Here is a 120,767-nt window from a genome sequence, read left to right on the forward strand (position 1 = left end):
CATAAACTTCAATGCGATATTTCTAAATTTCAAGGCAGTTGTTTGGTCAATCATATATTCAGTAGTAAGAAGAATCTCCTATGTCTGATTCTTACCTTAATTCAATATTATTGATATATTAATCCAATATTATTAATAATATTATTAGTGAGAAACAGTATTTGGGAATATATTTAATAACTGAATATTGAATGCTAAGATTGCGTTTGAACTAGAGTTTCTTGGTGGCTTGCCGCAGACGGCGTCTGAAATAGACGTGCTCGGCCAGAAAGGCGATGGAGGCAAGTAGGGTGCCCACGATGACCACATAGAAGGCCAGCTGGAGGTCGCCGATGGTCAGGACACGCACCTCGGTGGCCTCGGCCTGCTCGTTGAGCGCCTTGCGTGTCCTGACGGTCACGCGGAACTTTTGGTCCTGGATCCACTTCGGGATGAGGCCGGCGTTGAGCATGCGCAGCAGCTGGGCATTGATTGCCTCCTCCCAGGGCGCATCTCTGGGCAGGACATAGGAGATGGTGTAGTACTTGGGGCACTCGGGCACAATCCAAATGCGGCGCATCAGCAGGAAGTTGACCGACTCCATCATCAGCGAGGAGTACCGGGAGACGCTCGCCTTGCCGCCCATAGTGGCCACCTCCTTGGTGACATCCGCATTGAGATCCCGGTTCCACCAGAGCTTCTTATTGAGGCTGGCGTACAGCGGCGACGTTTCGCTAAAGAACAGGTCATCCGCCATGGACGTGTACTTGTAGACGACCTTCAGTCCGCTGTCGTCCAGATCCTGCAGCGTTAGAATGTCCTTGTAGTGCAGCGGATGGATGTAGACGGTGGACAGGCTGGACTCGAATATGGCGCCGAAAATGACGCTCACCAGGCACAGCGAGCCGATGAACATGCGCTCCGCATAGCTCTCCGGCAAGTGGCTCAGATTCACGCGCACCCACACCACCCACGTGTCCACCAAAATGCCCAGCGCCTGCTGCCAGAGCCGGCGCCTCTGGGCGCTGACGATGTGCAGCCGCAGGTTGAGGATGCGCAGCAGTAGCCAGATGAGGGCGCACACGAACGCCGTCAGGATGAAGCCCAGCCAGATGTCGTAGCCAACCGCAAAGATGGGCAGAATCGACTGCGGAATGCGGCTGGCCTTGGGCGCATAGATGCACAGCTGGTCATCGTAGACGGCCACCGTGAAGTCCATGTACTCCTGCACCAGGTAGTCCTTGACAAAGAAGCCCGTCAGGCAGATGTCCAGGCCGTCGTTCAGTATCGAGCCGATGGCGCCGTTGTAGCTGCCATTTGCACTGCGCTCCCTGAGGAGGAGTGGGAGGAGGAGCAGGGATTAGAAGTTCACGAATTGCTTGCAGTATTTACCCAAAGTAGTTCTTGTCCGGCTGCTGCAGCAGCATGGTAAAGTTCAGCCCCTCGGTTATCAGCAGCGCCACCTCCCAGTCGACGCCCGTGATGCTGCGCAGGAGGCCCGTCTCCGGGTCCAGCTGCGGCCGGGCATAGACCGACTTGAAGATCTGCACACGCAGCGGATAGCCGCGCATGTCGTGAAACAATTGGGTGGAGAGGGGCTCCCCACCCGCATAGGGGATGAGGCGACCGAAAGCCTCCTCATAGCCCATCACATCGCCGTCCCACTCGCCCGCAAATGGATCGTAGATCCAGACAGCGCCAGCTACCAGAATGTACCTATTGAAGACCTTGTGCTGGGTCCACAGACGGCGGCTGCTCTGCTCCAGCTGCAGCTGCTGCTCGCGGCTCAGGCTGTCCGGCACATCGGCCACAATGTAGAAGTAGACGCCGGCACGATCCGCCGAGCCGACGGCGCCGCTGCCGGCGACCAGCTGAGCCAGGCTGACCACCAGCACCAGGGAGGCGCGCTTATCCAGCTCCGCCAGCCTGCTGTCCAGCTCCAGAGGCCGGCGCTCGTCGTAGCTGTGCAGGATGTGCGGCACTTCCGTGAGCCGCATGAACCACATGGCGTCGCCGTTGCGGGCATCCTCCTGCAGCTGCCGTCCCTGGCGCAGCAGCATGTGCAGATAGGGAATCCGGCGCAGCGGCTCCGCCAGCAGCTCGTCCAGCGATGAGCCCCAGTGAGCTGGAGCGAGTGCCAAGAGGAGCAGCAGTTGGGTCCACATGCCGCCGTTCGGCAACGCGTCGCATCCGCAAATGAGCTCGTTCGCCAAAACTCGTGAGGCTCGTGAGGCTCGGCCGGGCAATGTTGTGACACCTGCAATTTGGTCTGTTTGCCCAAACGTAATTAGAGACCCGTTATGTCAGCTGCCGTTCTCCCAGCTGGGGCCGCCTTGGCCACTGAGCAAACATCGCCATCGCCTTCGCCTTCGCCTGCCTTTGTGTGCCTGCGAGTCGAGCAAATCGGAATCGAAATCGAAATTTATGCGGCCACAGTGAGCTATTGAGCAGGAGTCGCAACGGCAGCGTCAAAGACAGCACAGTTCTTTAGAAATCGCCACAATCGCGGTGTGAGAATAGAAAAGCAATTCACATGCCAAATCAACTCGATTCAATTCATAGTTCCGCCGGCCAGCAGCGAGCAGGAGTCGCCAGTGGAAGGCAAAACACTCGAAACGCTTCGAACGTCCGCATTCAATTGGAATTTGCCATTCAATATTTCTGCACATTGGCAGCCAATTTTCATTAAATTTAATACCCAATAAGCAATCGTGTTGATTTCCATATTGTTGTTTCTTTGTCTGTCTGTTCGTTTGTTTGTTTCCTTTTTCCACATGATTTCCAATTGTTTTCCACACATTTTTTGCATGATATTCGATAATAAATGTGAAATGGACTCGGCTTTAATGTGGCCTAGGCAATTACGATTTTCGCCAGCCAATATATTACACTCTACTACAGAGTTTGTGGGCTAAGAAATTTATAGCACTGGTCACCATAATTTTAGTGGAATCCCAGACTAAGAACTATAATATATGCTGTTATATGAAGACTGTACAAAATAGTTCTTATGGATTATATTTTGTATTATATGTTATTTACTATGCATATAGAGCAGTATTACCTAATTTCAGACTTAAGAAATTTTATACACATTTTACTGCATTATATTTAAATGAAACAAAAGTATGCGTCGACTCGGAGTTCAATTCCAATCTATTAGTTCACATCAAGTGCTCAGCTCACATTTCAATTGTTTCTCAGTAAGTAAATACAATCGATTACAAAAATTTGCAACTGACCCAAAATTCCTGTGAACTCAATTCAGCTGTGAACCCATTTAATCCGCTTAAAGTGTTGGCTTATGGGAAATACCAAATGCAAGTCAGATCGATGCTTAATTTGCCAAGTAGGTAATACATGCAAAGCAAAGCAAAAGAGAGAGGGAAAGAGAGAGTAAGACAGAGAAAGAGAGAGGGAGAGATGTGGGATTAAGTGAGGTAAAGAGAGAGAGAGAGGCATAAAGAGAGAGAGTGAGAGGTAGAGAGAGAAAGAGGCAGACAATCAGAGCGAGAGGGAGATAAATAAAGTGACAGAGATAGTCGGACGGAGTCTGAGGGAGTCAGAGAGAAAGGGGCAGACGAATAGAGGGAGCGACAGAGAGAGAGGGTAACAAAGAGTGACAAAGAGGGGCAGATTGAAGCATAGAGAGATCCAGAGAGACATGCAGAGAAAGACATTGATAGAGTGGGAGCGATCTCATCATAGCAATCAATATAGCCAGCCAAAGCTCTACAATACAGGGTATCTATTAATCAAGCACGCTCACTTGTAAACAAACTTCGACAAAGCGCATAGTTCTATGTATTTTCTGCACCTCTGTGCAGTGCGCACAGTTATTTCTGTGCTCGTCCACAAAATTGGCCATTGCCTGCGTGTCTGTGTGTGTGAGTGTGTGTGTGGGTCATATGTGGCACAGCCAGCCGTGCCTCAGTCAGAATCAAGCTCATGCGTTGCCTGCGTCGCTGCCAGCTGCAGCAACAGAAACCATCAATAAACTCTGGCTACACTTTTCTTTCGCAGCTCGGACCCTCAGCACACACACACACACGCACACACACTTGGCGTTTTCAAAATGAAAAATAAATTGGAAAATTGAAAAAGCAATTCATCGCATTAGAAACGTGCATTGAATTGAAGTCTGCTGACGTTGTCTATCAGGCAGCAGCAGCAGCAGCAGCAGCAGCAGCAGCAGCAGCAGCTTCGTTTCGGTACTTTATCGCTCATACGCCAGGTGTGACGACACGCAGAAGTGCACGCTCCCCCACACTCTGCAGCTGCATCAAGACAATTGGCAATGGCAACGAATTCATTGAAATGCTGCCGTCGCATCGCCTTAAGCGACTCCATTGGCCATTCGGCATTTGCGGGGCTTATGGCCGAGGCGATCAAATCAAATTGGCAAGCTTCAAGTTTGGGGAACGTTTTGTCATTTGTTATTATGGCGACGGGGCCGTTAGCTGCACCTCGCTAAGCTCTGACGAGCTCCCATGCAGCGCAGCGAAGCGCAATGAAATCATTTGTACGTAGCACGTGAAAATGGAATTTTAAGCATCAGCACAAAATGCGTTTTGCGGCTCTGCCACAGCCATTATTGGCCATTGCCAGGTACACATTTATATACATGATATATATATGTACAATATATGAATGCCTTACATATATATTTATGCACTTAATTCCACATCATTTCGCAGCGAAAGAAAAAATTGTATTAATAAAAGTAAAAAAAAAAAAAAAGTATGAATTTTGCGGTCGAGTGTTAGCGACTGCAGAATACTCAGTCATTAGTACTGCCACGCCCCTTATTGGTGTACATGTGTGTATATATCGCTTATATGCAAATCAATAGACTTTAGATTGTCTAAATGCAGTTATTCCCAGTTTACCGCGCCCACAATTTACGTATCCGGGCTGTTTTGGGTCTGCCAACCCGAGTATAATAATATATATATTCAATATTTCAACTCTTTAGCACTTTAACTGCCCTCATGCCACGCCCCTAGAGAGTGGAACGCGTAAATCTTGGCACAATGTGCCCAATTTCAGTTTCTACCTTGCACAGCGAGCCAAACAAAATCAATATACTCATTTCCCATTCGTGAATGAGCATAAAAAGGCGAGCCCCAGCGCTACCCATAGCCCTGACGGCTTTAAGTTCCGTTGCATTTACATCTGTTGGCACACAAATTGTAAGCGAACAAAAAAGAGGCGACGAGAGGCGGGGCACAAAAAAGGCGAAGTAGAATCGGGGAAAAACGAAAACGCAATCAAGGCGGATTTAGCACCTGGGCAGAGCCAACGGCAGACTCCGAGCCAGAGCCAGAGCCAGAGCGAGAGCCAGAGGACTGCGACTGCAGCAGCAAAGCCAGCTGTGCATCCGCTCAGATTGGCAGCCGGGCTCTGCGTGTGGCCTGGCAGCGACTTTCCGTCGCTTTGATGCCCCCGGCTTGCAATTGGATTACATGCAACGAATGCGAATCGTCACTGCCAGCACAAACAGTTGCCACTCCATTTGCCTAACAAGCCGTTGCAGACAACAGGCCCCATGCCGCATGCCCCATGCCCCATGTCGCATGCCGCATGCCGCACAAATCGTCATCTCAAGCTGATCGGAATACCCTCTGTGTATGCGCTGGCAGACGCTATCACAAGCAACAATCGGTTTATGCCACAAATGCGCATTCACCAAGTGCAACTCGCTTAAATGCAGTCGCAATGCGGACAAAGACACGCATGTACACGTATGCATGTGTGTATGTATGCATGTGTGTATATATGTATATTATTTTAAACTGAAATATTATTGGTCTAGTTGTTGTTGTTATGACACTCAATCGTGCACTATTCAAGGCCCTCGCGAGATCCACTTAGATCAGCAATTTCAAGAAATATTTGATTGCACTTTAAAAAAAAAAAAAATAAGTTAGAAAAAAAAGCGATTTATCTCATATAAAAATACAAAGTAACTGTATTAATCACATATTATATTATATTATTATAAATAATATAACTCAGTTAAAATTATAAAAATATGCATAAAATAAGAAAAGGTATAAAGAAATATTATATTTAGATATTATTTAAATACATCATATTATTAATTAAATTAAATTTAAATTAATTTTATTTGGGTTATTGAATTAATTTTTATTTAATACTAAAACATATGTCATATTATTAATTTAATTTAATTTAAATTTAATAATTAAATTCCATTTATTTTTAAATATTAATATATAAAAAGGTATTAAAACTCTCAGAATATGAATAGTTTATATTACAAATTTGACAGATTTAAAAAAATAAATTAAAAATGAAAATGGTAAAAATAAATATATAGATATATGTATATATATATATATATACATATATATATATATATATATATATATATATATATATATATATATATATATATATATATATATATATATATATTTTTTTTTTTTAACTTTTCTTAATTATTGTCTGTATAAAATAGCCTGTTTAGGCTGCCTGACCAATTCAGAGCTATAGAAAAACAAATGGCAATCAAATAAAAACTGTGCTTTTTAGTTTATTTTAAAGCTACAGCCATGGCCCTATGAACGATATATAATAAACCTTGCATATTTATATAAATACTCCTCACAGTGCTTCAGTCTTACATGATATATATGTAATATTATTGCAATCTTATTGCGGCCATGTCATCTCTAACGTTGTCTTCGAAATATTCGAATAAGTCAAACTAAGGTCCTCAGATGAAGTTATCTTACAGTTAACTTCAAATTCATTATTTTCTTATTGAACATTGCATTAAGTTAATGTTATCGATAACTGCAATCGGTTATCAATCCATACAAAATAAACAGCATAATTAGTTATTTTTAATATTTTCATATATTTATTTAAAAACAATAAAAAAAAAATTGTTAATAATACGATAACTTGGCTTAAAGAATAACTTAAATATCTAGCTCTCTCTCTCTCTCTCTCCCTCTCTGTCTCTTTTGTACAACTCTAGGCTAGCATTATCTATAATGCCAGGTGGTCTCTGTCTCAGTGGTCCATGTTGGTGGCCAACGCTGCACCACAGCGATCCACGCCGAAGTTCTGGCGCATGCGCTCCAGGGCGACTCGACTGAAGCCGCGCGCCATGAGCTGCGCCTCCGCCTGGGCGATCACGTCGCGCATGTAGTCCAGTGCGCCGGCGCTCTCCGTCAGCTGGCTGCAGACGAACTTGTGGCGGAAGCGCAGTTTCGCCTTCTTGATCTTGTTGTTGTAGCGCGACTTGCGACAGGACTCTGCGCGCTGACGCTGTGCATCGCGGCTGCTGCCGCCAGTCGTGGCCTGGCTCTGCGTCTTCGTCGGCATGGGATGGACTTGTGTGGCCTGCGGCTTGGTGGTCGGTGGTGCACGTCGCTCCACCACAATGGGATTCTCGATGAGCATTTGGTCCACATAGCGCTGCTCCTCGTCCGCATAGTGCGTCTTCAGGTGCTGCAGCTCGACGGCGACCAGCTCATCGATCTGCTCCGGCTTGTGGCTGTGCAAGGCGGGCAGCTTGCTCGGATGCACGCCGATGCCATGGAGTGGGTAGTGGCCCAGCTGGGTGTAAAACTTGTGCAGATAAAGGTTGCTCTGTTCCATCGTCTGTTTGCGCTGTCTCTTATCGCCTTCGGCTATCGATCTGCTCGCCCCGAAATCAGAACTGCAATTGCTGTCCGTAATTCGCTTGCGCTTCGCTTTTATAGATGGCCAAAGCACGCACCACGCACCAGAGCCAGCCGACCCTACCCAGCACGCGCAGGTCAAGTCCCATTATGAATCAACTTGCGACCGTTTTATGATCTCCCATTGTGCCGCGACCACATGCAACGCCTACCTGGCCCACTACCTGCCCGACCCGGCCATCCCGGCTAGACCGAGTCACGTAAACAAACGGATTAGCGTGCGACTTGTTTGGGCTTTAGCTGACCCACCAGCATCGGGGCGACCTGCCCACTTCTGTTTCCGATTTAGCCATTGAATGACTTTATATATGATTATATATAAGCTGGCACACCTGAAGGTGAATAGACCACGTCATCCGTGTCCCAAGGGATATGGAAAATCAAGAATCGATCAGGCATTAAGGCGAAATTATAGGGTACAAATCTATTATCATATTATATAAATCAATCAATAGATTACATATTCTATCCATACATAAGTTTCATGTATAATTTGATATGCGAGCAAGCACCAACCAACAAAATAATCTTATAATATATCATTAAAATAATGATAGTATTATAATTCATAATAACAATAATTAAATAATAATTATGCAAATAAATAATAAAATGTTCTTCTTATATTTCTTCATTTTAATAAGAATAATAAAATTTATTATTATTATATATACTTATATAAAATTCATAATCAAATACATATCAAAGATTTACATGCAAGAGCTCTCAAATTGCTTCTAAGTGATATGGGAATAAGGTATAGGTTTAATATTTAGATGAAGCCTATAGTCATATAAATAGGGTCCTTATACAGTTTAAAACATACAGTAATATTACTAAAATTTTAAATTAATCGGCTGCGTTTACTAAACACAAAAACTTTATATATAAGCAACAAAATGTAATTCCAGAATTTTTGTCTGTATTTTGAAGACCTAAACAAACGCTAACAGAAATGCGTCCATTATATAAAAAAATAATAATAATAATAATAATAATAAACATTATTTTCAATTTTTTGTAAACATTTTTTTAATTTGTATAAAAATCATAATAATATTAATTATTACATTAATATGGAAATATATTCATGTGTTTGTTTAGGTCTAGTACAAATACGGAAAAACGTTTTATTTATTAGCTATGAATATTATATAGGGCTTTTTATACCTCTAGCGTATTCTAATATTAATATTAATATTTATTAGCGTATAATAAATTAATATTAATTTTAATTCAACAGTTTCTTGACCATTTAAAAAATCCATTCAATTGCATTCTACAGTGCCTAAATTTATTAACTGAAAAAATATTTAAATAAGACAAAAATATATATAAAATGATATCAAAAATTATATTACATGCTTGGTCACAGTATCAGCCTTACATATACATATATATACATAGCTCGCATGCATTCGTTGTAAATATGTATGTATATACAAAATGTAAATCGAATTCGCTTAAGCATCTACTTAGATGCTGGCTAAGCAAACAGTTTTCGGTCAACGCGAAGGCAAGTTCAAGTGCGGCTTATCGACGGGCGGGCTGTCAGCAGTGAAGCAGCTGAGTAACTGGCATTTACATTCGCACACACTGATAAGAGCACCAGTGAAAGAGTGAGAGGGAGGAGGAGAGAGTGTGCTTCAACTGATGCAGCAGGGGCAACTGCGACTGCGATAAGCGAATAGCCATAAACCAATCAACAAGCGTCTGGGTCTCTGGCTCTAACCTGCGGTCCGTTGTCTCTGCAACTGCAGCAGCAGCAAGTGGCAAGTGGCAAGTGGCACGCCAGGTAGAGAGTTTTTTCTTTTTTGATTTGATGGATTGGTCGCGTCGCAGCGATTTGTCAGGCCTGGCGGACATGTTGCTGCCTGTCGCCGCATGGATATGGATTGCATGCAGGTAGAGCTCGGCACAACAATTAAATTAAGTGCCCCTGGCCTGACAATAAAAACAACAACAAAGCCACGTCCCCCGCCCAGCCCAAAAGGAACGAAAACAAGGGAACTCCTCAATAATAGCTGACAGGCAACTCAATTACAGTGGCTGCTGCCATTTATAAAACGGCGCCCGAAAAAATGCCGCGCTTAATGGAAACTTTTTAAACGGCCAAATAAGTCGGAATGTCATCAATTTGAGTGCAACTTTTGCAAAATAAATATTTTACCACTCTTAAAAAATACCAGCATATACATACATATATGTATGACATGTATGTATGTCAGTGAGGCTCGCATGATCTATTGCCAATGTGTTTTTCAATCAAATCGAGCAATATGCTAAATAGGTTTTTATCTGCCTCAATATGTATGCGTATTTGTTGTCTCTCTGTTTTTATGCAATTCTCTTGCTACTCACATATCATATCATGTTTTACTTTCGTATTTCTATCTTTTTCCCTATATTAATCTTTAATTTTTGTTGCCTTTCTCTGTCATGTCTATCTATTCCCCATTCTTCTCCCTCTACTTTGAATCTCTTATCTTCATTCTAATTCATTCTCATTTTATCTGTGCCTTATAGCTTGTTTTTCCTTTCATCTCATTTAGCATGAGTCTATATCTATATCATCTAATTCTCACTTTGACTCTACAATTTCTCTTTAAGGTTCTCTCTTTGTGATCTTTTATTTTATCTTTTGATTTCTCATTTACTCTGCATATATGTAGCTCTCATTCTGCTTTACTGATTTTTCTCTTTTCGCTCGCCTTGCCTTTATCTTTATGTCCTTCCTATATTATCTAGCCCTCTATATTTGTCTATATGAATCTATTTCATTAGCTCCTTTTCTCTACATCAACAAATGATAAAGTCTGGCCTAATTTAGAAAGTTGCTCTGAAAAGTTTCTTTTCCCTTGGATTCCTTTTCAATTAGCAAAACAATTTGTCCACCTATAAGACCCGATTTCGAACAACTTGCGTGCTTAGAATTACGTCTTGTTCTCAGCTCTACTCCATTCGAAATTTGCTTTATGGTATTTCGGCATTATTAGCGACTTACCACTTCATTAGCTTTCGTAGGCTTCATTAAACTTCAACAATTTCAATGAGCTCGTCTGGGCCAAGACTGGCTAATACTATATCTATGGCCATACATCAACAATTGAATGGAAATTCATTTGGATAAGAGCACGAGAAGAGACGAGAGTCTGGTGGAAAAAGTTCGACCAAAAATAATTATCCCAAAGCCTTGAGCTGAGCTCTGTCAGCAGCAGACGCACAAAAAATATATTGAAGCTGCTTTATAATACAAAATATGATGATAGAAAATACGCTTCTATTTCCAGTTGGCTGCCAAAAGAGATAGAGAAAGAGAGAGAGAGAGAGTGAGAAGGGGGGAGGGAGAGAAAAAACTGGTCAGAAGTATAATTAAAAAGCCATTTATAATAATTTTGCCGAATTGTGACCCAGTCAAAGCAGCACAGAGGCCACAGCACCCCTCGAGCAGTGGCCGGCACTTGAAGGCGAGTCCAGTCCACTTCAGTCAAGTCCAGGTCCCCATAAATACGCACATAAAGCGACAGTTCGCCGGCTGCCTCAAACCCAGCTTCACTTTGTGGAGCCGAAGCCCCCAATGCCAATGCCATTGAGTTTGAATTATGTCAGCGCAGTAATAAATTGCTCAGGGCATTAAATTAAAATATACGATACGTGTGTGTATGCGTGTGTGTGTGTGGGTGTTCGTGTCGACTAGAGCGACACACACTCGCACACACACACACACACAGACAGGCAGGCAGGCAGCAATGGACGCCAGCCCAATAGGATTTGTGGCGAGAATTTACTACAAAATGGCAAAACATGTTTTGCACACACACACATACAAACGAATATAAATATATATGTATGTACATAGTGTGTGCATGGAAATAAAATAGGATTTTGAGGCATTCATTTGAGCCTTGACAACTCTTCCTTTTTAGTCTTCTCTCGGAGTTTAACGTTTCGCGCTGTGGGCGACATGGCCATCATCAAGGTGAGCGGCTGTGCGCAGAGCTCTACAATATTTCAATATACATACATAGATATATAAAGTGGCTCTGTTTTAACTGAAAATATAATGTTGAATGGAGAATAAAGATATCGTTTGTTTTCAGTTAAAGTATTTATAGGTGTTTGAACAGTTCGTTTCATGAGCTTAAAGCCATAAATGCTTTACCCTGAATGAGGTATTTTAGAAAATTGAAATTCAAGTAGTTAATTTTCTTATTTATGTTTAGTTTTTTCTTTTCGTTTCTATTTTTATTATATTTGTTACTTTATTTATTTGATGTTTATTTTTTTTTTGAGAATCCAAGTTATTTAAGAGCAAATTTGAAGAGACGAGGAGCTGGGCCCCAATTTCATGTGCTAGAGGACTAGCATATTCAGTACAAGGTATCATCTAGTCGAGCATTGCCCACGAGAGCACTCTATGGTTTCTCAAATTCGTGCAAAGCATAGAATGAAATCGATATCAGACTGATATAAATGGGAGCCTGAGACCAACAGACTTCGATTCAATGAAAACAATTCATAGCTGGCCAAATTCCAGGAGTTTCTAGTATAGCTAAAACAGATTTAACTGCAACGCCTGCAACTCGCACAACTATGAAATTGACTCATAAATTGATTTTGTAATTGTAGATATTTTTTTTGTATTCTATTAAATTCTTATGAACTTGTTCACAAAATACATATATAAAACAGTATATAATTTATATATTGCATACAAAGTGACTAAATAGTAGCCTTTGTACTATATGATTCAATCCATTTCGTTAAGATCTGTGCGGGATTGGCGATCAATGTGAACTATTTACATTGAAACTGAAGTTTCGATCAATGTTGGCAAAAAAATAAATATATATATATATATATAAATTACTAATTCATGTCCAAACTATATGTATATAAAAATGGCTTAGCCGGAGCAGCCACGGCAGCCACAATGAACGCATTCAACGATGCGACCCTCCTCGAGCTTGGACTTCGGCACGCGGCAAATACAGTTGGTGCCAAAGTTGGTGTCGCGTGTCTGGATACAGCGCAAGCAGCATAGATTTTCATAGCCAGCCTTCTTCCATTTAGCTATCAAATTGCTGTCGGCGATCTTCTCCTTCAGGCAGTAGTCGTAGAGCTCCCGGCTGATGGCTTTGCGGCGATAGAACAAATCGTAGATGTAGCGCGTCTTCTGGTGATGGATCTTAAAGATGGGCCATAGCGACTCTGTGATACGCTTGCCTTCATGTGGCTCCGTCTCAGCTGCAAAACCCAATTTTAGCAAATATTCCAGCAGCACATTTACATACTTGCATACACACATACATATATACGTCTTTGTATATCTCCGTATATTTGCTTGCAGTACATGAGGCGGCTTTCAGCCTTTGTGCATACCTTCGCGCATTTTTTGTTCCAGCTCCTCCAGTGTCGGTTCGATAAGCTCCCAGCCATCTGGCGGTGGTTTGCGGCTACGGCGTACTTTAGGCATAATATTTTTCTTATATATTCCTTTCGAAAAATGCTTCAGGAACAAATTTCACAATATGACAGCAAACTAAAATAAAGCGTAAACAGCTGTCGATTGCTGGAAACTTATAGTGCTATAAAACACTCGTACCACAAGCCTGCCCAGCACTGTCGGAGCTGTTATCGATTTGGCTATTTGCCCGCCAAGTTCGCCGTTTGGAAAGTACTGGGAAAAATTTGAAATGAACGTTGGAGGGAGTTTTGTTGCAAAAATAAATGGCTCAATTTTTAATTGCAGTAGCACAACTGACAAATTTCCATACAAATAAAATATTGAATATTTAACAATCGATAGTTGAACATCATCGATGCCGTTTTTTCATCGAAATGGGCAGGCAAATATTCAAAAATGCGAGTGGGATGCAATAAATTACATACATTAGCCGACTAGTGAATTAATGAGTATTCAATTCAGAAATTCTACATGAATAGCTAGGAAATTAAAACAATATAATATTCAAGATTGTAATGGAATGATTGCCGAGCAGTATAAATATGCCAATGAATGTGCTTTAAAGCAGTGTAGTCCCAGTGGAATTTTTAAATAATTTATTTACATTATAATATTAAAAAACTACTAAAACAATGTCAAGCTTCTTTAAATGGTTGATATGGTTGTTTTAAGCCCTGGAGATCTGGTAGCACTGGTTGCAATAGGCAGACTGGCCACATCGATAGCTCTTCAAATGTATCGATAACAGGTTGCCGTTTATTTTCCACTTCAGTGTATATGTAATCGTAGAAGTAATGAGTTGATTGTTTTTGTTATTTCTATTTGGCCGTCGCGTGTGGTTGATATTGTACTAATTTTGTTGTTGTTTTTTTTTTTATTTATTATTGTTAAATATACATTTAATCCTGCATTGCAATTATCAATTGCTAAGACAGTCAACGAATACATCAATCAAACAAATCCAATACAGCAAATCCAAATGTAAGCAGAGCCAAAACCAACAGACGCAGTCGAAAAGATATCAGTCTGTTTCGTTGGATGTCTGTGTTGTGTGCATGCGAATGTAAATGTGAATGTGCAGCAGCAGTAACCCACAGTGAAGCATTTGGCAAACTAACCCACACAACTTCAGCGCAGCTTCACACGCGCTATAAAACAGTTGTATTGCTGACTGCGGAGGCGTCCACTTCGTTTTGTCTGTTGTGTGTTTCGTGTTTATTGTGACAATAAATGATAAATGACTAGCTAATTATATGGGCAAATAACCATACCCAAGAACTACTGCTGTGTATGAGTGTGTCTCTGCCTAACTTTAAAGTAAGACAATTTTATTAGTTATACTACATACATACATGCATACGTAAATGCGTATGCTTTATTATTGGTTTGTTATGACGCAGTTGTCCCTCTCACTCTCTTTGGTTGTATTTGCTGTAACGCGTCACTTTCATTCATAAGTCCGTTGGCTTTCTTTACGGCAATACAGAAGACATTAACAGCAGCAGTAGCGCCCGCAGAAGCAGCAGCAGCAGCGCCAACAATAACAACAATTACAACAACTATGAAGCACTTGGCCTTCGCCTAATGCGTGCTCTCACTTGCTTGCTCGCTCGCTCGCCTGCTCGCCTATTCTCGCTGTTTCCTCTTTGCTGTTGCTCTCCCTTTGCCCATCCAACAGTGATTGCTATTGCATTTCCATTCATTTGGCGATTGGCGCGTACGCTTTGATTGTCATTCGCGTTCGTTGTATTCAGTGCATGGTACGTAAAATAACAAATTTAAGCACACACACACACACATGTGAATGTGTGTATGTTTGTGTGTATATACATATGTATGTCTGCTCACAAAGAGAGATCGCCACCCCCAATCTGCTGGCACATTTAAACGCCCCCTTTACGGGGTGTCTGTGTCGCAGTGTGTGTGTGTGTGTGAGTGTATATATGTGTGTGCGTAATGAGCGCACTAAATCTGTATTGTTTGGTTTTTGTTTTCACATTCCTTTAATTTTGCCATTTTGCGCAAAATATAATATATTACATATACATATATGTATGTATGTGTATGTACATATTGTTCTATTCCCACACACTGTTATAATTACATATGTATTTATAAATCAGTTTCAATTTCAGTCCAGTCATTATTTTGCCGGTTACCTGCAAATTGGTCATAGCGTTTATCTAATTTGCTAGGCGTGTAAAGCTTCGCTAAGACTTGGAAGTCAACGAAACTTACGCTCAGATATCGATAAGATATAGTCGAAAAGTCGACAAAAATCAAATAAAAACCAAACTAATTTCCAGGTCCAGTTTGCCAATATAAATTCGAACACTTTTACAAGCAGTCCCAAAAATTCGCTATAACTTAAGAGATGTACATACATACATATATTATATAATGCTTTTGACTAATGATTGCATGATAAATTGCCATTAATGATCTTTTTCCTGTATACCAAATGTTAAATCAGTTCCAAAATGTCAAAGCTCTTCAGACCGAATCGCATTAATATAGCATACATATATAAATATATGTACATACATACATATATCTACTGCTTTACATAACGTGGAGGCAATCCAAACACTTTCCCAAATAATGATAATAATCGCAATATGTGAACATATTCACATATTCGTCACGAGTTACGTTTACTTCGTATGATCGACTCAGGTTCCCAGAGAACAATATTTATGGCCCAATTATTTCCTTCATAAAAGCATTGCAATATATGTATGTATGTTAATACATATACATATATCTCCCTCTCTCTATCTCTCTTTCTCTCAGTGATGGCAAAATACATTTGTTTATTTTTAGACACTCCAATTATATGCCCCAAATTCACAATTTCATTTTTCACTCCCAGAGATATGTTATATACAAATATATTTAATTTTTAAGCTAGGAATTATTGTACATATATCTGGAATCTTGTATGTTTGAGTGGAATTTTGGAGTCGTCGTCAAATTCAGGAATGAAAAAAAAAAAACCACAAAAAACTGGTTGATAAGCTCAGGCCAGGCAATAGCTCATTTCAGTAACGCTTTGCATGAGCTGATGCTGTTCAGCTACATTAGTTCGATTGCATATGTATAAGTGTATGTGTATGTGTATGTGTGTGTATTATTTCACATACACATACGAGCTGTACTATCAGATAAATGTAACTGAATCTGTCAGCCCATTGGCATCACAAATGCGCGCTAATTGCCATACAAATAGTTTTCCAATTCGACATCAGAGAAAGTTTTGATACAATGCAATACCAGCTATAAATAGGTGTATAAATAAAATGTATAATATAATATGTAACAAATATCCAAAGTCATGGAATTTGAGGGATCAAAGAGAATTTAATTTCTAGGAAAAACTTTGGTGTATTCAGATGTAAAATTGGCATCATGAAACAACTGTTATGAAAGTATATTAAATATTTTAAAATAAAATACAGTAGTATATTTAATTCATATATAATTTTAATCATGTTTCCTTTCTTTTGACTCCACACAGCAAGGGCCTCATCATGGAGCCCACAGCTGGCGGCAATCTGTTGGAGATCATGGATCTGGCACGGACCCTGCGGCAGGAACAGCTCTTCATACAGCATGAACAGGCGGCGTTTGCACAGCTCACGTCAGCCTTGGAGACGAATGCGACGACAATAACCGAGGTGCGCACCCATATTTGTTTATTAAGAATGTCACGTCTCACTGTTGCTTCACCTTAATGATCTATATCCACTTTGATCTCTGTTCAGCTGGCATACATCTGTGCCCAACAAAGACAGAACCTGCACGATCTGCTGCTGGCCAGAACGGATCACGATCCGTTCCTCTGCTGCCGACGTGCGAGCACCTACGACAATCCGAAATTCGTGGACGCCAAGAAGGTGTTGCCCTACGAGGTGTGTAACAACTAAATATCGTAGAGAGCCAGAGAGAGCGGGAGCTGACAAGTCTATATAAACACGCTGTATATATGGTATATAGGGTGCATATCCATGAGCTAACATATCAGCTGGCTCTGGACTGCCCAGACAACAAAGAACGTCCGATGTAAATGGAGGAAATATTTTTTCGTTTCGCTCTGATACAGTTATAACGTAGATTCATGTTTTATGCGTAGTTATTTCCATTCAGGAAACTTTTTTTTTTTTTAGCTCAAATGGAAGTCGGTAACTCTAAGTCGTAAATTGTAAAAATAATCGTAAATTTGTAACGGCTATCAGCAACTGTATCGTAGGCAACTGCATTATAGGGTGTGCTAGTCAAATTCCAGTTGCGACTGGTTTATGATAGAGTTTATAATAGGTAGGAGTAGGCGTGATCGAACCCATATAGTATATAATTTTGATCAGGATAACCAGCTGAGTCGATATAAGTAGCAGCAATTCTTGCTTGTAATGCCTAGAAGATTAGAATAGTTCGGGGTGTTTCTTAGTCAGGCACTTCCGACTAGACTTGTTGGCATTTGCCATAAATGTATTTCTGATTAGCTTTGATACGTCTATAGAGTGGGCAGACGAGACCCTTGCATACAGCAGGCATACATACATCGGTAAATTGTAGGAACTACTATATCCCAGTCACATAGTGCAGCCAAAGAAATTTCTGTCATCAGCTGATTATATATAAATATAATCTGTCCCTCGACAATTTCTGCCCTTGGACCTATACCGTTTATTTAAACACAGCTTAAAATTGCTTCTTATCGATAACAAAAAGATAGGAACATGGAAATACATATGTATATATAAGTATATACAAATATGTATATACTTATATATACATATAGCCATATCGATATAGCTTATCAACTAGATTAGGAATATGACTGGGAAAGCTTTTCTATTTTACATTCGAATAAAAACTTTTTAATATTTTAGAATAGAAATAAATGAGTTAAAATGGTCTTAACATTAAATTCAATTAGGAATATTTATTTATATATATTTAAATGGGTCTAAGAATAGATATATGTGAATCTAAACTTTCCCTAAATTTAATTTAGCTATAAACATCTGTTGTCAATGAAGCTAGACTAGAACTATATAAATAGAAATTTTCCTGAAATAATAATAATGCTTTTGCTTCGATCCAACAATTCCAGCACGCTCTTGCCTATGAGGATCTGTTCAACTATCTGTACAATACGCCGTATTTGCTGGCCCTGTCGCTGGCCACGGCGGATCGCTTGTCGCTGCTGGCGCCGGCGCAGCTGGGGCAGATCGTCAACACGATCGCAACGGGCCTCTACGGCAACGCGATCAACACCAAGGATGTGGAGCTGCTGCTGAAGCTGCTGCGCGAGCTGATCGAGCTGCAGCTGCTGAACAGCGAGCAGCCGCGTCGCCTGCTGCGCACCAATGGCAGCGCCTTTGCGAGGCTCTATCATCGACTCGTCGAGTCGCTCTTCTCCGCCCGAATCTTTCTGACGTCGGCGCTGCACGAGCCGCTGATGGCGGTGCTGAGCGAGCACGATGTGCTGCTCGACGTCGACCCGCACAAGCTGCTGCAGAGCTTTTCGGCACGGGAGCGACAGCGGCGCTTCGGCGAGGACGACACCAGCGCCGAGTACCAGCGGAGCGTGGCGCGCTTTCACGCCGAGACGCTGGGCAAGCTGCATGCGCATGCGCAGAGCTTCGTGCGCAGCCTGCAGCAGAGCTGGGCCTTGTTTCCCAGCTCGCTGCGCTGGCTGCTGCAGACGCTCGGGCAGCAGCTGCGGCAGACGCAGCGGCACAGCGACCACGAGATACGCCAGCTGCTCACCGATCTGGTCTTCACCCACTTCATTTGCCCCGCCATCGTCAGCGCCGACCTGCAGGGCATCATCGACGTCAACGTGGGCGAGCAGATGCGCCACAATCTCAATCAGATTGTCCAGCTGCTGCAGCGCATGGCGCTCAGCGACGAGGCCAGCGAGCTGACCCAGCTGATGGAGCTGCTGCTGCTGGGCCAGACCGGCGAGGATGTGGTGGCCATTCTGCCCCAGCAGAGCGACTTCGATCGCGCCCAGTTGGCCATCAATCAGCGCGAGCTGCAGCAGTTCGCCGACTTCTTTCGCCTGCTGGCCGCGCGCGACGAGTACGACGTGTCCGCCGAGGAGCGGCAGCGACTGCAGCGCATCCTCTCGCGCATACCCAAGCCGGAGGGCGATCGACCGGCGGCAGCTTCGTCCATGGCCCCGCCCGAATCGGTGTCGCCCGAGAAGAATGGCAAGCGCTCGAACAAGGGACTCTTGCGGCTGGGCAAGGCGACGAAAAAGAAGCTGGCCAAGGGCATGAGTTTCACCACCAACACGACCAGCAATAACAACAACAACAACAACAACAACACCAGCAGCAGCAGCAGCAACCACAACAACAACCACAACAGCAGCAGCAACAATCCCTTGAGTGACCTGAGCAATGGCAGCTCGGCCAATGGGCACAATGGCGAACTGGAGCAGTGCTCCTCCTCGCACAGTGGCAGCAACACCAGCCTCAGCTCCTGCGGCGGTGCCAGCAATGGAGCAGCCGTGGCAACTGCTTCAGCTGGGCCGGATGCGGACACTCCCGTGGAGGGGGATGAGCAGGTGCTGATGTTTAGCATTTACAATGCGGCGTCCAAGAACAAACTGAAGCCGCTCACCGAGGAGGACCTGCTGAAGATGAACTGCATCGGGCAGGATATTGCGCCCGTGACTGTGACGGCGGCAGCCGCATCCTCCAATGCGGACGATGTCAGCAGCTTGGATGCGATGCGACGGCCCCATGACGACGCCTCGATCGGCAACTCGGATAATCTGGAGGCGATCAGCGAGGCGGCCCATTCGGCCAATCATTCGGTGGTCAGCTCCCTGGACCTGGAGGAGCAGCAGGAGCGCGATGCGCACGACGTCGAAAACGATGACAATCTGTCGGACATGGTGTCCGCCAATGTGTCCGGCCGTGGCACGCCCAACATCAGTGGCCGGGACACGCCCTCGTCCCAGGTGACGGATGGCGATGGCGCCGGCGGCGACTTGACCCACCATGCGGCACGGCCCACGCCGCAGATGCAGAAGATGCTGCTGTCCAAGGCGCGCTCGGACATCGTGGACAAGTTCTGCAAGTTCGAGCTGAAGAAATTCGAGGGCGACGAGAACGTGAGCATCATCTCGGACACCTGGTCGACGGATGTGCTGGCCAGCGATTCGGAGACGACGCTGGACGCCAGCAGTGAGCAGCAGCGGGAGCGCGACCGGGACAGGGAGCGGGAGCGCAACTTTGCCACGCCCCTGATACCGTCCGCTGTGGTGCTGCCCGGCGACAACAACAACTTTGTGGTGGACGCGCTCGCCCGAGCAGCGGCCCCATCGCTGGACGCCTCGGACCAGCGCTCAGAGTCCAACTGGAGCACGGATGTGCTGGCCAGCGACTCCGAGAAGCTGGCCGAGATCGATACGGACGACAATGCCAGCATAACCGCCAAATCCGACATTGCGGCACCCATGGTGCCAGCCGTTGTGCTGGACGACGGGGAACAGACGCCGGGCAGCAGCGGCGACGGCGACGGCGACGCAGATGCGGATGCCGATGGCAATGGGAATGCCAGTGCCAGCGAGCGCAGCCAGGAGGACTCGGCCTTCTTCGACGCCGTGAACTCGTACGAGGATGCGCATCTCTATCAGTTAGCCTCCTCGCTGGCTCGCAGCTCGGTGCGCACCAGCTACCATGGCCTGGGCAGCGACAGCGGCGACAGCAGCTTCCAGCAGCAGTACAAGTGCAGCGGAGCGGAGGGCCGCAAGAATATGCCGCTCATGGGCATCGCCTGCATGCGCCGGCAGACGTCGGCGGAGAGCAGCATCTCCAACCAGAGCCTCAACCTGGAGGAGCCGGCCACCACCAGTCAGGCACAGCAGCAGCAGCAGCAGCAGCAACAACAGCACCACCATCATCATCACCACCATCACCATCATCATCATCACCACAAGAAGAAGAAGCAGCAGCAGCAGCAACAGCAGCTGATGGCAGCCAACGATCACCATGACCTGATCGACTTTAGTGACTACAGCGAGGACAAGGAGGAGCCGCCGGGCCTGGTGCAGCAGCTGATGGACAAGTTTGGCATCGAGCAGCAGATGCGCAGCGGTGTCCAGCATCGTCGCATCTCCATGGAGCAGCGCACGGCCAGCGAGGATGGGCGGCGCAACGGCATCCTGGCGGGCGGCAGTGAGCGCCGCCATCAGAGTCTCAATTACGAGAACCACGATATCATGCTGCACGCTCTGCTGTCCCTCAAGCCCAAGACGGACGACGACAAGCAGCAGGAGCTGCAGCTGCTCTGTGCCCAGGCGCAGCAGCTGCAGCTGTACGATGATCAGCCCGCCGCCACAACAGGAGCAGCAGCAGCAGCAGCAGCAGCAGGAGGAGGAGGAGGAGGAGCAACAGGAGAAGCAGGAGCAGCCGTCACTGCTGCTGCTGCTGCTGTTGCTGCAGCTGGCGGACAAGGCAAGCCCAGCAAGGCCACCGGCGCCATACCAAAGAGCATCAGCTTCGATGCCAGCGCGGACAAGGACAAGCATCGAGCGCAGCGGGATCAGCGGGACCAGAGCGCCGGCATTCTCAACAAGCTGCGGCAGGGCATCTTCAAGAATCGGCGCAGCAACAACAGCAAGGCGGCATCAACGTCGGCGGCCAACCAGCGCTGCATCATCAGCAACCACAGCAGCGGCCTGGGCGATCCGAATCGCGGCGTCAGCTTCGATCGCAACGCCGCCTGCGCCAGCTTCGGCGCCCACTTCTGTGATAGCAGCGAGGACATTCTGGCCAAGTACAGGCGCAAGGTCAGCAGCTCCAGCGAGGCAACCAACTCCGATTCCACGGGCAATGGCCACGGTCTGCCCCAGCCGCATGGCCAGGCCATCAATGGCGGGTATGTAGCAGCAGCTGATATCCCTGTCTATGACATGTAATATCTCTCTCCCTCTCTTCCGCTCTCTCTTTGTCTCTTTCGTGTGCAGGCAGCTACCTGGCGTGGTGTTCAGCAGCGTCAAGCAGAAGCTGCGCACGGTTCTCTCAAAGACTGACCTGCACAGCGGCGACTTCCGCCAGACGACGCTGAGGCAGCAGGACGCGACGCCGCTGCAGCTGTACCTGCAGATCCAGCTGGCGCAGTGCACGAGCCTGCAGCGCCTGCCGCAGATATCCCATGTGGCGGAGGCGCTGCGCTGTTTGGCGCAGCTGGAGCGGCCGCAGCACGGCCAGCTGCTGCTGGAGCTGCAGCACGATCTGCAGCGCAGGCAGAGCTATCTGCAGTACCTGCTCGTGCATCGCCAGCAGCTGTTGCTGCGCTCGGAGCAGCTGGAGCAACTGGAGGAGCGGCTGCGCGGGGAGGCGCGCAGCTGCCAGCGCTGTCTGCTGCAATCGCTAGTGCGTCTCTATTTGGGTCGCCAGCAGGCCAAGCTGCAGACCTTCCAGGCCGAGTTCGCCCAGCTGAGCGTCAGCGACGAGCGGCTGGAGCTGATCGAGGAGTTTATCGAAACTCTGCTGCAGGAGTTGGCCGACAGCGGACTGCAGAACGACTGGCAGCGGGAGGCGGCGCGCGTGGCCATCGAGCGACTGCTGCTGGAGCAGATGTACGAGCAGGTGATGTTCCCCAACGAGGATGCCGACGTCTCCAGGGACGGCGTGCTGGCGGCGCACATTGGCAAGCTGCAGCGCTTCGTCCATCCGGCACATCCAGCCCTCTGCATTGCCCAGGAGTTCCTGGGCGAGGCACCCTGGACGTTCGCCCAGCAGCAGCTGTGCTACATGGCCGCCTACAAGACTCCGCGCGAGAAGCTCAACTGCATCATCAAGTAGGTGTTGCCTAGTGTTTCATATTTGCCAGTATTTCATTGAGAACTCCTTTCGCAGCTGCATCTCCAGCATCATGAGCCTCTTGCGCATGTCCAGTCCCCGTGTGCCAGCCGCCGACGATATCTTGCCCGTGCTCATCTACGTTGTCATCATGGTAAGTGAGGCTCCATCTGCCAGTTGAGCACTCGAATGATATATTTCTATATTGCATTCCAGGCTAATCCCCCGTATCTGCTTTCCACCGTGGAATACATCAGTTGCTTTCTGGGCAAGAAGCTGTACGGCGAGGATGAGTTCTACTGGACGCTGTTCGGCTCCGTTGTTAAGTTCATCAAGACTATGGACTACTTGGACTAGGTTGTTATAAATATACATTGTATATTCAGATATTTGTTAAGCTCAAAGTATTGGATCGCGACGAGTTGAATTCTCTGTGTTGTCTCTGTTCTTAGCTCGGTGTCCAGTAAGCGAATGATATATATATATATATAAATGTCTCTACTCTCTATAATGTAAAAATCATTTGATTGAATACTTCGCATATATTCATATATGTATTCATGTTTAACATTGTTATTTATATTGAAATCCAAGATGTCTAAATAATCCCGGCAGCTGCTCATCAAATTGAAATTTCTCCCCATGGCCGCCTAATATACACATATTTGTATACCCGTACATACTTAGTAGGTACCTTAGTGCACACACATATATAAATAAATACATAAACTTAGCTACATACATATATATACTTATATATATATATATATAAACATGCACGTAACATGAAAATCAACTTAATATTCCTTATTGTGTAACACAAAATAAAATATGTAAAAAAAAAAAAAAAGATGACAGAATTAGTTTTCATTGTAGATTTGACAATCCTTGGTTTATATGACATCATTTATTCTATGGATTACTATAAATGATATGTGATATATTATAGTTAGCATTGAAAATGAGATATGTAACTATCATAGAGAGTCAAGAAACTTATCTGATAGTATGGAAAATATTTTATATACATATATAGATTTATATTGAAATTATGATAGGCGCATAGATCATATTAAGTATTTTCCGGTTAACGAGGCTCCCAATCATAGATACGCATATCATTTGCACAAAGAAATTATCAATAATGAGAGTTATTAAATATTGTTCCCATTATATGGAAAAGATTCATCATTCAATTGAACAAGTACAAGTAGAAATTCAGATATAGTGCTGCAATCCCATTCTTATGTATTGAGTGACCCCGTCCTATACGTTGAGTCAACTACGACTACTGTCAGACAAGAACTGGGCACTTGTTGTTTATGAGTAATGGAGTATTGGAGCTTCAGGCCAAGCTACTTCTAAACGAACATTTATTAACTCGCAAATCTTAGAACTATATTGAAATCAGACTAAGGTCGGGTCTGCTCCTCAGAGCCGACATTATTTAACATGAAAAAAATTTTAACAAAGCAAAAAATATTAAAAAAAAAAAGAAAAAATGATTATGTAAATAGATAAGAAACAGGCGTCGTTCACTGGCGCAGGACGTACTTCTCGAGATTGGCGTCCCGGCCGCCCATCAGGTAGCTATTGATGCACATTTGGGACATGATGCGAACGCCCTGCTGCTGCAGATAGGCAAAGTCCTTGGTGGCCAGCGGCGCCTTCTTGGCATCGACGAAGCAGTGGGTGGCAGTAGCTGATGTGGGGTCCGCGCTGAAGGGTGAGCTGGGCTCCAGGATTTTGGCGCCGCCAGCGCGCAGCACATTCTTGATGGCCGCCAGATTGCGCTCCTGCAGGCTGAGGATGACGCGGTAGTCGCTGAAGGCGCCCTTGTCGGGCGTCAGCTCGAGCCGCCAGCGATGCGCAGCGGCTGCGATTTGCTGCTCCTCCGGCGCCAGGGTGGGCAAATTGAGCGCCTTGGGATTGCCCCACTCGTAGAGCGACTCGTCCAGAAAGACGCCGCGGGCATGGCACTCCTCGATGTAGCTAATGTTCAGCACCCACTTGCCGGCTGCCATGCAGCCGAGCAGTTTCTCGCCGCGATTGGGTCGCTCGCACAGCAGATGCGTGCAGGCGGGATCATAGTTGGACAGATTCTGGCAGATCTGGCCGCCCAGCAGCCGAATGCGCTCCATGAGCAGCATGCGCTTCTCCTCGTCGTCGCCGCACGAGATACTAAAGCAGGGCGTGCCCTGGTAGATCATGCGCGACGACTCGTCGGCGCTGCTCCGCTTGCCCAGGTTGAACTCGGCGGGATCTCGCCAGCCCACGATATCCTCGCCGGTGGCCATGGCGAAGCCCTCCGACTCGAAGGGCTGCACGTACTGCACCTCGCTTCTGGCGTGACCCTCGTGGTCGCGCTTCAGGCTGCTGCGCCGCGACTCGCGGCTCTTCAGGTAGTCGGTGATCTGCTTGAGCTCCAGCGAGTTCTCGGCCGCCGTCTCCTCGAAGCTAATCTTGTCAAAGTTGATGGTGCTGGCGCTGGGCAGCTCATGTGCAGCACCGGCGCCACTGGGACTCTGTGTACTGGGCACGAACGGGGAGCCAGGCGCTGTGGCTGTGCAGGGGGCTGGAGCTGCAGCATCAGCTGCAGTGGCTCCCGCCTGGAACAGGAGGCGACCCACCGGCTGCTCCACCATACTCTTGGGCTGATGATCGGCCACCGGCGCGCCTTCATTCTCGCTGTCGCTGTAGTCAATGCCCAGCGTCTCGCACGTGATGCGCATCACACGCTGCCGGATGACCGTTATGGGCGTGTCCGGCTTGATCTGGTGCTTGGGCAGGCGCCAGCGTCGCTCGAAGTCGTCGGCCATGCGCTGCTGGAACTCGGGCGTCAGGCAGAAGTTGGGTATGCCGGGCGCAGGCCTCGAGGCCTGGCGACGATTGACGGGCGTGCAGGCCTGCCGCCGGATCCGCTCCAGCTCGGGTGTCTGGTTCTCGCGCATCTCGCGGATTATCTGGCGCACGCAGTCGCGCGCCTGGCTCGTGTCCAGGCGCTCCACCACCTGCTCCAGGAAGTCAAAGTTGCACGCTCCGGCGCTGATTTTCTGGTTGAGCGGCGTGTGCGGCGATTCAGGCGTGGTGGTGCCGCTCGAGCTGCGCCGCCGCGTGCTGGCCACACCCGTGACCAGCTCCGAGATGCGCGGATTGCGCAGCGGCGTCAGCTCTGGCTGCAGCGGCTGCTGCTCCTTATCCTCCTCCTCCACCAGCGTCGACTGCTGCTCCACTCCTGCCGCCTTCTCCTGCGGCGTGACGGGCGTCTTCTCCTTGTTCTTGGGCGTCAGCGTTTTGTTGTTGCTCCTGTTGCTCTCCTTGAGGCCGGGCGAGACTGGGAAGTCGCTGACGCTCTTGCCCACCAGGAAACCGGCATACGGCAGCTTCTCGCCGCGCTGGGCGCACTGCACCAGCCAGTCGGCCCGGACCACCGGATAGCCCCATTTCAGGGCGCCCTCGTACTTGGAGCCCTCGGCACTGGAGCAGATGAGCAGCGGCCGCTCCTTCTTCACGAACGCCTTGTTCAGCACGGCGCCGAGCAGCTCGGCCAGCGCATTGATAAAGTCGCGCTCCAGGCCCGCGTAGATGGACACCACAATGGTCATGCCGCGCAGCGGCTCCAGCTTGGCCGTATGCGGCACCGGCCGATGGTAGTACTCCAGCGGGAGCAGAGCGTTCTGCTTCATGCAGCTCTCCAGGTACAGCTCGGTGACCACGTGACGCGCCTGCACCGGCAGCGTGGACTCATCCAGCGCCTGCTCAAAGCTGACAATGGCATAGTCCACCGGATCCGTGTAGCTCGCCGGCACCAGGCAGCCCTGGGCGGCCTTGCACTCGCTGAGCATCTGGTCGTACAGCTCGCTGCTGAAGCACGGCTCGTGCACGTACACCGAGGCGCCCCTGAAGTAGTCCAGCTTGTCGAAGTCGATGGAGAGCGTGCTGGCGCTCAGGTCGGGCAGGGCGACGGCCAGTGGAACAGCGGCCGAGGCGGGAGCTGCAGCTGCCAGTCCGCTCAGTGAGAGCTGCGTCGAGCTGGCGGCGGGCAGCGGCATGGCCGGCTCCTGGTCCTGCGAGTAGTGCGTGAGCAGCTCCGGTTCCAGCTCCGGCTCCGGTGGAGCATCGGCGACTTCTGTGGGCCCATCGAAGAGCTTCTTCTTCATGGGCAGCGATGGCTGCTTGAAGCTGTGATTCATGGAGCGCAACGTGCGCTTGCTGGCCGGCGAGGGGGCGTCGGTGGCCTCGCTGGCAAGATGCGGCACGGAGACCCGATACGGCACCTCGCTGACAATGCGCCCAGCTCGAATGCTCTCCAGCAACCACTCGAGCCGCACCACCTGCACCGTGGCCAGCAATCCCTCCGTCTGCCACTGCCGATACGCGGCATCCTCCAGCTGGCCGACAATGATGTGGGTGAGGCCCTCGTGCAGCTCATCGTAGCGCGTGGCGCCGCCCGTGTTGAGCACGCGATTCAGCTTCTCCCGCTCCACACTGCGAAAGCCGCTCAGGTAGACACAGCAGCCGTCCAGAAAGCTGCCCGCCTTCTTGGCCTTGCGCGGGCTGATCTCCGCCAGTGTCTCCTGGTACAGCTGCTGTTTATGGTTGCTGGTGGCCTGCTTGAGAAGGCCACAGCCGCTGGTGGCACCACCGCCACCGCCACCGCCGGCACCACTGCTGCGTGTCCCGATACTGCAGTTGCTGCTGACGGTCTCGTTGAGCGTGGTGTTGTCGCTGCACATGCGACGACCCGGCGCACTCACGAAGCTGATGCGCGACAGATCCGAGAGCTGGGTATTGTCCGCAGCCGTCTGGTTGGCATGGCCGCCATGGTGGCGCTTAGTGGGCGTGGAGACCTGCTTGCCGGCCCGCACCTCGTACTGCTTGGTGGGCAGCGCATAGCCGCGCTCATGGCTATCGAATATCCACTCGGGCAGCAGGATGTCCTTCTTGAAACGCAGCGCCGCCTTGTATTTTTCCGTGTCGGTCTTCGACTGCTCCGTGATGACGATGTCCACCTGCTGGGAGCGGAAGGCGCGATGATAGATGCCGCCGTTCTCATTGACCAGCCGCATCACCGCCTCCTTGCGCGCCGTGTCCAGGCCGCTGCACGTGATGTTGGCGCCGAAGAACGTGGGCAGGCGATACTTGTCGAACTGTGGATCCGTGGCGCTGATGCTGATGTTATGGGTGCCGCTGCGACAGCACGCCCAGACGTTCTGCACCCAGTCGGTGTGCATGACGGGCACATCGTTGAGCGTGGCGTGCTCATACTTGTTCGACTTGATCGTATTGGATATAAGGTGTGTGATGTTGCGCCCGAAGTTCTGGAAATAATGACCGCCCATCCAGTGGACTAGTTTCTTAATGTCATCCTTCTCTTTGCTGCTGATGCCGCTGGCCGAGATCTGCAGGTCACGCATGGCCGTAGCATAGATGGGACTTTTGCCCAGTGGAACGGGCGAGTTCTCCTGCAGGCACGCCAGAATGCAGGGCGGGCCCAGCACCAGCGCCTTGGTCAGTTGCAGCTGCTCGAATAGATCGCCCTCGAAGTAAGCCAGCACGAAGACATCCTTTTTCGTCAGGCCACCGCCGGCGATCAGTGGAAAGCCTTCACTTTGGCGAATTTCACGAATTTGCGTGTCCGCCAGCTGCTCGCGCATCAACTGTAGTGCGCTGGCATAGAGCCCAGCTATGGCCAAGTCGGCATCTGTTTCGCCCTTTAAGTTGTTGACAAAATATGCGCATATTGTATCGTCCAGGCTTGTGCTCATCCTCACTTGACTTGTATTCTGTACCACTATTGCAACGATCTGCGAATCCTGCCTGACGCTCGAATTGGGACACACTTTTCGCGAATGATTTTTGGCGCGTCCGATGTTTACTAGTTTGACTCTGATATCGCAACCGCCAGCTATCGATATATCGAGCACAAAATCATCGTACAAGATCGTACTTGCATATCTAGCTGCGCGCGATATTATACCTATTTAATATAATATTTATTTTACACTGCCATTTCGCTCTTATTAACATATATATATAAATCATTTTAACTTTTGTTTACTTGTTTTTAGCTCAAAAATATTTTGAGTTAAAAGCAAAATATTTTGAGTTCAAACACATCGCACACAGTCATGTACCACATGTAATATTATACACACAAAAATTCATAAGCAGACAAGCGTTTTCTCTCAAAATAAAATACGCACTTATCCATTGTTAAAACATTTTTACAATACTTTTAAATTTCTGTTTTCTATGGCGATGGACGTCATGAGTGTGAACAGCCGATATATAAAAAGCCCGCGCTGGCAGCTGCTCCGAGGTGGCAACGCTAGTAGTGTTTCGTATTCAAATAATTTGGAGCGATAATCCCAATGCACTGTGCATTATTTCAAAGAAGAGAAAAGGCATAAATTGTGAGTTGCACTGTACAATATCTATTTATTTGCATTTGAAAACACTTGTTTAAGATTTGATAAAGGTGCGTACATTGCTTATATATATTTATGCTTAATCGGGCTAATATGGGTTTGCTGTTTACTTGTGGACTATTGTAGTTATTGTTGCTCACATTTATTGTTAACTGATAAATTCTTATTGTTGTGAAATAGGGAAAGCTGATAGAATGTTTAAGACTGCGTTCTTATCATACATAATAATACAAATTATAATGATTCAATACATACATATATATGTATGTGCATTTATAGATATGTTGATAGTCAAATAACAATTAAAGTTAATTAAATAAATTAAATACAGCTATTTAGGCCTTAGAATGCTAAACAAATCAAATTAAATGCTGCTGTTAGTTATATTATAATATTGCAAAAAAAAAAAAAAATCTAATAAACATAAAATATGTTGATGCTTATTTGCTGCCAATACATTTGAATTGCTCTTCTCTATGGCGATAGTTTTGCACTCATTGCCTAGCAGAAATATATTGCACGCAATGGCAATGCTGCGGGGGTGGCAGCGCTGTTTACGTTTCATAATTCAAATAATTTGGCGCGTAACTGTCAAAGCGTTTTTAATTATTTTCAATCTGCTATATCATTGAGTGAATACTGGTCTATGATTCTAAGCAAAAAAAATGTATATGTATATTTATATAAATATATTCACTTGAGTTGCGACGCTTTGATTTGATTTGAAACTCTTAAATTTAAGCTCTACACATCTACACATATGTTTAGTAAAAAAAAAGTACATATAGCTTGAAGGTAGGTAAATGAAATTGACAAGTGACAGACAAATTATTTGTGTGACAAAGATGGCCACTGCAATGTGGGGACGGTGGGTCATCTCATCTACGCACAGCTGCGCGCCCTCCTCTGGAACCGCTTCATGCGCCGATACCAATCGTCCTTCCATTCAATAACTATCGTACGCGGACCAATGCCCAGATAGCCGGGCGGCGCCTCCGAGTCCCGCCCCAAAATCAAATATGATCTGCAATGATAAACAGAGTTGAGAAATTGGTATGGGCAAGACATTAGGAAGCTATTCTCATGATAGTATATATGCCGATATTCAGGAGAACGAAACTCAGGATGAGTGCAGCGGTACCTGTAGTCGTACTCTGCGACTCTCATAGAACTCACTCACCTGTTAACTTTGATCCTGGGACAGTGGCACTCCAAATTCTTAATCGGTATGATCCAGGTCATAGGACCTCGTTTCAGCATTGTATTCGGCATGCCATAGGCGGTGGTTCTGCTGCGCTTGAATACCGATTGGATTAGCAGATCGTACCGGGCCGTGTCGCTGTCGTTTGGGTAATCCATCACGCTGGCGCTGCTGCTGATGCCAGCCAATGCTGCTGCTGGCCCCGGCCCCGCCCGATACTCGTACTCCAGACCGCCCATTGGCTGTTGATCCATTTCGTAGTCCCCGTACGGATCCATTGCGCGCCTGCGCTCGATACTGGCCGCCTCGCTGCTCGTATCGCGACCAATTACTTTTGCCATTATTGCTAAAGAGAGAGAGAGAGAGAGGGATAGTGTGTTTTAGGATATATTTATTGATCTATTTATATACTCCATCTAGACTTACCGTAGTCTCTTTTGCAGAATTTGTTGAGATTTAATCTTTTGGTGCTGACCTTGCACTTTTCGCAAACTGTGAATAGGGGAGAGAACAGAAAGAGAGTGAGAGAGAGAGAGAGTTATTAGGCAAATCGCACAGATGCACAGATCAACGAATCTCTTTGCGTTTTTCTGTTTACAATTTAATTGCAAAATTTATGTCTTTATAGCCCATGCCAATTAGCGCGTCCACAAACAGAAACAAAAATAAATAAAAACAGAAAGGGAATCCGATTCGAAATCCGATTCAGCAGCTGAAACTAAAGCAGCAACAAAAGCAGGCGAAACGATTTACTGTTGTTGTTGTAGTTGTTGTTGCTGCAACAACAGCAATAACTGCGCACATTAAGGCGCTCGATCGGTATTGCATTAAAGCTGAAACGCCCACCATGAGCCTACAAGAAGTGTTGGGGAGGGGGGGCAGACAGTCTAAGGTCGTCAATGCCGCCTTTTGTGTACTAAAATTAGCGTCGTGTGTTTTGATTGCTGCAATGCAAATTGCCTCGTTTGTTGTTTTTAGTCACAATCGTTTGTTGCAGTTGTTGCTCTTGCAACTGTTGCAATACCCTGTACATGAGCGGAGGATGGGGTTGGGTATATGATGATTAGATAAATGCAGAGCGTTTAATTGAGAGAGTGACCGAGAAAGATTGAGATAGAAGTGAAGTGTTGAGGGGGAGAGACAGAGAGAAAGAGAGAGAGAGAGACAGAGAGAAAGAGTGAGACAGACAGAGAGTGTGAATGAGGTAGTGATTGAGAGAGAGAGATGGATGACAAAGAATCTATAAGAAAGATATGGAGAGTAATTGAGAGAGTGAGAGAGAGAGAGAGAGAGAGTGAGAGAATGAGAGTGAGAGAGAGAGAGAGAGAGTGTGTGAGTGAGGTAGTGATTGAGAGAGAGAGAGATGGATGACAAAGAATCAATAAGAAAGAGATAGAAAATAATTGAGAGAGATAGAGAGCGAGAGTGAGAGAATGTGAGAGCACGAAATAACGATATACATATATACATATCTATATAGACGGAGAAGGGAAAAAAGAACCTGTGACGAGATGAGAAGGGAGAGCGAGAGGGAGTGAGATCAAGAGAGAGAGGGAGAGACTATCACTAAGTAAGAGGGATAATGGATAGTACAAGTTGACGGCAGAGGAAAAAATACAAAGAGAGAGAGAGAGACATATAAATGTGTGCAAGAGATATCTATAGAGATTAGAGGCAGAGCTTTAAATTAACGGAAATCGAATATACTTGCTGAATTCCACTACAATACATACATATAGAGCAGATCTATATTATTCCGATTTTAAGTAAAATCAATGAATAGTCTCAAAATACTCTCAAATTGCAAAATATACTCTCTCACTAGCCCAATGTCAGCTGCCTGACCCCGGCAGGGTATCTGTAGGTCGTTCACTTCCGCCTCAATGTTGTTTCAGCTGCTGCTGCCAATGCCAGAGACGTTGCCAGCAAATCGTGACACAATCGAGGCACAATGCACAACGCATAAACTTTGTATTATATGAGACGATCGTATTGGATCGTATCGGATCGATCGATCGATCGATCGGTCCAACGATTGATCGATAAGCAGGGAGGGCAGCCTTGGGCCCAGTGGGGGCCGGCTAACATCTAAATTTGGCTGGGTGCGCCAACATTTCAATGGCTCGCGCCTCCAATTTCGGTATTTATGCTCGCACGAGATCTGAACAATTCGAGTTTTTTATTTTCTTCTTTTCTATGCTTCGCTTTGGGCGGGCGCCACATTTCCTGCTCTAAGTGGCCCAGCGATATTTATCGCGTCTATTTACGGCTGCGGCTGCTAAAGAGCACTGGCCACGCCCACCGCCGGGGCAAGTGGCAAGTGGAGTCGACTCGTTAATCATTTAATTGTGCATCGCATTAACATGTCATTAAATTTCACATGCAAAATCAGAGCGGGTCGATAGTAGATGTCGCTGGGTTGGGTAGGGGCGTGGGTGGGAGCAGTAGTAGAAAATGTGTTGGAAGTTTTTTGGAAGGGGGCTGATGGGGAGTCGACAGCCTGGCACTAACTTTAAATTAACTCCGACCCGACAGAATTTCAAATTAATTTAATAAGATTATCAAATTATAAATTCATAATTAATATTCATGTCGAGCTGTCTCGCCCACGCTCATAGCCGACACCCACGCCCCCCGCCATCACGCGCCCTCACTTTGCCAGTTGCTGCTGCCTTTGCCCCGCAGCGAACACTATTCAAGGACTAACTTTTGCGCTGTGTGTGTGAGTGTGTGTGTGTGTGTGTGTGTGTGTCTCTGTGTGTCTGTGTTTTGTCCATCTTTCTAGTGCGCTTCTTGGTTACAAGCGTGCAAACTTCCAAACTTTCAACTTCCAACATCAACTTCAACTTCAACTTCCACTTCCACTTGGGTTTCTCAGCCTCAACTTTGCGCTTTTCTTTGCCATTGACAAATAAATTTAACTGAATGCTGAATCTCCAGCAGTGGGTGGCCAGCCACTTTGACTCTGGCCCCATTTGCATTTGATGATGGATGCTCTCTTCTGAATGGCCGCCCAATGTGCATTCGTCTCTAGCGACTATTTCCACTGGGCGCCTGCTGCAGTTCCTCCACGTTGCGTGTGCCCCAATCTGCAGTTCCCTTTGAGTGCCGCAATGCGCGCCTGGGGTAGGTAACAAACCGAAGCCACTTTCAATGCAGCGCGATCCATTTAGATATTGCAATTTTAATACGCTGCGCTGACTGGGCCGAGGCACTTGCTCTGCGTTGTCTCTGTCCGAGCATAGAATCAATTTTACATGTCACAAACATTTATTGTTTAGCATTGGCGTAAAGCAGCGACAGGCATTAGTTTGACAGTTGTTAGAGAATATTTTGAAAATGCGCCTAGTGTGCCCATATAAGTGCCTTGAATAGGGACTTGGCTTCTACAAGAACTTAACAGTAACATTGGATAAACTGTCGGCCGGATGGCCGGACGGAGGATAGGAAGGAAGAGCGGATGGACGAGCGGACAAAGAGGCGAACAGGCAGGCAGATGGATGAACGCTTCAACAGCTTAAGTGATGGACGGATTGGCAGACAGAGTGGCCGGCGGACGGACACACGGAGTAATGGACAGACAGTGTCTGTTGTTTAGAGACAAAGTAACGAGCGGAAAGACAGACAGGCGGACAGACGGACAGACGGACTATAGGATGGAGTATTCACGGATTGGGCAGATGAGCGTGTTGATCAACTGAAGACTGTAAGACAGACGATCAAACGGGTATATACATATCTGTATCTGTTTCTTTATCTACAATACTTTCTCTTCTCTTGAAAGTCAAGAAGTGTCCCGCTATAATGTGAAAATCAATATATAAAACTACAGTAGACAACCGTTATTATACCTACAAGACGCTATAACCGTATAAGTTTGCTCATATAAGTTTGTCTGTTGACCAGAATTTTCGTTGCAATAACCGTGCGGACGCTATAGGCGGAATCTTTATAGCCGGAATATAATGTATTTATTTGTTAGAGATTGTACGTAATATGAAATATATATATAAGACTTATCTAAGTTATCGACTAGGTATATCGATATATGCCTAAGTGAGTTGCCTGTTTCCAGAGCCTTCCCAAGCGACATTCATCACGTCTTCCCACTCTAGTTAAATGGCATTGAATATCCTGAAAGAAGTTTAGTTTTCTGTCATTTCCCCCCTCTAGTAATCATATCTGACTAATCTATGCAAGTATTTCTAAAAGTTTTCCCCTCCAATCAAAAATAATTTCTTATTAAATGTATAGACAGTCGAGTCTCGATAGCTTGTACCTCCTCAAATAAAAACTCGCGATAAATCAAATAAAAATGTATCCTCTTGGAAAAAAACGGTTCTCGATAATTCTCGATAATTTGAATTTCTGATCCCCTTGACATTTCCAATTGTCGTGACTCCACTGTATCCATCTCTTCTATATTATTATGAATAACATTTCAAGTCGAATTACAGCTCATTTTGGTTGTCATACTTTTAGCTGAACTGTCGGCAAGCCTCTGCCGCTTAACTGCTGGCCAGGGAGCTGGGCTCAGGGGAGGCCAACGCCGGCCCAGGACTTTTGTCAATTTCCTTTCAATTTGTCATTTGGCCTGTTGCCTGTTGCCTGCTGCCTGCTGCCAGTTGCTAAATGCGCTATGCAAATAGTTGACAGCAATTAGCGGCTGCAGTCGGCACTCGGCAACAGGCGACAGGCACAGTGCTGCTTAAAAGTGTGCGACCATTGTCGCTGGACGCCGAACAAATTAAATAAGGAAACTTTTTAATACATCAGCGTGGGCGTGGGCATGGGGGCTTCTTCCATTTGCTGCTCGGGCTCGGGCCGGCGCTTTGCCACTTTGTGAAAAAGTTTGCTTTGCTTTTACTTCGGCCACGCGCCAAATGATGCGAGGGGCGTGAGCGGTGGAGCGGGGGGTGGTTGCGGTGCTGGGTTTAGGGAAAGATGGGCGGTGTGGTGGCGCCGCGGTAGCACGGCGGGCTGTTGGCAGCCGGCTTTAGCATGATTTATGCTGTTGTTGCGCATTCTGTTTGCTTGTTGCTGCAGCGTGCACATCTAGCCCCCTCCCCCCGAGCCCCCACCTCCGCCATCCCCAGCCCTCTCAAACACAGCTATAAAGTGTGTAGCAAAAATGTAACTAAAAGTTGCATGCAAACATTTGCACTATCTGTTAAGTGCTGCACGCCCACACGGCCGGCCACGCCCCCACTTCCAGAACGCTTTTTCAGGCAGCAGCAGCAGCAGCAGCAGCAACAGCTCCGCCTCAGTCTTCATTGGAGGCTCGCTTAACCGACAACCGACTGCACTTTAGCGGATTTGTGTTTTCTCACCCATTTGAAAGGATTACAAAGCGAGAGAAGCGACGCGCCAAAAGTTTGCCGTCTGGGATAGTTAGTAGAAGCGACCGCAGCAGCAGTAACATCCAGCAACAACAACAACAACAACAACAACAATGTTGATACTATAGACGAATAAGATAGCTAAAAAGAGTGCGAGCGAGAGAGAGAGAGGGAGAGCACTTACTTACCCCTGCCGCCCTCGGTGCGATAGAACTGCGATTGGGCGGCCGCTGAGCTGGCGCCTCTGTCCATGCCAACGCCCTCAGAGGATTCATTTGGTTCCGGCGCCGTATTCTGCGTATCCAGCATATTGATCATGCGTGGCGGTTGCTCTGCAAACGATATCATATCAAGGGATTAGATTCTCTGGGCGAATATTCAAAGCGAAGTGCAGGAGGCACCAGTTACATCAGACGCTGATCCACCTACGTAACCATATTAAGAGGGTATATTTGGATACGATTGCGGCTTAAGGAAATATATACATATATGGTATATTACGTATTTCCATACTCGGTATCCCATCTCTATATTAATACGCTTCCATACTGTATCACATTTAAGAGCATATACATTTGTCGATATGATTGAGGTCTAATTAAATATGTGGTATATTACTTGTTTTCAATTCATCTGCATCCCATCTCTATATTATTATAGGAGTTTTGTTATCTTTACTTATTTTATTCATTATATATTTCTCCATTTATCTTTACTCCTATTCTCCCATTTTTCTTTCATTTATTCATCCGGAATTATAACAGTTTCCTATTGTTGGACTTATGCGTACTTCCGTTTATCGCTCGCCTTTTGTATATCGAGACTCATAGATCTGCTCTTTGTCAGCTCTTCTATTGGTCCGTCTAACTTTTCGCTTATCATCCCGATATTTTTTCCGTTTTGTAGGTCTGTCTGCTCTTCTGCTCGCCTTTCTTTCCATTCTGGAGCTATTTCGTGTTTTGATTTTAGAGATTCAGAGATCTTCTCTTATTAAGCTCGTCGATTCTTCGCCCTTTTCCTTGCTATTTATTTTATGCTGTCTCTCTGTCCGCCTGATCTCTTGTCTTAGATTCTCAACTGCTCTTCGTCTACTCGTCCTTCGATCCGTATCGTGTCTGCATTCGTCTGTCTGTTCGTCTACCTTCTACCATCTTCTATCTGCTTCCCATCTGCTCTCAGCTTATATAAGTTAGTAGCACTAAAAGGATTTTCTCTGGCATACACCCCGCCTAGGTTTATCAACAAAACCGATAAATATCGATATTGCTAGACTTTAGACAATTGCTAGACATCCCCCCCGCAAAAGTCGATAATTTCCAGCAATTAATTCATGATTGTTTATGAGCTCTACGTTTTCTGTACTACGAGCGGATTATTTATGTGTCGCGTAGGGCCCATCTGGTAATTGTGATATATGTATGTATATCGATTACTCACTGATGCAGGGCGCGATGTGGGAGCGACTTTGCTGATAGCCGGGGGCGCACCGATTGCAGGTCAGGCCCGTGACGCCGTCCTTGCACGGACATTGACCGGTCGTGCTGTTGCAGATCTTGCCAGATGAGCCGATCAGATGGCAATTGCAGGCTGCAACGAGACAAACAAGAGAAGCAAAGGAATCAGTTGAAAGGCAGACACCAATACGAATACGAATACGAATACAAATACAGATGCAGATGCAGATACAGTTATAGCTACATTTTGCAGATACAAATGTAATTGTTGTGGCGATTCGCCGTGGCAGCTGCTGTGCGTTGAGAGCTTAATTGTGCGGGCCGCACTTCAAAGCCATTTTTTCCTTCTTGTTGCCAATCGCAAATGCAATCTGCAATCGGCACACACACCCATACACTCACAATATGGCGTTATGGTCATGGAAGCTACTTGAATTTAACATGAAGTTGCTTTCAATTTTTTCAGTTTAATTTTTTTCTTAATATTTTTTTCGGTCAAGCAGCGTGTGACGATGGCTCCTCTTCTGCTACCCAGTTGCTCCCTCTCCCTCTCTCTCCCTCTCTCTTGGGCAGTGCATTTATGAGCCGTGGAAATGTACATTAACAGATAACAGGCACTGTAAAGTTTCACTTAAATGCCGGCACACGGTTAATTGCACCCAAAAGTGTGAAACTGCCGACGCAGCGGCTGGCTTTAAAATTCTGCCCTGAACTGAAGCGGGCAGTTGCAGAATGTGAGCAATTATAGATGTATACAAACACATATAGCATACTATACTGTATAGTATCAGTATATATACGTACATTTAATGCAAATAGCTTAAAGTAAAAGCTTTGACTGGATTCGAATATTGCTCGACATTAACTAATTGGATAAGGCAAAGCAGCTTTAAAAATAAATTCTACATACGGTATATGGAAAATATTTTTCTTCTAATTTTAAATCAATATAAAATACTCTTTTTATGTATATAAATTATTAACATATATATCTAGTTAGGTAAACTATTAAAGTACCACATAGATAAACTATATACAAAATTTTGTGTATATTAAAACTCAAGAGATTTGTGCAATGAAATATGCTTCCTAGTGATTTCATAGATTTTTCCATATATTTTCCATATAATTTCCTACATATTTTTCGTAATTCTCTTCAATATTTCACACTCTTTATCTTTTTTCAATTGAAACCTGTTTGCTTGAGATGAAATCGGATTGAATTCACCGACTTTGTTTATATACAAAAGTGATTTTTCTCTCTTAAAGCTACTTTAAATTTGGTTCTCAATTTTTGTTGAAGAGCTTTTCAGATTTCAATAGAAATTGGAAAATAATTTGGGTATCTTATGCATATAATTTTTATGTTTTATTTTTGAGAATTTTTTTAAGCAAAATTGCAAATTTTCCATGGAATTTAGTAGCCAATGAAGTTCATGTTGGTAGGTGCTGCCTTCAAGTCTCCTAAATCTCTGTTTTAAGCCTTTTTAAGAATCTTTAAGTTCTATAAGCACCTTCAAGACTTTCCAATCACTTTCCAGTCTCTGCAATCAATCGCTAAATGTCTTTAAATCAAGTTTATGATATAAGGTTTTATCTCTAGTTGTCTCTGTGTGTCTCTCTCTCTCTCACTAGCTCTTTTCTGTTTTTCTATCATCTCACTTTACTCTTCTTCAAGCTCCCTCTCTTTCTCTCTCTCTCTCTCTCTCTCTCTCTCTCTCTCTCTGTCTCATTCCCATCGACACATGAGCTAGTTCTGCATTTCATTTTGTGCTTCTTTTCAAATGCTTTTCTTGGCTAAATTGCATTAAGTGCTTCTAGCCATTTAACGGCCACGAGCAGCTTTGTCAGCTACAAATGAGATGTTGGCTGTTGGCTGTTGGCTAACTGCTTGCGTCTCATTTGTGTCCATTTTGCTGTTGGACTTGGACTCGATGCAGCGTGGCTTACTTGGCGGCTAATAAGCCGCTTTTGGTCACACTTTAAATGCAATGGCTAGCGTGTGCGAGGCATTAAGCGAGTGAGAGAGAGGGAGAGAGAGAGGGAGGGGAGTAAGTTGAGACACTGGCATAGGTCGCGCATGGGGCAGCGGTGGGAGCAATGGGGCTAAGAGCTAAAGAGCCGAGTGTGCAGCGTGCGTGCAACATTTGGTAATTTAATCCGATTTACAATAAATTAAATGCGATTTATATGCACAGAGCGACACATCCGGAAGATAACAACAACAACAACAACAGCAGGAATAACTGCAGCAAAAACAACAACAATGACAATGACAACAGCAACGGCAGACAATAATAACTTGCTATAACAGCAACAACAACAACAACAACAACAACAACAACCAGCATAGGCACTTTAACCATTTGGCGCTTGTGTCCATTGTTGGCCCGTTGGGCGCCGTTCTGGGGTAGGGGCGTGGCAGCAACAATATGACAACAATACGATTGCGATTGCGATTGCCATGGCGTGTGTGCGGTATCTATGAGCCCAACGCAGCTCGCCTGCTGGCGTCCTGTTTGTGTCGCAAGCCAGCCAAGGCACACAAACAAAAAATCGCAACAACGAGTTCATTACGCATCCTGCTCCACATGGATATGAACTACGCGGGCTGTGTGCCACCGCCGCCGCCCACCTCCCCTCAAGCCGCCTCAGTGCCCACGCATCCTGCTTAACCATATGCACAGACATACACATACATATGTATATGTATATATATTCATATTCAGATATAGCATATTCAGATATGTATGTGGCTTGGCACTGTCCATATGCCACGAGTTGCGCTTTTCTTTCACCTTCTTCTCCTTTTATACCCTGAACCCATTGGAAATGGGAAATCAGGGTATAATGGGTTTGTTAAAAGTATGTAACAGGCAGAGGGAGACGTGCCAGAGCCCATAAAGTATATGTATTCTTGATCAGGGGGATGAGCTGAGTCGATTTAGCCCTGTCCGTCTGTCTGTCCATCCGTCCGTCCGCCTGTCCGTATGTATGCACGCGTCGATCTCAGAAAATATAAGAGCTAGAGACTTGATTTTTGTTTCCTATCGATAACTACCTCCGATATTTTATTATCGATTAAAAACCTTATCGAAAGCTAAGATTTTAATTATATCTCCCACACCATTAGAGCTAGAGCTTCCAAATTTTAAATGTAGACTTATGTGTATTTTATATAATTTCGGTTTTTGTTGTAATTTACCCCCCACCCCTATATTCACCCCTCACCCTCACCTTTGTAAAAGGTATATATCAAATACTAGAGACTTGTGCTTTGGGATGTACATACATTTGAAAATTATAATAAAATTATTCAACAAATAAATTCGTATAATATTGTCCAAACTGCAGCGCAGTCGCTGCTTACTGCGCAGCTAGCTGTGTGTCTAAAAGAAGTGCAGAGTGATTATAATATCAGATTGGAGAATTCAGGGTACCTCCTAGTCGAGCAGTCTCGACTAGAGTCTTCTTACTTGTTGTATTTTGTTTTCCTCTGCTTCTTTTTGCGCATTGGCCGAGCAAGAGATTATGAATTTTCATTATAACAAGCCACACACACTCACACACACACACACATACATACATAATCATTATCACACTCATTGGGGAGAAATATGCTCAGTGGCTGCAATTCCTATTCACAATGGCATCTGGCTTAGCTCAGCTGTCCCATGGAGGTGTCCATGGAGCTGGAGCTGGAGCTGGTCTGATTCATTTCATTGGCATATCAGTTACCAGCACCAAGTACCTTTTCACATCCAGTTGACTCATTGGCGCAAAGGACGACCCAAATAGCCGCATTGAATCACAATTTCGCAGAGCCAACAAAGAGCTGCAGTTGTCAGAGGCTGGCAGCAGCTGCTTCTACTGCACCAGAACACAAATGAAACGCCATAAAAAAGTCTGAAATTTGCAATGATGAAACATTTCTGTTACAGTCAATGCTAAAGCAACAACAACAACAATAATAACAACAACATCAGCTGTTGCTTTCGCTCTGCTGTGTGAAAGGGATTTTTGTTGAAAAATTGTCTCTTTATTAGGACAGCATGCGAATGAATCACGGCCAATGATAATCGAAGCCAACCAACTGCATCAAAGTTCCATTCCATTCATTAAGCGCAGCTGCAGTCGGATTTGGATTTAGCTTATGACTTTGAATGAGAATAGTTCCATTTCATATATTTTATAATACTACAAAAAGTTGTTAATGTATACGTATGTGTGCATGTATATGTTTTATAGAAGAAAGAAAGATTATTATATAAACAGCTAGATTAAACTAGAGAATATACATATTCTATAATTTAAGTGAGTTTTCGTTTTATATTAACTGTAATGTCTAATAAATAAAGAAAATATATATAAGAAATACTAGAAAAATAAATAAAAAACTAACAAGTTTATTGTGCGAAGAACGGAAAAATTTGAATAAGAATAATAATAAATAATAATAAAAAAATTTTTATAAAAAATATATGTAACAATAATTATAATTTGAATAAAAATAGTAAACATATAATAATGATAAAAAATAGTTATAAAAATATATGTAACAATAATCATAATTTGAATAAAAATAATAAACACATAAATAATAATAAAAAATAATTATAAAAAATATATGTAACAATAATAATAATATTCAATTAATAAATATAATAAAACTTTAATAATAAAACAAGTGCAAATAATAATAAAAATAATAAATCAATAATAAATATATGCAAGTGAAATAAAAATATAAATATAAGTAATAATTCAAATAGCTATAAATAATAAATATATGTAAAAATAATAAAAAATAAATATAAAAATAAAATGATATATTTATTGCTTGTTAAGAAATCTCCTTTTCCAAGAAAATCTGATAATGCACGATTATAAAAAAAAAGTCAAAAGCATTTAAAATAATCGGTTTTACAATCACTTTGCCCACTTTTACTTGATCTCTATCCGTTGTCTATAATAATTGCTCAAATATGCCAAAAACATTAATCAGAATTTCAATTTTCGCCTCTTCAACTAGAAATACTCAGCCCGAGGGGCCAATATGGATTTATAACTCATAATTTCGCAATTGCCGGAGCTGATTCATAGAGCCATAAAATACATTTGAGTAATATGTATATGCAAATAAAGCAGCAGAACAAACTAGATCTATAAATAAATAACGAAATTTTCAGCTGAGTTTGGAATCTTTCAGGTTTCTGCTCCATTAGCGAAAACTAAATTTCGTTGCACCTGGCCAGGTATAATGGATGCTTGTTGATGTTTGTGCCTGATTTGACAGCCGCTAATAGGACTACGATGATTTCTGTCTGTGGCCCATATTTAATTTCGGCAATTTTCTGTTTTTAAATTTTCGCTTCAATGTTGTCTTCTTCATCATCATCATCTCGCTTTTTTTTTGGCAATGCGCGATGTTTCGCTCCAAAATTTGTTTTCGACTTTTATTTATTTTGCTTGGGCTTCCAAAAATTAATTAACCAAAGTTTTACAGTGCGCACTGTTTGCCCACTCACACTTGTATATTCAGTTATTCACACACAGTGAGAGCGAGAGAGAGACAGATAGAGGGCGGGAGACAACGGCTCTGGGCGTAATATAAACATCATAAAGCAAATCAAGCGCAATTTGTTATTGTTTATTTCAACTTTGCGCAAGCGAACCAACCACACCAATACCTATGCCCCCGCCACCGACCCCCGCCCCAGCCGACGCCCAGCTGCTGCCGCCTCTTGGCTGACCGCAAGGAGAAAAAGTGCGTCGTCGCAGCCACTTCCCATCAATTGCCATAAAATATTAGCCCAAAATTTCGTAGTCCCGCTGAAGAAGAAGAAGCTGAAAAAAAAGAAACAGAAAAACAACAAGAACAAAACAAATGGGCAGCAATAAAAAGCACAGCTGCCACCGAGCAGAGAGAGAGAGGGCGGGGGGTGTTGTCGGTAGCTGCGTAGGGTGTTGGTTTGTCGGTGTGCTGCCTGTTTGTTATTATTAGCCAAATAGATTCATGCAATTTTCAAAAGAAACCAAACACAGTAGAGAGAGGGAGAGAGACGGGGCGAGGCAGAGAGAGATCAGGAATTATGAAAAGATTGCCTCGCCTCGAATGATTTGCTATGCGAGGGATTACACCTGACTACACCTGGCTTCGATCTGCTCGAGGTGAACACTAAACAGACAACAAACATCCAGCTGATGGATGTCTACATATATGAATCATTTAGTGAATCGCAATACATATGCATGCATTCACACGAAATGAGAACAAATATGGAATGCATATCGTGGACGTTTTCATGCCGTGAATCATATGAGTACCCATTCGCAAAATTGTCAACTAACTTGAGTCTAATTGTGAATAACACTAAATATATTCATATGAATTATTAAGGTAAAGGAATGTCAAAAAGAAAGAACAAATAATTTACAGGTGAATGGCATCAAAAAAATCTATTTGTGATTCATTTAAGCATGTGAATACTTATTTAAAATTGAAGTATTTATATGCACTCAATGAATCAAAAACTACTCATTAAAGGGTGTCAATTTAATTAAGTCTAATCCAATTTGAATACAAATGAATACTTAACTGAATATGACTCACTGAATAAAAATGAATATTTAACTGAATTCGAATACTATAAATTCAATTTTTAGTGTTATACATACGAATTGGGTTTAGCTAAAATACAAATAAAATCGAATAAATTCACGGAATTCAAGCATATATATAATCATATGAATACACAGTCAAATGTGGCGAATAATGCGAGCTAAGTCTGATTTGCAGGTGAATACAAATAGCTTGAATATTTTGATTTTAAGTAAATGTGTTTTGCAAAGCATGTGAATACGAGCCTACTCTAAAATACAAATGAATACATATGAATATATTAGGCTCATTTATATTTCTCGCATATACTCACATGTGAGCGTAGCCAGCGTTAATTTATTCAAATTTATGAATACAAATGAAGTCATTTAAGTTAAGTGAACGTACATTGAATAAAATTTGAACTACTCAGCGTGGCGAATGCAAATGAATCGATTTATAGCTCAGACAACAGCCATACAAACTGGCTGCTTCCAGCTCCCTGCTCTGCTCCCATTGAGGCTCACTTAAAGTGGAACTTTTTCGCCAGAATGAAATAATCAGTAAATACACTCAGAGCTCTTCAAGTGCGCCGAACTCTTTTCCTTTGCCCTTCGAGGATCCCTTTGAGTAGCCTATTAATAAATCAATAGCTTCGCACGCAGCTACAAAACTTAGACTGCTGTCTGTTGGGTCTCTATCGGAGCCCTGCTCCTTGACCCGCCTCCCGACTCTCTGCCCCCTGCTCCCTGCTCCTTGCTCCCAACTCCTACTGCAGGAAAAAGTTTAGCGCGGTTGCAACCGGCGCAAAGTTCGCTTAACTTTTGCGACGATGCCAAATGAGCAAAGATTTTGTTGCCATCCTCCCCCGCTCCTCCCCGCTATCCAACTCTCGCCGTCTGCTCAAATGGATTGTTACAATTTCTGTTGCATGTACAACACAAGGCAAAGTTTTTGGCTGGCGGTGGCAGGTGAGAAGAGGCCGCGTGGCCCATGGAATACGAGCTTCAATTGTATTTGAAAACTTTTCGGCGCTCTTTTCAAATTGTGCGTTAAAAATTGAGGCGCAGACGACAACAGCCAAAGACTATTAAAAATCAAACGAGGCGCATAAAAGTAGGCAATGCCAAAAGCTCTGCTAGCCGGCATTGTGATGGCGAGGCGATGTCAGGAGGGAGGAGGGGAGAAGGGGAGAAGGGGGCAGCTTTGAGAATGGCAGCGCCAATTTGACGCTCGAACAATTTGCACAGCTTTAAATGTCAGCTCGCATGCAAAATGTCATAATTCAAATTCTGCCCACGCCTCACACGCCCACCCCACAAATGCCAAAAGCGTGGCCAAACTGAGGTTCGCTTCATGTGTTTCAGAGGCGGAGGGGCTGAGAGCGGGAGCGAGAGACAGATGGGGGGGTAGTTTATATTGGCAGTATAGTTTGTCGGATATGACGTGAATATGCTCTGCAAGCAAGGTCTTAGAGAGACATTGTCAAGCTATAGGCCAGATAAAATATAACAAAACAAAATTTATATATATGTATATGTCTGTATAAATAATAATAAATTTAATTAAAAAAAAATTCTTTAAAGGGGTTTCCTTATCTTGTTTATAGTTCTTTAAAAAATATATATATTTTATGTATATAAATATTTGTAGGTAATGTTTGTTTCCTGAAAAATATTTTTAAAATATTATTTAAATATTTTTTTATATATTATATATATATTTTTTTTGATTATTATTTTTTTTTTTAATATAAAAAACTTTTTTTTCAATGGTAATAAGAATATCATTCTTTTTGCCGCATGCAAAAAAATTTAAATAATTAATTAATTTAATTTTACTTCAAATAAAAAAAAAATATATGCATATAAATATATTTTTAATCCCAAAATTATTACTAATTTTTTTTTTAAAGTTGTTTTTTGTTTTATCTTGAAAATAGTTATTACTTAGTTTGATTTATTAAACACATCATATTGATTATTATCTATGAAAAAATTAAACTAAAAGTGACTTTCTTTTATTAAATTCTAACAAAAATAAATTCTTTTTTAATGTATTTTTATGTGTTTTTTTTTTGTATTCACTTAAAAATAAAAATAAAAAAAATATTTTTTTAATACATATATTTTTGAACCAAAATTATTATTAAAGGTACTGTCCACATAAACATTAAATACAAAATATTTTGTTTTATTGTATATATTATATTATATAAATATAAATTATTATTAAGAATTATTATATGATAATCATTCACTTAATGTTTTTTTATTTAATTCAAGCTAAAATTTGTTTCGATTTTCATTTTCTCTTGTGTTTATTTTCAGCTCATATTACTTCAGCTCAATACTCAAACTTGTACAGGATATATGCTACGTTGAGTCGACTTTTTGCTAATATTCTCAACTTTTTATTGCTTCGTCAGCGTTTGTTACGCCGCTTAGTTCTTGCTCCCCATAGTTGTAATAGAATTTTGTAGCTTAGTTTTTAAAACCAGGCTGGCTTACTCTGTGGCTGCTACAGCCACCCATTGCCCATTGCCCATTGCCCGTGGCCCATCTCCAGGCTTGTAGCTCTATGATAAATGCATTTTGGTCTGGCATTCAATTAAGTAAGTCGGCCGGAACCCCTCGCTGCGCGACCTTTAACCGATTCGCTACAGTTGCAGGGCGCGTTTTATGAAATTCTAATGATGTTTGAGTGATATTACGCCCAGCCCCGACCAACCCCCGCCAGCCCTGGCTGCCCTTGCCAGCCACCCCCGCAGCTGCTGCCTGTCTAATAATTACACTGGCAGCGGCTGCGTTTCATGAACTTGGCTCCCCGAAATGGGCAGTAAAAGAAAGTTTTTTTTTCTTCGCTCGACGTGTAGCGGTTGCTCTTCCTTCCACTCTCACCCTCTCTCGCTCCCCCTATGTGTGTGTGTGTGTGTGTCTAAGTGTCTGTCGCATAGGTAATTCATGACATTATTTTAATTGCAGCTGCTGCTGCCGCTCCTGCTGCTGCTCCTGCTGCTGCTCCTGCTGCTGTTATTGCTGTAACATTTCGCACGTGACTTTGTGATTTTATGGCATTTAATTTCACGTATTTAGCTACGGATATTGTTAATTGTATTCCACAGACCGCCCACACGCCCACACGTCTAGCCGCCCACTCGGCTTACAGCCACGTTTATGACAGTCTATGTGTGTGTGTGTGTGTGCCATAATTTTGCGCATTGTTTTATTGACACAAAACCGAGCATTAGCAATTTGCGGTATCTCTTTGCATTCACAGGGCAGCCATGGGGCATATCGAATTCATCAGGCAGTTGAACAGCGTCAGAGCAGATAGCAGCAGGAGACCTTTTCACTCATATTGCAGGGTATTTATGAGTCGTGCTGCTGCCATTCGAGGCATTAAATTAATGATGTTACACAGCGGAGGCATAAAAAGCATAGCATACTTCTCGGGAGGGACGAGGAGGTCCTGCTTTTAATTATCCCAAGATTTGGCACAGCAGCAGTAGCAGGAGTAGCAGGAGCAGCAAAAACTAACAACACAACAGCCGAACTACATGTTTATGAATAATGGTTGCAGTCTGACATCGGTCTGTACATACATACATGTGTGTGCTTCTGTGTGTGTGTGTGTGTGTGTGTGTGTGTGCAATCTCTCTCATTGGACAAATAATAATGTGTAATTTTCCGGTCATTGAAACATTTGCGCAAATAAGGAAATTGGCTGAGCCCGAACTGAAATGACTTTGACAACATGTCAGGGCAAGTTTATATAGATATATGTGAGAGTCTGTGTGTGTGTGTGTTTGCCTGGACATCCGTTTGGAATCCACACACACACGCATCGTCTGTCCCTATTTGCTGACGGATGAGTTATGGCTGGCAACGTCTGCTTCAATTTGCGCTTGGCTCAAGTAAATCATTTGAATATTTAAATTAAATCGAAATCTTGTCAGCAACAACAACAACAACAACAACAACAGGGCGAAAATATGCATCTACACTACCGTCCCGGATGCTGGGCCACACGACGAGTTCGCTTTAAGGCGTTAATTATAATGCGAGACATGAGAGCGGCGCGTGATTTGCAATCAACGAGAAAACTTAGAGTTTCTTATGTACCTATGCCTATGTATGTATGTATGTATGTATGTAAGTGTGTAGGTGGAGGAGAAGCCAAATAGATAGAAATTATATATCAACATATATATGAACATATTATATATCAGCAGCTTCCAAGCTGAGTGTTCGATGGAATAGAACATAAGGTATTCCTTTGTATACTTTTTCCATTGTATATATAAAAGCTAAATGCGCTCAAATTTGGTTTCTGATGAATACAAACCTTTGGTATTATTAAATTGTCTAAGCTCCTGTGACATTATTTGCGAGTAACCATCCTCGCTTTCAACATGACTCTGAAATTGCCGATCTAAAAGTGGTATGTCATTGAAATATCTTCCTTTGCTGATGATCTGTGTCCTCCTTCATTTGCTTCCTCTAATATTTGCGCTCTTTTCCTCGCTCTCTCTCTCTCTCTCTCTCTCTCTCTCACTCTGTCAACCTCGCCGTCTGTCTCTTTCTGTAATACTTGCGCTCTTTTCCTCGCTTCTTCTCTCTCTCTCTCTCTCTCTCTCTCTCTCTCTCTCTCTCTCTCTCTCTCTCTCTCTGTCCTCATCTAACTCTCTTTTCCCTCTCATTCTACCTCTCTCTATTACACAAGCTCTATCTGTCTCTAGCTCCATCTCTGTCATTCTCTGTCTATACTTATGCTCTCTGGTTCTTTGTATGATATTGTATTTATATTTGAATCGTCTACTTTGCTCATTTGCATTTCTGAACTGGATTTCCTATTCAAGAATCTAGGCTCTAGTGCAAGTCTCTTTTTCTGTTCTAAAAATACATACATACTGTTCTAAAAATACATATCTAATATGTTCTTCCATTTGGTCTACAGCTCAAATTGACAAACAGTAAACCCAATATAAATAAAGCTTTATAGCTCCGCTAGCTCATTCATCATGCATATGTATATATAAATTTGACTTCTAGATTTACCATTTGAGCAAGTGTTCTAAGTATTACGCTAAATTTAAATCTGGACTATTCATAGTTCTTGAGAAATTTGCACTTCTCGTTAATTAGAGATTTTCGCACTAAATTTCTATTGTTTATCAGCTGTACGAAAACGAACTTTCCTCACCCATGAATTGTTTCCTGTCTCGGGTTTGTTTTTGATTGAGGTGTGTTCATCATATGGGCAAAGTGTTTCCTCTTCTAGTGCTTGTTCGCCAGAGACCTTTGATTGCTTTCCTGCGCACATTCTCTGGCAAATCAGCGAAATCTCGAAATGTTCAGCTGAAAAGCTTTTAGTTGCGGATTTGCGTTGCTTTTCGAATTGTTTATCCGAAATCTTTGATATTCAATTGACGGGCTTTTCATGGTCTGATTTATGCAGACCCCTCAAGGTATGATATATAATGCGGCATGAGTGGATTATGAGAGCTCGCTGGCAATTATCATTGCGCCATGCATCAAAGGGAACTCGATGGCATTGGGCGACTCTATGCACTTGATCCGCATCTGAAGTAGGGGCATTTGCAAGGCGGCGCAAATGCCGTTGCAGCCAGGTCAAGACAAGGCAAGACAAGACAAGACAAGTAGGAACCCGCTCGGACAGTTGACTAATTGAACGCCAACGTCGCCAGCCGAAAAAAACATGACGTAAAACATTTTGCCAGCACGCAACAACAACTACAGCAACAACAACAACAATGAGAACAAGCCGAACAACAATGAGAATAAATGTAAAACCGCAATGCAAAAAATGCTTTAAACAAATTGCACGCGTGTCAAAATTAAAATGAATAAATTTCTTTCGACGTTGCACAAATGAAACAAAAACCAAAAAGTAATAAATAAATGCAGCAATAAAACAAAAACCGCAACCGACAAAATTCAGAAAAAAAAAAAACAATTGTAAAAAGAAAACAAATAAATTTCAAAATGAAACAAAATTCTGCAAAGAGAAGCCGACGACGATTAAACTCAGCAGGGTTAAAGGTGCGAGCGTGTGTGGGTGTAAGTGTGAGTGTGTGTGTGTGTGTGTGTGTGTCTGCTTACTTTACTTATTTACGAGGTGCGCATTTGACTGGCCTTGTAAATTTCGATTGTTGTTGCTGCTGCTGCTCTGCTCGTATAATTAATTAAAATTCGATAAGATTTTGATATGGATTTAACGGCTTTTCAGAATTATGATGCTTAGTCAGCAGCCGCAGCAGCAGCAGTAGCAGCGACATCTCTTGAGAAACGATGACAAATGGCAGACGCGGCGTATGCGCAATTTACAACTGCGACGAGTGAACACAACAAACAACAGGAACTGGCAACAACAGCAACAGCAACAACAACAACAACAACCACCAGCAACATTTGCCTTTGTTTATATATGTATATGCATATATTTGTTTTCTTTTCTATTTTTCGATTTTGTGCGCTTTAAGTAGCTTCGCATTTGGTTTGTTTGTTTGTTTACAAAACTCAATTTGCAATTGGCCAAACGAGCAACAAAAATTTTTTGGTGCAGACGTCAGCTCTGATTCGAAATGCCCAGTTAGATGGATAGACGCGATTATGTATGCATACGTATATTAAGTCTAAAAATAGCTATTGCCTAGTATTTGTTGTTGTTGTTGTTGGTGTTGTAGGTGGAGCAACTTATTTGGTCGAGTTGATTAGGCAGCGCGTGAAAATTATAGCCAGCTCATAAATTAACTGACCACCGTGCTCAGTTCCTGTGGCTAGATCTTGTGTTGCTGCTCGCATTGCGCATACCCTGTAGTCTACTTAAACTGGGTATGATGCGTAGGCAAGAGAGAGAGAGAGAGAGAGAGAGAGAGAGAGAAGGCAACTAAGAGATTGTTGAACTGAGCAAAGAATAAAATAAAAAACATATTCGCCCTGAATATATACCCTGTAGTCTAGGCAAATTGGGTATGATGTACATTAAAAATATATAGAAATTATTGTAAGAGCTGTTTCGGCTATTATTTGTTTATCACTAAAAAAGACTGCTCTGGGAATACCCTGTGTTTGGGTATTTAGGGTATGATTAATATCGAAATTTATTTAAAAACGTTTTTAGGTTCTATGACTGAGATTAGCCTAGCACACCCTGCTTTATAGGCATAATGGGCATATATATAATATATACATATATATATATATATTTTACTCGGAGTATACCCTGTAATCTGAGTCTACCCTCTACTCCAGGCATGATATTTATAGTACCTTAATGATTCGATATCTCAATCTCTAGTCAAATTTTTCAAGTGCTGTGAAAGGATTCATAAACTTATTAAGGCTACTCCAATTCTATGTACAGGGTATCTACATCTAGAGCAGTCTCAACTGTTGAGCTTTTTTTTTGTATACGCTTTCGTTTTCCATTTTATTTTACTACCCACTGGCAAATTTATCGCATGCATCAATTATTTTCAAAGGTCGTCGCTGCAAGGGTTTGAGATTTTCTATAAATCTCTAGACTCGCACGAGTAATGGGCATTACCTGGGCTAATTAGTGTAAATTGTAATGGAATTTTCTGTTTGTGTTTCTCTTGATTTCATGTGTGGAAATATTCAATTAAATCTGTAAAGGCGCAACGGAATTCCTTGAGCGGAATGGCAAAGTTTTTATAGTTTCTATACTCGATACAATATATATAATTTATATATACGTATGGCTAGTTACTTTCAGATGGTGGAGTATTTAATGCGAGTTCACTTACCTTTGCACACCTTGCGATGATCTAGCGGCTTGTTGGGATCCCGATAGTAGCCCTCCTTGCACTGATGACAATTCCGGCCCGTGGTCGAGTGACGACAGTTCTGGCAGACGCCGCCGGAGACGCCCTGTGATCGCCTAAAGATGTCCATACTGAAGCGGCACTGGCGCGCATGATTATTGCAATTGCACTCTAAAGAAAGAGAGAGAGAGAGAGATGAATGAGCATGTAATACATCATTGGCCCAACTATCGCTTAACTACCATCAATGTGTTGCCCCCTGCCACAGTTTAAGCTTGGCAAATGCGATAAATGGAAATAAATGGAACGCAAATCGTCCAACACGAGCAGGCGAGGGGGGTGAGCGGCCAGGGCATGTCATTTTTCTAGCGGGACATTGGCATCAATTGCATAATTTATGCGATGATTTGTTTGCCCGGCCTTAAGCTGGGATTTTCATCGAGCTCTGCGCTGAATACACACTTAGCCCCAGGCCAAAGCTCTCATTGGCCTGACTGCAATTGTCGGAGGTGTTGAAGCGCTCTCTGCTATGCCGGGCACGTTGCTCTATTTGAACTACTTATCTATGACGAGTTCTGTTAGTGTATTTCGCTATTCGTTACGCTCCTCGACTGTCGACGGTCGACGGTCGACTCTTGGCTGGCTCATGTTTTGCTTTTGGCAAACACTTTGCTATTGACATTCGATGATGTCTGCTGTGCTGGCATCTTTTGCTGGCCATCGTTAGCTTTGTTCGAGCTGGAGTCCAACTTGGAGCTGTCAATGCCAAAGGCCGATGATTGCAGGCTAGACAAGAGGCAAAAAAAACACACACACACACGCACACAGAGACGAAAAAGCAGCTGCCTCTGCTCCGCACACACACGCACACACACACACACACAGCTGTCCAGCTAACCAAGCAATTCGAACGAGTGCGAGTCACTCTCTGTGTGTGTGTGTGTGTGTGTGTATGCACACATGTTATAATTATCTTTCACACATTGTGAGGCGCAGACAAAGCGTTTGCCTGTCGTCTGCTGCTGCTGCTGCTGCTGATGCGCCCTTCTCGGCGCTTCTCAGCGCGCTTGGCGCGCGCCAGCCGCAGACAAAGTTATGTCAGCGCAAATATTTGAGAGCAGTCGACTTGTCGAGGCCAAATACATGCACACACACACACACACACACACACACACACACACAGACGTATATTTGAGGCATCGTCAACAGAAAGAGTAAAAGAAAAACCTCTGCAAATATTTAGAAGAAACCCGTGTAGAGCTCCCTCGCTCCCTCCCCCTCCCCCCTTTGCACGGCGTGTGGCTAATTGATTGAGTCCAGAGGCTTGGCTTTTGCCACATTGAATTCGATTTTGATTTCCAGCAGCAGCAGCTGTTGCTGTAGATAGTTAATTTTAATGACACACTTTCTGGGCAGCCGAATGCAACGTGATTTATGGGCCAACGCTTCGATTATGGCCAAATCCCGTTCGCAGCGCATTACAAAACACGGCTCCAAACTATGCATAAAACTGTTCATTAGGCCATCATCATGTTTGGCCGGCTCCGGGCCGGGCGTTATCTGAGCCGCGCAACGCGACGCGTTCGTAATTAAGTTCAAATTTGATAAGTGAACCCGAAAAGTCAGGCGACGCGAGCAGAGAGGCCCCACAATCAAATTGTCAGCTCTATCTCAATCTCTATCTGCGTTGTAACTCGTTGTGTGTGTGTGTGTGTGAGTGTGTGTGTGCGAGTGTGTGTGTGTAACTATATCTGCATCTGCTGCGTCAGCTGTTTGGCTTTAATTAACTTGCATCAGTGTCGAGGCATTTACAACTTTCAATGGCTCAGAGCGAGAGAGGGAGAGTGTGAGTAGGGGAAATTCCTTTTTCCGCTTTTCGCTTATGGTTAATCCAACTCTGGGCTAGCTGTGCGATCGAGAATATATATGCCAACTGCCTCGAGCTGTGGCCAAGCGCAGCGAACGTGAATTGAAATCGCTTTAGCTTTGACATTGGCATTTCGCCTTTCCCTGCTCAATGTCCTGTGCCATGTCCGCTATTCGCTGTCCGCCGTCCGCCGTCCGCCTGATGGCCATGTTCATGTCCGTTATGTCGTTGTCCTGGCAGCGTTTTCAATTTGCTGGCCTGCGCTCTCGTCGACATTTCATCGTTTTATGATTGATTGCGTTCGTTCGCCTCGCTCTGATTTTCGTTTACCAAAATTGTGAATTGAAATCGTGTGCATGTGGCTCAATGGCAGCGATAACTAACTCTGCGAGTGTGTGTGTGGCATGTGGCCTCCCTCTCTCACACACACACACCCGTACACACGCATTGTTGTTGCCTCTTGTTGGTATGCGTTTGCGGTTGCGGTTTCTGCTTTTGCGTTTTTGCGCTGCAATTTGACAATTTCATCGCAAAATTGTTTTGGTGTTTGTGGCCATGTTCCGCTGTGGCCATGTATGCGTGTGTGTGCGTGCGTGTGTGTGTGCTAGTCTGTGATTTATCAAAAGTGGTCGATTTACAAATTTTTGTTTACGTGCAAACGCTGGTAATTAATAATTTCTGGCCTGCATACAAAGCCAATCGATTGTTTCCAGCGAAATGCCAAAACATATTTAAGGCAGCCAAATAAAACAGAGTGTGTGTGAGAGAGTGAGAGAGAGAGAGAGAAAGGGGGGGGAGTGAGTGAGTGTGCGATTTAGTTATTGTCTGAATCATATCATTAAAATTGGCTTTTATGATTTCCTCGTTTTGATTGGCATTGGGCGAGCCTTCATAACATTTCCGCTTACGTAAAATTTTCCAAATTTTATGCTCACCAACTTTGCCTTGGCTTCAACACACACACACACACACACACACGCAAACAATTCATTTCATATACAATTGTTAGATTCCATTTTGACCTATTCCAAGTGACCCAGTTGATTGGCTCTTTTGGCCACTCTTCGCTGCGCGCATTATTTATAAACATTTTCGGCTTAAATGGCCAGCATAGCCATAAAATGTTCCCGTTGATTCTAAAACTTTTGTTTAACGCCTTCATAAATTGTTCGCACTTTCTTCGCTGGAAGCGTTCATAATACTCAGAAACCAGAGATCCCATTGCCCATGCCATTGTTTAGGCCTAGCGCTGCTCCTCTCCGATATTTATATCAGCCCATCTTGCCATCTGCCATCTGCATCGTTATGGACATTATTTTTTGGCCGAGATTTCATTATTAGGTATCGCAATTAAAGCAGCTGCCGGCTAATTGGCCGACAATCAGCGCCGAGCCAGAGAGCCGCGCTGAAATGCCTTTCTCGCCTCACTTCAAAGATATTCGCAAGTCATTCCATTGCGTTGGCCATTGCGACTCGGCGGGACATTCGAGAGGAGTCCAATGCACTAGCCATGTGGGTCGTCGGCGAGGTCTTTGGGCTGTTGTTGATTTGCCAAAATAATTTAATGTGCTTAAGTTTATTCGGCAAACTGGTGAAATATTTGAACAGCAGCTGAGTTTTTCTCACATTATGGAGGAGTGTATATTGATATAGGAATTTAAATTTAAATTTAAAAACTCCCTCAAATTCCAAGCACTATTTTGATTTTCTACCAAGTCAACTTTGCAGCTTAAGACTTAAAATCTTTTCATATCATATTAAATATTTTCATTCAAATTAATATCAGCTCTACGAGAGTTTAACTGGAGCTGCTGTAGAGGTAGGTGGCTGATGGGAGAGTCCTGTGTTTTTGTTGTGGTCTTCTAGGATTCTATCTTTTCTGCATCTCTACTAGTGAGAAAATTACAAAAGAGTCAAATCTTCTGGCAAAGTCTTGCTAGAGTTCATGAACTTGTATATTATATAAAGAAAAGCTGTAGGCTTCACACTCATGGTAATCATGGTATATCATGTGTGTTCTTTGGCGTGTTCAATATAGATTGATGATGGTCTGGTATGTTATATATGATTCTCTAATTCTTTTCCAAAGGAGAAAAGCGCGCAGTCAATAAAAAGTTGACCAAAGTCTTGCTTTTATATATATTTTATTTTTCCTTTCTTTTATTGAGCTTTATTTCACTTGAATATATATTTTTTTTAAATAATCCCTTCAGGCTTATGCCACAAATTTATTTTTATACAGTTGTTTTCTGTGGTTTATCAACTGGGATATTTATATTTTTGCTAGTTAGGGATTTTTTTTACCATATATTTTTATTTTATTTCTATTTTATTTTTTGGCAGTTATCTGTGCATAATATAGACAAAGATTATTTATACATATAAGTCTCATAACAGAGGATATTCAAGCATCATTGAACAACTTCAACAACTTCTCTTCCTTGAAACTAGGAATTTGGGAATATATTATATATGTATGTCTTATATATTATTATTGGAAATACATTCCTGCTTGAGCGAGTATAAAATCTTTTCAATTTATTTATTTGCTAAGACTAGAGTTAGTGTAAAATTAAGACTAGCTTTGGCTTGGTATACAAATACTTTTCTAGGTGAGTTGCTTGTACTTCAGACTGTTTCCAAGCGACTTGGCTTAACATTTGAAATACCAGCACTGCAGCTAATTCCGATTGCCGTGCGATTTCCCCTAGAATCTGGCCCAGTTGAGGCTCTCCCATGTTTGATTCAATTGGCTCCACTTGAATCAGTGCGATGCACAAGCTGCATTGAATTTGAAGATTTCTGTTTGCTATTTGTTGCCCCACAAACGACCTCTGGCATTTGCCACTTGTTTTCTGCCTCTGCCGCTGCCTCTGCCGCTGCCGCTGCCGCTGCCACTGCCTCTGCTGTTGTTGGCTTCATCAACAGCTATAAGCATATTTTTGCCGCTTCCTTGCGCATGCAATTAAGGCGACAGCGTCGACAGTGCAGTGTGTTGCATGCGGCTTTCGCGTGCCGCAGCTGCAACATTTTCCTTGTCAACGGCAGGCAGCGCAACAACGATTACAAATTGTTTGCTGCCAGCGGCAAAATAAATAAATAAATACATCCACAAAAAATGTCTGCTTCCAAATACATTTTTAGCTCTCGGTGGAATTCTGTTGCAACTTGCTCTCTGTGCCTTCTTTTTTTTTTTTGTTTTTGTTGCTTTTGGGTTTTTGTCTTCCAATTAACGCAAACGAATTAACATATAAATATATATATATATAGAGAGAGAGAGAGACTAAGAGAGAGAGAGAGAGGGTGAGAGAGAGGGTGAGAGCGTGAGTCGATATGCCGATATCCTGCCGCTAATAAAAAACAAAGTTCATGGCCCACACACGTACACACACACACACACACACACACACACACACACACACATACACACATAAGGGGCTGAGTGAAGACGATTGTGAGAATTTATGTTTAGTTTTTCGTTGAATTGCTTTTCGTGTGTGTGTGTGTGTGTATGTGTGTTGCTCATTTGTTGTCGTTGTTGTTGTTGTTGTTGTTCTCTTCTTTTATTTAAATCAAGGTACAACATTATTTTCAATTTGCCTCCACCGCCACTTGGACTCTCGACTCTCGAGTCGTCTGCTCGGCATTTTCCTTTTTGCTTTTAATTTCGAATTCCGATTTCGATTTCGATTTCTGCTCTCTTTCCAAATTAGTGTATGTGCGTGTGTCTGTGTGTGTGTGGAGGACCCCAAAGAAAACAATAAACAAATTTTCTAAATGTTATTTCTATTTTTTTTTTCTTTCTTTCTTTTTCTTGTGTGCGCTCAGCTTCAATTTGATGTTAGTTTCTTTTTCATTTCAGTTTTGTGGAGTGGTGCGAGCGAGACAGCAACTGGGGGTGAGTTAAATAAACGACTCGTTAAGACACATAAATAAAACGCACCAAGTTTCCTAATTAAGTCGCCCCAAACAACCAAAAGAAGTGGCCCAAAAATAAAAAACAAAGAGAAAATACTCTGAAATATGACAACAACGAACTGGCTTTGCACTTGGCCAACCGAATGTGTCCAAGGTGATGGAAAATAATGGAAACTTTCTAAATGGCATTTCCCAAATGGAATTTTGACATTAAATTTGAAATATATCACATATATATTATTAATGTAGGCAGCACAAGTTCCGATATGTCAAACCAAATGCTCCTTATTCAGCTGAAGACAATTTCAGCTAAGAATATAACATGTTACTATGGTCTATACAATGACCATAGCTTATGGCCTTACCATTCACTTGAGAGCTGTGAGTTCTAGATTCTTGATAGTTAGCATGTAAGATAGAATGATATCTTCATGCCGTGCATTATCTAAGACTCGAGTTACTTGAGAACTCCATGGCAAGAATTAGTTCATGTAACTTAAACTCAGTTTTATGTTGAGCTCAGAGTATTTTCTAGTCAAGCAGGACTTGATTTTTTTCCTGATAGAGGGTTTATTAATTTCTCTTCTCCCTTTGAGGGTATATGCTAGTTGTTTACTTTCTGCCAAAGCACATTCTCTTGTTCTCTTACTGATATTCGTTTTTGTTTTCTTTTTTTAAGGCATCTGCTAGTCGTTCATTCTCCACTAAATTACCTTAACTTGTTCCTTTTTCATGATTTGAGATTTGTTGAATTATTCTTTTCCTTCAGAAGGGTACATGAGATTCGTTCATTCCCTAGCAAAGCACGCTTACTTGATAGCACAGGAGGTTTATTGAATTCTTCTTATTTTTGCCTTAGCGCATCTTCTAGTCGTTCATGCCTTACTTCTTAAATGATTGATTTGAGATTTATTTGAAATTATCTCCTTTTCTTGAGCTAGGGTATCTGCTATTCGCTCTCTCCCTAACAAAGCACGCTTGCTTGATAGTTTAGTAAATTTATTGAAATCTTCTGCTTTTCTCTTCAGGTCATCTCCTAGTCGTTCACTCCCCATTAAAACACTTCTACTTGTTCTTTTTAACGATTTGAGATTTATTAAATTCTCTTCATTTGTTTTTAGTGTACTTTTCGTCAGGCTTAACACGAATTGTATTTCTTAGGCCCTAAGCAAACTTGATGAAAAAGCGCAACAAATTTTGGTCGAGCAACGCCCAATGGAAGTATATATGTATGTGTGTGTGTGTGTAGGTTAGATAAACAAAACAGCAGCTAGATCAACAGCAGCAGCAACAACTGCAACTACTGCGCGCAGGTGATAGACCAACACAGAGCGAGAGAGTGAGTGAGTGAAAGAGAGAGAGTGAGTGTGAGAGAGAGAGGCAGTAGCCCGCCTGCTGCTTGCTGCCAGCATCGAGCTAAAGTGTCTGCGGCTGCTGCTGCTGCTGCTGTTGCTGTTGTTGTTGGTTTTGATCTTTGTTTTGATTGGGATTGGGTTTTTGGATTTGGATTTGGATTCGGTTTCGGTTGCCAGTTCAAAAGATCATTGCTGCGCTGCGCTGCGCATTTGCATTGTGTTCCGCGCACTTTGTCATTAGAGGGAGCTGGCGGTGCTGCTGCTGGTGCTGCTGCTGTTGAAATGTCAGCGGTGCGCAATGTCCGTAGCACATGGCCTCCAAGTGCGGCAATATGTTTTGTTTAACTTTTGGACTCGCGTTGCCGTTGCCTTTGCTGCATTTGCATTTGTTTGTTTATCTTACAGCCGTTGGCTGCACTAAGCAATCGTGGCCAGCCAGCCGGCCGATGGTGTTGGTGCTGATGGTGTTGGCCCCGCCTTAATTGCAGCGCCAGAGCTAATTCAAATTAATGATTTTTAAATGCGCAAAATATGCGCTACTGATTTCCAGTTGACAGACTGCGAAGCGTGCAGCATCGAATAGAGTTGTCGATTGCATTTAATTAAGCAAAACAACACCTACCACTCCCCCCCTCCCCCATCTCTCTCTCACTCCCTCTTTCGCCCTCTCTGCTTGTCAGACTGGCCGTCGACTTTGTCCAGCCGAGATGTGCTATCATTTTATGACTACAGTTTCCCTAGAATCGAATCGAAGCGGCAACTGTAATGCGATGCGCCCGAAAGGTCAAAGCGAGCAGCCCAAAACATAAATCAGCAGCCCAAGAATCTACCTCGCTGCCCCTCTCCTGCTCGCTCCCTGTGTGTGCGTCTCTTCTGGCTTGCCGCTTAACTGGCGGAAATTTCAATGTCACAGCAGTTGCTGCAGTTGCTGCAGTTGCTGCAGTTGTTGCAACTTGTTGCCCTTTCCCATAGCTCATATAACTGAACTGAGGAGTAGACAATGCAAATATTCTCTCTCTTTCTCTCTCTCTCTTCTCTCTTTCCGTGAGTTGTATGACTATTTCAAGAGTTTTGTGACGTACATGGCAGTCAGATGCTGGTATTGGGAACATGAAAATATTATCCCGGGACTATATATATGGAATATCTACCTATGTATATCTTGCTTATACCCTAAGACTTTTACTGCCAATAGATCTCTTCGGCTGGATTTAATGAATATTTTCAATATAATATTCATATAGAAATATATATCAAATTTACATATTATCTAGGACTATAGATCATCTTTATATGTATTCCCCATGCCTGTCCTCTATTCAAAATTCGTTTTTAGGCTAGATCTAATATATATAATATATTAAATAAATAGAAAAAATTATCTATCTGTCCATATTTATCTCTGCATTCCCAATTTCTAGCTTCGTTTGCAAAACGATCTCTATATATGCTCTTTTGTTTGATCTTAACCTCTCTTATGTATATAGTTTTTTATTTATTTCCATTCAAATCATTCCTGAAATCTCTTTTCAAAGTCAAATATTTAATATTCTCCAAGGATTCTCTTCTGTTTGATCTTAACCTTTCTTATATATATATTTTTATATATATTTTTTTTTTATTTATTTCCCTTCAAGTCATTTCTGAAATCTCTTTTCAAAGTCGAATATTTTATATTCTCCAAAACTTTTTTGCTCCGGCAGCTGTTTAAGTGTATTCAAGCATCGGTTTAATTTCGCCTCAGTTAACATTTATAGGTATTTTTTTTTTTTTTTTTTTTGATAATTCGTCTTGGTCATATCGGGCGTACGTGTAAAATCTCCAGCTGGGCGGTTGATGGCGACAATGGGCAGCAAAGGTAGGAAACTGAGATCCTTTTGTGCGGCACAGTTTTTGCCATTTATGGCACTTAAGCAAATTAATATGAGAAGGCTTTTGGGCGGGCCGTTTAGGATTTGGGCAGCGGATAAGGATGAGCCGGAGCAGGAGTCGCAGAGGCCTAGCCAGCGGCTCTAGCAGCATCAGTTCTATCTCCCTCTCCCTCTCCCTCTCTCTCTCTGTCTCTGTCTCTGTCTGTTTCTCGGCTTATTTGGTTGTTTTTATGCATTTTAATCTTTTTGTTACGCTTTGCACATCGGGTCATCATCAGAGGCAGGGCTCGGGGCCCGGGGCAGGAGGAGGAGGAGGACACCAGTGGCAGGGGCATTGCCACATTTATTGTATGCACGGCATCCCGGCTACGAATTGGTCGATTGTTCAATGGGCTTGCCAAGCGGCAGCTGTCGCCCTTTTGTTGCCATGTTGCACATCCATTCAACAAAACTATGCAGCCCGAAATGCATGCAAAACTATGTCCCTCTTCCTCTCCCTCTCCCTATCCCTGTCCCTGTCGCTATCTCTGTGCCCTTGTCTGTACCTGTTCCCGTCCCACGAGGCGGCATTTATTTACATTTGCCCGGCGGACGGACGGCGAGCAGAGTCGGACTGTCTGCGCTGCATTCCCACTGCCATTCAGCATTCGCATTCGCATTCGCAGTTTTTTTTTTCTTGTAAAGCCTTTTTTCCAGCAGTTCCCAGATCAACGGAATGCAACCAGAGCGCGCTAACAGGTGTGTGTACACACCCACACAGATGATTTGCCAAATTGAAAAGGTTTTTCAGTTTTATGAATCGCTCGTAGCGCATAAAAAGAAAACACTTAAGCTGCCAGCTAATCAATTAGTAACAGCAAATGAGATTAATGTTTGCGTAGCCAAAGCAGCAGCTAGACATAGACAAGCCAAGACAAGGCTGCGTATATATATATATACACATATATACAAAAATAACAAATATACATATATACCATGTATATTCATGTTATATATTTGCCAAATCAATGAATCTGCCACATTTCATTTGAATACACTCAACGAATGCTAAATGAACTTGACTTTGTTTCATTATTCAAATTGAAAAACAATTCACACTCAATTTATTTAGTATTTTATTGCTAAAATGCATAAGATGAGTACAGCCATTGGCAAGCCTGACTGCATAATACTCGCTCAAGGTGTGTTGATTTCTTAAGATTATTAATATATATTTAATCCGAGTATAAATCTTAGATTTTTTGTTATTAATTTGTAAGTAGAACTAGATTCAGATGCCACTAAAAGTAGCAATGAAGTTGTTAATAATATATATTAAATATTTTCCAAAACAAAATATAGACATATATAGATTTCATCAGAGCCACTACCAACTGTGGCCTATGCCATATATTTTATAATATATCTCAGATAAATTATGGGAAAGATATTCAATGTTTCAATTGAGAAATTTTTGATCTTTGTTTACATTATGCTCTAAGCATGATTTCTATGATTTGCGTTCCTTTGGAGGCGTGTCAAATCGGAAAAAGGCAGTCCTCTCTACACTTTTACAGTTAAAGAAGCCCAAATGACATTTATATTCACTATGATCTAGTATATAGTATAAGATAACGAGTGCCTTATTAAGCAATGGGAGTCGTGGAAAATCGAGAAGAGAACTACATATATCTTCTACTGTGTCGGATATATACACGGGCACTTAAGCTATTCTTAAGTAAAACAGAATCAAATATTATATATAAAAATTTGACTGAGTGTTATGCAGTCGGTAATACCCGATAATGCATGCATATATTGCATGCAAGTCAATTTTAAATCTTAGAGTAGCTTCTTCAGACAAATTAAAGAGCTGTTCGAGTCTGATTTGATATCATATAATGCCTGTTACTAGGCACTACAATGGTCATTAAGATATTAATATCAGCGCTGGATATAAAGGGCGCTTAAAATCTTTCTTTCATCTGCATAGGATTATAGCTTAAGCCAGAGCTCTACAGAGCCACTAAAACTCCAAGCGATCTCATCTAATATCACATAATCTACAAAGGCCATGAAAATCGTAGCCTCAGCGAGATTAGCTTTGATATTTGATTCAATATTAATCAATTTGATTGCCACAAAATATAGATCAGAGTTTAGTGCATTGAGCTGAGCGTGAGTCGACTGATTGCAAACCCGTTTCATGGCCTTGCAGAGCACAATAAAACCGATCACAATTGACATCGATATGTGTATGTAGATGCGAGAGTGCGAACACTAAGAATAGTCCATGATATACGAGATGGAGGTTGGATGCGGCGATTCGAATTTAGCTAGTAAAACGCTCATTGTCATAAGCAAAGCTGATCGCTTATCTGGGAATGGTACATGGGAAACGTTTGGAGATTTCGATCTGCCCACGATACCATCGGGCAGTTGGTTGACTTATTTGCGCAGCTGCCTCCTCGGCTGCCTCGGATGGCTGAGAACTCAATTCCCAGTTAGCCCGACCGGAAAGCACAATTGTCAATGCCGTTCACTTTGCTGTCTGTCGGGCTGTCTATGGCTGGCACGGCTAGTAAGTAACTAAGTATATTGTCAATGCTAAGTGGGCTGCGCGGCTATGAACGACTAGCAGTTACCCAGTAAGCCCGAGTAAAGGCGAGTGTGAGAAAGTGCCAAATGAACTGGCTAGAGGGAGAGAGAGAGGGAGAGTGAGAGGGAGAGGAAGAGAGAGAGAGAGTAAAGGTATTCAGCTACACTGCTAGCTATAAAATATGCTGGGTATATTAGCATTTCGCTGTATATTTTGGTTTGTCTCTTTTTTCAGCTTGGCCAAATCGTGAAAGTAACAGAAAAAGATCAGCAAATCACAACAACAACAGCAACAACAACAGCAGCAGCAGCAGCAATAATAATAAGTAAAATGTGCAAACTGTGACCAGTTGAAGATCGAAAGAGATCTCGATACTGGATGCGCGATTTGGTCATGATTCGGCAGCCGCAACGAATCTTTATTAATATTTGTATTTTGATGGAGGAGGAGGAGGGGTAAGGGTAGGCGGAGGGGCAAAAGAAATGCGCGAGGTCAAAAGGAAATCAACTGCGATCTGCTCTGCTGGGCAATTGAGCCCGGCCAGATAAGCTGAGAACTTGAGAACCCAACTCTGGCGCTGCCGAGCGAGACAATGCAATTTGCATATTAAGACAATGGCAGCGACAAATACATATTTCCTTGGCCTCTCTAGGCTCACGACCAGGCAGCAGGCCAATGGAAGCTAAACAAAACGAAGCAAAAACAATGCCAAATACAATGAAAAGTTAATTGTGCTGCACTGAGAGAGAGAGCCGAATTGTTCTTCATCTCTCGCTCTCTCTCTCACACTATCTCTCTCATTTTTCGGGGAAATTAACACTTGACCAAAAACTAGGCACTGAGCTGCGTCCAAATGGCATCTAAAGGAGCTGGCAGCAGGTCCTCCGCTCAGATAATATTTATGGCCAAGTGACAAGACGGCAGGCGAAGGCGAAACAAAAGCAAATGCCACAAAATATGCGAATGCCAATGTCAATGTGCCAGGCCGACAGCGAGTGAGTGTGTGTGAGTGTGGGTGTGGGTGTGAGTGTGAGTGCGAGTGTCGAGTATCTTTTGGTTTTTGCGGTTGGCTGTATCTGTGTATCTTTTGGCCAGAGTTCGCTTTATGTGGCTGGCAGACATTTGCAATTTCAGGACAACAACGGCTGCTCCTGGCCTAGCACTCACTCTCTCCCTATCTCTCTCTCTCGCACTCTGGCTGGTGTTTATTAAATGCTCGCTGGCCAAACTCTTGACAAAGGCGGCAACGAAAACGAAATACCCTCCCGGGGGGCCGGCACAGGCATAAAAAACCAACAACGAGGCCTTAACGACTTTTGCCCAGTTTCTCTAGTATTTTTTTGTTGACGCTGCTGCTGCCTCTTGGGCCATCTTTCACTGGCTGTTTGCTGTTGTTGCTTCTTTTTTCGTTTCGTTTTTGTTTTTTTGTTTTGTTTTTCAGCTTGTCACATTTATCGCACTTTTATAATTAAAACGAGGAGTGGGCGCAACTAAAGGCTCTGTCAGATAAGCGACTCAGCTGCAAAATATGAAGCAACTGGACACAGCAGCAGCAGCAGCAGCAGCAGCAGCAGCAGGAGTAGCAGCAGCAGCAGGAGCAGCAACAGTGCCCGACTCCTGCGCCTATCACTTTGCCTAAATAATGATAACAATAAACAAAAAGCCAGCGCGCATTGTTGTAAACATTTATTTATTTTTACTTTTGTCGCCCATCTACATCCCCACAAATTTATATATAGCCATTTTTTCTTTCGCTCTCTTCTGCTTTAATAAATTACATATTTATGTATCTAGCGACTACGATTTACTTGGCTAGTTGGCATAATTGTTGGGCCCGGTACTGGGATCGGACCTGGGCCTGGGCATGAGTCTGGGCCTGGGCTCGGGGACACGGCAAGATTAACAACTTCCGAAATGGGTTTTTTAATGACAGCAATTATGAGTTTCTTATCGGTGCAGCAGCTGCCCGTTTGGCTTGGACAATGTTTCAGATTCTGTTCTGTTCCGTTCCGTTCCATTCCTCTGCGCCGTCAAGTTTTTAATGAAGTCATTTTTCTTGGCCGGCTATCAGCAGTAGCTGCGCTTTGTTTGCCCAACACAAATATTGTTACATGCCAGGTGACTTTTCAGACCCCACCCTCCCCGGATGGGGGGAAGCTACAAGTCGCAAGTCGCAAGTCTCAAGTCTCAAGTCGCGACTTTCGCCGCTTTGTTTGTCATTTATAATCTCATGTTAGATTCTCTCAGATTTTTATTTTATTTTGGGTACTTGGCATTGTTTGTAGAGTTGCCTTTGTTGCTGCTGCTGCTGCTGTTGGGCCTAAATAGTTGGGTGCGATAATCAAACATTTGCCCAGCATTATGCTCAGCGGGGATGGAAGAGGGGGGCATTAGGAAGGCACTGGCAAAGTCAAAAGAAAAGCATCTGCAGACACTCAGCTGATGGGGACGCTGCGATAAAGTTTTGATGGAAAATCTCAGGCTAAGCAAATAGAATAGCCGAGCCAAAGCAAGCACGGAAGCCAAACTCAATGTGAGCCAAGGCACTGCAAAAGGCTAAGGTATTCAATGTCAAATGAAAACAGATTTAGTTGTACATGTTTAACTATTTGTGTAGGTAAGCGAGGGTCGATCGGAAAATGGGACAGAGCTTGAGCAAATTGGAGAAGTCAAATCTGTTAGCTGAAGCCCTTTTTGAATAATTTAGACTAAGATATTCCTATTCAAATACCTCTGTAATTATATGTGTCCACAGGGTAACTGCTAGTCTACTATTGTATATTGTATATAGGTAAGCGAGGGTCGATCGGAAAATACGACAGAGCTTGAGCAAATTGGAGAAGTCAAGACCTGGCAATTGAAGCACTTTCCGAGTGATGCAGACTAAGATAAAATGTTTCTATAGGGTAACTGCTAGTCTACTACTGTCCATTCGATTCAATAGGGTCAGGATCTAAGGAACTGCAAAAGCCTAATGTATCGCTTATCATATTGAAACTGTTTGGTTTTTTATATATAATCGATAAATTATCTCTATAATCATATCTGTCTATAGGGTAACTGCTAGTCTAATATAATCAAAGTGCCAAACCGAATATGTTTGGTCTTTCATATATAACTCTAAATAGTAAGTAGTAAGAATCTAAGAATTTACAGATTCTATCTAGATAGATCTTAAGCCATATCCACTAAAGAGCTCTCAATTCGAGTTCTCAAATATTTCTCTATCTGCAAGTTCTCTATCTCCCATCACATCTACTTAAGGGGTAACTGCTAGTCTAGCATTGCCTATTCATGGCATTTATTGACTTTGTGCATTTCCTTGACGGACTTTCGCCTTGTCAATGGCTCATTAAACGGAATTTTTGGCCTCGCATTTGAGATGCTTCACACCTTTCACCTGGCACTCGAGTTGCAACTAATGAGTTGGCCCATTGAAATATTTGTCGCCTGCCGTTCAGGGCCCAGGCCCCAGCATGCCGAGCGAGACGCACTTCATTTGTTTACATGCCAATTTCAATTTGTTTTAACTGATAATTTGAGCTCTTCCCTCTCGCTCGCTCGCCCGCTAATGAAGCCAATGTCAGCTGCAGTCTCGTTTGGCGCCTTCGATTGTGCAATGTCATTTGAGGGGGTGCGTGAGCCGCTAGACTCTCGCCACTGGCTTCATTAATTAAATATAATTGAGTTTTAATAGGCGTACTGAGCCCCAGGCAACAACAATAACAACAACAACAACAACAGCTACACAGACTCAAGTCCGAAGTCGAAGCTGACTATTGGAGTTATGCGGGTGTTGTTGCTGTCGAAGGTCGCGTGGGTGCTTGAACATGTCTTCAGAAGATGCTGTGACTACAGCAACAACAACAACAACAACACTCACAATGACTTAATGACTGACCATTGGGAAAGCTTGCCGTTGTGGCTCGGCATCTGTTTGAGCCCTCAGCCCTCAGCTCTCAGCTCTCGACTCTCGACTCTCGACTCGTATCCGCGCTTAACAATCACTTAGCGCATTATTAAAAACGCTTTTTGATTGCGCTTTGGCGTGCTTTGGTCACTGGCCGGGTCCGGTCGATTGAAATCGATAGGCGTTTGCTTTAGTCGCCTATGCCCTAACCGAGAGCCAGCCACGACTGCAGCAGAGAGCATGACAGAGCCCTAGTTTATAGAGCTATAGAGCTTGTTCCGGCAGAGATGACTCAAATGATCCTGAATTGACTCTGAGCACGGCTAGTACGAGGTGAAGTTGAAGTTGAGCTGCAGTTCCAGTTGTACATCTAGCTAGTTCATACACTGCGCGTCATCAGGTTAACGTATTTGGTTATAATGTATTTACTGTATCTTCCAGTTTTAACCAACAAATATTGTAATATCTCTAGCTATCTTTAAGTTATAGGAATTGCTGTTCATAATCCAGTTTTAATTGACTTCATTAGTATACATCATTTAACTAAATTATTATAAACATATATAATGTATATTATATAATATTTTTATGCATACTTTCAATGATCTAGCTTCTAAACTAAACTAGATATTTTGAATGACTTTTTAATCATTGCCATGCGAAAGGGCGTGAAAAATAAGAAATACCGAAATTATCAAAAATTCGTATTAATATTTATACAAAATATATTTTCAATCAATGCCGAAATTCGGGTTTTTTATCCATAGTGCATTGGAATTTGATTTACTATCCCATCATATCTCTAAAATTTATATTTATATACAACAATATTACCAACATATTTCATTGTAAGCAAAGTCTCTCGTTTTCAGAACTGTGCAACATAGACATACATATATCTAGTTAAATAGTTTCAGGGTATTCCATATGCGTTGTCCGTGGCTTTTTCTTTCCTTTTTGATTTTAATTGACCATGGCCAAGAAGTCGCACTTGGGAATGTCTCAATCAAAAGATACGGCAAACCCACGGCAAATCAACATAAATATTTGTGACTTGTTGTTGTTGTTGTTGTAGGTTTTAGCTGCTGAGCCGGAAAATATCGAAGAGCCCCAAAAAAAAAACCAAAAACTTTTTCTATTGTTTTTGTTGTTGTTGTTGTTGTGGTCTATGCGAGACACGCCCCGTTGTTGTCGTTGTCGTTGTTGTTGCTGTGATAGTTGTTGATAATTTGCATTTGATTATGGATGTTAGGCTCGTCACAGTTGTTGTTGTTGTTGTTTGTTGTTGCTGTTGTTGTTGTCGCTGCGAAAATTGTTCCGGCAAAAGGCTTTGATTTCTAATCAGAGCTGTTAGATCTTGTAGCAGCCAGATTAGACGGCAGAGCGCAGCTGGGATCGTTGTTGTTGTTGTTGTTGTTGTTGTTAGCTGGAGAAGGGTACGATATGATATTTGATCTGGGGGCAGGAGGCGGCACATGTCCAGCTTCGTCAGTGAAGTTGTCAACGTTCTTAGGTGAGGTGTCGCTCTTGACTGGAGCTGGAACTGGGATGGGGACTGAGAGTGCGACTGGGAGGGGGACTGGGAGTGGGGCAGATACAACGTGCCGCTAATAAGCTCGTTTGCAGGCCAATATTAATAACACCAACAATGGCATCCGGGCCGAAAGCAGCGGCTGACAACGAGGCCACAATTTATGTAGCACCCACAAAAACAGAGAAAAAAAAATACCAAAATAAAGAAAAATAAAACGAAAAAAAACAGTTACAGTGAGAGCGACAAGAGTGGGGGAGGGCAAAGGAGAAGGGGAAGGGGATCGGGATTGGGTACGAACGACAAAAGGCAACTCAATAAAAATAAAAATAACAAGATGTCATAAAATGAATAGCCAAAGAAATAGCAAGTACTATGCGACCTGAAGCTGAAAGCTCCAACAAGGCGCCCGAACAACAACAACAACAGCAACAGCAACAACAACATGTCGAATAAATAAGTGCATAACCAGAGCCAGTGGCTGGGTGGTGCAGCGGCTGAGCGGGAATCGTGCCGACCGAAAAAAAGGATAATTACGTGCTCAAGATTTTTTATGTGCCACAAAAAAAAAAAAAAAAAAGAAGCGGGCAGGGTGAGAGGCTGAAAGAGAAAAATTGTCAAATTAAAGTGAGCCTAACGCTGAAATGGAGAGAGCAGGGCGCTGCGCGTGGGTGTGGGTGTGGGTGTGGGTGCTGCTTTTTCGGGCTATAGCGCCCTTGGCAAATAAACAGCAACATAAACAGACAAAACCAACCACCCAAATGTGTTGGCCACATTTCAAAGCGGGCCCGAATAGAGATGCAGCAAGCCGCAGACGAAATACGCTAAAGACTAGAATTCGAGCAGAAGCTAAGCGGACAAAGAGCGAGACTGAAAGAGTTGTTAGAGATGGCAATAATTTTGAATTGTTTATATTTCAATTAGTAGAAATTCGATTAAGAATTGTTGAAAATTTTAATATTGGTTAGGAATAAAAAATAGTTATGATGTGAACAGAACTAAGAGCAGCTGAGATTGCTGAAGAGTAAGAGAGAGAGAGAGAGAGAGAGAGAGACACGAGAGAGAGAGAAAGAGACAGAGAGAGAGAGAAAGCGACAGAGAGAGAAAGAGACAGAGAGAGAGAGAAAGCGACAGAGAGATAAAGAGAGAGAGAGAGAAAGCGACAGAGAGATAAAGAGAGAGATAGATACAGAGAAAGAGAGAGAAAGAGACAGAGAAAGAGAGAGATAGAGACAGAGAAAGAGAGAGAGAAAAAGAGACAGAGAGAGAGAAAGAGACAGAGAAAGAGAGAGATAGAGACAGAGAAAGATAGAGACAGAGAAAGAGAGAGAAAAAGAGACAGAGAGAGAGAATGAGGACACAGAAGAGAGAGAAATAGAGACGAGAGAGAGAATGTGCTTCCCCGCAGAGAGGACAGAGACACGACAGTGAGAGAAAGAGAAGGAGACGGAGAGAGAAAGAGACAGAGAAACAGATAAAAAGACAGAGAGAGACAGAGAGAGCGAATTCTTTATTGCAGCTTCTTGTCTAAGACTCTATAGCGCAGTCATCATTTAACCTTAGTCCCTATATAAGGGCTAGAAGTCAGTATTTACATCCAATTATCTTATCTAATCATTTACAATTAATTATTTGTAAGGATCTGTAGATATTACATTTAATAATGGGATATTAATCAGTTTGATAATGAAAAATTTTACCCATATTTATGCTATGCCAAAGCCTTTGACTAGGTACAACAATAATCTCTGCAAATGTCAACGAACTTCTGATCTGCCTGACAAACTAGCTTAAAAATACATAATACCCCCTGTACACAAGTGTAGACAAGAAAGAAGCAGCAACAACAGCAACAACAGCAACAACAACAACAACAACAACAGCTACCACTCGCAAAATATATAATACAAAATTTGTCAAATGAAAATATTTTGAATGCTGTGAGCATCGAGTGGAATGGAATGAAGAGCATGATGAGTATCCGCTGGTTAGACAAGGCCCCCGACATTTTACTCTCTACAATCAAATACACCTTCCGTCGTCGTTGTTGTTGCTGTTGTTGTTGGGCTCTTGCCTTTTTATACGCTTCGATAAGTTAATCCCATCGTCTTTTAGCGCCTGTCAACTGTCCAACTCCCAACTCAGCTGAAGATAAACAAAATCGAAGGAACGCTCAACTTGTCAGCCTGGACGAGAGATGGGAGATGAGAGATGAGAGCATAGGCCTGGCCAGTTTTTGGCAGGAATCCTTTTGCGTTTCACCTGCCAAACAGGTGTGCGTTTTAGTGGGCGGGCCAGCCACCCCCAAATGCGGTGGTTGCTCTACACAACAGCAGCAGCAACCACCTCGATTTTGAAATATCTTTTCGAATATTTGCGCAAAATTTAATTAAAGCTAAAATGCCCAAAATAACATTCGATGTTCGTGCCGAAAAAAAGAAACGGAGAGAAAAAAGTTCTATGAAAACCAAATTAGATTTATGGTATGTGGCCAGGCTCTGCGCCTCTGCCTCTGCCTGTGTTTGAACAGCAAATAGTTTTAGGCTAAAATAGTGAAAACTGCGTGCGTTATTGCAAGTTTTCAAGTTATTTGGCCAATTCGGAAACACAAAAGGTTTCCATAGTGCTATTTGTTCTCGGTGCTCAAACGAGATCTAACGATGATTGGAAAGCTGAAGAGTGAGAGAGAGAGAGAGAGTGAAAGTGAGGAAAAGAGTAAGAGAGATATGAAAAAATGGAAAAATAAAATAAGAAATAGAGATATCGAGTGAAAGAGAGAGAGAGAGAGAGAGAGAGAGAGATGAACAGACAGAAATTGAGAGAGAGAGACGGAGAAAGAGATAGAAAGTGGGAGGAAAAGTCATAGTAGGGGACAAAGACACACGAGTGTGTGAGAGAGACAGATAAGGATATAGAATAAGTGAAATAGGAGATAGAGATAGCGAGAGAGAGAGTGTGAGTGCAAGAGAGAGAGAGAGAGAGAGAGAGAGAGAGAGTGAACATGACAGGATGAATAAAAAAAAGTGAGACAAAGAAATGGATAAGGCTAGGTAAAAAGAGCGTGAAATAAAGTCAGAGAGAGAGAGAGAGAGAGAGAGAGAGAGAGAAAGGATGAAGAAGAGAATGAGAATGAGAAACAGAAACAGATAGAGACAGAGAACAAGTAAGAAAAGGAAAGAGATGGAAATAATGATGCAGTAAGTGCTATCGAAAGCATCACAATCTCTACACTATGCTACATAGAACAAACTATATTTATGAGCATTTGCTAGCTAGGAGAAAACGAATCCTATACAGAAATAATATCTATTATTCCAGTTACTCATCACAAACTAATTTGACTACAAATCTCAAAGTGAATTTTCAGTATAACGGAACTTTACATTGCGAAGCCTCAATCGAACTCGATTCGTCGTAAGCTCTAGTTTGACTCTTGGTTGCTCAGCCCTGTTGGCCTGTGTCGGCACCCACGCAGCTTTCGGGGGCCACAGCCCCAACTTGTTTGTCGATAACTTGACATCCGAGACACAGTTATCGATATCAAGGTCAGCTTCACTATTGTCTGATTTTTATCTATGCCATTATCTTTATCTAGTCACTTAGTTTTGCTCCATTTGCATGGCTATTGGCGGTGTTGTTTGTCTTCTTTGTTGTTGTTGTTGTTGTAGTCGAGTTGATTTTGTTTTGTGATTTATTTTTATTGCGTTTTTTAGGTGTCGTTTTCTCTCTTTTGTTTATCTAGCCCCTCAGGGAGGCGTGGCCCAGCGGCATGTTGCAATTCGGTCGCCAACGATCGACTAATGAGCTTTTTATTTGACAGCACAACAGCTATATTTGTCTGTGTGTGTGTGTGTGTGTGTGTGTGTGTGGTTGTGTGTGCCTCAAAGGTAGCTTCTGGCAGCCCCCTTTCATGGCTAACCCCAATTCCCCAAGCGATTTTCCATTCCCAACCCGACACAAATTGTGTGTTAAAGTCTTGTGATTAAACAACTTTGGCACCTGCTTGGCCCGCTGCACTTTGATTGCACTTCACACCTACGCCGACATCGCTGTCGCTGTCGCTGTCGACGTCGCTGCCTGCCATATGGCGCTCCACCTTGTGGGCCACTTGCGCAACTTGTTCGCATCTATGACTTCGTTTCTTCTTGTTTTCTCTCTGCTTCTCTCTTTTTAGTTTCGGTATAAATTTGCCCGCTGACAGGCAGCCTGGGATGGGGGGAGCGGCTGGGGCTGCTGCTGCTGCTGCTGCTGGAGCAGAGGCCCCCAGACGTTCATGATTTAGTGCCTGGCAAATAATGTTCTGCTCCGAGGCGATAATCAGGCGAAAGAAAGTGCCAGCGACTCAACACTCCACTGTTGACTTGTTCAACTCTTGGCCAACTCATCAAACAGCTGGCCCGATCGCTGTGCCACATCGGCTCAGTTGATTAATTAGCTCCGCTGAGCAGGGAAATGATTGGTAAATTGCGCAGAGTTGTCAATGAGCGAGTGGCTATAAGACTCCTACTCCTACACGCAACTGCAAATAGAGACATTATCTTCTTGGTTAGTCAGACTAGAGCTAGGTTCGGGCTTTAGCTTTTGCATAATTATTGTTTGGCTTTGGGCGAAATGTTTTGCACATCAATTCAGCTAAACTTGAGCATTGTATTTAAAGTTGCGGTGGGCAGTGTTTGGAGGGGGTGCAGCGGCTGCTTGCTGTGGCATGTGGCATGTGGCATGTTGCATGTTCAAATGCGCAGCTAGAGCTCTGCTGGGCAGCCGACGCCTTGAAAGCTGCCAGCATAAGTCAACACCATGTGTTGTAGCTGCTGCTGCTGTTGCTGTTGTTGCTGCTGTTGTTGCATGCATAAATCTGTTGCATGTTGTAAATGTTAAATGCGCAACGGCAACGACGCTGCTTTTCATCTGAGCTGCATCTTTGGCGCATTTGCGCTTCAATGCGATTTATTTGCCCGTTGTTTGTAATGCCATTTATTGGTGTTGTTGTTGTTGAGGCTGCTGTTGCTGCTGCTGCTGTTGCTTGTTGCTATTGCCTGTAGTTAAATGCTTATTTACATTACGTTTAGCGGCACTTGACGGGCGGCTCCTGCGGCTGCAACTGCCACTCGGCAGCGGCAACAGCAACTCCATTTCCAAGTGGCAGCTTCGCATGTTGCCCCCACGTTTGGGGCGGCGGCAACTTGCCAGCAAAGGTAAAAAGCAAGACAGACAGTGTGAAAGAGAGAGAGAGAGAGAGAGAGAGAGAGATGTTGCTGCAGCACAAATTTTGATTTATGTCGGCGCTGCGGCAGCTAGTTTCTGGCTCTCCTCCTCCTCCTCCTCCTCTTCGGTTTATTCATTTTTGGATTTTTATGCCATACATATCATTAGGTAAGCAGCAAGCGAGGGCAGCTCAACAAGTTGCTCTAAATCATTTCAATGCTGCTAATCTCGTCTGCTGCTGTCTCTGTGTGTTTGTCTTTTAGACAAACCGTTTTACAAACTATTTTAATAAAGTTTCAAGGGCTCAACTTGCAAAGCTATTAAACTGCATTTTCCCAGCCCAAAAAAAAAAAAAAAAAAAAAAATCAGCAAGCTTGCCTGCAAAAGTTTTGCATTTTGTTTAACTTTGGGCAGAGTTTCTTTACCCCCTTTTTTTTGACTGGAATGCAGAACTCTTTGAATAACAAGTGTAAACCATTTATTGTTACTACGCCAACTATTTATATTATTTATATTGTAATTATTACAATTTGTTTACCGTTATATGGGGCTAAGTTTACTTCGAATATCCCTAGAGGGGAGCTCACTTAAACACAAATTAAGAGTAAGGCAAATAAATAATGATTTGTTTACTCAAGCCCATCCAGCTGTATTTCAATTGAGAACCAATGATTTATATCGCACTTGGTTTACATCCTGGTATTAAATTAGCCCTTCGCCTCAGCTAATGAGATTGTTTACATTTGATCAGCCAATACTCTAGTACAAATGCAAATTATAAATACAATTTTTAAGTTTTTATTAAATGGTAAACTTCTAAAAGATAATCACAAAGCATTTCTTTACATATTAATTATTTAATATTGGCATTTAATAATATATAGTATTATATAATATTGCTTAAAAATGCAATTAAACTTGATTTTTAGAAATATTTCTGAGACGTGAAGTCGGTATTCAAAATGTAATAAATCTAACATAGTAAATATCAAATTCGAGGACTCGAAAGACGCAGGATAAATAATAATTTAATTTGAGCATTCGATAAAATCAATACAGGCAGAGTTATCGATTAATTAAAACAGTTGCCAATTCTTTATAAAGGACTTACTAAAAACCTTCATCGATTCTGAGATCAACGGTCTTACTGATCTAGGATACTCGTCAAGAGATCCATCTCGCCTTCTTCTGCCTCCTTTACTTTTCAATCTGAAACTCAACTAACTCAACTCGCCATAGGCACATCTGTCCACTGCAGACAGACATTAGCTACCTTTAGCTACAGCTCAGCCACCAACTCTGGGGGCAACCCGCGCTAATCGCTTCACACAGATCCGCAGCCTGTGTTATAGGCATGATATACCATCTTCAGTAGACGGTAGCCCAGGCAGTTGCTGTCTATTGTTGTTTCGTGTTATTGTTGTTGTTGTTGCGCATGAGCAGCTTCAGACGCGCGCGCGCAAAAAAAAGAAGAGAAACTGAGAGAAGAGAAGAGTAGAGAAGAGGCGAAGCAGGAGCAGCAGCAGCAGCAGCAGCCAAATGTAACCTCGCTTCCTCCTAAACCCATTGGCATTGGCAGTTACGATTTAACATTTCGCATATTGACAGAGCAGGAGGTGGAGGTGGGGATGAAGGCTAAGAACTTGGAATTTTGAATTCAGTAGAATTGCACAGCAACGGCGCAAGTGCAGCAGCTGTACAACAAATACAAAGAAACCCCGATGCTCTGCCATGGGGGAGCTGTACTTGACGTATGCTTAAGCAGATGCCGTTGTTGCTATTTTTATATACAAATTTATTAGTAAAACTGAACGAGAAGAAGAAGAAGAAGAAGCAGCAGCAGCAGCAGATGATGATGAGAATAATATCGTAGATTCCAAGACTTGGCGCTGACTTGAGACAACATCTCGCCCAGCGCTCTCTCTCTCTCTCTCTCTCTCTCGCCATCTCTGTCTGCCTTCCACCTGCCATTGCGATAGACATCTTCAACTGGTCGCTTGGAGCCGATGTTGACATTTGGGCATTTGGGCTGTTGGCTGACAGTTAATGAATTATTTAGCTGGCTGCCAGTGCCACGAGCTATGCAACAATCTCTTATGCCGTTTCTGCAACAAGATGTGCTCGGAGGAGGAGACGCTGGACTCTGATCCAATTAACTGCTTATACAAAACACAAATGGCCAGACATATAGACAACAGCGGGAGAGCGAGACAGAGAGAGAAAGAGGGCGAGACCTGGGAAGAGCTGGTCAGACATGGACAGTCGCCCATGGACATATTGTCCGGGCCCAAGTAATAACAGTAAAAATCAACGCAAGCCATTCGTCCGCATGTCGCAACGTTTTGATGTCCTTACGGCTGCCCTGTGGGCTACACTTCAGCAAACATGCACACACACACACGCACACGCACACGCACACATACACAGAGGCAGACAGGAGCAGCCTAAATGCCCCGCTGTGCCCCGCTGACGCCTGCGCTTGGCTACCTTTGCACATGATGCTTCATGCTCTCACTCAAGGCTAACACAAAATTGACATGTTCTTTGGAACCAGTTGCGCATTGCAGGTGAGTCTGTTTTGGCTCCATGGGCTAAGCAAATCAGTCGAACTTCCAGAAGTTTCTTTTGAGCCAGTTGCATGAACTTTTTTTTGTTCTTTGGAACTTTGTTTTCGAGCTTTGTCCATTGGCTAGCAATGCGTTCTGCCAGCTGTTCCATATGAACTGGTTCCATGAACTCTGTGTTAATTGAGCTGTTCATATCCGTGCTGCTTGAAAGATGATTTTATATAGAGTTAAATTGAACTGAACTATTCATTCTATTCAATCCATTTTATGCTCCAACTTGAGCTAATGGAAAATTTAGCTTGTTCATTGGAACTAGTTCCGTTGCAGATGAGCTTTATTTTTGGAGTTTTCTTTCAATTTACTTATGTGAACTCGCTGTTAGTTCAAATGAACTAGTTCCATGAACTTTCTGCTAAGTAAGTAGTCCACAAATGTGTGTGCATATGTGCTCCATTTAAAGTAGATTTACATATGTATGTCTATCCCAAGTAATCTATTCATTCTTAGCTTCCATTTCATGCCCTAACTCTAACTCTAGGCTAACACAAGTTTGGAACTAGTTACCTTGTAGAATAAGTTGATACAAAACCATTCATTCTATTCTATACTCTTCTATTCATTCCATTCACACTGATCTCTTCATTCCCAGTTTTCATTTTCTCTCTCTCTCTCTCTCAAAGCTAACTGAATTCGAACCTGTTCTTTGGAACCAATCAGATCGCACTCTTCCCTTCCATTAGCTAGCTATAAGAAGTCAGCTTTCTATGCAATATATGCAGCTATCTGGGCAATGTCTATCCAACCTAATTTGGCTATCTAAGAGCATAGAAGCTTCGTTGGGGAGCTCTGGTTGGCTTTTGCATATGCTGGCCGCTGGTTGACTTTTCAATTTGTAAATGTGTGCGTGTGTGTGTGCGTGTGCGTGTGTGTGCGTGTGTCTGTTTGTTTATATGGGTGTGTGTGCTTTGGCTGCTTTTGGGGTCTAGCTACTCCATATTTCTGGCTGCTGGCTGGCTTTTGCTTTTGACGTGGCCTGATGAGCCTGCAGCTCTCGCTCTCGCTCTCTCTCTCGCTCTCGCTCTATCTCTCGCCTTACCTCTGGCTTTGGCTTTGGCTCTGGCTTTGGCTTTGGCTTTAGCATTGGGGTTGGCCCGCATATGTAACGTTATGTGCATAAAAAATAATCATAATCACTTGAAAGCCCCGGCCAGAGTTAAATCCGGCATTAGGTGGGGCGCTGGCAAAGGCAAATAAAGGGTTCGGACTTTGGGCACGTGAAGGGGCGGCCAGGGGGCTTGGCCCTTTGGCGCTTTGAGCACTTTGCCTCGACAATAAATAAAACATAAATTGCAACAAAATATAAAGCAACAGCCAAGTGATTTTCACTTTTTCTCTCTCATTCCATTTTCATTTGTCTCATTTTTTTTTTCTTTTTTGTTTCTTTCTTTACGGCTCTGTTTGCGCACGTCGCTGGCAATTGTTGTTGACTGTGTGCTAGCTTATTAAAAACATGGCTAAGTGAATTTGCCACCAAAAGAGGAGGCAGCCCAAGGACGGGCAGCGGCAAGGACAGCAGCGACCGTTGACTGTTTAAAATTCATAAACATAAACAATACAAACGCAAACATTAGGCAAACGTGTTAGCACTTGCCATTCAGCTGTCGCAAAGGTGTGTTCTTTAGGTGTATGTGAGTGTGTGTGTGTGTGCATGTGTGTGTGTGTGCATGTGTGTGTGTGTGTGTGTGTGTGTGTGTGTGTGTGTGTGTGCTGGCCAGTAAATCAGAGCGTATGGCTGTGACAGCCTCGTCACAGACAGCGGACGCCATGACGAATGACATAGCCCAGGTCTGTCGAAAGCTGTCAGAGCTTCAGCAATGGACAGTCCCAAAGTCCCGCCGACTGTTGGGATCCCCGCCAGGCATTGGCGCTGTTTTTTGTTACCCCTGCATCTCGTTTTTTTTTTTTTTTTTGTGCTGCTCCAGTGAAGTGCGCATTTGACAAGCCCAGTAAACAACAATTAAAATGACAACGGGCCGAGGGAGCCAAAGGATTTTTGCGCGTTGCGTTTTCCTCTCCTTTGCCCAGCTCCAAAAAAAAAAAAAAAAAACTTAAAAAAATGACAAAAATCTAACTGATGAAAACTGACAATGCACGAGAGCGAGGGACGAGAGCGTGAGCTGGCCACCGCTAGAGCCGCTCTTGGTAACGTATCCCGGCTAGGCACGAAATTATAGCCACAGGACATGCACACACAAAGCAGCCAAATCAGCGCCAGCTCCGCAGCTGCATACACAATGTGGCAAACGAGGCCAAACAAGGCCCAAAATGTGGGCAAAGAAAATGAAAAAAAACATACGGGAAGGTAAGCAAAAAATGAAACAGAAAAAGCGAGGGAGAGAGGGAGGCAGAGAAGGGGAGGGGAGAGGTGGGTCAGCAGTCAAAGTTAACTATTCCGGGCAAATAACTTGAGGACACGACAATGCAATTTCGAGCCAATGTTCGAACCCAATGAAAAATCCATCAACGAATCGGCAATCTCTGACTGTTCCTGCTCCTGTTCCTCCTGCTTTTGCTGCTCCTGCTGCCCATTCAGCTCTAGCTGTGCCGGAACATATGCGCCACATATTGATATGTCATGCGAGCCGAGAGCCGAGCGCAGTTGATGGATCTCTTATGAATGCGTGAATCACTGCAAAATTTTGCTGCCCTCTCTCTCTCTCTCTCTCTCGGTCTCTCCTTCTCGCTCACTCTGTGTCCAGTGCATGTTGAGCATTGAAAGCGAATTATCTTGTAAGATTTTGTTTGTTTTTTTTTTTCAGATGACAAAGAGATGAGCTTGCTGTGCCAGTAGATACCCTCTCTCTCTCTCTTTCACTCTCATTATGTGCTTATAAGTACTATAAAATATTATTAATAACATTTAAAGAGATCTCAGCAATCGAGCTGAGCGTAGGCGACTAATAGACATTTATAAGTGAATAATATAGTGTATACCGACTAATAGCTACCCTGTATATATTTAAGTTTGTATAATTTATATCGATTACATATATAAGCTTATACATCATAATATAATCATTTACAGAGATTGAAATCTATGAAAACTGTCTACTATATACCCTGTATATTGCTCACACAAATATATTTAAATGCCATATGATATATGTATGTATCAAATAAATATTTATTATTATAAATAATGATCTTGTGGGACTACAACTTGTAGATAAACCAATATTTATTATGAAATAAATATTTATGTAAATCGATTTCCTAGAAATACAATTTATAAATAAATCAATATAAATGGTAAGAGACTTGAACTGAAACCGTAAATACTGCACAGTTAGCATTGCCTGGAATTCCACTTGGCTGCTAGTCGTTCATGCCCCACACGCACAATTCAATGGGTATACAAAGGCGCCGCTGGCATTAGAACTTTATGGCCAATTCAGCTTGTAGCTGGCTTTGAATGGCGCATCAAGCTAATTAATCGCTGTTAATTAACAGGTAAATAAATCAGTTGCTCGCCTTAATTAATTTAATATACATACACATATACATGTACATACATATATATATATATAAATATAAATATCAACCTAAATAGACACAAGATAAATGTAGTCCAGTGACGCGCAACAGTTGAAATTTATGCGATTTAAGAAAATAAAACAAATACAGTTGATATGAATATATGAATATATATAAATATATACATAAATACATACATATATATATGTATATGTATATAAATTATAGGACTATGTTGCATAGCCTTGAGATGCTGTTGATTTTATGTATGATAGCTGACGCATCGCTTCACACAAATACACACATACATATGCATATATGCTTCTATTGACCGATTCTTACACACATACATACACATTGTATTTTGTCGCTGCGGCTCATTTGATTGGACAAATTGTTTGGCTAATTTGCCAGGCATTTGGCTGAAAGCCGCTGGCACATTTATCATGACGCGTTTAGCATTAGAGCGCGTCCATCACACGGCGAGTGAGTTGGCCGTGTTTGGTCCAACTATTTCCGTACGCCGCGGCCGCACGGCGTATGAGTAATGTCTTGATTTGCCAACGGCTTAAGATTTAAATTTATTTATTGCCGCATCCCCAACCACATCAAGAAACGAAAATAAAGCAAATAAAAACCAACTCAACTCAACTGCGGCTGCGATTTAATTTTAGATGCCTTGAATTTGCTTTTATTATAATGCAGCAAAAATTTCATTGTTGTTGTTGTTGTTGTTGCTGCTGCTGGCATCAACTATTTCTAAATCTTTGCCAGTTTCTTCTCCAATAGCAATTTCTCTTTATTTTTCCTCTTCGTTAATTTTTTTTTTACCTCTATTTTTTGCAAAAGTTTTTTTGGCGCCTGCCTGATGTGGGCGCCTCTGCTGGGTGGGCGTCGCTCTCTCTGTGTGTGTGTGTTTGTGTGTGTGGCATGGCTTGCATTTTAATTATGATAAAGTGCTGCTAATGTGCCATTCATTGGCCATATAAATGAGGCGTGGCACGTTTGCATGCGATTAGTGAGCAGCTGACAGGGGTTACAAAAAGAAAGAGACAGAGCTAAAGCCCCACAGACCTTTGACCTGGCACTAGAACTAAAATCTGGCTGGCTCAAAACTCCTGCTAATGCCTTAACTCTCTCGTATAGTCGAAGAGTTTTAGTTTCTCTTGCATTAGCAAAAGGAAAATTTGTCATTGAACTCAACTAAATTAGAATCGATGCGCTTTGCCTGTTGCAGCTGCATCATTTAGTCCATTTAATTTGTATTTTCTTTTAGCTTAAGGCAAATTGTCTACAATTTCAATTTCATTGAGTTCGAGCGCAAATCAAATTGCAGCCTAGGCAACTCAATTTATATTGGAAACATGACAAAAACTGACAATTTGCATAGACTCGCATTACTTTGCAATGTCTGTGTGTGTGTGTGTGTGTGTAATTGGTTGATGCAACCAATGTGGCAGCACAGTCACATGCGCTCGCCTCACGCCTCGCCTCGCTACTATGGGCCAAATATCTAGAGATTTGGAATTCTTTATGGAAGTTCTTTCAGGCATAGTGAAAACTTGACTTGATTTGATGTGATTTAAATCAAATAAATTTGACTTTGTCTTCAATGTTTCGAATCATAATGCTCAAAGTCTCATGCTCCGCCTAATGCTTGGTCTAGCTACTATTGGCTAGATATCTAAAGATTTGCAAAAATTGTATTATTTAAATCACATTCAACTTTATATATATTGTTTATGGAAGTTATTTTAGTCAAAGTTGAATGTGATTTAAATAATACAATTTTTTTTTAATTTTTTAAAATTTTTCTTTGTCTTTAATATTTAAAATCTCTAAGCATTTCACATCCCAAGAAAATCTTATAAAGGTACAAAGTAGTTTGCTCCCGCCTCAAGCCTAACCTAGCTACCTAGGCAAATTAGATTATATTACTTAGATTTGGATTTATTTATTTATTTTATTTTTTTAATATTTTATATAATTTTTTTTTTTCAAAGAGAACAGTTTAATATAATTTTTTTTTTTTTTTTTAAATATAAGTTAAACTTAATAATAAATTTAATAAAAATAAAAAGGTTTACCATGGAAAAGTTTACTCTTTAATATTTTGTCCCCTGCAAACCTCCTTTTAAAAATGCCTAAATTAGAATACTCTAAGCACTTAATCGAGGCATTGAACTAGAGAGTTTATACATGGCCTATGAAACTCTGGGATGCCAGTATAAATATACTCACTGTTGATAGAAGTTAAAAATACTTAAAATGAGTACTAACTAGGCAACACTAATTAACACTGGCTCATAGAAGAAGTTTAAAATTATTTGATTTTATTTAATTGGGATATTTACTTATATATTATATAGTCTATACATATGTATATATGTACATAGATATATAATTATATACATATATAAAATAGCAGAACCTAACTGTGAATATTGTACTGTTTAGATATGCATGTAAGGCTTTAGCAGCTCTTATTTTATGCCCACCAAAATGTGTATTTCGTCCATGGTGCAAAGACTCCTTTAGCTTGGCTGTCGGATTACGTTCGTCTAATTGAAATCTATGCGGGCTCGCTGCATAGATCTCAGCGCACAACGAGGCGTTAGTTGTTATTAGTTGTTGTTAACAGCAATTACACGCACACACACACGCACACACACACACACGCACTCATTATGTGCCAAAAATGAGGCATATTTGTAGAGATGCGACGCAAAAATTTTCCAATTTTCTCTGGTTTTTTCTTGTGCTGCTGCTGTTGTTGTTGCTGTTGTTGTTGTTGGTTGTAATTGCCGGCAGTTGTTGCTGTTGTTGAGGTCACATTGAACGTCAAAGGCAAAAGTTTGGCAGAGCGTTAATTTCGTTTGCCCATAAACATGCAACATATGCGTGGCAGGCAAAGGGGCGTGCTCCGTGGCCGTGGAAGGGTCGCCGTGCCGTCCGGCACTGCATTTGCAACCCTAATAAAGCGCAGCGGTTGCTGCCACACGTGGCCCAGCTCTGATAACAGACGCGCCTGCCTGCCCGCCCGCCCTTCAGATTTTGCCTGCCAGCCGGCCTGCCTGCCTCGCTTCCAGGCAGCCTGGGCAATGCCCATGTCCTCGGCCTTTGGTTTGTCCTGTTTGCCTGGACCTCGTGGCGCACTGTGTGATTTATGCACTAAGCAACGGCTCGCCCCCTCCCCTCGAGCCGTGCAAAAAATGCAATTCTCATCTGATTGTTGCTGCTGCTGCTGCTGCTGCTGTGGCATGTTTGGCATGTGGCATCCACGCGAGATGCGCACGGTACATGCCACTTGCAGCAAGTGCCACAAAAACATTGACACATCGTTTACAAGGCCAGCGCAGAGCAGACTGAGCACACACACACACACACATACATAAATATATACACATATGTATATGCATACATATCTATATATATTTGCGAAATTTGGAGCCTGGGCAGCAGCTGGCTGCCCCGCTGCGGATCGTGCCACAGCAAAGAACAACAACAACAACAACAACAACAACATGACAATCAACACACAAAAGCAAAACAAATGAAATATGTAATAGAAACGCTACCCCTAAGGCAGCAGCAGTGCCCCTCCCCCCACAGTCCCCCCGCGAGTCGACGGCTCGCAATCGCGTCGATTCTTTTGAAAATGCTTATCAAATTAATTTCGCTTAAATTCGCGTTTATTGTTTGAGCTGAGAGCGCTGCTCTGGCCTGGGCAGGGGGTTAATTGCGAGGGTTTAGCTGAGCAGCAAATACAACTAGTTGCCTCTCGCTCACACTAACTTGCGCCCTCTCCCTCTCTCTCTCTCTCTCTCTCTCGTTGCTCTGGTTATTTCTTCAGCTGACTTTCCTTAAGCGTTGCAGTATTGATTGCATGTTTGTTGTTTGTTTGCCGTTGTTGTTGATGCGATGCCCTGGCCAAAGGTAAACGGAGTCGATTGCCAGCGAGGGTTGGCCCAACAGTTGCCGATTGATTGAAACGCGCTCTGCACTCCACACGTGTCCGCTGTTGTTCAATTATGTTTAAGCCAAATCTGCAGCGCAAACACTGAACGCCGCCCGCTCGAGCCACTGGAGCCACTCTTTCATATTATGTGGAAGAAGCAGCAGAACGAAATCAAATCTTTCACAAAAAGAGCAACCAACGCCTTGCCCCCACCCCCGCTCCCTCTCTGTGAGCACGTTGCAACCCCCGCAACATTCAAAATGCCATCACCAATTTTTAAGTCGAAAACTAAACACACGCGACTCGAAACGTCGTCTGGATTGAAATTGAGTCGTTTAAGCCGTACCCCCACCCACACAGCACCACCCAATCAGCCAGCCAGCCACCCAACATCCACACACTCAGCCTCAGCAACCCCAACGAACGCGCAGTTCATCATTCATAGAGCCGCCCAACCCTCCCACGCCAGCGACTCCTTCAGAGCTCACTGCCAACAGAATGTAGCTGAATGTTTTCATTTCTTTCTTTCATTTTTTAATATTTTGGCATGTCAAGAGCAAATCGAAAATGAAATATTCCCCAAGACTTTCGCCAATTGACGGCATTTTTCAGTAATACAAAGAAATTTTTTGAAATGGTTCAGAATTTTTAGAAAGTTTTAATTGGCCTTTCCATAAAAATATTCAAAAATTTCTAAAAACATTTTCTGCGTTTCAGGAATGAGAGCTAGTTTTATACTAGTGATAATTTTGATGAAGATTATATACAACTATATATTTGCAGAATTACATTTAAATCAAATCATTCTTCATTAAATTTCGAATTTAAAATTCTTCAAGTTTTTTCTCTTCTCTCTATCTCGAGATCCACAGCAATGCAGAGCTAGTCCAACTCATCCAAAGGCACCCCGATCAATACCTACTTATATATAATTTATGATACGTCACTTTCTACTATCCGCCTCCTGCTACCTACATATCAGGCAAATCTTTCAAGCAGAAATTCCCTATTTTCAATGGAAAAGTTTCTTCTGTTCTAATCCTGAGATCAAGAATATATATACTTTGTTGTCTGGTCTCGACCACGCCTCCTGCTGCCCATTACACACATTGCAGCCAAATGCCCGTTCTCAATGGGTATCTAAATGCCCAAGCAATTAATATGATGTTCGCAAAATTCTGTGCAATAAATTTTTAATACTTTTCCTATGCTTAATAAAAACATGTATAAAATACTCATAAATATCAAAGAGAAATATATATTGTTGGGGAACATCAATCGGAAATATGTTTAAAAATAAGTCAAATCGTATAAATCACAAGCAGACGAATTGCTGCGATATAATTGGAACATATCCAGATTTTAGACGCGAAATGTTTGTTTTTCATTTTAAGTTAATTTCGATTTTCAATCAAATCACAATTCAAACTCAATTTGGTTAAGGCTCAAGTGTATTTTCTCTCAGTGTATCAGTTTTGCACTTGAAATCGAATTCCAATTCAAACTCCATTTAGTAAAAAAACTGAAATCTCGTTTTTATGTTGACTAAAATCTCAATAAAAATTTAGTTACAACCTAAGTGTAGTTTCTCTCAGTGTACTACTCACATTAGCATTTAGAAACAAAATCTTAATTTAAGCTCAGTTTTTCAATAATTCAAATATTGTTTTCATATATGTATATGGCATCAAATGTTAATTGTAATCTAGCAAAAACACAGGTTTAATTTCTTTCAGTGTACTATACACAATTTTGCAGTTATTTCACTTCACACTCAATTCGGTATTAGATTAAATCTAATTTCGATATAGATTAGCCTCTCTATATGTAAATTCAGTAAAAACTTGTGTCTGGTTTCTCTCAGTGTACTCACTTTTGCACTCGTTGGCATCCCGTGCCGTGGCTCGTCCCCAGGGCCGATCGAAGTAGAAGGGTTTGCAGCGCTCGCAGTCGCGTCCGTCCGTATTGTGGCGGCACTCGCAGCTCAGCTGTCCGCTGGCATCCGGCGAGCACTTGGAGGCGTGGCCATTGCACTTGCAGCGCCCACCCACGGAGAAGTCGGAGACGGCGTAGTGCAGTCCGGCTGCCGCAGTGGCAGCCGCCGACGCGGAAGCAGCGGCGCCAATGGTCTCGATGTTGTTGCCCGCCAGCTGGACGCTGTATTTGCCGGTGCGGAGATCGGCGGGCGAGTCGATGTTGAGCAGCGCCTGGGGATCGGGCTGCTGCAGGCGGTAGAAGACAATGCGTATATCGGTGGCCGTCACCCAGTCCTGCAGCACGGGCGACGCGTCCAGATCCCGGGCCGAGGGTCGCCCCTCCAGCGTGCTGAAGGCGATGCGCGAGGCCATGCCGCCGCTGCCAGCGCCGTTGGCGTCGTGGCCATGTCGATGGGCGTCGCTGCAGCGCGCCTCCTGCTCTTTGTGCTTGGTGACGGTGGTGCGGGCGGGCCGGCCGAAGAGGCGGCGGCACTGCGAGCTGTAGTACTGGAAGGGCTGCCAGGTGCGGCCGTAGTCGGAGCTCTTGTAGATGACCAGGGAGTCGGGCCGTGGGGCACGGGGACAGAACTGCAGACTGACATAGGTGAGCTCGTACTTCTTGCCCAGGGACAGGGTCAAGGTGACATTGTCGCCCCACTGGCCGCCGCCGGCATAGCTGGAGCCGGGCGCAATCGGCGCCGATCGCCAGCAGGTCACGTTGTTGGAGTTGTTCAGATCGGTGAGGGCGCGTGGCGGAAAGCTGTTCGCCTCGCAGCTGTGGCACTGCATCTCGCCAGCGCTGGAGCCGGAACCGGAGCCAGTTGCTCGGCTGCTCTGGTCCTGGAATTCGCAGTAGCGCTGCGGCTGCTGGGCGCCACAGGTGCTGCTGGCCACGACGGGCGCATCGTAGGCGGCGTTCACAAAGTCCGGAATGCAGGCGCGTGCCTTTTCGTAGTCGTAGCACGGATCCTCGACACGGGGCAGGGACAGCATTTTGAGGAACGCATCGTTGGGCTTGGCCAGCGCTGAAATCGCGCCCAGGCTCAAGAGAAACAGTTGCCAGCGTTGCATGGCGCAGCCGTTCACAATGGGCAAATCACACACAAATCACACGAAAAAAAAAAAGTATTTATATTTCACTGTTAACTGTTAATTGTTGCAAGTTGAATGGCACAAGCACAGAAACGCACTCAATTGTTCCGTTTACACTTTTTGCCAGGCAGCGTCCTGAGCAGCGCGCGCAAGCGTTTTTTGGTACGTGGGTTGAGAGCGTTTTAAATCGCGCGCGAGTCGCGTAGGTCGTGGTTGTCGTTGCTCTGGTTGTCGTCGTCGTTCGGTCTTCGGTTAACGTCAAGTCGGCCTGCCAGTTCACAGTCGACTGTGTAATCGTCGGGCACGAAGCGCGCGCACCAGCCCACGAAGTCAGCGGCTGTTTGTTTGCTGTGCCTGTGTGTGTGTGCGCGCCTGTGTCTGTGTCTGTCGCTGTGTGCGTGTGCAGCATTCGATCGCGTCTGCACTCGTATGTTTGGCAACATATGTTGCCAGCCAGAGCAGAGCGCAGAGCAGCATCTCAGCATCCACTTTGTTGCTGGCTGGCTGTGTGTGTGCTAACTCACCACGGCGTGCTCTCGCTCTCGCTCTCGCTGTCTCTCTTGCTCGTTTGGCTCGTATACTCACTGACTCACGCTCTCGATTTGGCTTGCGCACTCAATGTCGCTTGGCAACATTTTTGCTTGCAGGTGGTTGTTGTTGCTGCTGCTGCTGCTGCGCTGGCAACATTTGTTGCTGGCACTTTTAGCATGGCTCTGCATTTATATTTTATTGCCCACTTGGCGACACATTTTGTGGCAGGCTGCTGCTGATTGTTGTTTGTTTGTGCGCTCGTTTCATTGTTTGTTGTTCTGGCAGCCATCAAAATCGCACCCAACCACATTGCATATCAAAACAACGCCAAACGCGCCGGCCTGTCCCGGGTCACGGGGCAGAGGCGAGGCACACACAGTAGGCGTCGCTTATGTCTTGTGTTTGCCTTCCGATTGCTATCGATAATGAAGTCGCCAAACGGCTGCGGCCTAAGTTATTAACTTGTCGTTAATGAAAATCATCAATTTTGAACTAAAACGTGAGACGGCCAAAGGGTGGCAGACCTAGGGGCGGGGGCCATGCCAGAGAGCAAGGCACAAAATTATGTGATGCGTGTATGCGATGGCTTCATTAATATTGCGGCTGCTGTGGCTGTTCCTCTGCTGCTCCTCTGCTGCTGCTGCTGCTGCTGCTTGCATTGCCTGCGTCGCTCTGATAAGCGCTTAGCGTTCGGCTTAAACCGCCTTTCCACTCGAGTTTAAGGCTTTGTTTGCTTTTGTTTCGTAATTAGCTGAAAATGCATTTTGACTGCAGTCGGCCGTATCTTTGGCGTAGGCGTGCCGCGTGGGCGTGGCATTGACCGCCACAGCCAAACCGAGCGCTAATTGTACAAATTCTCACGTATTATGCAATACACAGACAACAACAACAACAACAACGAACCAATCTAGCTCTAAAATACCCCAATTAAAATGTTTGATTTAATTTCTCTCAAATACATATATTATTCAAATATTATCGTACGCTTCGCACTCCAAACTAATGAGTTGCCATTCACATTTAATTAGAGTTTAATTGTCAATAAAACACCCGCAACAACAACAATTGGAAGCCATGAAACCCAAAGCCAAATGAACAGCAGCACAGCTCACACAGAGTCTATTGGCCGAAGTTGCCAGCCGAATTTGGCTCATTAGCCAACTGCAACCAGTTGAGAATCGCCAGGCAAACTATGAACTGCAAAACGAACAGCAGAGCGAAAAGAAATGCATTTTGCTATCGAGTATATATTGATTTCTAATATGATAATTACAAAAATACCATTTATTGTTTAAATGATATCAAAGTTACACTAAAGTTTCAGCTGTTTAGCAATATAAACAAATTTAAAAAAATGAGTAATGAAGTTCAATGCAAAACAAGTAAAAATTATGCAAATGAACTCTACAAGATCCCCGAACCCCGAAAGATCTGGGCATTTATTTTGATATAAATAAAAATAAACGAAATAATAAATACCAAAAAATATTTTGAAACTCAAAATGATATATGATATAATATGATATACGAAAGTACTTTCAGTTTGAAGCATTTAATTTCTTATACCACATAAGAACCGGTATATATCGATCATATTTATATAGAGTGTATAGAAACTGCCTTGTAAAGGAAGTGAAAAAGAGTTAGAGTCTGTTCCTCAATATATTCGAAGCTCCCATTTCAATAGATTCCATGCATAGACCCAACAAATGTTGCACATAAAACACATCCTTTGTCCACGCCTAAAGAGAGCTTCTGCTTCTTACACACACCTGCATACACCTGGCCGGACTATCGTATACCTTGCTGCACTTCAATAAATATCGATTGTATGCACTGATAGCAATTATCTCTTTGGCCATTCGCTCAATTATTTGAAATGAAAGCCACTCATTAGGGCAGCTCATTATATGAGCTATTGCCTCAAGGAGGCAAAGGTAATTGCACAGGGAGAGAGAGAGAGAGAGAGAGAGAGAGAGAGAGAGAGAGAGAGAGGAGCTCATTTCCGCTTCCTTTGTTGTGGGTCAACTTCCTCAGCTGAGGCTGGAGCTGGATTCATATCTGTGTGGGGCTCATGTGCCATTAGAACTTTTGCTCTATTACTTTGGCGCCATTGGGTACATGTGTGCATGTGTGTGTGTGTGTGTGGGTGTAGGTGTACCACTGAAAGGCAGCTGCTCGAAACTTTGGTGCTTAATGAAAATTGCATTGTGTGTCGTTGTGTGGATTTTGGATTCTGATTTCGAGTGCCGTCCACAAAGGCCGCTCTTTGTGCCGAGCGGTGGGGCCAAGGGCCAAGTCCAAGCGGCTGGCTGTCTGTTTGCATTGTTGTTGTTGCTGTTGCTGTTGCTGTTTGTTTGTCTTGTTTTGTTTTGTTTGTCTCGTGGCCGGCCGGCGGCAAGATTTTTAGATTATGACGCTTTTGCCAACATTCCCCAGCGTCGAGAGCCAAACAGTTTAGTCAAACGCAGCTCAACTTGTCTCGTCGCCACTTTGTTTATTGTGTGCTCTCGCTCCCACTCACCCGTTCGCCCTCTCGCTCTGTCGCTCTTTCAGTTTATTGGCGACATCAATAAAATGCGACATTGAACCAAGTGACCCATCCCCCCTCTCTACCGCCCCCCCTATTTTTCTGGTCTGCAGCCTGTGTATTCACACGGATGTAACTCACAGGTAAAACGGCTCACCTGACCGACCACCCATCCCAGCCGCCCTCCTCCCTCCCGGCCGCCCCCCATTTCTTTTTCTATGCGAACGGGTCAGTTTTTGGTCAATGTTTATCTCAGCATTTTGTTTGTCTTTTCGCAAAAGTGTTTGGCTGTTGCTGTTGGCTCAGTTTGTTGCATTTGTATCTCGATTTTATTGCCGGAGCTGCGAACATGTGAAAGCCATTTGCCGCCCAAAAGATGACAGAGAGCGAGCAGGAGAAATAGATAGAGAGAGAGAGAGAGAGAGAGAGAGGGTTGGCTAGAGAGAGGCAGATCGGATATGGGGGCCATGCAGAGTACCCCACCCGCGCCGCAGGCGGAGGTGGAGGTGGAGGCGGGCGGCAGCGCAGCTAAACGCACAGATAGATGACTAGATTCCTATCAGCGTCAATAAATAAAGTTTTTAAATGGAACAAGAAAATAAATATATGTCTCCCAGTGTCTCCTTGTTGTCACAGTGCACATCCAGGCAGACATAGAGACAGACGGCCCACCAGACAGCCAGCCAGGCAGTCAGCGTCATGCACAGTGGTTCAAACTGTGCCAAATTGTTGCATCGATTGATTTGCTCTAATACGAAAGTAAGTGATCGATTATTCCAATCGGAATAATTTAACTAGTGATGTATCGATTACTTATTGCAATCGAGATATTTTGTTTAACTTCATGACATATAAAAAGACAATCAATTTATCGATAAATATAAATTATTTTAAATTTTAGATGATAGCTGTAATTTAATCGATTGTCGATATATTTCCATAGTTAAATGTCAAATAAAAAGTCACAAAAAATACTGACAAATTCGTATTTACATATTTGATGAGGAATAATCGATAATTAGCTGAAAAGCTATAAGTAGAAAATTATCTATTTGATAGGGAGTTGCTCATTGTCATTATCATTATCCTTAATCATTTAATTCCAGACCTTTCCCCCCACAACTTTCGATTACCGTTATCGTTTATCGGCTATGTCATTATCGCGGACAAGTGTAATATATCGAACAAGCTTTACACCGATTTAAAGGCAATCAACGGCTTCAACTGTTAGAAATGTAGCGTCATACAGGCCAACAACATACAATGATGGATATCGAGAATCATTCTCGATTCTAATCATATTTAGTTTGTTATCTTTAGCTAAACATCTGTTTTTTTACAATCGATATTTGCCAGTTATCGATTATACCACTGTGCAATTGTAGCCCAGAGTCACAGTTTGTCTCCTTTGCCAGCTTCTTTTCATATTGAAAAAGTTTTTCGAGTGTCTATCGCAGTGTCTACCGCTGCCCGCTATTCGCAGACTCCTGCTCAGAGAGGGGGGGTCGGCGGGCTCTGCGGGCTCTGCTCCCACGATGCTCTGTCCATGACGTCTGTTTGGCTGTTTGTTTGTGTGTCTGTTGGTGCAACGCTTTGTCTCTTGTCTTGTGCAATATGCGTCGTGTCTTGGCTGCCTGCCTAGGGCCTCGGGCCCAGGCGGCTTACCTACACCCAGACTTCAGATGGAGCTGCAATTGCAGGCAATGCTGCTGCCAAGCCACATGCCCACACACACACATAGACATAGATACACATATGCAGCTACTTACATTGATTTTATAATTAGCCATGTCAGCAAGGGAGTGGAAGGAAGAGGGCGCGGTGCTCCAGTACAGGAAGGAAGGATGTTGGCAGGGAATTCAAAGTCAACTCGTGGTAATAAAAACAGCCAATTACCTTCAAGACTCATTAAGTACTACAACCATTTTAGCCCGCAGTCAGCACGGGCTGTGGCTCCGGCTCCGGCTCTGGAAGTGGTTGTGGCTGCTGCTGCTGCTGCTGCTGCTGTGGCATCCACAGCAGAAGGGGTGTTCGGTCTGCCAAAAGGGCTCGGCTGCCGCTGCTGTTAGCTGACCGTTACAATCGAATTAGGCGCCGTTCGCAACGTTAAATGCAATTAAAACTAGAAGATGTTGATTACATTAGAAGTGCAGGCAGTCACGACCCACTGACGGCAGCAACGGTACATTGCAGAGTGTTAAAAACGAGAGAGACAGAGAGAGAGAGAGAGAGAGAAAGAGCGAGAGAGATGGAGTGAGGGGGGAAATATCATACAGAATCATGCCAAGTTTTGTTGTTCTGCGCACTCTTCCTGCTGCTACTGCTCCTGCTGCCCCACTCCCTCTGCTCGTTGCTCCTTTTTTTTGCTTCATAATTTATCCCTTTTTTCGCAGCTTTTTTCTTGCGCTCACTGTATTTTTTTTTTTGCTTAGAAAAACCGCCTGAAAATTGTTGCGGTTGACCAGAATTATGTTTTTTTTCTTTAAGCATGCCAAAAAAAAAGAAGAGAAGTGAAAAGTTTGTCAACGCTGCGAGGGGGCGTTGGGTGGGCGGTCTGATTATGTCAGCTAAACAAGGCAGCCATCAGTCATGCGTATGTGTGTGTGTGAGTGTGTTGTTGGTTGAGCATAAATCTGAAATCCGCACACTAATTTGTGAATGATAAATTATTTATGCCAAAATGGAAGTCAACAACAGCAGCAGCCAAACAATATCAAGAAAGTTGGCCGCAAATGGATTGAGTTGGGTTCTCTACTCTAATATGCTATACAATATACATATACATATACATATATACGTGTACATATTGTATATATGTATATATTTACTCACACTGCCGTCATCTAATCCGTTGAAATTTCCCCTCAACACGCATCGTTCATAAAAATGTTGGCCAATTGAGCCGCATATTTAGGATTTGGGCCACAAGTTGTCGCTGCTTCAGGTAAGCCTCAAGTGGAAAGGCTGAAGGCGGCTTGAGTGAAAGTTTGCCATATATAATTCATGATGTAATCATTCTTCTGCATAAAAAAAAATCACAGTGAATTTTCTATGTTGTTTGCCTGATTTAACTAAGCTGCACAGAACGCTAAATAAATAAAAAAAAATATATAACAATAAATATATGTAAAAGGCTTTTATTATAAACTCAACTGGATCAAGTTTTTTTCCGCAATTTTTCTACTACTATAATGTCTGATCTATGTCTATTTATGTCTGATTTGAATTTGCATTATTTTTACATTTTATGCACAAATGATAATTCCTCAAATTAAAATTTGGCAAACAAATTGATTTATTAATTATGAAAAATGATTTTTACATAAATTAAACGTAAATAATATTCAATAAAGTCAACTGAAAATAATAATAATAATAAAAAAAATATATATATATATAATAATTATATATATTTAAATCCCCTTCAATTCCTATTTCAAATGAACAATATGCCATTGTATTAAAACTAACATTTGCCATTCAATGCGTATTCAATTATGTTCTCTATTCATTTATTTATTTATTTTTATTTTTATTTTTTTTTTTTGTAATCTCATTTTACATACAGTGAAGCTGCAAGGCTTTGGCAAATTTAATTACCAAATGTCAATTATAATATCTCAAAGACATCGCCATTTGTTCTATGACTCCGATTCTCTTTGTGATTCGCATGAATAATCGAATACACAGCATGAATGTGTTCAATGATGGTTGATGCAGATGAAGCGAAATGTCAGACATCGATATGGAATTGTAATAGCTGAAGAGGGTATTGAATAATTACTATATTGAATAATCTGGAGTGTTTGCCTAATTCGATTCGTTTGTCTTTGCAATCGATAGTTATCGATCAATGCAGAATTACATTTTGTTTCCTTTGCCAGCTGCTATGCATATTGAAAATGTTCATAGATTGTCTATTGCTTTATCTATTGCTTCCTTCTTTCCTCTCTTCCTGAACTGATTCTGTTTCTCTTAGGCAGAATTGAGATTGATAAAGGTAATCGATGGTACTTGAGATGATAGTAGAGTTAAAGAAGAATACATCATTATTAGATGAAGTTTATAGTAGAAGTTTTACCAGTGTCCATTGCATATCGCTCGCTATGTGCCGACTCCTGCTGACTTTGTCTGATTCTGCTTCCCATTGACAACGACTGCAATCGAGAATTACTATCATAACTCCTGTAAGTTTTCATCTTGTTCTTTTTCTGCTACTACTTAATAAATTTATGACTCCACGTTTCACCTTTGTGCCCCACTATCCACTTTCAGCGTTTCTCCTTAGCCAAATGATTTTAGCATTTGTGTAATATTATTTCATGGCAAATGGAAATATTTCATTAGATTTGCATTAGCTGAGCTGAGCTATTATGTTGTCTGAGACAGACTCGGACTGGCGTTGCCTGGGCCCTAAGTGGAAGCTATCAGCTAATTGATTCGAGACTTGCTCACAGTTCCCCATCCACACATTTGGGAAATGCATTTAGCTGGTTGCAGTTGCTGTTGCCGGCTTATTGACCAAAATCCTTGGCCATAATCAGCTTCTGTTGCACTTAAAGTCATTTGCCTGCATTTGTGTATATGTCTGGGAATGAGTGTGTATGTGTCTGTGTGTGTGTGTGGCACTTTGGTGCCCTGCAGCTTTGGCAAACACTTGGCGCCATCTGCTGCTTTTCATTTGGAGCTCATCAAACGTTGGCCACTTTGCTGCAAGTTGCAAGCATTTGCTTGGCTCCATCAGCAACCATCTCTATAGCTCCCTCTTCCTCTCTCTCTATCTATTCTGTCTGTCTCTCTGGCATTTGCCTGTCTCTCGCCTACTGTGTCCTGCATGTGCTCAGGTGTCGAGCATTGTGTTCATTGGGCGCTGCTGCCGTTTCAATTAGTGCACAGACGTCGCCTACAGCCAGCCCTCGGCCCGCCGCCCCTCCGCCTGGCCTTGGCCACTCATTAGCAGCGCTTGCAGCTGCGGTCTGTGGTGTTCGTTGCCGTGCTGCCGTTTCCATTGCTGCTTTTAGCTTCACCGCAATCTCCTAACTGGCAATTGGTGCACGCTTCGTCGCCTCCCCGTTCCAACTCCGTCTCCGACTAGCTCCCTCTCTCTCTCTCTGCCACTCGCCAGGCGTAGCTTTCTCTGCGCTGTCTGGCTGGCTGCTATTGTGAACCCTTTTGCCATTGCTCACCTCTCTCTCTCTCTCTCTGTCTCTCTCTCTCTGACTTTCATTCTGTCCACAACATTTGGTCGGACCCAGCCGTCAAATGCTTAATTATTTGCAATTTTTCGTAGCACACTTTTGTGCGCCCGGGCATTCAAATTACGCCGCAGTCGCCTAGCTGCAGCCGCCTCGCTCGACCGCTGCATGCTTTGTGCATTTATAATCATTTTTCATAAGTGTCTCACCGTTGGGCAGCGCTCGAAGCACATTTACTGTGACAGCTCTCAAAGGATTAGGACGTGTTTCACATTTCATAAAAGCGCACCCACAGAGACGCGCCATCATGTTGATAATGATGATAGTCAGCCCCATCATCATGATGATGATTCATGTTGAGGACGATGTCCAGCTGCTGGCTTTGTCTCGGCCATAAGCGTTGATTGCTCAGCTCGTTAGAGTCAGAGGTACTTATGCTCCCTCTCTATGCCACTCTCACTCTCTCTCTCACTCTTACTCCTTTCTAGTTGTAACTATATCTGTGTCTCCTCACCCATCCATATCTCTTCACTATTTTTTTGTTAACTCTATTTACATTTGTTGCTTCCCTTTGTTGTTGGCTTTTTCATTTTTATCTGCTGCCTGGATTTTGACTTTTAGCAAAAAAAAAATGGAAACTGATTTAAGCCGCTTACCTCCAACAGCAGCCGCAACTGCGCCCCGCTTTAAGCAACGCTTTCAAATACCTATTGAGCGTAGTTTGGGTAATTGACGTAACCAGAGATTATGTAGAACGGCATCAACGACTCCGGCGTGGGCCCTTTGCTCAACATCCATTTACTGGAATAATCTGAAAAGTTTCATAAAGCAAAATAACAGAAAATAAAATAGAGTACAAATATCTTCTATGTTACACGCTGCTGCAAGCGAAACCCAACTTCATGAGCAACTAATTACAAGGCCAGATAACACTCGAAAGTCATACTTGGTTTTGTTGCGAATAGAATTCGAATGTTAGAGAGCGATGCATAACTGTGTCCAGCCATTAAGCATGAGAAAACCTTGACTTCAAGCAAACATAGGTCAATCTTAAAAATTTGAAAAAGGAGTAGTAGCAATGTGCATCGCCAAGATCATCTCGGTTGTTATATAAAAGTTCGAGTGGGATCCTTACTTTACTGTGCGTACTGTTTACTTTAGTGCATCATCAAGGTAGGCTACACAAACTCTAAACATTCCTTACATAATACAGACTTGTAATTCTCAAATGGTTACAGTTTTCACAGAGTGTAGGGGCATCAAGAACGAAGCAGATTTTTTTCTTTTTTTTTTGTTTTTTTAAATCAAGAATAAATACATCAACATTTCCAGTAGAGCCAAGGTATCCTGGTTATATTATTTTTGTCGCAGTTTTGGTGAGTTAACCGACCATTAACCATAAATAAGTGAGAGAGAGAGAGAGTGCTCAACTAGCAGATACTCTGTAGCGTGCGGTTTTACGGCTCTTTAATGGCGTAGAGTTTTTTGTTGTTTCATCGTCCGCCGTAGTTATGATAATCGCGGGAGATGAAACAGCCAATAACTCTGACCATTACTCCAGTCAAGAGTGCTTGACTAGCAGATACTCTGTAGCGTGCAAGGAGCTGCTGTGCCACTGATTCTACGGGCTCCCGTATCAAACATGCAGGTGAAGTAAGGTGAAGTATTATATATTTTAGTTTTCTATTTTTATTTTATATTTTAAATATTTCTCTGCTCTTTGGGCACTTTTCGCAGTCAAAATGTGAGGAAATGCAAGTCACATTGATTGGATCTTAGCTGCTTTGGATTTTAGTTGGCTCAGCAAACATAAACAAGGTAACAAGATGGCTTACTTATAGCTGCTGCGTAGCTGGCATAGCCGAACCGAACTGTAAACAAAGCGCAAAACAACTCGAGAAGTGTCAACCGAAATGAGCTGTCAGAGTAACAGCAGCAGCTGCTGCTCCTGCTGCAGTCGCTCCTCCTGCTGCCACTACTTCCAGTGCTGCAGCTGAGAGTATGTATGTCTGTATATGCACATATATATTGATATATATAAATGAATAATTATTTTGCAAACATGCTAACGAGAAGCTGAACTCCTAAGAGGCAGCTAACGAAAAATAGATGGCGCGCCCAAAGGGGTACAATAAATAGATAATAAGCTTACGGAAGGATTAATAGAGTACCTCGTATGGCTTTAAAAAACATTAAAGAATTCTTGACTCTTTCTGTATTGCAGCCATCGATTGGCATTGAGGTTTGTACTATTTTTATTTTTATTTTTTTAACATCGCGCAATTAAAAGTATTTTTTTTTGTTTGGCGTCGCTCCAGAATGAAGTTGGCACGAAGGAAGCAGACTTGGTTTTATGCGTGTCTAATGATGCGTCAACGAATCCCGAAGAATGCGACGCTGAATTTTTGGCCGCATCATCAAATGAGGCGTCATTAAGTAATAAGTCTTTCAGCCGTGTCCGACAAAAAGTTGAGCCAAAAAGCTATTAAAAGCGAACCGAGCAAAGGCGCTTAACGTTTTCATTAAGCCAGGAGCGAGGACTAAGGACGAAGATGAAGAAGGAGCCTGATACGGAGACGGAGATGAAGATGAATTTAAGTTTAAAGCAGGGCCGACTGAGTGGAAGTGAGTCAAGTGCAGTTGCCAGTTGCCAGCCAGCCAGCCAGTCAATCAGTTAGTTTGTCTAACTGTCTCTCTGTGTCTTTCTCTCTCTCTCTGTGTCTTTCTCTCTCTCTCTGTCTCTCCCTCTTTGTCTGCCCGTCGTCTTACTGAAGACGTGGCACTTCCGTTTCCGCTTCGAGTGCGTCTCCCACCAATCAGTTGTAGTCGACGCAGCGCCAGCCGCACACAGAACAAGAAAAATGAGCATTGCACCAAACTGACAACACTTTTCTTCCTCTTGCTCCACATCTTCCATTGCCACTTCGTCTTCTTTTACGTTTTTCGTTCCTTTTTTTTTGTGCTCAAGTGTTTCTTGTGCTTTTGATTTCGCTTTCGTCTTTTGTGTAAGCAGCGGCAATAGCATTCGCACAATAGACTACACGCCCTTCGCGACCCTCAGCCCCCCGCCCCCCCGGCCTTCCTCCCTACTTTGGGGATTTTGTTTGCCATTTCCGCCTGGGCGCTAAAAGTGGTTTCTATTTATTTATTTATACATCCATTGTGCCGTTGCAGTTGTCGATGCATTTGGCAACGGTGCGCCAAGGGGCGTGGCCCTGCAGCAGCCGCTGCATTAGATGTGAACGATTTGGCAGCTAAGCACGCGCTAAGCCGTCAACTGGCAATGGGATTAGCTGGATCCCATTGGATCCCAATGGCATTTGAGGCTTGGCCCACCTGGCCAAGGCGCCTGTAACGAAATGTAGTTGTGTGGCCTGACAGCCAGGATTGCTTCTCTATCAATGCCTGACTTATGTACATATTTATGTATATAGAATATTTCTTTGATTGAGCCGAGTTTGCTTTGAGAGAGCTGAGAGACTTGACTAGGCTTTCTCTGTTTGCTTGTGCAGGGCTTAAGCGCTTATTCTCGATTATCTCTAGACTAACCTGGGCTCAACACACACACATGCACACACACACACACACATGGTTAGACATAGACATAGCTTAGCGCAAAACTTCAGCAAGACTTAATGTCAATTTGTTGAGCGCCCAAGTTTCCGTTACTTCATGAGAGCTCATTTTATTCTTATGGCATTTAGATGCACACACACACACTCACACACACACACAGACAGATACTGGTGTATGTTCACAAAAGTTTATAATCCTTTAGGAAGCTGAGAACTAATTGCAATGTAAATAAATTACAGGCGACATTGGCAGCAGCAGGAGCAGCAGCAGGAGGAGGAGCAGGAGCAGCAGCAGCAGCAGCAACCTAGACTGCTAGCCAGCCAGCTAGTTGTTCGTCCTGTCTCTTCCCCCTTTTCCCTGGAGACCGACAATATTTCACTCAATATTCAAAAGCAGGCAAAATGCAACGCCTCCTCTGTCCCGCCCCAGTCCCAGTCGAAAAACGCATTCAACTCGACTTAACTAACTATTAAGCACTACTTGAAGTTTTACACAGGATATATGCATGTATTTGTACTAGCCTTGTCCTTGCCGCCTCTGCGGCAGCACTGACTTGCCTCTATACCCTGCAATTAAGTCATTTGCCTTGCCATTCCATCCAGCTCAATGGAAACCCGAGCCCTGAGCTGTGGCCAGTCAATAGTAATACTATTTCCGATAATTAGAGCACAGCAGCTCTTTTAATTATCGGCCACTTCTTTGTTTTCCTTTCATGCATTTTTCTTTCATTTTTCATATCATTTGTACCGTATCCTTATCATATCTGTTATAACTTGGGACTTAAAGTTCTTCCTTTCCAATCCATTTTGATTTTTTCTTTTCTAAACTTAATTCTTTTTTCATATTTTTTTGCTTAGTCTTTGTAGAGTATTTAAAATTGTCGCATAGTTATTTTCCTCAATTACAATTTGTTGCATTCAGTAACTAAAAGGCAGACGGGCATATTGGTTTTTCTGATCATCAATGATTCACGGCTAAGAAACTCTGCAGGACTCGCATCTTGTCTGTATCAATCTGCTTTTATAAATGAATGAATCAATAAATATAAAAATAATTATGATAATAACTAAATTAAATTATGAATACAAAATCCATTAAATAAAAACTAAAATAACAAAATGTATTAATCAATTATATTAATAAATTAAAAAAAAAAAAATAATAATAATTGCATTAAATTTAATTAAACAACATATAAAAAAACAGTAATTAAAATTGATTAATAAATAAATTAATAATTAGAAAATGAATTAATGAAAACCCAATATAAATAAATAAATATATTAATTAATTATACGTAAAATAATAAATACATTCAAAATTAATAAATAAATATGTACGTTTTTCATACATTGAATATGTGAATATAGAATAGAAAGAGATTAAAAAATTAATAAAAATAGACGAATTAACTAATAAATTAACTAAAAATTTATTAATAAATATACTATAAATGCATTAAAAAATTAATAAAATAATAAATAAATTAAAAATTAAACAAATATTTGATTTATTTGAATTCCTTTTTTAAATTAATAAATGAGGTTGATAAATGAATAATAAATTGAATTATTATATTATTATATTAGTTATTTAATTAATAAATTGGACAACTCAATTTGTAGAGCATTGTGCAGTCGGCCATAGCAGCCGCTCCAGGACTCTCATTTGTTTTTACTTGTAGTTTGTCTACGTCGCTTGCAGCTCGTCCTTGCTGCTGGAATTATGAGTCTCATTGTGTGTGCGTGTGTGTGTGCGTGTGCGTGTGCTTGTGCGTCGTTGTCCTTGTCGATTTACATGAGTTGCAATTAGTGTGTGCTCTGCCTCAAAGCTCTTGTAGCTTTAGCAACTCTCTGCCCGCTGCCCGCCGTCCCTTAAAAATGGCCGAGTGAGAGGGCTGGGGGGAGAGAGAGGGAGTGTGGGGCGGGAATTGCGGCATGTCGCCCGCCTTGGCCCATTGTTTGCGGTTTACTTTTGTGTTGCCCAAATGTGCCGGAAAGTGTTGGGCCCATGTGATCCTTGCTCCACACCAGCTAAGCGTGTGTGTGTCTGTGTGTGTGTGTGTGTGTGTCTGTGTGTGTGTGTCGCTCTCCTGCCTATCAACTGCATCCGGCTGGCACATCCGTTGGGCAACAGCTTTCAGCTTTTATGGCTTTTAAATAGTTGCAAGCGGCCGCAGCCATCCCAGCTCCAGCTCCTGCTCCGACTCCTGCTCCAAGCTGGCCACTTTTGACAGGCTCTTGGCAGGCGCCAAATTTATGACTGAATTAAAGAGTTTTGCCGACTTTTTGCCGCACATAATTTTTGCATAGTTTTTGGCGCCTGAGCTGTTGGCCCCGCCCGCCCCTCCTCCCAGCAAAGTTGTGTGATTTAAACGTTATGCTCGGTGACAAAAAGTGCGGAGGGAGAGAGGGAGTGGTGGCTGTGTGCTGCAGGGGCAGTCAGTCTATGGGCGTGACAGCTCGCAAGTTATGTGCAGCTTCTTGCTGTGAACGCTTCAAAGCTGCCTTGGTCTCTTGGCCAGCAGGAGCAGGAGCAGCAGCAGCAGCAGCAGCTGAGCTGAGCTGAGCTAAAAGCCAGCTGCAATTGCAGGTAGTGCAGTCACACACACAGACACACACACATATAGAAATTTTAAACACTGCTCAGCTGCAATGTTGCTGCTGTTGCTGTTGTTGCTGTTGTCCCCAGCAGCAACACGTTACTCCATTGATGCAGCAGGCGTGTGCCACAGCCACAGATGTGCATGTGTGTGTGTGTGTGTGTGTGTGTGTGTGAGTGCTGTGCAGCTATATTTAAATGTTGCTTTAAGCCACAATCGCTGGCTGGACACAGAGCCAGTTGACCGGGTCGACAGTGTTGCCTGTTTGCGTGCACGCTCGTTGTATGTTGCATGTTGCTGATTTCCTGTTGCAGGATGTGTTCTAGGATATGAGCATTGTGGCCAGAACGGAAGCGGGACAGAGGGTGAAGACAACGATGCCTGGGACCCTACTGTGGGGGAGCCAAGGGCCGGAGACAGTCAGCCAAGTGTTGCCAACCTGTTTTATGTATGTTGCTCTCGTTGTTTAACATTTCTCTCTGTGTGTGTGTGTGTGTGTGTGTGTCTGTTTGGCTGCGGCACATGAGTGCCGCAATGATACTTGAGGCAGGCTGCTACAGATATGCTCGCACTTCATTTGTTTCTTGACGAGCGCAGATAATGCACGCGTTTGCAATTTGCTTTTTACTTTCAGCTCCAGCAACAGCAACAACAGCAACAACAACTACAACAGCAGCAGCAGCAGCTGCAATTGCTGTGGCAGCAACTTTGTTGCACAGCATTAAGGACACGTTGCACACACACACGCACGCACACAGAGAGCTGCCTCGTTGCCATTGTTGGGGTTTAGTCAACTTCAAGTCGTATATTAGTTATGGCCAGCTCAGTAGCTCTTTGTTGTTGCTGTTGTTGTTGTTGTTGCGGTTGCTGTTGCCGTCGTCTCGAGTTCTTATGTGAAGTGCACTCTTTATGTTAATAGTTGACACTAATTAGGTATGTTTGCACAACAAAGCGCTCCACACAGCATTAGTGTACCTGTGTATGTGTGCTTGTGTGTGTGTGTGTGTGTGTGGGATCTGTGCTAGAGCAGGGCATGTCGTACACATATTATGCTAAGTCCAACCCAACAGCACAAAGACTTTGTCAGTGGCGCCATTTAAGCAGACGACCAGCAGCAAGACAGCCAGCCCTGACTACAGTGAGCACTAGCCACGAGTGCACCACAGCAGCGGCTCTTTGTAGCGGCTAGAGTATCTGCCAGTCAAGCAGTCTCCACTCTGTCGATTATCAGAACTACGACCAAAGACTTCCATTTCCTTCCACTTTGACTGCGAAAAGTGCCCAAAGAGCAGAGAAGCATTTGAAAAATAATATAAAAGAAAAAAATGGAAAATATTTAAGCTTACTTTACCTGAGAGTTGAAGCATCAGCCCGTAGAATCAGTGGCACAGCATCTCCTTGCACGCTACAGAGTATCTGCTAGTCAATCAGTCTCGAGTGGAGTAATGGTCAGAGTTATTGGGTATTTCATCTCTCCCGATTATCTAAACTACGGCGAAAGATGAAACCACCAAAAAATCTACGCCATTAAAGAGCCACACGCTCCAGAGTATCCGCTGGTCGAGCACTCTCTCATACTAGTTCATTATTTTTTGTATGGTTAATGGTCGGTTAAATCACCAAAACTGCGACAGAAATAAAATTACTAGGAAACCAGGGCCTTACTGGAAATGTTGATGTATTTATTCGATGCCGCTACACTCTGTGAGAGCTGTAACCATTTGAGAATTACAAGCTTATATTAGGTAGTTAGTGGCTTTCAGGTTTGTGTAGCCTACTTTGATGAGCTTGTGATGGTGAAGGGACTTTGATGAATACATAAGACAAAGCTTTTTGCACTGAAATGTGAACGAAATCCAGTGGGTTTCATATTTACGAGTGTGAACTGGGCATTAAGGTAAACTCTAAGTCCCACTGTTACAAATCGCCTTGTCGGACAAATCCCAACTATAGTTGATGCATTGGAATGTCTTTAGCCTTAATGCAGCCTTAATTAAGCCTACACTACATTCGGATAACTGTCCTGCATATATTCTATATATATTCTCTATCAAGAGAAACAATCGACTCGATCCAGTCATTGTCTTTTGTCTCAACTGTTCGTTCTCTCTTCTATCTATTCGCCTTTCGCTAGTTAACACTGTGCCATGTTCTGTGCCAACCCATTCACAGTAACAACAGCAACAACAACAACAGCAACAGCAACCACATTGTTCACATTGTCGTTGTCACAGTTCTAGTGTTTGTTGTTGTTATTGTTGTTGTTGCTGCTGCTCCACATAATACGGTGTTAAGCATGGAGCACAACTATTACTTAATCATTTTAACCTGTTTAAGCGGCTTAATGTGCCACGAGTGTCTGTCTCGCTCTCACCCACTCGCAGCGTCTCTGCGTGTGTTTGTCTTGTGTGTGTGTGTATTTGTGTTTGTGCTTGTGCTTTAGCTGTTGCAGGCAGCTCCACAAAGCTGTCTCTCGAGTGCCACACGAGCATCTTAAAAGTCACTCGAAAGTTTAGGCATCCGCCCTCTCTACCACCCCCATCCCCCCACCACCGGGGCGGCCGCAGACCCACAGACCCACAAACACCTCGCTTGCCACGCTATATTGTTACACAATGTGTAAAACTAGCCGTGGCTTTGCAACAGTGGCTCCTCCATTGTGTGGCACACACACACACACTGACGCACAGCTACTTGGATGGTTATGCAGATGTTGCTGCCCCATGCCGCCGTTGCATGCATCCGTTTCTGTTGCTCGTAATGAAATTTTAATTTGCTGCGGATATGCGCAGTCAGTGCCCAGGCGAACTTGGACAGAAGCTGTGCCAGACCCAACTCCGAGCGTCTTCGACGGCTTCAGCTGGAGCCAACTCCTATTCCAGGCAGAGCCAGAGGCAGCCGCAGCCTCCTGCGTCGCACAATTACTTAGAGTTGTGTATGATTTATGCCGATGCCTGTGTATGCTTAGCCAACCCGCCCCGCCCTCTCCACGCTCTCACTGCCTCTGTTTACGATGAGGCCTAATTTGTGTGCGGGGCTGGGGCAACATCTATGAAGTCAATTTTTTTGGCAGCGTCATTTTCCTAACACGCGTTCGGCTTTGATGTGCTCGCCGCGTGTTGATTGATGGCCAATGCAAAGTTTGATTGAACACCGAATGCAAAGGAGACAGAGACGGGGCAAAGGGGAGCAGAAGGGGGGCCAAAGTGTGGCAACAATTGTTTAGCTCTGTTTAGAGAACTTCTGCAATTGCCACAGCAGCAGCAGCAGCAGCAGCAGCAGCAGCCGCAGCCAAATTGGCTGTAAATCTTGAGGCATTCGAATTCCAAAAATCAGTTTTATGGCCTGCTAATGTGTGTGTGTGTGTGTGAGTGTGTGTGCGTGCTCCATTGATGCAACGAAGATGGGGAATTATTTCAGCCTCTGCTACAAATCTTTCTTTGCATATAATATGTCAAGTCTAACGCAATGCAGTCGGCCCTGGGCTCGTAATTAGCCATATTAATTTATAGGTGTTTTTTTCTTTTGGCTCTGTGGATAAACTAGATAAATAAATACTGCTTGCCTGGGAGGAATTCCCTATTGACTGCTGGCTGCTCGGCTATGAATGCCTATTTGAAAGTGCATAAATTCAGTGGGGAAAATCGTTTTAATTTATTTCGAGGTAGAAAATATTCGAGTAAAATCGTTAATTTAGAGCACATTTTCCTTACCCGATCTGAGGTGGTATAAATTGAAATCGTGGCTTGCTTGAATGAATATTTTCTTCTAGTCGAATGTATATTGAAGATATCAAGTCATTAATAACCCAATGAGAGTTTCCAAAAACTAATATACTCTGCTCAATTCATGAGTGAGGATGGGAATTTCCCCAAAACTAATCCATTCTACGCAATTGAAATAATTCTATTATTCATAGCAATAAAGATAATTATGCGATATAGCAAGAAGAATATTTCCGAAAACTAATATACTCTACTCAATGCATAAGCAAATGAAAACATCGCTTATTTAGCGCTAGAGATAATTATACGTGCATTTCCCAAAACTAATATGCTTTTCTCAATTTGTAAGCGAGTACAATGAGACGAGTATTTCCCAAACTAATATACTCTTCTTTATTTAAACAATTGAATTAAACATAGAGTATATAGCAATAGAGATAACAATATGATATAAGAATACTAGATACTAAGAGGAATATTTCCCAAAACCAATATACTCTTCTCAATTCGCAAGCAAGTGTGAATATAGTTTATGTAGCAATAGAAATAATAATACAATATAATAATACAAAATAGCAAGACGGGTATATCCCATAACTAATATACTCTTCTTCAATTCATGAGCAATGCAGATGATACAGCCCATACTTCAGCCAGGCTAAGGCATCTGTATTTTTGATCAAATTTAAATTTGTGCAGTGTAACGGCAAATGGAATATTGTATATAAACAATTTATAGAAAGTGAATTATCACAGAAACATAAAAATGATAAGGCAGAAATGGCGTTGCTAAGCCAGTTGGCAGAGGACGGCTTTTACTGTTGGTCCTGGCAGCCGGGAAGACGGCAACAACGACAACGACAGCGACAGCGACAGCGACAGTGACACTTGCGGCATGACAGGCTGACATGGATTCTAGATGTGGCATTAGCTCGGCAATGTAGATGAGCAGCTCGGCCTGACGTTGACTGCGAGCGATTTGTATAAAGTTCGCTGCGCCCACAGCCAGTCCAAAGGGGGGGCGGGGGAGGCAGACCGGTGGTGGGCGTGCCACGTAAAAGTCCGGGCAACAAAGGTGGAGGCGTGTGCGTTACAAGACAATAATTGTGACTGCGAGCAGGAGCAGAAGCAGTAGCAGGAGCCGGAGCAGGAGCAGGAGTAGTAGCAGTAGCAGGAGCAGGAGCAGGAGCAGGAGCTGGCCCGCTTTGCCGTTTCGAGTGTTGCAAATAAATGTGATCATATCTCTGCGACCTAGGGCGGAGAAGTGGGGACTGGGGAGGCGGGTGGGGCTGCTTAAGACGTCCAGCTCAGTTTGGGGCGAAGTTGTGGCTGTGATTTGTCATCCTGATGCCACTCGTTGTTGTCTAGCGGCCATAAATAACCATCTGCAGCTAAAGACTGCCATAGCCGTTGCGTAGGTACTATAAGTACTCTCTATATCTTCAGACATCCATCTGCATTTCGCATTCCCTGTCCATCTGTCCGTCTGTCCATCTGTGCGTCTCTATCTCTGTTGCTCAATACAATTTGATGGCTCAATACAATTCAAGATCGAAGTGTGGACACACTGACAGGCGGCTCATGAAAGTCTGGTTAAGTATATTTTTATAATTTTATTTTTATTTTATTTTATACTCTAGGTAACTTTAGTAGGCTGCCTGCTGATCCATCAACCAAATATGTAAATTCAAATTTCTTAACAGATTCGTGACGTTTTGCCTTGCCGGAACATGAAATCGAGTTTCCTGCTTCACATTACATTTTTACCTGAGAGCTATACTTAGACGGAAGTATGGAGATTATAGATTATAGATGCACTAAGCATGGAACACCCTTTCAGCGCCAACCATCCAGCCCATAGAACATAGCACAGATTGCAGTGGATCCACGCATTCAGTACTGGACTTCACATTCGCAGAATCATCTGCAATGCCTCGATTTGTTCTTTGAATAAGGATTATAAAAAAATAAAAAAAAAAATAAAATTACATTGAAAGAAAAACATTCTTGTTGATTTTCATTCCTAAACAAAATTTATTCCAGAGAATATAATTTAGCTTTATGATGAGATCAAACAGAACGTAATATCTTCAACTGCATTTATTTGTATTACTCCTATTTCGTCACTATGAATATTATTACGATTTTACTTCTCTAAATTATAATTTTCATCAAATTCAACTAATAATTGAACAAATAATAAAATAAATAGAATAAAATTTGCTTTCTAATATTTTTTTAATATTCTAAGCAACTTTAGAGCCCTAACTTTTCATAATACTTTCACTCAAATTTGGTTTTAAACTATCCATTTTTATATTATTTTATAAAAAATTCAATTTATATTGCTTTCACGATGTTTGCCCATGCATTCTACTTCAATTCAATAGTAATTACTTCTCTTCTAGTCTCTCAACTTAGTCTTGCTAGAGTTTTCTGGAAATCAACTTGCTTTTTCCGCTCGCTGCAAACAGATGTAAAATATTATTTTCGCATATGAAAAATGATGTGAAATAAATATCGTATGTAAATGAAATCTCTCCAGCTTGCACATCGCCAAGTTGTCCGCATTTGCATTTCGACTTGGCCAGAACAGAGGCGCATCACGCCCCCAGCTCGTTTGCCGCTTGATATGCTCATCAGGCCCGGCCAACATTATAGAGTATTAGATTTCACTTTTTTGGCCCGCCGGCTGAAATATAACTGTTCATAAATTTCGCGCCAGCCAAATCTGTAATATAAAAATTGTCTACTGTCTGTTTTTTTTTTTTTTTCCTTCCTACAGCTCCATCTCCTGCTCCTGCTCCTGCTCCTGCTCCTGCTCCTGCTGCTGCTCCTGCTGCTGCTGCTGCTTCTTGTTTTATGATAACCATTGTTATTGCTGCTGTTGTTGTTGTTGTTGTTGCTTTGTTGGCTTTGTCGTTGGGTGTCCTTGCGGTGCGAGTGGGGGGCGTGCCGGGGTGTGGGCTGCTGCTTAATAGAACAAATATTGAAACGACTTGGCACACGGGGGTGTCTCTTCCGCTGCGGCAGGGTGGTTCGGCTAACCACCCAACCCCAATGCGAACCACATGCGCCCCTTGCTGATGCACAGGCGTGTGTCTGTGTGTGTGTGTGTGTGTGCGTGTGTCTGTGTATCTTTGTGTTGTTTAATGGGCATTTCATAGACCATTGACCAGTGGGTGGGTGCTTGGGTTTGGGTTTGGGTTTGGGCTTTTTCGCTCGTGCTTCGGTTTGGCTGCACAGGAGCAATCCACAGCTGATTAATTGGGCTCCATGATGGCCCCGCTGGCAGCTGGAGCTGCGTAACCAGTGTCCACTGCTCAGTTGCATGCGTTTAATACGTTTATTAATTACATTCCGGCCGACATTGTCGCTGGACGCTGGCCAAGGCACAAAAATGCTGTGCGAAGGGTTCAACAATGCGTTAATAATCGAGCGAAAAAGAGAGAGAGAGAGACAATGAGAGAGAGAGAGCAGAGTATGGCATGCCTTGGCGACAGTTTAAGTTAATGTCTCGCCCTACAGGCAGCAGCACCTCTCGCATATTTGCGCCAATTAATTTGTTAAATAAACGCATTTGTCCAGCGACAGCGACGTCGACGTCAACGTCAGCGTCGGTGCGTGCGTTTGCGTTAATTATGTGTGCACATGTGCATGTGTTTGTGTGTGTGTGATGGAATTTCGTGTTAGTTACGGCTGCGTAATTGCATTACGTAACGCGCCAGATTCCCGTGATCCACCTGACCAAATTGACCAAGAACCCTGAGCAGAGTCCACACCAAACCCACTCAGCGGCCAAGTCGAGCTCCGATTGGAACTCGAATTCCGATTCCGCTTCAAGCCCAATCGCATCTGCTGAACAATTCTTATTAATTGATTCGCATTGGACATTGACGCAGTGGCTGCAGTAGCAGAGGCAGAGGCGGCGGCAGAGGCAGCAGCAGAGGCAGAAGCAGAGGCAGCGGCAGAGGCAGCGGCAGTTGCGGTGGCGTCTCCGTTTTAATTGAATTCCATGCAACCGATATAAGTTGTTGTTGTTGTTGTTGTTGTTGTAATTGTAGTTGTTGCTGTGTAGTGATTTTTTTCGCTGGCGCTGGCGCTGGCGCTGGCTTTGACCCCCTCCCCGCCACCGTTCCCAGCGCAGCGTTGCGCACATTTTCATAAATCAATTTTAATTGTAGGTAATTATTGGTAAAGTATTCTTTTTTTTTCGCCTCCCTCATTCGATTTTGCTGCGGGTAAAACCAGACGCTGAGCGCCAATTTGTGTGCCATCGTTAATTGTGCAGGAATTAATATCATAATGGCTCCATTCAATCATATAACTTTTGTCGAACTCCCCACGGTCGCAGAGCTACTTTAAAGGCATTTGAATGCGTGCGAATCGCCTGAACTGAAATTGAATCGAATGCGCGTTAAAGCTCTGCGGAGTTGTAAGAGAGCTGACAAAATGGCGCTCATCGGGGTATACATACATATATACATATGTATCTGGCTAATGGCTAATGGCGGGTAGAGATGTAGGTGCCCTCGAGGAGTTTCGCAATGGCATTGAGCTCTATGGATGATCTGCGGATTCAGCTTTGGCGTCCTGTTTCATCTGCTTTTATTTTACTGTATTTGTATATTGTCTCTTTAATTTTGTATTTCCCTCATTGAGACTCAGCTGCCCACTCCCCCTGCCACGTTATTTTTCTCTTTTATATCTCTCTTACTCTGTCTCTCTCTCTCTCTCTCTTTACATCTCTCGCTCGTTCTTGTTTTCTCTATTTATCCTCTGTCTTTCTCTCTATTTGCTCGGTCTCTCTATTCCTCTCCTCTGTAGATCTCATACTCACCCACTCTCTGCGTCTTAAGCTTTAATTTTCCCTCTATCTCTTTCCTTATCCACCTCACTCTCGCTCCTTTTCACTTAATATGTGGATATCGACATCCCGTCTCTCTCATTCCCACTCTCATTTAATCATTTCATCTGGTGCTCTTACTCTCTCATGCGCATAAAAGAGCCCGTAGAATCAGTGGCACAGCAGCTCCTTGCACGCTACAGAGTATCCGCTAGTCGAGCAGTTTCGACTGGACCAATGGCTATTTCATCTCTCCAGATTATCAAAACTACGGCGAAAGATGAAACCACCTAAAATTCTACGCCATTAAAGAGCCGTAGAGCCGCACGCTACAGAGTATCCGCTGGTCGAGCATTCTCTCATACTAGTTGGATCGGTTAAGTTAGCTAAACTGCGAAATGCCTGGGCTTTACTGGAAATGTTGATGTATTTATTCTTGCTCCAAGAATAATAAAATGAAATGCTCAATCTGTGAGCAACGTCTACTACAGAAACTGCTTCGTTCTTGATTCCCCTATACTCTGTGAGAGCTCTCTGTAACTGTTTGAGAATTACAAGCCTATTTTAGTTAGTTAGTGTTTCAGTTAGTGTTTACACAAAACAATTTAATCTTTGGCTAAGTTTTTTCACAGAAATTTCAAATAATATATAAACCAAATTTTCCGTATGGCACTTCACTTTCCCATTGTATATAGAAAATGTATATCAACATATAGCCTCAGTTGATTTTTTGTTCGCTCAGTCCACCCACAATTTTGCCCACCTTTGCGCCTTTCGACTTTTGTGTGCCTATTAATAATTCAAATAAATTCGATGTAGCTCATCTGCAGCTGAATAGCTTTAGCCGCAAACACTTTCAGTCGAACTTATCTCCCTAAACTTATTTGCACATAAGATAAACGGCAATTCCTGCTACTAAGCTGCCGCAGCTGTAGTAACGGTAATAAGTTTCCTGCTGGCCATAAGAAAATTGCGTAAAGTGAAAATTTTATTGGCATGCTTTGGGCTGTCATTTGCTAAATATATTATTCAGAGCGCAGTCAATTGGCCACATAAGCGGCATTTGGCTAATACTCCAACTGGCCCTAAACCAGAAGGGCAAAAAATAAAAGCGTAGGCCAATTGAAATTCATGTTGGCTGTTTCATTGCCACTTGCCGACGGGCGGGCAGTTCGAGTTCGAGTTGAAGTTGATATTGAAATTTCACAGCTCTCTCACTCCCTCACTCTGTCTCTCTCTCTCTCTCTCGCTCCTTGTCTCTGCCATATGTATGGCCGGCTAACTAGTTGCTGTTTGTCTTAGCCCGGCTCGAGAGTGGCACTTATCGAAATGACCACTTGGGTGGCCGGCGAGGGTAACCCGAAACCCTTGCGCGTCCTTTGCTGTCCAGTTGGAGGCTGGCAGCAGCAGCAGCAGCAGCTGCCGCCCCAACAGCCCCAACCGCATCCCGCATATACATATTTTATATTTCATATTTTTGTGGCAATTGTCGTTGGCGCTGGGTTTTTTGTTTCCGCTCACAACTCGGCCAAATACAAATGGCCAAGTTTATGGCTTGACCATTTCAATTTCATGCAGCTTGACCAGCACATTTACAAACAGCTACCTCCCGCCCGCCCGCCAGCCACTTGAGCTGCAACTTTTTGCTCCTTGCTTTCTCAATTTCCACAAGCCACTCGAACACTTCGGGCGCTCTTTCGACTACTTCCACGACGATGACGACGACGACGACGTTGGCCGGGCCATGCTGTAGTTGTTCAAACTTGAAGTATCATTGACCTTTTGCTGGGAGGGTGTGGCGGTGCGGCGGTGTGGTGGTGTGGTGGTGTGGGTGTCATGCAGCCATATAGGCGCAACAGTTGCCGCATTGAGTTAAGCGTCGGCGGCCCAGAAAATTACCTTCAAACATAAACATGCGCTGGCCAGATGGAAGGGGAAGGGGAAGGGGAAGGGGAAGGGGAATGGGCATGGGCTGGCTGAGCCTGCATGGCCAGAGCGTGCCAAGCAACGTGTGAAAATAATGAGCAGGCATGCTTAACACAATGCCAGTGCTCCAAAAAAATAAAAGGAAAGGGGTTCACACGGGCAGGAGGTGGGACAAACAACCAAATTTGAATGAGTGTATGTGTGTGTGTGAAAAACGCAATTGAAAACCCAGGAAAGTAATTTTCAAAACTCAAAAAAACACGCTGCTGTGTGCGTGTGTGTGTGTGTGTGCGTGTGTGTGTGCGTGTGTGTGTGATCCATCATTCAGTTGCTAAACAAACAACAGCAGCAACATGAACTGCAGCAGCAGCAGCATCGTCGTTAATTTGCTGCCTTTGCGTTGAAAATAAAAATTAATATATGCCGCAACACGTTTCAGCAAAAGAGCGAAAGAGAGCGAGTGTGAGAGAGAGCCACGTCGAGTGTTTGTTGATTTTAAGCGGGCAAGAGTTACGCTTCAGTTGAAAATAGTTTCCGCTGAACAAGAAGAGGAACTGAACTGGCCACGCACTCAAGACAACAAACAATGGCAATAGAACGCCATACCAATCCGTTTCATGCTATGCCCAGCCCTGCCCTGCCCTGCCCTCCCCTGCCATGCCAGACGTGCTGCGCTCAGGTATTGTGCACCCTGGTCAGTTTGCTTCGATTGCCACGCCCACTGATTACGTGCTGCAGCGCCGTTGCAGCTCGCCACAAAGAAGTTAATTTGATTTGTATTCCTGCCACTTGTCTGCCAGCGGCAACTGCATTCAGCTGCCGCAAAAGGTGGCCAACGAATAATGCAGAGAAAAGTAAATAGATTTTCGCACAAAATCAATTCAAGTCCAAATCTCTTAGCCCTCTGATAAGGCAGAGCTTTGATTAATGTTGTCTGCACTTTGGCTGCAAGTCAAGCTTAATTCACATCACAGAAGCGCTTCGCTATCCTAAAGATTGTTATTGGAGTACCTCCTCTTGTTTTTCATAAACTTAATAAAAAAAAAACAAAATAACTATCCTAAATTCATCAAAGTAGGCTACACAAACTTCAAGCACAAATTAATCAAACTTTGGGAAGAGGAATAAATACATCAAGATTTTTAGTAGGGCCCAGTTTTCCTGAATATTTCATCTATGTCGCAGTTTTGGTGAGTTAACTGATCATTAACCAGAAATAAATAATAAACTAGTAAGAGAGAGTGCTCGACCAGCGGATACTCTGTAGCGAGCGGCTCTACGGCTCTTTAATGGCGCAGAATTTTTGGTTGTTTCATCGTCCGCCGTAGTTATGATAATCGCGGGAGATGAAACAGCCATTAACTCTGACCATTGCTCCAGTCAAGAGTGCTCGACTAGCAGATACTCTGTAGCGTGCAAGGAGCTGCTGTGCCACTGATTCTACGGGCTGATGCTTCAACTCTCAGGTAAAGTAAACTTAAATATTTTCCATTTTTTTATTTTTCAAATGCTTCCCTGCTCTTTGGGCACTTTTCGCAGTCAAAATGGAAGGAAATGCAAGTCACATTGATTGGATCTTAGCTGCTTTGGATTTTAGTTGGCTCAGCAAACATAAACAAGGTAACAAGATGGCTTACTTATAGCTGCTGCGTAGCTGGCATAGCCGAACCGAACTGTAAACAAAGCGCAAAACAACTCGAGAAGTGTCAACCGAAATGAGCTGTCAGAGTAACAGCAGCAGCTGCTGCTGCTCCTGCTGCAGTCGCTCCTCCTGCTGTCACTACTTCCACTCCTGCAGCTGGAGTAAGGCATATTTAGACTTGGCTTAGTGAGAGCTTAGTAGCCGAAATAAGACGACACACAGGATGCGAGACAATGTAACTACAAACTATGCAAATGCACAGTGCACAGTGGGGCAAAGCGAATGGAGAATGGCTATAAAGTAAATGGCGAGAAAATTTAATTTAAAATGTTGGATAAATATTATTATTTATAATTTTATAATTTTAAGTATTTTTGATGATTACAAAAGGTTAAATAAATAAAAATTAAACACAATTTTGTAAATAATCCTTGAAAATAAAATAAAATATAAAAGACTTTCTATTAAGTTTTTTATTTTCATGTCTATTTGATATTATGAAACCATTTTTCATCACATAAAGTAATTATTTGTATATTAGAAATTTCAAACTGAGTTATCATTGAAGAGATTTTTAATAGCTTCGAAAAACTTTATATATAGAGCTCTCTCTATATGTATATACATGACAAATATCTAAGGCTACCAAATCTTAGATCTCACGCATTTTTCAACTCCAGCGAGCTGGGGAATTCCTCTCAGAATTTCTAACAAATTTCATGGGCAGTAAAACGTGGGAAGAAACTGTCCAAATAATACAAATATTTTGGCAATTTTATATTCGTGGGTGTTCGGCATGTGGCAGCTAGTCTCAGCTAGTCTGGGGATTTCGGGCGAGTTGTGTGCAATGAATTGCATTTCCTTTTGTTGCCAGTTCCATAATGAAGACAACTACCGAAAAGAGGAAGAAGAAGCAGAAGAGAAAACCGAAAGGAAAACCCTAGTAGCTGCGACAAGGACACGGCCTAGACACTGTCAGAGCGCGTCTGCAGATGTTTACGATGGGTGGGAGGGGGGTTTGTGGGCGGGTGACTGGGATCTGGAATTGGGGATCCGCGCGTCCATGTTTGTTTGTTTGTCTGTTTGCCAACTGTCTGGGCCAGCAAACAGGCCAGGCAATAAAATAAGCAACAAAATGAAATGGCTGCAGACATTGGCAGCCGTTGGCAGCCGTTGGCGACGTCATCTTGGAGTCGCTGCCTCTGCCCACAGACGCGCTGCACCTGCGAGCGAAGATATATGGAGCTAGTTGTTCATGCCAGGGCATCGCTGGAGCTGGCGAATGGATGCTCTCAAGCGTGGGCGCATTCACCATCGTTTTTCGCTTTCCTTTCAGTCCATTTCTCAGCCTCCGTCTCTGCTTCTTCCTGTTGGCCTGTCGCAAATGGTAAAAATATTTACCAATAGACGAAGGCGTTACTCGAGATGCTGCTGACTCAACTATCCCACTCAATCTATATCTATAGTTTGCTATCTCTCTCTCTCTCTCTCTCGCGCTATCTCCTTCCCGCAGTGAAAGACTGGGCAGCAGCAGCAGCTAACGAGTGGCCTTTGAGCAGCACGTTCGTGTTTAGACTCTTAACACATTTTTCGATTCGCTTTCGTTTCGACTCAAGTGCAATCAGCAGAAGGAGACGGTCTAAGGACAAAGGACGCTGCTTGGCCAAGACAGCGGCACGTACCACGTTGTCTCGCCCAGACAGTTTGCAAACAGAAAGCCAAAACTACCAGCCCAGCCCAGTCCAGTTCCGCTTACATTTTGCCCAAAAAGCTATCACTGCTCGTTCCGCCTGCCTGCTCGCCCGTCCGTCCAACCGTCCAACCGTCCATCCGTCCGTTCGTCCTTCCTTTTGGGTCTTCAAGATAAAAACTAGTGGATCAGCAGCACTTAATTACATGAAACGAAAACTGTTAACATTTCGCTTCGGTTAGGCTGGGGCGGGGGCAGGCTGATGGGTGATGGGGTCAGCGGGGTGGGGCTAGTGTGTAGGGCCCTAAGTGGCCGGGCCATTGTTATGGCCTAGGCTCATAAAAGCATTGAGTGATGGCATGTGACATGATAATCATCGTCAACGCCAGCAAAACTTTGCCACGTTGCCTGGCGTATTCAAGGCGCTGCACTTCAACGGAACTAGAGAGTTAAACGTTGGCGCGTGCAGCTATAAAACGTGAACGCTTCCGGCCGGAGCACCCCAATTCTCAGTCTCAGTCTCAATCTCAGTCTCAGTCTCTGTTGTGTTGAGTGTTAATTGACCTAATTGCCGCCTGCCTGCTTGGCCTGCCTGGGCAATTGAAAAGCGAGGCTAAAGCCAAAGCTGGCCTAAATATTGACAATATTTTATGTGCTGGCCAGGCGCAAAGCAGATGAGCGCCGAGCTCCCTCTGGCCAGCAGCCCAAAGACCAAAAATGGGTGGTCGCTGCGCTAGCTGTATAATCTGATGCGATTTTGCGATTTGTAGTCGAGCGAAACTGCTTTTAAAAATGCAACAACAACAACAACAGCAACAACAACAACATCGACGACGACGACGACGATGACAACAAACAGGATGGGTCGAGAGCTGCCATAAAAGGAGCTAAAGTACAAATCGTTGTCACATGTGAGCCGCATTTTTATGGCCAACGGCTTGGGAATTTCTGTTGCTGCCGCATTGAGCAAAAGCCTGCGGCATAAGGAATTTATTGTGCGCGCTGTAAATGGAGTGGAGCAGGCCAACGTTTGGGCATTCAGCCGGTGGCGACTTTACCAACACCAACAGCAGCAGCAGCAGCAGCAACAGCAACAGCAGCAGCAGCAGTTGCATCTCCTCCGACTCCTGCTGCTCCCATTCAAATGTGCAACAGGTCAACCGGCAGCAGCTCTCAAGCGTACAGCAGGCGCTGCAATTTTTATTGCTTTCACGAGAATTGAGCCTGAGGCCTGAAGCCCTTAAAAGGCCTGCACTGGCTCCTGCCCGCCTCCTGCCGTTGCCTCAGTGGAATGCAATTGGGACTCAGGCAGCAGCAGGCAGCAGCGACAAAGATGATTCAATTGATTGATTGATTGATTGATCGCTGCCCATTGCCCGTTGCTTACTGCCCAAATCCCGCACAACACGACAACAACTGAGATCAGCAACGACAACAGCAACAACACACGCAGCTCAGATAAGCCCAGCGCCTTATCACACGCTCGCTGCGTCGCGACGCGCTGCGGCCCACAAGCTGCGCCCTATCAGCTCTGCGGCTCGCAAGTAAACAGAGTGCGATCTCTGTATGCTGAGCTGATGACGTGTTACATTCGAATTTCACATAAATACATTCAACTGACTCACGTGAACAAGTTCCGAGTGGAGAGCTGCAGGAGAAAATTTCATTTTAATAGCAAATCGAAAAAAGTTTTTTGGCATGAATTTTTTAAATTTTATAAATGATTCAAATTTAACTGGAAGCGGTTTGAAATTTCATTTATATTAATTTTTTTATTACAATAATTTTTTTTATGTGTACATATAACCCATGGAAAAAGAAAATTTAAAATAAATGAAGCATAAGAACATTTATGAATCATTTCATTATGCTTTATGCTTAAAAAAATAAATAAATAATCATAGAGAAATAAATAATAAATAAATAAAAATAATAATAAGAACTAATTCCCTCAGAACAAAAAGCTAATACAGATTTCAATAGATCCATTAAAGTGATGAAGAATGAACTAGTTTTCATAAGCAACGTTGTGACGTTTAAACTAGTTCATTTGTCAAATGTTTTAATCGCAATTAAACTAAAATAAAAATAAAATAAAATGAAATAAAGAAATGAAAAACTTAAAAAAAAAAAAAATGTTATTTAAAGAAACTAGCTCAGGAACTGACTCCAATGAACCACCGCAGTTGGTTCAATTGAACCCCTGCAATTCGACTGCATACCAAATGCATCTCATAAATGAACTAGTTCGCACTTACATAGTCATCATTTCCGCCCTACTTGAAACTGAATCAACTGAACCGTTGCTTAGCAAAGTACTTGGAACTAATTGCTATATAGAGGGCGCACGCTCTGTCCGCCCTCAGCCGATGTCGTCAATTCAGCATCATCTGTTCGCTGCTTGCGATGAGCTGGCAGGCAAAGTCCACAGGCCAGCGCGTAGATAAGACGCATAGGCCGTGCTTTCGAGTTTCACTTTCGAGTCGTAGTGTCGCATCGCTCGCCAGATACGATTGGGCGCTCGATCGGTTCGCATCGTGTGTGCCTCAGTTGGAATGTTGTCGCAGGGACTAAGACGCACTGCAGCGCTACTGACGTCACGGGCGCTCGGCCGCCGCCAGCTGAGCGCACGCATCGTGGACGAGAGCTACGTGGAGGTGCAGCCGGCGGCCAGGGGGAGTGGCAGTGCCGCCGCACTGACCTTTCCGGCCGTTTGGCTGCGCGACAATTGCCGCTGCCCGAGCTGCTTCCACAGCAGCTCGCAGTCACGGCAGCTGGACTGGAACCACTTCGATCCGAACGTGCGTCCGCTGGCGCTGCACATGGACAACGACAAGCAGCAGCTGCACGTGCGCTGGAGCGACGAGCACGAGAGCAGCTACGCGCTGGACTGGCTGCAGCATCGCAGCTTCGATGGGAGAAGCCAGAGCAAGTACCTCGACGAGTTCTACAGGCCGCGCACCAAGCACTGGGCGGGCGCTGAGTTCGAGCGGATCGCGCAGCGCTTCAACTACGATCAGGTGATGTCCGAGGATGAGCCACTGCAGCAGTGGCTGCAGGCGCTCGCCGTCTACGGCGTCGCGCTGCTGAACGGTGCGCCGCCGGACAAGGCGGTGGTGCGTCATCTGGCGGAACGCGTCGGCTTCATACGGCGCACCACCTACGGCGAGGAGTTCATTGTGCAGGCCAAGCCGGGCGCCAAGAACTATGCGTATCTCTCACTGCCGCTGCCCCTGCACACGGATCTGCCCTACTACGAGTACAAGCCCAGCGTCAACATACTCCACTGCCTGGTGCAGACGCAGTCGCCCGGCGGCAGCAATCTGCTCGTCGACGCCTTTCACATAGCCGATCGCCTGCGCCGCGAGCACCCCGACGACTTTGAGCGGCTCGCCAGAACGCTCGTCGACTGGAATGACATTGGCAGCGAGGATGGACACGAGTTTCACAACATTTGGCGGGCGCCCGTCATCTGGTAGGTCGCCGGCAAAGATGTGTGACTACAAATCAGGTCTAAACCATGTGCTTATGCTTCTTCTTCTTCTACTTCTTCTCTGACAGCCTGGACGCGGCGGGCGAGTATACGCGCATCAACCACAGCGTGCCGCAGCGCGACAGCCACTTCAATGTGCCGCTGGAGCAGGTGCTGCCCTGGTACAGATCCTACGCTCGCTTCGTGCAGCTGGCGCGCGACGACGCCTACTCGTTCAAGACGCAGCCCGGCGATGTGCTGACCTTCAACAACATCCGGCTGCTGCACGGACGCACCGGCTACGATGACACCGAGCAGAACTCGCGATATATTGTGGGCGCCTATCTCGATTGGGATATCGTGTACTCGCGGCTGCGTGTGCTTAAAAAGCGTTTAACCAGCAACTCCACCGCCACCACCTCCACCTCCTCCTCCTCCTCCTCCCCCTCCCCTTCCCCCTCCATCTAAATAAGCCAATAAAAGTCAGCGACATATTTTCCAAGCCATTTGCGTTGAGCTCATTTGAATAGTTGCAGAGTCGCAGCACATATGCCTGCCACGCCCACACTGCACGCTCTTCCCCGGCAGGCAAGCAACACCAAAAGCCAAATGTATAAAGTAAATCCAGCGTCGTCATTGGCAGTTAAAGCAGCTCAAGCGCGAAAATGAAAAGTTGTAAAAAATCATGATGATCCGGGGCGCGTTGTTGCGGATTATTAGCATCAGGATGCTGACAAATCGCTTGTGAAGATGATTGACAGTCGCAGGAAGCGGAATTCGTGGACCAGCCACGGCCCAAAAGAACACGCAGAGGGGCGCTGTGGGCGCTGTGGGCGACGCTGCTTGTAGGCGCAATATCGCCGAAAAATTGGCCGCAGCGACAGCAGCCACATCCGCCGCATTCAGTGAATATGCAAATTGTGCCTGGGCTTCTGGAATGTCAAATGTTGTCAAGTTTAGACGGCACTCGAGGATGTGCCCACCTGCCCGTCGTGCCGTGCCGTGCCGTGCCGTGCCGCGCACACAAGAGCTCTGCTCGAGCCACCGTAGACGCGACTCAAGTTTGGAGTGCATTAACCTTTAGCAGGCGCTCAATGGAAATGCCGTTAATCGCTTAACACTCGGCATTGCGAGCCATGCCACGCCACAGCAAGCCCTTCAGCTCCCATACATGAATGTCAGCGGGGAGCCCCACTCTCTCACCCACTCTCTCTCTCTCTCTCTCTCTCCCACTCCCTTTGGAAGAAACTTTCTATGCCAATTTCTTTTGAATATTTTATAGAGCTCCATTATGCCTACTTATGTCTTGTTATAGTAATAAAATAAAATTTTTTAAAGAAACCGTAGCTGGAGGCCGTCCTCGAAATCGTTAGGCAAAATACGAGTAGGAAACATCAACTGTAACTGTTCAAGGAGCAGCACCATCAACAACTCTGAAGGTTTCAAAACATTTTACTTTTTTTTTTTTGAACAACATGGCAGCAACAATAACAGCAACAGCAGCAGCAACAACAGCAAAACGAGTGAGAGCTGAATTGAAGCAGCACAGCCAAGGCCCAAGGGAATGGGCTTCGCTTCCAGGCTGCGGTTGACTGGGCCAGGTCGACTACGCAGCACGCTGCAATGCTTACGGCAAGTACAGATTGTCTTATGCGCTTAGATACATTTGTATCTCAAGAGCAGTAGGCATTTATGCTCCACGCGCATTTGTATCTCTTGAGCTGCAAATATGTATTTATCAGATACATTTGTATCTTTATGAATGAAACTAACATATTTATATTTGAGCTTGCTTTAAGTTGCACATTGTATCTTGCAGGCATATCAGATACATTCGTATCTC

General features: G+C 43.6%; 7 protein-coding genes across 9 annotated transcripts; 2 read left to right on the plus strand and 5 right to left on the minus strand.

Annotated features, from left to right (window-relative positions):
* Positions 1 to 170: 170 nt before the first annotated feature.
* Positions 171 to 2,144, minus strand: Ir10a (Ionotropic receptor 10a). The gene is made up of 2 exons (XM_030390131.2): positions 1,372 to 2,144; positions 171 to 1,310 (listed from the first exon to the last, which is right to left on the minus strand). The coding sequence occupies exons 1-2, from the start codon at positions 2,142 to 2,144 to the stop codon at positions 212 to 214; spliced, it is 1,872 nt and encodes a 623-aa protein (XP_030245991.1). The 3' UTR covers positions 171 to 211.
* Positions 2,145 to 6,524: 4,380 nt separating this feature from the next.
* sisA (sisterless A) lies at positions 6,525 to 7,791 on the minus strand. The gene has a single exon (XM_018108933.3). The coding sequence runs from the start codon at positions 7,612 to 7,614 to the stop codon at positions 7,024 to 7,026; it is 591 nt and encodes a 196-aa protein (XP_017964422.1). The 5' UTR covers positions 7,615 to 7,791; the 3' UTR covers positions 6,525 to 7,023.
* Positions 7,792 to 12,304: 4,513 nt separating this feature from the next.
* l(1)10Bb (BUD31-like protein) lies at positions 12,305 to 13,296 on the minus strand. Its single transcript, XM_030388292.2, has 2 exons — positions 13,080 to 13,296; positions 12,305 to 12,944 (listed from the first exon to the last, which is right to left on the minus strand). The coding sequence occupies exons 1-2, from the start codon at positions 13,171 to 13,173 to the stop codon at positions 12,604 to 12,606; spliced, it is 435 nt and encodes a 144-aa protein (XP_030244152.1). The 5' UTR covers positions 13,174 to 13,296; the 3' UTR covers positions 12,305 to 12,603.
* Positions 13,297 to 13,915: 619 nt separating this feature from the next.
* On the plus strand, positions 13,916 to 23,843 carry Gapvd1 (GTPase activating protein and VPS9 domains 1). 2 transcript variants are annotated; one of them, XM_018108914.3, is made up of 7 exons: positions 13,916 to 14,145; positions 16,682 to 16,841; positions 16,929 to 17,075; positions 18,281 to 22,065; positions 22,154 to 22,990; positions 23,049 to 23,145; positions 23,208 to 23,843. In XM_018108914.3, the coding sequence occupies exons 2-7, from the start codon at positions 16,695 to 16,697 to the stop codon at positions 23,346 to 23,348; spliced, it is 5,154 nt and encodes a 1,717-aa protein (XP_017964403.1). In that variant the 5' UTR covers positions 13,916 to 14,145; positions 16,682 to 16,694; the 3' UTR covers positions 23,349 to 23,843. The 2 variants fall into 2 exon arrangements, with proteins under 2 accessions (XP_017964403.1, XP_089121101.1); XM_089264975.1 differs by lacking the exon at positions 13,916 to 14,145 and adding an exon at positions 14,192 to 14,481.
* A 504-nt stretch (positions 23,844 to 24,347) lies between these two features.
* On the minus strand, positions 24,348 to 28,913 carry mus101 (mutagen-sensitive 101). The gene has a single exon (XM_018108916.3). It carries the CDS (start codon positions 28,757 to 28,759, stop codon positions 24,527 to 24,529), a length of 4,233 nt encoding a protein of 1,410 aa, XP_017964405.1. The 5' UTR covers positions 28,760 to 28,913; the 3' UTR covers positions 24,348 to 24,526.
* Positions 28,914 to 29,405: 492 nt separating this feature from the next.
* On the minus strand, positions 29,406 to 87,522 carry NetA (Netrin-A). Of its 2 annotated transcripts, none has more exons than XM_089264977.1 (7): positions 85,995 to 87,522; positions 51,810 to 51,998; positions 37,400 to 37,549; positions 36,147 to 36,294; positions 31,050 to 31,115; positions 30,603 to 30,969; positions 29,406 to 30,446 (listed from the first exon to the last, which is right to left on the minus strand). In XM_089264977.1, exons 1-6 carry the CDS (start codon positions 87,166 to 87,168, stop codon positions 30,642 to 30,644), a joined length of 2,055 nt encoding a protein of 684 aa, XP_089121103.1. In that variant the 5' UTR covers positions 87,169 to 87,522; the 3' UTR covers positions 29,406 to 30,446; positions 30,603 to 30,641. The 2 variants fall into 2 exon arrangements, with proteins under 2 accessions (XP_089121103.1, XP_089121102.1); XM_089264976.1 differs by having other exon boundaries at positions 36,151 to 36,294; positions 85,995 to 87,520.
* A 30,318-nt stretch (positions 87,523 to 117,840) lies between these two features.
* Positions 117,841 to 119,426, plus strand: LOC108657477 (gamma-butyrobetaine dioxygenase). The gene is made up of 2 exons (XM_030388704.2): positions 117,841 to 118,927; positions 119,014 to 119,426. Exons 1-2 carry the CDS (start codon positions 118,008 to 118,010, stop codon positions 119,390 to 119,392), a joined length of 1,299 nt encoding a protein of 432 aa, XP_030244564.1. The 5' UTR covers positions 117,841 to 118,007; the 3' UTR covers positions 119,393 to 119,426.
* The last annotated feature ends 1,341 nt before the right edge of the window (positions 119,427 to 120,767 follow it).

The sequence above is a fragment of the Drosophila navojoa genome, chromosome X, assembly GCF_054131105.1.
Source record: "Drosophila navojoa isolate 15081-1374.11 chromosome X, UAZ_NAV_1.0, whole genome shotgun sequence".
Taxonomy (NCBI): Eukaryota; Metazoa; Arthropoda; class Insecta; order Diptera; family Drosophilidae; genus Drosophila; species Drosophila navojoa.

Bases quoted from the DNA above. Each gene is read 5' to 3' on its own strand.
- mus101 (XM_018108916.3), bottom strand. From the start codon at position 28,759: ATGAGCACAAGCCTGGACGATACAATATGCGCATATTTTGTCAACAAC.
- Gapvd1 (XM_018108914.3), top strand. From the start codon at position 16,695: ATGGAGCCCACAGCTGGCGGCAATCTGTTGGAGATCATGGATCTGGCA. The intron at 16,842-16,928 runs GTGCGCACCCAT...ATCTCTGTTCAG, and splicing joins ATGCGACGACAATAACCGAG to CTGGCATACATCTGTGCCCA. The intron at 22,991-23,048 runs GTAGGTGTTGCC...CTCCTTTCGCAG, and splicing joins AAGCTCAACTGCATCATCAA to CTGCATCTCCAGCATCATGA.
- Ir10a (XM_030390131.2), bottom strand. From the start codon at position 2,144: ATGTGGACCCAACTGCTGCTCCTCTTGGCACTCGCTCCAGCTCACTGG. The intron at 1,311-1,371 runs GTAAATACTGCA...ACTCCTCCTCAG, and splicing joins CCGGACAAGAACTACTTTGG to GGAGCGCAGTGCAAATGGCA.
- sisA (XM_018108933.3), bottom strand. From the start codon at position 7,614: ATGGAACAGAGCAACCTTTATCTGCACAAGTTTTACACCCAGCTGGGC.
- LOC108657477 (XM_030388704.2), top strand. From the start codon at position 118,008: ATGTTGTCGCAGGGACTAAGACGCACTGCAGCGCTACTGACGTCACGG. The intron at 118,928-119,013 runs GTAGGTCGCCGG...CTTCTCTGACAG, and splicing joins TGGCGGGCGCCCGTCATCTG to CCTGGACGCGGCGGGCGAGT.
- NetA (XM_089264976.1), bottom strand. From the start codon at position 87,168: ATGCAACGCTGGCAACTGTTTCTCTTGAGCCTGGGCGCGATTTCAGCG. The intron at 37,550-51,809 runs GTAAGTGAACTC...GTCTCGTTGCAG, and splicing joins TCATCGCAAGGTGTGCAAAG to CCTGCAATTGCCATCTGATC. The intron at 31,116-36,150 runs GTAAGTAAGTGC...CCCTATTCACAG, and splicing joins TCGCACCGAGGGCGGCAGGG to TTTGCGAAAAGTGCAAGGTC.